Raw genomic sequence first — 111,836 nt, 5'->3', positions numbered from 1 at the left:
TCCTGTCACTACATTCAAAGGACTCTTTCAGTTTTGCTATAAGTATCACGCAGTCACCGAAAAATGTTGTGATGTGTGGGGAACTCAACCTCAAAAACAGCACATAAAACACATTTGACTTTTCCTAGAGTGACCCCAACATTAGAAAAAGTGAAACATCGCCTTTGTTCATATTTCCATGAAAGCTGTACACCACCAGGGTACAAAGATTGTCTTAGGGTTATTTTTGACCCTGCAGTTATAAAATCATTTACACACCACAAAAACCACAAAGGCACACACACACAAAGAGAAATTGAGATTATGTGTGCTACTTATTGAACTCAGACAAAACTAAAACTTTCTTGTGCATGTGCAGCATCTCATCCTCCATGAGGCGCTGTTGCACCTTCTTCACCACACTGTCTGTGTGGGTGGACTATTTCAGTTTGTCCTTGATGTGTACGCCGAGGAACTTAACCTTTTCCACAGATCTGCACCCCCCGCAGTAACTGGCCCCAAGGCTTTCGACTCTGTCAATCACCGTATTCTTATGGGCAGACTCAACAGCCTTGGTTTCTCTAATGACTGCCTCGCCTGGTTCACTAACTGCTTCTCAGAGTTCAGTGTGTCAAATCGGAGTGCCTGTTGTCCGGACCTCTGGCAGTCTCTATGGGGGTACCACAGGGTTCAATTCTCGGGCCGACTATTTTCTCTGTAAATTTCAATGATGGGTGATTATTTGATCCACCTCTACGCAGACGACACCATTCTGTATACATTTGGCCCTTTTTTGGAATCTGTGATAACAAACCTCCAAACGAGCTTCAATGCCATACAACACTCCTTATGTGGCCTCCAACTGCCCTTAAATGCTAGTAAAACAAAATGCATGCTCTTCAACTGATCGTTGCCCACACCCGCCCGCACACCTAGCATCACTACTCTGGACGGTTCTGACTTAGAATATGTGGAAAACTACAAATACCTAGGTGTCTGGCTAGACTGTAAACTCTCCTTCCAGACTCATATTAAGCATCTCCAATCCAAAATTAAATCTAGAATCGGCCTCCTTCACTCCTGCTGCCAAACATACCCTCATAAAACTGACTATCCTGCTGATCCTTGACTTCGGCAATGTCATTTACAAAATAGCCTCCAACACTCTATTCAGCAAATTGAATGCAGTCTATCACAGTGCCATCCGTTTTGTCTCCAAAGCCCCATATACTACCCACCAATGCGACCTGTCTGCTCTCGTTGGCTGGTCCTCGCTACATATTCCTCGCAAAACCCACTGGCTCCAGGTCATCTAAAAGTCTTTGCCAGGTAAAGCCCCGCCTTATCTCAGCTCACTGATCACCATAGCAACACCTACCCATAGCAAGTGCTCCAGAAGGTATATTTCACTGGTCATCCCCAAAGCCAACACCTCATTTGGCCGCCTTTCCTTCCAGTTTTTTGCTGCCAATGAGTTGAACGGATTGCAAAAGTCACTGAAGTTGGAGACTTACAGTTGAAGTCAAAAGTTTACATACACGTAGGTTGGAGTCATTAAAAACGTGTTTTTCAACCACTCCACAAATGTCTTGTTAACAAACTATAGTTTTGGCCAGTCGGTTAGGACACAAGTAATTTTTCCAACAATTGTTTACAGACAGATTTTTTCACTTATCATTCACTGTATCACAATTCAGAAGTTTACATACACTAAGTTGACTGTGCCTTTAAACAGCTTGGAAAATTCCTGAAAATTATGTCATGGCTTTAGAAGCTTCTTATAGGCTAATTGACATAATTTGAGTCAATTGGAGGTGTACCTGTGGATGTATTTCAAGTCCTACCTTCAAACTCGGTGCCTCTTGCTTGACATCATGGGAAAATCTAAAGAAATAATCCAAGACCTCCAAATGCCTGAAGGTGCCACATTCATCTGTACAAACAATAGTACGCAAGTATAAACACCATGGGACCACGCAGCTGTCATACCGCTCAGGAAGGAGACGCGTTCTGTCTCCTGGAGGTGAACGTACTTTGGTGCAAGAAGTTCAAATCAATCGAAGAACAACAGCAAAGGACCTTGTGAAGATGCTGGAGGAAACAGGTACACAAGTATCTATATCCATAGGAAAACGAGTCCTATATCGACATAACCTGAAAGGCCGCTCAGCAAGGAAAACGCCACTGCTCCAAAACAGCCATAAAACAGCCAGACTGCAGTTTGCATCTGCACATGGGGACAAAGATCCTACCTTTTGGAGAAATGTCTGATGAAACAAAATATAACTGTTTGGCCATATTGACCATCATCATGTTTGGAGGGAAAAGGGTAAGGCTTGCAAGCCGAAGATCACCATCCCAACTGTGAAGCATGGGGGTGGCAGCATCATGTTGTGAGGGTGCTTTGCTGCAGGAGGGACTGGTGCACTTCACAAAATAGATGGCATCACAAGGGAGGAATATTTTGTGGATATATTGAAGCAACATTTCAAGACATCAGTCAGTATAAAGCTTGGTCGCAAATGGGTCTTCCAAATGTACAATGACCCCAAGCATACTTCCAAAGTTGTGGCAAAATGGCTTAATTGGCAACAAAGTCAAGATATTGGAGTGGCCATCACAAGCCCTGACCTTAATCCTATAGAAAATTTGTGGACAGAACTGAATAAAAGTGTGCGAGCAAGGAGGCCGACAAACCTGACTCAGTTACACCAGCTCTGTCAGGAGGAATGGGCCAGAATTCATCCAACGTATTGTGGGAAGTTTGTGGAAATCTACCTGAAATGTTTTACCCAAGTTTAAATTGTTTAAGTCAATGCTGCCAAATACCAATTGAGTGTATGTAAACTTCTGACCCACTGGGAATGTGATGAAAGAAATAAAAGGTGAAATAAATAATTCTCTACTATTATTCTGACATTTCATATTCTTAAAATAAAGTGGTGATCCTAACTGACCTAAGACGGGGTATTCTTTACTAGGATTATATGTCAGGAATTGTGAAAAACTGAGTTTAAATGTATTTGGCTAAGGTGTATGTAAACTTCCGACTTCAATTATTTATCTCCCTCACTAACATCAAGCATCGGCTGTCAGAGCAGCTTACCGGTCGCTGCAGCTGTACACAACCCATCTGTAAATAGCCCATCCAACCAACTACCTCATTCCCATATATATATATATATATATATATATACACACACACAATGGGGAGAAAAAGTATTTGATACACTGCCGATTTTGCAGGTTTTCCTACTTACAAAGCATGTAGAGGTCTGTAATTTTTTTTAATCATAGGTGCACTTCAACTGTGAGAGACGGAATCTAAAACAAAAATCCAGAAAATCACATTGTATGATTTTTAAGTAATTAATTAGCATTTTATTGCATGACATAAGTATTTGATACATCAGAAAAGCAGAACTTAATATTTGGTATAGAAACCTTTGTTTGCAATTACAGAGATCATACGTTTCCTGTAGTTCTTGACCAGGTTTGCACACACTGCATCACGGATTTTGGCCGACTCCTCCATACAGACCTTCTCCAGATCCTTCAGGTTTAGAGGCTGTCGCTGGGCAATAAGGACTTTCAGCTCCCTCCAAAGATTTTCTATTGGGTTCAGGTCTGGAGACTGGCTAGGCCACTCCAGGACCTTGAGATGCTTCTTACAGAGCCACTCCTTAGTTGCCCTGGCTGTGTGTTTCGGGTCGTTGTCATGCTGGAAGACCCAGCCATGACCCATCTTCAATGCTCTTCCTGAGGGAAGGAGGTTGTTGGCCAAGATGTCGCGACACATGGCCCCATCCATCCTCCCCTCAATACGGTGCAGTCGTCTTGTCCCCTTTGCAGAAAAGCATCCCCAAAGAATGGTGTTTCCACCTCCATGCTTCACAGTTGGGATGATGTTCTTGGGGTTGTACTCATCCTTCTTCTTCCTCCAAACACGGCAAGTGGAGTTTAGACCAAAAAGCTCTATTTTTGTCTCATCAGATCACATGACCTTCTCCCATTCCTCCTCTGGATCATCCAGATGGTCATTGGCAAACTTCAGACGGGCCTGGACATGCGCTGGCTTGAGCAGGGGGACCTTGCGTGCGCTGCAGGATTTTAATCCATGACGGCGTAGTGTGTTACTAATGGTTTTCTTTGAGACTGTGGTCCCAGCTCTCTTCAGGTCATTGACCAGGTCCTGCCGTGTAGTTCTGGGCTGATCCCTCACCTTCCTCATGATCATTGATGCCCCACGAGGTGAGATCTTGCATGGAGCCCCAGACCGAGGGTGATTGACCGTCATCTTGAACTTCTTCCATTTTCTAATATTTGTGCCAACAGTTGTTGCCTTCTCACCAAGCTGCTTGCCTATTGTCCTGTAGCCCATCCCAGCCTTGTGCAGGTCTACAATTTTATCCCTGATGTCCTTACACAGCTCTCTGGTCTTGGCCATTGTGGAGAGGTTTGAGTGAGTGTGTGGACAGGTGTGTTTTATACAAGTAACGAGTTCAAACAGGTGCAGTTAATACAGGTAATGAGTGGAGAACAGGAGGGATCCTTAAAGAAAAACTAACAGGTCTGTGAGAGCTGGAATTCTTGCTGGTTGGTAGGTGATCAAATACTTATGTCATGCAATAAAATGCAAATTAATTACTTAAAAATCATACAATGTGATTTTCTGGATTTTTGTTTAAGATTCCGTCTCTCACAGTTGAAGTGTACCTATGATAAAAATGACAGACCTCTACATGCTTTGTAAGTAGGAAAACTTGCTAAATCGGCACTGTATCAAATACTTGTTCTCCCCACTGTATGAATGTATATATATATATATATATATAGACATATCTTATTGGAGCTTCAATGCCATACAACTCTCCTTCCGTGGCCTCCAACTGCTCTTAAATGCAAGTAAAACTAAATGCATCCTCTTCAACAGATCGCTGCCCGCACCTGCCCGCCCGTCCAGCATCACTACTGGACGGTTCTGACCTCGAATATGTGGACAACTACAAATACCTAGGTGTCTGTTTAGACTGTAAACTCTCCTTCCAGACCCACAGTAAACCATATTAAGCACATTACAAAATAGCCTCCAACACTCTACTCAACAAATTGGATGCAGTCTATCACAGTGCCATCCGTTTTGTCGCTCTCGTTGGCTGGCCCTCGCTTCATACTCGTCACCAAACTCACTGGCTCCAGGTCATCTACAAGTCTTTGCTAGGTAAAGCCACGCCTTATCTCAGTTCACTGATCACCATAGCAGCACCCACTCGCAGCACGCGCTCCAGCAGGTATATTTCACTGGTCACCCCCAATGACAATTCCTCTATTGGCCGCCTTTCCTTCCAGTTCTCTGCTGCCAATGACTGAAACGAACTGCAAAAATCACTGAAGCTGGAGACTCATATCTCCCTCACTAACTTCAAGCTTCCATCTGTCAGAGCAGCTCACAGATCAATGCACCTGTACATAGCCCATCTGTAAATAGCCCATCCAACTACCTCATCCCCATACTGTATTTATTTATTTTGCTCCTTTGCTCCCCAGTATCTCTAGTTGCACATCCATCTTCTCCACATCTATCACTCCGGTGTTTAATTGTTATATTGTAATTACCTCGCCACTATGGCCTATTTTATTGACTGTGTGTTTGTTTATTCCATGTGTAACTCTGTGTTGTGTGTCGAACTGCTTTGCTTTATCTTGGCCAGGTCGCAGTTGTAAATGAGAACATGTTCTCAACTATCCCAGTCTGCTGTTCCCACATGCTTCAAGAGGGCCACCATTGTTCCTGTTCCCAAGAAAGCTAAGGTAACTGAGCTAAACGACTACCGCCCCCGTAGCACTCACTTCCGTCATCATGAAGTGCTTTGAGAGACTAGTCAAGGACCATATCACCTCCACCATACCTGACACCCTAGACCCACTCCAATTTGCTTACCGCCCAAATAGGTCCACAGACGATGCAATCTCAACCACACTGCACACTGCCCTAATCTGGACAAGAGGAATACCTATGTGAGAATGCTGTTCATCGACTACAGCTCAGCATTTAACACCATAGTACCCTCCAAACTCGTCATCTAAGGTGTATATCCACGTCATCACATATCTTTATGTACATATTCTTTATCCCTTTACACTTGTGTGTATAAGGTAGTAGTTTTGGAATTGTTAGTTAGATTACTCATTGGTTATTACTGCATTGTCGGAACTAGAAGCACAAGCATTTCGCTACACTCGCATTAACATCTGCTAACCATGTGTATGTGACAAATAACATTTGATTTGATTTGATTTGAACTATCCTACCTGGTTGAATAAATGTGAAATAAAAAATATATAAATTCACTAATTTACTGCCTGGTGATGTCACCAGGCAGGCCAAAACTCCATCCCACCAAAACAGGCAGAAATGTCAGTCATTTCAAACAGCTCTTATTCTAAGAGGGCATTATTATCATTTTCACAGTATTATTCGAACCTCATAGCGTGGAAATACTATATAAGTTCAAACACAGGAAAAGCATGTTTTTTACTGCACTGGGTCTTTAATGAAAACAGACTGCTGTTGGAATCAGCAGGACAATCTGCAGTTCGAACAATAGAATCATTGAATTTACTACAGGTGGACTCCAATCAAGTTGCATAAACATTTCTACATCTGCATTGCTTGTTGTTAGAAAATGACTCAAGTAAGAGTGAAAGTCACCCAGTAAAATACTACTTGAGTAAAAGTCTAAAAGTATTTGGTTTAAACTATACTTATGTATCTAAAGTAAATGTAATTGATAAAATACACTTAAGTATCAAAAGTAAAAGTATAAATTATTTAAAATTCTTTATATTAAGCAAATCAGACGGCACAATGTTTTTTTTCCCCATTTACGGCTAGCCAGGGGCACACTCAAACACAGACATAATTTACAAACGAAGCATGTGTGTTTAGTGAGTCTGCCAGGTCAGAGGCAAAAGACATGACCAGAGATGTTCTCTTTGTGTGTGTGTACCATTTTCCTGTCCTGCTAAGTGTAACAGTATACCTTCCGTCCCTCTCCTCGCCCCGAACCAGGGACCCTCTGCACACATCGACAATCGCTCCACAAAAGCCGCGGGGAACAACTACTTCAAGGTCTCAGACCGAGTGACGTCACCGATTGAAAGGCTATTAGCGCGCACCCCGCTAACTAGCCATTTCACATCGGTTACATAAGCATTCCAAATGTAAAAAGTACTTTTGGGTGTCATGTGCCGGTGTAAAACACAGTTTATTTCTGTATCTTGAGTTTTGAAAATGCGTTACTGTTTATGGCTGTAATGACAGGCTACATTTGCACTCTCATGCATGTGTGTGGGCTGCAAGCTTTGAACCACTCTTTTTTTGGATGTCACGGGTCAAAAAGTTTGAAACCAGTCAAATTGTAGCTAGAGAGTCAAGGCAGCTCCAAAATATATGCAGCTCCAAAATAAATAAAAAACAAAAAAGTGGTGATCAAGAATATTAATTGTTTACCTTGAAAGCTCACCAGCAATGGGCCATCAAGCAACAATTACTAGCATAGGCCTACTGGTCTTTTGGTATGTCAAAATTGTATGAAATGAATCATTTAATTATGAAGCTTGCATTTGAAATTTGTTCAAATGTATTATTGAATAATCATGTATGCTCTAGACTACATAATGAAAAGGGCTGTCGGGTAGCCTCAATAAATTGACAAAGATTGTTGATGTATATCTGTAGTTAAACAAGTCATTGCCTGTATAGAATTTTATTTACTTGACTTGAAAAAAAACTTGCGACTCGACATGCTCTTAGAATGCATGACTTGGCCTTGACTCGACATGCTCTACTTGGGACATGACTTAACACTTGAATCTTGTGACTTGGTCCCACCTCTGCCTCTGTAACAGATGTGAAACGGCTAGCTTAGTTAGCGTGGGCGCTAAATAGCGTTTCAATCAGTGACGTCACTTGCTCTGAGACCTTGAAGTAGTAGTTCCCCTTGCTCTGCAAGGGCCGCGGCTTTTGTGGAGCGATGGGTAACGATGCTTCGAGGGTGACTGTTGATGTGTGCAGAAGGTCCCTAGTTCGCGCCCGGGTATGGGCGAGGGGACGGTCTAAATTTGTACTGTTACACCTCTATGATTTAGCGTTTTAACCATTCTGGTTTAACCAGTTGAGCTGGTTTAACCCGTTGACATTTTGCACTGCTTCGATATGGTTTTGGTCAATTTAGCAAAGAGGGCAATATTTTATTGCTGTAGTAGCGTCCCCCCCCCTACATTGTAGAATAATAGTGAAGACATCAAAACTATGAAATAACACATATGGAATCATGTAGTAACCATAAAAGTAATAAACACATCTAAATATAGTCTATTTTTGAGAATCTTCAAATGACAGCGTTGCACACTCTTGGCATTCTCTCAACTAGCTTCATGATTCTGTATTCTTCGTAGCTATTTTACATACCACCACAGTCAGAGGCTGGCACTAAGACAGCATTGAATGAGCTATATTGCGCCATAAAGCCAACAAGAAAACGCTCACCCAGAGGCGCGCTCCTAGTAACCGAGGACTTTAATGCAGGGAAACTTAAATCCGTTTGACCGAATTTCTATCAGCATGTTAAATGTGCAACCAGAGGAAAAATAACTCTGGACCACGTTTACTCCACACACAGAGATGCATACAAAGCTCTGCTATATAAAGGGATCGATTTGTCGTTCTGAGCTTATGCAATGTGTCTACCTCCGACGTAAAACAAAATGTTTGACTTCCACACAAAATGACCTCTTTATTTATTTTAGGTTTAAGGAAGTGTGTAGGTTGCATTCTTTATTGTAGCGCTATGAAAGTTATGTATTTAGATCCGGCTGCTCAAGACATTCAGCGATTGCTTTGCCATGAAGCAGTAGAGCTCGATAAAAATATTTTTCGAAGTACCGCCCGTTTGACATAATGTTGAAGTGAAGTGATATAAATTGATGTAATGATGCAGCCGGGCCACCAGAGGAAGGCAAATACACGTTTTTGACAGAACATTTATATGGTCCTATTTAAAACAATATATAATTTATTTAACCTTTATTATGAAAGACAGCACCATTGTGGACTGATACGTTGTGATTTCTATACATCTCTATGGCTCAGAGGTGCCTGTAATTAAAAGGACAATTAACTAAAATGTGCAATTAAAGGGACAGTTAACAAAAAAATATTAGAAAAATGTTAGCCCTGTTCTGAGATAATAATGAGATAATATCAGTCAGCTAACATGGCCTTTATTGGTTTAGTCACATCTAACAACACAAATAATTGTTTCTAATTTATTTTTCAGTTAATAATTTATGTTGACTGTAAATACTTATTATGCATGCTTTTGGTGTTATAGCAATGTTTATTTACTCCATTGCTATGGTCACCGGCCACTGTCATCCTCTGTGTGTGTGTGTGTGTGTGTGTGTGTGTGTGTGTGTGTGTGTTTGCTTTCAAAATGTATGTCCCTCATTGAAAGTGAAGCAAACAACTGTCATTTTCCAACAATGCAGAGTTAAAGATAAAGATACAAAAATATCAAATAAAAATAGTGTCACAAGAAATAAAAACACAGTGAATAACAAGTACTAATAACATGGCTATATACAGGGAGCACCAGTACCGAGTCGATGTGCAGGGATACGAGGTAATTGAGGTAGCTATGTATATATAAGGTTGGGGCAAAGTGATTAGGCAACGGGATAGATAATAGACTGAGCTGTAGCAGCAGCGTATGTGGTGAGTGTAAAAGTGTGTGTACAGTATGTGTGTGTGGCGTCAGTATGAATATGTGCCCGTGTTATGTGTGTCTGGGCCACAAGAGGTTGGTGGCACCTTAATTGGGGAGGACAAGCTCGTGGTAATGGCTGGAGCGGAATGAATGGAATGGTATCAAATATACACACCATACACATGGTTCCGTTTCAGCCATTATCATGAGCCATCCTCCCCTCAGCAGCCTCCACTGGTGTGGGTGTCTGTGTGTTTGGGTGTCAGTGTAAGTATGTGTGTGTGGAGGGGGGGGGGTAGAGTTCAGTGTGTGTGTGTATAGAGTCAGTGCAATAGAGTTCGTTCAAAAAAGGGTCAATGCAGATAGTCCAGGTAACTTTTTGATTAGCTATTTAGCAGCCTTGTTTAGCAGTCATGGCTTGGGGGTAGAATCAATTCAGGGTCCAATTGGTTCTAGACTTGGTGCACTGGTACCGCTTGTTATGCGGTTGCAGAGAGAACAGTCTATGGATTGTGTGGCTGGAGTCTTGGGGCTTTCCACTGACACGGCCTGGTATAGAGGTCCTGTATGGCACTCCTTGACTTATTCTACAGTTTGTCAGCTTTTCATTTGTATCAGCCTACTCAATGACACCCACAGAACACAACCATGTAGAGTTTACATAAATATTAGCATCCTAGTTCTTATTGCAGGACTCTGAAACCACTGTGAAATGAGCCACATTAGGCCAAAAGGCCATCTTAGCATGGGCAGTGCCATTGAGGGCTTCCACCATTTTAATGTAATAAACTAGTTGGGAACTAGGGAACTCTGACATGTCTGACTTTCTAAATGGTTAAACGCGGCACCTATATACAGTTGAAGTCGGAAGTTTACATACACCTTAGCCAAATACATTTAAACTCAGTTTTTCACAATTCCTGGCATTTAATCCTAGTAAAAATCCCCTGTCTTAGGTCAGTTAGGATATTTAAAAAAAACAACCAAAAATGTCAGTTAGGATCACCACTTTATTTTAAGAATGTGAAATGTCAGAATAATAGTAGAGAGAATGATTTATTTCAGCTTTTATTTATTTCATCGCATTCCCAGTGGGTCAGAAGTTTACAAACACTCAATTAGTAATTGGTAGCATTGCCTTTAAATTGTTTAACTTGGGTCAAACGGTTCAGGTAGCCTTCCACAAGCTTCCCACAATAAGTTGGGTGAATTTTGGCCCATTCCTTCTGACAGAGCTGGTGTAATTGAGTCAGGTTTGTATGCCTCCTTGCTCACACACACTTTATCATTTCTGCCCACACATTTTAGTAGGATTGAGGTCAGGGCTTGTGATGGCCACTCCAATACCTTGACTTTGTTGTCCTTAATCCATTCTGCCACAACTTTGGAAGTATGCTTGGGGTCATTGTCCATTTGGAAGACCCATTTGTGACCAAGCTTTAACTTCCTGACTGATGTCTTCAGATGTTGCATCAATATATCCACATCATTTTCCTGCCTCATGATGCCATCCATTTTGTGAAGTGCACCAGTCCCTCCTGCGGCAAAGCACCCCCACAACATGATGCTGCACCCCGTGCTTCACGGTTGGGATGCTGTTCTTTTGCTTGCAAGCCTCCCCATTTTTCCTCCAAACATAATGATGTTCATTATGGCCAAACAGTTCTATTTTTGTTTCATCAGACCAGAGGACATTTCTCCAAAAATAACAATCTTTGTCTCCATGTGCAGTTGCAAACCGTAGTCTGGCTTTTTTTATGGCTGTTTTGGAGCAGTGGCTTCTTCCTTGCTTAGCAGCCTTTCAGGTTATGTCGATATAGGACTCATTTTTACTCTGGATATAGGTATTTTTGTACCGGTTTCCTCCAGCATCTTCACAAGGTCCTTTGCTGTTGTTCTGGGATTGATTTGCACTTTTCGCACCAAAGTACGTTCTTCTCTAGGAGACAGAACACTTCTCCTTCCTGAGCGGTATGACGGCTGAGTGGTCCCATGGTGTTTATACTTGCGTACTATTGTTTGAACAGATGAACGTGGTACCTTCAGGCGTTTGGATATTGCTCCTAAGGACGAACCAGACTTGTGGAGGTCTACAATTTTTTTTCTGGGGTCTTGGCTGATTTCTTTAAGATTTTCCCATGATGTCAAGCAAAGAGGCACTGAGTTTGAAGGTAGGCCTTGAAATACATCCACATGTACACTTCCAATTGACTCAAATGATGTCAATTAGCCTATCAGAAGCTTCTAAAGCCATGACATAATTTTCTGAAATTTTCCAAGCTGTTTAAAGGCACAGTCAACTTAGTGTATGGCTCACTGGAATTGTGATACAGTGAATGATAAGTAAAATAATCTGTCTGTAAACAATTGTTGTGTAATGCACAAAGTAGATGTCCTAACAGACTTGCCAAAACTATATTTTGTTAACAAGAAATTAGTGGAGTGGTTGAAAAACGCGTTTTTAATGACTCCAACCTAAGTTTTTTTGAACTTCCCGTCTTCAACTAGCTCCAGCCAGTTATCAAGCCGGACATTTCAGAGTTTCCTAGTTCCAACTAGCGCATGAACACAGCATTCATGCTGAGTTCAAAACAACTAGGTTCTCGAGTTGGAATTCCTTGTTGGATGACTTTTCACGTCGATTTTTCCCAGTTGGAGCTCGTTTTTTTTCAGAGTTCGCAGTTGTTTTGAAAGCACGGAACTCAAAAGTCTGAGATTTCCGATTTCCCAGTTCCCGAGTTGTTTTGAACGCGGCAATATGCCCTAACTTGTCGTTCTCCGACATCATCACAGACCAGCCCCCTTTACTGAGGTGTTATTTTTGTCAAGTTCAATGTATATCTGTTGCGCCTTCTAAGAGTAAAGATGAACTTAGTAGATGTGTTGAGAAATGCGTTTACATTTATATATAAGAAAGCCCAGCTCTGGGCTGTAGGTGGTGGTATTACTGTTGTCGCACTTGGTCTTGGATATAAGTTTTTACTAAGGCCTAATAAACTTAACCGTGTGGGAGTTGTGTCACAGCTACTCATTCACCCACTGAAGTCGGGTAGAGCTGTGTCCGTGGCCCTTGCAGAATGTCAACCGATCGGGTTGAAGTACGGTGAACTTCGAGATAGGTTAGTAACATTTTATTCTGACTTTTTCCTAAATATTATTGCAATATGTTTTTTTTTACAAGTCGCTAATGCACTCCTTGTACTGGTCCCAAACGTTACATAAGCCATGTCAACAGCAACTGTATTTTATGTTGTCATCATCCTTTCTCACATTTATTGCTCGAAGTAATTGCATGTTGCCTAACCCTAACAATAACAAATAGTATATTTATCAAGTATTCAAGTGAATCACTTAAGTAAAAGATCAGAACATGCCATGGAAATGTTGTGGTGGTGATTCTGATGAGGTACCACTCAACAATGTACAGATCCAGTCAAATATATTGGCACCTTGCACTTTTTAAATGGAGGTCAGTGAGGCAGAATGTTCTGTTCTGTAAAATAGGCTAATAAAATCGTTCCAATCCTGATTTTAAAAGGCAAATGCAGTCTAGACGCTGATTTTAGGGCCATGCGGACCTCTGGGAGCAGAGGGGAGGGAGGAAACGCTCTTTGTTTGGCTGGCTGGCTTTATGGAGAGCCAATGATGAATATAAATGAATATAAACCCTCGATGGCAGATGTGAGCCACGGTCGGCCATATTGGCATTCCTCAGAAAAGCAGTCCTCCATAGGAATGAATGGGCGGATTCGATTATGCTGTGCCGCAGAGCACCAGGTGGCACAGTGGTGTAAAGGCACTGCATCTCAGTGCAAGAAGTATCACTACAGTCCCTGGTTCAAATCCAGGCGGTATCATATCCGTACGTGATTGGGAGTCCCATTGGGCAGCGCACAATTGTCCCAGTGTCGTCCGGGCTAGGCCTTCATTGTAAATAAGATTTATTTCTTAACTGACTTGCCTAGTTAAATATAGGTTAAATTACATTCATAAAAGGCCTGTTACGTCATCGGACAAAAGAGGGGAGGGAGGAGCGCCCTTCTCAAATCAAACAGTAATCTGTGCCATTTTGTCAACAAGGCTGCACAGTGCATCATCCAGAATCATATCTCTTTTCCATAAAATAAATGTTAGAATTTTCTTACTCGTTTTCATTGAGAAGGCTGATAAAGCTTAAAAGCAATCACTTTTCCATGTGAAAACACATACATCTACTCATTACTCTACGTGCTCCTACTTCACATTGTTTTTAGCTGACTTTACCATGGGTTTTGAACGGGGCACCTGGCTCACGCCCGGGAGGCAGCCCGGTTCCAAAACGAATGGAATCAACTTTCACCCATTGCAAAACCTGCCTACATGGGCGCGGTGTGAGAGTAATTGAACCCACAACATGTAGTTCCATAGTATTTCATTTAAATGTTTCAAGGAGAAATTGTATGTATTTAAGTATTTGTTGTTGTTGTAGTGGGGACAGTAACATTAATACTTGAAAAAAATATATACTTTAAATAAATAGATTTTTTAAAATAATTTTTATGTTTAGCTCCCATAATATAATTTAAGAGTATGCATTAAAGTGTGTCTGTAATATAATACAAGAGGCAAAAACAAATGTAGACATTAATAAATGCATTTCTTTAGCTTCCAAAATACTTTTTTACAGTGGTGGGGGAGTTAAGTAACTGCTGTTGTCTTGACATGAACCTAGAGTTTTAATACCATACTGAGCTCGTGCATAGCAGCTAGTTCTTGTATAACATGTGTTTTGTAGAATGTTAAATCAAATAAAATGTTATTGGTCACATGCGCCAAATACAACAGGTGTAGACATTACAGTGAAATACTTACGAGCCCATTACCAACAATGCAGAATTAAAAAGACAAATATTTGCTAAATAAAAAAGGTATATAGTCTTATTGTGTTACTATTTCAAGGAGTACTAGTACTGAGTCAATGTGCAGGGGTACGAGGTAATACAGTATTTACATGTGGGTAGGGGGAAAAGTTGACTAGGCAATCAGGAAATATAATAAACAGAGTAGCTGTGTATTTGATGTGTGAGCGTATGTAGTGTGCTGGACTGTCCGTGTATGTGTGTGAATCTGAGTGTGCATAGAAAAGAAAGTCCCCTATTGACTGAGGTGACTGAAGCGAGGTGATAATGGCTGCCCTTGTTTTAATGCAGGCACTGGCTGGTGATCACTGAGGATGGCCACATGGTGACGGGAAGGCAAGAGCCTCGCCTGGTGCTGGTGTCGTTGACCAGTAAGGGGGGACAGATGTGTCTGAATGGACCCGACATGGAGCAGCTGAGGTTCCCTGTTCTGCAGCCTGACAATCCCATCATCAACTGCAGGGTGTTTAGCAGTGACATCCAAGGCAGGGACTGTGGCGACGAAGTGTCTAACTGGCTCACCAGCTACCTGGCTGCTGGAAAAACCTTTCGCTTGGTGCACTTTGAGCCCCACATGAAGCCCAGGAGGCCAGCAGAGACAGAGTCTCTCTATCCTCAGAGGGAAAAGATTGCGTACCCCGATTGTGGCCCGATAATGTTGCTGTCTGAAGCCTCTGTGAAGGATCTAAACAGCAGGCTGGAGAATGACGTCACAGTTGCACGCTTTCGACCAAATATCATTGTGAGCAGTTGCGAAGCCTTTGATGAGGATTCTTGGGAAGACATCCAGATTGGTGATGTGCGGATGCACCGCGTGATGGCGTGCGGAAGGTGCATCTTCACCACGGTCGACCCTGAAACAGGGGTCATCAGTAGGAAACAGCCACTGGAAACGCTAAAAAACTACAGACTGTGTGATGAAGCCGAGAAGCACATCTATAAGACATCGCCACTGTTTGGACAGATGTACACCGTCAGCAAGACTGGGATCCTGCAGGTTGGAGATGTGGTGTACAAGATAAGCCACTGAGATGGATGGAGGACTTATCCACAGTTCCAGTCTGTTTGTGCAATCTTGACAATTCCTTGTCATGTCTGGCTTGACAAGGACATCAATGGAGTGGGGAAAAAGCACACACATATCTGGGAGCAGCCTTTGTAAAGGTTGCAGCCTTTGTAAAAATAAGCATTTTTTGCCAGATCAGATATGTTGATTATATTAAATGTTAATAATAGAAATATGAAAAATAAATTCCACACACTTTATGATTGAGAACATTATAGATGGGTTTTATGTTCTATATTGTATGAGCACAAAGACTTGCAACATTTATCATGAGTCTGATGAAGGCCATTGACTGCCAAGCTGTCACAATTTGTAATATTTAGAAAAATAAAGTACCACATTTTTAATTGCGAGTGAGAGTTGCGCCTTTTCCTTCCTGATGTAATGTTTATCATGGAAAACAATAAAACCAAACGGACATTTGATCTTTAACACCTATCAAATGCATTTTGTTCAGAAATAGTTTTCCCCGTCATATTTGTTCCAAGAAAGGCTGAAATTATTAAGTGTTGATGATTTACCATATCAACAGTGCTGAAACAAACAGTATCAGATAATGCGTGTTTGATAACTTCACATTCATGCAGTGACATTGTAGCCAAGTCCTTTCAGAGTTCTGAGCAGTTAACACAGAAATTAAATAGTTTTATTTGGACATGATAGTTGTTTTTACATTCATAGCCAAGATATCCTTTAAGCAGGTACACAGAGTGTTACGTGGTTTCCTGACACAAACTCCTTTTTTCCTCACAGATTCAGTCTGGCTAGTCACAATCGGGACGATTCAGAGTTGAAATAAGCACCTGCAACTCGGACTTGGGTGAGAATTTGAGTTAAGCACACAGATCTCAAGTCTGAATCCTGTCCAACTTCTCTTGCTCCCGAGCTTCCAGATAAATGCATTTTTCTTAGCACTGACAGACGCAATGTCTTCTTAAAATAACTGCAACCATGACTTTTGTACAGTCCATAGATGAGCAGATCTGGTGTTAAGATTTGTCTGCTCAATTCAAATTTCCAAACGTGCAATATGTCCTAACATGAAATGTCCATAATATGTAATATGACAATAGTACATAATATGACTGTCAGTCATGGGCCTGGATGTTGTCCCAGACCCGCACCACGTCTAGGCAGTCGCTCAAGGCTTCTATCAGAGATAAGGCTGCCTCCAGCTGGGCTTGTGGAAGCTGCGTGGGTGTGTGGGACACAAACTCCAGGCCAGCGGACACAGTGTGCACACCTAGTTCTTCCAGCGAGGTCCGCACCTTCTTCAGCTCTGTCATGTCACACACAAACTTACAGAGAGAGAGAAAGTAATGTATTGATGCTGGATAGGACACTAGTTCAAGGGTGTACAACTCAGACCCTCGAGGTCAGGTTTTAATTTGTCCCTGGCACAATGTTTCCTTGTTCAACTTATGTTATACATTGACGTGAAAACCCCTGGGTTGTGTTCATTAGGGTGTTCTAAAATGGTTTGCAATGGAATAATCATCCAGGTAGCCCCTATTTCAATCAATTTCCCCCCATGTTTGGTGCCTAATGAACACAGCCCTGGATTTTCCATAGTCCAGCAGGTCTGCAGCCCTCGAGGGCCAAATCAGTGCTCTCCTGCATGTATTGACCCTAACCACGTCTCACCTGTAGGAGGGACTTATCATCCTCATCCTCTGTTACTTGGACGTCCTCGGCTCCCGCCTCGATGGCCAGTTCCAAAGCTCGCTCGGACGACACACCCTGCCCCTGTGCCACCACCACCCCCTTCCTGCTGAAGTTATGACGCACCCCGTCACACAGCGCTGCCCTGTGGACAAACACAGAAAAATAAACTATGGATCAGTAAACAGACTCTGGCTCTCTGACATAGTTTTCATTATGTTTTGAGTAATTGCATTATCTAAACTGAACATAAGAAACACTTAAAACATTTACCAACACCCCCCCCCCCCCCCCCCCAAGTCCCTGGTCTGACCCGTGTTTGCTGAGCAGATGTTTGAGGTCCTGGTGACTTCGGGTGTTGTTGTCAGTTAGCATATCGATGAGCAGCATGCAGCCACCAGGCCCCCTGGCTTCATACGTGTGCTGGGTTCCTGCCTTGGACTTTTCCTGAGAAGAGGACAAAAGCAGAGGTGTGGACTCGAGTCACACGACTTGGACTTGAGTATGACTCGAATCACAAATGTTTCATGAGCTGAAATAAAAGATCACAGAAATGTTCCATATGCACAAAAGATTATTTGTCTCAAATTTGTTTACATCCCTGTTAGTGAGCATTTCTCCTTTGCAAAGATAATTCATCCACCTGACAGGTGTGGCATATCAAGAAGTGATCGTTACACAGGTGGACATTGTGCTGGGGACAATAAAAGGCTACTCTAAAATGTGCAGTTTTGTCACACAACACAATGCCACAGAAGTCTCAAGTTGAGGGAGCATGCAATTGGCATGCTGACTGCAGGAATGTTCACAAGAGCTGTTGCAAGAAAATTGAATGTTTATTTCTCTACCATATCTCAACGTCAATTTAGAGAATTTGGCAGTACGTCCAACAGGCCTCAACCGCAGACCACGTGTAACCATGCCAGCCCAGGACCTCCACATCCAGCTTCATCACCTGTGGGATTGTCTGAGACCAGCCACCCGGACAGCTAATGAAACTGTGGATTTGCACAACTGAAGAATTTCTGCACAAACTAAGAAATCTTTAGACACACCAGGGTCTTGACCTGACTGCAGTTCAGCGTCTTAACCATCTTCAGTGGGCAAATGCTCACCTTCGATGGCCACTGGCACGTTGGAGAAGTGTGCTCTTCATGGATGAATCCCGGTTTCAACGACGTCAGCGTGTATGTTGTCGTGTGGTTGAGCGGCTTGCTGATGTGAATAGAGTCCCCCATGGTGGAGGTGGGGTAGTTCCCGCCAATATCCAGCAACTTTGCACAGCCATTGAAGAGGAGTGGGACAACATTCCACTGGCCACAATCAACAGCCTGATCAACTCGATGCGAAGGAGATGTCGCGCTGCTTGAGGCAAGTGGTGGTCACACCAGATACTGACTGGTTTTCTGTCCATGCCCCTACTTTTTTAAAAGTATCTGTGACCAAAAAATACACATCTTTATTCCCATTCATGTGAAATCCATAGATTAGGCCCTAATTTATTTATTTAAATTGACTGATTTCCTTACATTAACGCAGTAAAATCTTTGAAATTGTTGCATTTATATTTTTGTTCAGTGTAATTGTATCATAATGCATTATATCCGAGTGTTATAAGTGTTACAAAAACATTTCAGTTTAATCATTCCGTCAACTTACCGCTCCCTTGATGGCAGCTTCTATGGACACTTTGGGCATGTTCTTGCCTCGGCATTGCTCCACTACATTTGCCAAGGCTAGATTGAATTCTGGATTACTAGATCCTCCTTCTGTAGAAAACAGAATTAACAAGCAAATCTGGTTGATGGTTGATGCAGCACCAGTCAAAGCATTCCCCATAATGCTCACATATAGTGCATTGAATTGGAGTAAACAAGTTGTCAGTCAAGCTTACCTTTGACTGCAATTCTTATCATCATCCCAAACTTCATGAACATCCGACTCCGGGCTGCATCTTTGGGTCCTTTTATATTTTTCACCTTAGACCACTTATTATGACCAGCACACAAGTTAGAGCACAGATGCAGTGTTCTCACAGGATGGGTTGTCCAAAGAGGGTAGCGACATGTCACCGTCAGGTCTGTGCGGACTGGACGAATCCTTGCGCCCATGTAATTGTTGGCGGTCAAGCGAGCAAGTCGACGTAAACACAGAGGCAAGAAACCCCTCAACACCACTGCCCATCCCATTGCCCTGAGTCAGAAAACGAAAACGTAAGGGCATTGCATTGACAAACAGTAGTATATGTTTGGTATACATGCGAGAACCAGAATAAACACGTGGACACGTATGTTCAAATGAAAAAAATAGCTTATGACAGTTGCCTCGCTTTTATGTAACACAAAAAAACTACATTTGTTAAGCTTAGCTAGCTAGCTAACGTTACTACTTGCTGCTAAGAAGACCACATAAAAAGTACTTACATTTGATAAGCTTAGCTAGCTGACGTTACTACTTGCTGCTAAGAAGACCACATAACAGTATGTCTGCTATCTTACTAGCTATAATGCCTGTTCCTAATGGAAAACGTATGAATTATTGAATGTATCACATTTTCCGTAAACGTACACTTTATAAAGAGTAAGTGTTGGTGTCCTTTGAGGTCAAATTGACGCTTCCGGGTTGTCTAGTGACGAAAGAAGCGGACCTTTCAAAATAAAAGTCCGCCATTTAAAGCTTTACTGTTGCCACAAGAGGGCGACAGACAATATTTCCAACAGTAAATGTTATCGTCAGCATGTGTATAGACATTATTTAAAGTGTGTCTTTTGGTTGTAAAAAAACAAGCCTACATTTCTTACAGCCTCTCAAAATGTCTTTGTGATAACATTGGAGGTAAAGTAATGCACATTGTTTTGATATAATCATGTTAACGCCAGTTTCTAAGATTTAATTTCCATTAAATACATAGATTTTGAGTGATATAAAAAACAAGGACCATCTTCATTGTTAATGTTTTTGTTGTAGAGAACTTTAAAAGCTAATTATTTGTATGACTTCAAATCTTTTTTTAGAGTAATACATTGTTCTCATTGAATGACATTGTTGTTTTAAGCATGTGAAAATGTAATGGGATGCATTTGCTCCATGGTGTATGTTTTTGGTGTGTGGCCCTCGTCTTTGATGGACTATGGCTGTTCTGATGATATACATTCTAAGAGATAACTATGGCCTATTGAACAGAGCATATTTAGAGAAGGAGAAAAATATGTACTGAGGGAATAGAGAACAAACCTGAGATACTGAGTCACCCGGAGAGGCAGCTAGGGAGAGTAGTCTACACAGCAGAAAATGAGGTGTGGAGGGAGAGAGAAACACAGAGAGAGATACATGATGGGGATTGTTGGCTGCACCAGGCAGCAAAGAGTTAACTGAGGTGGAACGCCAAGAGGACAGCCCATTCCCACAGTCAACAATGGAAGGAGCTGCAGTAGATGGGCAGCTCTCCTAGTCTTCCCTCCTCCCTTTACTAACTAATATCATGCTCACACAAAGGAACATGGCAAAGGTACTCATCCCTGAGATACATGAGGAATTCCATACCTAGTCACTGGGACCTGACCTTACCAATGGTCATTGTTCACAAGAGAAGCACTACATGCAGATGATTGCAAAAAGAGAAGAGAGTTCGCATTGGAAGACTACCAGTGGTTAAAGAGAATCCTTTACTTAACTTCCACAACTGATTCTATCTTCACTCTCAGCTGTGCGGGAGAAGCTGGACGTTTTGATTGAATAACTTCCCATTCAACAATGCCATGGTTCATGTGGTACCATTCATGAGAAGTATAGAAGGATCACCTCCTGCCTAAGCGTTTAGAGAGACGTGTGCAGGCACCAAGGTAATAGGAGCGGCAATGGGACACAGCCTCGAGGACCACCACTCTACATGTTTCGGGGGACGTTTCCCTTCGCTGCACCCTAGAGAGGATAAGGAGTTGTGAGCAGGGGGTGTCTTGGTGATTAAAAGTTTTGGTTCAGGTTGAAGGTCAAAAGGAAGTCATGGTGTCCGTGGGGAGAATCAGAATTGTTTTCTGCTGCGTATTGATGAATGTCAGTGCAGTGGTAAGTATCCTATCTATCTAACTGCTAAATAATTTGTATTGATTAATTTAATTGATTGATCGATTCAGTCATTCATGTATTAGCAATTTTTAAGAAAGCATTCAATGTATTTCGGTAACACTTTATAATATGAGTAAGACGTTATAAATGCTTTATATATTACCACATACCACCTCACATTATCAAATGCTTATTAATGTTTCAGAGTAATGAAATACATATTTATTAATAGTAAGCTTATTAGGCCTAATTTGTTTTTCTCCTGTAAGACACTGATCATGTGGGATATTAACTGATTATCTACAACGCACATGAGATGGAGATAGACTTATGTTGGATATGCTTTTACAAATATTCAGATAGCTGCCACTGTATAATTGAGAAGTGCCTCATTGTTGAAACAATGTAGTCAGTGATCATACTGTATTATGCCACAGGCTGCACGTTGCTGCTGTTCCACTTTTGACAAACCTCTTATGAAAGGACTTTTCAAGTTTTCACCCCAACCTCTTCCATTCACAACTATGACAGAAAATATCATGCATATTTCACACCATGTTTGAATGCCATAAAATGGTAAGTAGCTACGTTGCATTTGATGACCTGTGTGGCTCAGTTGGTAGAGCAGGGTGCTTGCAACACCAGGGTTGTGGGTTTGATTCCCACGGCAGACCAAGTACGAAAAATGTACGCTCCGGATAAGAGCGTCTGCTAATTGACCAAATTTAAATGACATAAAAAATGATAAGTGCATTAAATTTGATGTGTAATACCGTTGCTGAGGCATTTAATCTCCTGAGTATGTCATATGTTCTGGGAAGCCAGTCATCAATAAGACAAAAATCAATAACTCACATAATTGATGTGGATTGCTATTAAAATAAATAGTCAATTGAGTAGTTATCCATGCAAACATGAATAAATAGTCAATTGACTTACTAGTTAGTTATCCATGCAAACATGAATAAATAGTCAATTGACTTACTAGTTAGTTATCCATGCAAACAAAGAGAGTGCTGCGGCTCTTTTTTGTGCTAAGCCTAAACACAAATTTGTAGTGAAGTGTGTATTTTCACACAGATGACTATAAGGAAAGGAAAGAAATGTCTTTATCCAACATGATTTACATGGCTAACTGTGTAAATGGGGGCTTGGAACAGAACTATAAGGATCTTGAATAACAATGAAATGGCTGGATTTCCAGTATCTTACAGTTAGCTAAATTTGCTACAGTATGTTAGCATTTGGCCACAAGGCTAGTCCATTGCCAATCATTGCTTTAAAGTCACAATCATGATACATAAACAAGTACAAAATCATGATGCCTGTGCTTATACACAGTGTTGACCTTATATAGTGTCGGTTCTTATACAGTGCCGTCAGAAATGATTCACACCCCTAGAATTTTCCCAAATCATGTTGGGTTACAAAGTGAGATTAAAATGGATTTAATTGTCATTTTTGTCAACGATCAACACACAGCAATCTGTAATGTGAAATGGAAGAAAACAAATCTAATATTTTTTAAGCATTTATGGAAAATAAAACACTAATATATCGTGATTAGAAAAGTATTCAACCCCCTGAGTCAATACATGTTAGAATCACCTTTGGCAGTGATTACAGCTGTGAGTCATTTGGGGTAAGTCTCTAAGAGCTTTGCACACTTGGATTGTACAATATTTGGCCCTTATTCTTTTAACAATTCTTTAAGCTCTGTCAAGTTGGTTGTTGATCAATGCTAGACAGCTATGTTCACGTCTTTCCATAGATTTTCAAGCTCATTTAAGTCAAAACTTGAATTAGGCCACTCAGGAACATACAATATGGTCTTGGTAAGAAACCCCAGTGTATATTTGGCCTTGTGTTTGAGGTTATTGTATTGCAGAAAGGTGCATTTATCTCCAAGTGTCTGTTGGACAGTAAACTGAACCAGGTTTTCCTCTAGGATTTTGCCTGTCCTTAGCTCTAATACATATTTTTTGTACCTCCTTTTTCTCCCCAATTTCGTGATATCCAATTGTGATCCAATTATGATCTTGTCTCATCGCTGCAACTCCCCAACGGGCTTGGGAGAAGCAAAGGTTGAGTAATGCGTCCTTCACTCTGTAATTTAGGTTAGTATTGTGGAGTACAATGTTGTTGATCCATCCTCAGTTGTTTCCTATCAGAGCCATTAAACTCTTTATCTGTTTTAAAATCACCATTGGCCTCATGGTGAAATCCCTGAGTGGTTTCCTTCCTCTCCGGCAACTGAGTTAGGAAGTATGCCTGTATTTTTTGTAGTGACTGGGTGTACTGATACACCATCAAAAACATAATTGATAACTTCACCATGCTCAAAGGGATATTCAATATTTGCTTGTTTTTATCTATCAATAGGTGCCCTTCTTTGCGAGGCATTGGAAAACCTCCCTGGTCTTTGTGGTTGAATTTTTGCTTGAAATTCACTACTCGACTGAAGGACCTTACAATTATCAGTATGTGTGAGCTACGGAGCTGGAGTAGTCATTCAAAAATAAACCACTAATATTGCACACAGAGTGAATCCATGCAACTTATTATGTGACTTGTTTATGCAAGATTTTTACTCCTGAACGTATTTAGGCTTATAATAAAATAAGTTGAATACTTTTTGACTCAAGACATTTGAGCTTGTCATTTTTGATTAATTTGTAAATATTTATAAAAACAAAATTCCACTGTCATATTATAGGGTATTGTGTGTAGATCAGTAACACAACATTTCAATTTAATCCATTTTATATCCAGGCTGTAACAACAAAATGTGGAAAAAGTCAAGGGGTGTGAATTCTGTCTGAAGGCACTGCATAATGCTTATATCATGGTGCCTGTGTTTTTACACAGTGCTTATGTCATAGTGTTTGTGCTTATACTCCCCTGTCGATATTCACGTAATAAGAAGGATTTCCCCTAAACCACCTACATCTTGGCGGAAAAAAATCTGTCTTCCCTATTGACCCCCGTTATAAAATAACCAATTTCTTCTCCTGCAAGGAGAGCCCTGTGGCTTCAGGCTATTCATTGAGGGAGAGTGGGGAAGTACACATAGCTATGTGTGTGGAAAACATATAATCACAAGTAAGACATTCACTACTTGAAGCTGTATAGAACGTTTGCTTGTGTTGTTGGCCTTGGCTAGATTACTAATGTTGTGGTCGGTAGCTACCTAGCACTCATTCACGTGGCTAGCGTCGTCATTAAAATGGTTAATCAGGGACAGGGTAGCCCTACAATATTAAGATTTTGTAAGTAGCGGGGGCGCTGGGGAGCTAGCAATGTTGAAAAGTCATCTTTAGACATGGTACTTTTCTTAAATTCATTTGACTAAAACAAGCAGACAACAAGAAAGTTGTGTTTGAAAAAGGTCAAGTTTTTTTGCGATGAGCTGATGGAGTAACCAAGGTAACCGCAGGTTGTTTTCCCCATGGGAGAACAACTGTCTGCTCTCATTGAAGCCACGGAAGTACAAGGCCGAACGCATTACGGCAGGCATTGTTATTTTATTTTAGGGGGTAGATCAGCTTTGATATTGCAGATGGTTTGTAGCTTCCATCAATGTAATTGTTTGCATCATTTTCAATCCCGATTTATTGTTTTGTAAATATGCACTACCATTCAAAAGTTTGGGGTCACTTAGAAATGTCCTTGTTTTTGTACATTAAAATAACATCAAATTGACCCCGAAATACAGTGTAGACATTGTTAGTGTTGTAAATGACTATTGTAGCTGGAAACGGCAGATTTTTTTTATGGAATATCGACATAGGTGTACAGAGGCCCATTAACAGCAACCATCACTCCTGCGTTCCAATGGCACGTTGTGTTAGCTTTATCAATTTCTACCTTCCTCTTAGTTTATCATTTTAAAAGGGTAATTGATCATTAGAAACCCCTTTTGCAATTATGTTAGCCTAGCTGAAATCTGTTGTCCTGATTAAAGAAGCAATAAAACTGGCCTTCTTTAGACTAGTTGAGTATCTGGAGCATCAGCATTTGTGAAACATTTTGTTTACCTTCATTAGGCAACTTTGTTCCAATATTTCTGTAATTCACATAGTTATTGGTTATGGATCCATAACTAAATAAACATTGGCATTTTGAAAGAGTATTTTTATAATTATTTTATTAAGGAAAGCATAAAGATGCCACTATTAGTTACACTGTTTTAGTTTGAACGTGCAGACTGGCACTAAGAACAGAGGGAACGTTTCCCTACTCAGCGCCATTATTAGTGCAATGCCCCTTAAATATTTTGGAGATGATTTTGTTTTCAAATAATGTCAAATGAGCAAGAAAAAGGCCATTCTTGAACTTTGGGTGAGACATTGTTACTAATTTGTTAATAAAGCCAGTTTGTTTTGTAGAATTATTTATTTCTGTTTTTAGAGGGACAAAAACAAAAACCTACAATCATCTCATGGGTCTCCCAGTTGAGGCCAGCATAGATATTGAACCAGCATCTGTAGCAACACAGCTTGCACTGCTATGCAGTGACTTAGACCATTGCGCCACTCAGGCACTGTACAATGTGACCGGTCAGGAGTGGCCTACAGTACTACAGTAAGACCAAAATAATCCTAGCAAAATAAAAAATAATAAAAACCTTACTAAAACTGTTGTTACACTGAGTAATACTGAAGTTGTGCACAATTATCAGTTTCTATTTAGGTTTGTGTCGCCCATTCAGAGACACAATAGGACCCAAAAGCATAATCAGTGCTCTAACTCCCCCTTGCGCTGGTCTGGAGCAATGAAGTGGTGACGCAGGGTACCGTACTAAACCACAAATGACCTCTAAGTCCCATGGCGCAAGCTCGCAACTTTAAAGGATGAACCACTGCACAGATAAGGACTTAGTGTATAGGTCGCACAGGTGGGTGTCAAGGGTATAGGGTTGGGGACTGGTTCCATCATGATAGCACAATAAATAAACAAACTATATTTATAATTGACTTAAAAATGTATATCCCATACCTGCACAAAATTGAAATCTCTCTCTCTCACAATCCCTGCTCACAAATACACATGGGCTCTGGGATTTGCAACCGTGTTCCTTTTTCACTCACTTAACTCCACACTTTTCCAAACACAAAAGCACACACCCCACCTTCCATCACAATGAATCCGCACACACCCATGTACTGTGCCTTCTATGTCCTCTGTTTGCTGTGTTTCATCTCTACCGTGTTGATGGAGTACTTTTGTGTTCCAGATGTATTATTTGACAAATTATCCTTTCTTCAAATGCTGTCTATCTATTTATAAATACTATACATGGAAATTCTAATACTAATTATTTTACAAACACTCCCTATTTAGAATGGTAAAGTGTAGTTGGAGTTTATTTCTTTAACAATTGTTGTATTTTATTGCTTTTCTATTTTTTTATTACAATCCCTACCATGGCTAGTATTGGGTGTTCCATGATTTGACTCCTCTATAGGAACTTTGTAATATTCAGAATAGCTATAGAGTAGTCTTGTGTCTCGGAACATTTGGTTTTCTATATACAGTGAGGGGGAAAAGTATTTGATCCCCTGCTGATTTTGTACAATTGCCCACTGACAAAGAAATGATCAGTCTATCATTTTAATGGTAGGTTTATTTGAACAGTGAGAATCAGAATAACAACAAAAAAATCCAGAAAAACGCATGTCAAAAATGTTATAAATGGATTTGCATTTAAATGAGGGAAATAAGTATTTGATCACTCTGCAAAACATTACTTAGTACTTGGTGGCAAAACCCTTGTTGGCAATCACAGAGGTCAGACATTTCTTGTTGTTGGCCACCAGGTTTGCACACATCTCAGGAGGGATTTTGTCCCACTTCTCTTTGCAGATCTTCTCCAAGTCATTAAAGTTTTGAGGCTGACGTTTGGCAACTCGAACATTGCGCTCCCTCCACAGATTTTCTATGGGATTAAGGTCTGGAGACTGGCTAGGCCACTCCAGGACCTTAATGTGCTTCTTCTTGAGCCACTTCTTTGTTGCCTTGGCCGTGTGTTTTGGGTCATTGTCATGCTGGAATACCCACCCATGACCCATTTTCAATGCCTTGGCTGAGGGAAGGAGGTTCTCACTCAATATTTGACGGTACATGGCCCCGTCCATCGTCCCTTTGATGCGGTGAAGTTGTCCTGTCCCCTTAGCAGAAAAACACCCCCAAAACACAATGTTTCCACCCCCATGTTTGACGGTGGGGATGGTGTTCTTGGGTTCATAGGCAGCATTCCTCCTCCTCCAAACACGGCGAGTTGAGTTGATGCCAAAGAGCTCCATTTTGGTCTCATCTGACCACAACACTTTCACCCAGTTGTCCTCTGAATCATTCAGATGTTCATTGGCAAACTTCAGACGGGCATGTATATGTGCTTTCTTGAGCAGGGGGACCTTGCAGGCGCTGCAGGATTTCAGTCCTTCACGGCGTAGTGTGTTACCAAATGTTTTCTTGGTGACTATGGTCCCAGCTGCCTTGAGATCATTGACAAGATCCTCCCATGTAGTTCTGGGCTGATTCCTCACCGTAAGGTGATCATTGCAACTCCACAAGGTGAGATCTTGCATGGAACCCCAGGCCGAGGGAGATGGATAGTTATTTTGTGTTTCTTCCATTTGCGAATAATCGCACCAACTGTTGTCACCTTCTCACCAAGCTGCTTGGCGATGGTCTTGTAGCCCATTCCAGCCTTGTGTAGGTCTACAATCTTGTCCCTGACATCCTTGGAGAGCTCTTTGGTCTTGGCCATGGTGGAGCGTTTGGAGTCTGATTGATTGATTGCTTCTGTGGACAGGTGTCTTTTATACAGGTTACAAACTGAGATTAGGAGCACTCCCTTTAAGAGTGTGCTCCTAATCTCAGCTCGTTACCTGTATAAAAGACACCTGGGAGACAGAAATCTTTCTGATTGAGAGGGGTCAAATACTTATTTCCCTCATTAAAATGCAAATCAATTTATAACATTTTTGACATGCGTTTTTCTGTATTCTTTTGTTATTCTGTCTCTCACTGTTCAAATAAACCTACCAGTAAAATTATAGACTGATAATTTCTTTGTCAGTGGGCAAATTTACAAAATCAGCAGGGGATCAAATACTTTTTCCCCTCACTGTACAGTTTTTAGACTACGAGAGCTACAAATTTTATCTTTAAAAGAAAGCAAATTTGGCAATGATTGGGCGCTCATATCTCTGTCCTCTCTGTCCGAAACGGTGTACACATTCGAGTTGGATTTTGTCGACAGCTTCGTGTGGGATCTGAAGCACTGTAAGAAAGAATTCCTTCACCACACTTTCAGGAACTTGTCCTTCTTTTTCTTGGATACCGGTAAGTACCCGATTTTCTCTCATAGATCTAGTCTGTATGTCAAGTAAGGCTTCTCTCAGAAAGATGTTCTCCTTTTTAAGTTCTTTCACATCCATTTCAATCTTATTGACTGTTCCTTTTAGCTCTTTTTCCTCCATTGTCGCAGCTTTTTCTTCACTCATCTTGAGGCTTGCTTTCAACTCCTTTATATCTTTACTGACAAATTCAAGTATGCCCAGTTTGTCATTTATCGATTTTTAACAGATCTGTTTACCACCCTTACCATTCCCGCTGGTGAAAAGCATAAATCGTCTGTGTCCGTCAAGGAGTCACGTTTTCATTTGTAGATTGGTTCTCCTTGTTTACTCTCCGTCATGTTTGGGTGTTGCTGTTTTCGTAATATTTGTCGATACATTTCTCTAGCCTAATGATTTGCTTTGTGTTGTTATCCAGATTGAAGGTTATTACCCACGAGTATGTGAAGTGCTAATATTTACTCTATCTTACAGATATTGAATGTTATGTTTGTATCTTGATACGATCTGCACCGCTGTGTTCAGTCCGCCATCTTGGTTAGGTCCTGCTATTGTTAATCCCCGCAGGCATTGTTAAAAGAAAACAGGATCCCACATCATAGTGAATGGAAAAATGTCAATCTTCATTTAAAAAAATAAAAAGACACACATGGTACCAATAATTGCATGTACTGTATGTCCTTGAACCGATTATGTTAAAATCAAACACAGAAGAAGTAATGCTAATGGTACCTGCAGTACCCCAGTCGGTCCTCAACTTGAGAGGGAGCAGCACTGAGCTAGTCTGCAAAGTCACTTCCTGGAGTAGCTCAAACTGCGAATGTCATGTCTCCACGAGACGCCATCTTAACAGACTGCATTTGGCTTCAATGCGCTATATCTTCACATAGGAATGAAAAGTGTCACGGGATTGATGGCTTTGTCCATGCATATACAGTCATTGGTTTTCTCCCAAAGTGGACGTTCTATCTAATACCGACGGAGTATAAACAGTGCTTATGCTTTTACACAGTGCTTATGCCACAGTGTCTGTGCTTATCGTAGTGCCTATGTCATTGTGAATAGTCAATATCCCTGTTATGAGTGATCCATCAATTCAACACAACATTTCCTAGAACCCTTGCGACTGTTCTTAACGAGTCATTGATCTTAATTTTTTGTTTTTTTAGACATAGCCATCGATATCCCCAAAGCTCTTGAAGTCTGGCTTACCTCAGAATCAAACCACATAGCAGCTCTGAAATGACCTCTCATCCCTGACCTCTAACCCCTTCTGTAATTGATGTCTGTACCACTAATTTATGCTCCATCCTCTCTTCATCACCTGAAGTCGATCAGTGTCAACCTGAGGCAGACGTATGCTGCTCAGCCAACCTGAAAATCACTTGGGTTGGGAAAAAAACTAATTAAGAGACAATACCAAGGAGAGGTCCTGCACTAATTGTTTTTGGAAATGAATGATCTAGATAGAGATCAATGCACTGTATATGTACATACATATACATATACATGTACATATATATGTACAAAAGTATGTGGACATCCCTTGAAATTAGTGGATTCGGCTATTTCAGCCACACCCATTGCTGACAGGTGTATAAAATCGAGCCACAGCCATGCAATCTCCATAAACATTGGCAGTAGAATGGCCTTACTGAAGAGTTCAGTGACTTTCAACGTGACACCGTCATAGGATGCCACCTTCCCAACAAGTCAATTCATCAAATTTCTGCCCTGCTAGAGCTTCCCCGGTCAACTGTAAGGGGCTGTTATTTTGAAGTCGAAATGCCTACGTGCAACAATGGCTCAGCCGCGAAGTGGTAGGCCACACAAGCTCACACAACGGGACCGCCGAGTACTGAAAAGCGTAGCACGTAAAACATGTCTGTCCTCGATTGCAACACTCACTGCCGAGTTCCAAACTGCCTCTGGAAGCAACATCAGCACAATAAATGTTTGTCGGGAGCTTCATTAAATGGGTTCCATGGCCAAGCAGGCGCACACAAGCCTAAGATCACATTGAGCAATGGCAAACGTAGGTTGGAGTGGTGTAAAGCTCGCCTCCATTGGACTCTGGAGCAGTGGAAACGCGTTCTCTGGAGTGATAAATCACGCTTCACCATCTGGCAGTCCGATGGATGAATCTGGGTTTGGCAGATGTCAGGAGAACACTACCTGCCCCAATGCATAGTGCCAACTGTAAATTTGGTGGAGGAGAAATAATGGTCTGGGGCTGTTTTCATGGTTCGGGCTCCTTAGTTCCAGTGACGGGAAATCTTAATGCTACAGCATACAATGACATTCTAGATGATTCGGTAGTTCCGACTTTGTGGGAACAGTTTGGGGAAGGCCCTTGTCTGTTTCAGCATGCTAATGCCCCCATTCACATAGCGAGGTCCATACAGAAATTGTTTGTTGAGATCAGTGTGGAAGAACCTGACTGGCCTGCACAGAGCCCTGACCTCAAACCCATCGAACACCTTTGGGATTAATTGGAACGCCGACTGCGAGCAAGGCCTAATTGCCCAACATTAGTGCTCATGGCTAAATGGAAGCAAATCCCTTCAGCAATGTTCCAACATCTAGTGGAAAGCTTTCCCAGAAGAGTGGAGGCTGTTATAGCAACAAAGAGGGGACCTACTCCATTTTAATGCCCATGATTATGGAATGAGATGTTCAACGAGCAGGTGTCCACATACTTTTGGGCATGTAGTGTACATTATGCCTGCAGAGCCGAAGGATTTAATAGGTTCTATGCATTTGATTTATTTTTATCATTCACTGAGTATACAAGACATTAAGGACACTTGCTCTTTCCAAGACAGACTGCCCAGGTGAATCCAGATGAAAGCTAAGATCCCTTATTGATGTCACTTGTTATATCCACTTCAATCCGTGTTGATGAAGGATAGGAAACAGGTTAAAGACATTTTTTTAAGCCTTGAGACAATTGGGGGGTGGGGGTTCAGTACACACACACGCTCACAAGGGTGGTGTGCACCATACACACGCACATGCACGCCCATACACATAGCAGAGGATTAGTCAGCATTGCAATGTCAACACTTCCAGTATGTGTCTACAGTTAACGGTAAAACAGTAAAACTCTCACAGTAACGTAGGTGTCTGTGTTGACTTTGGCTTGACCGGGATGTAAAAGTAACATTGAGGCCTCTCAAACATCAAGTCATGCGTTGAGATGATATCACTGTTGGTGATATTGATTATTATGTGCTCTATGCTGTATCTAAGCTACAATTCACTCCCAGGCAGTTGGTTAATGTCAATTATGAAAATAATTTGCCTGGTCACACTTGGAGATGATATCGTGTAAACATATTTTGCGTGATATTGATCATGTGCTCTATATCTAAAATACTGTTCCCTCACAGGCAGTTTGTTTATGCGAATTACGCGTAGAATGTGATTGTCACATTTTTGCATTTATGAGTTGTTCCAGTTGGTCTTGGTTTGTTCGAAGACACAGAAACGACTTTCTTTCACTTTTGTGGGAGGCAGCCATTATAGTGCTGTGAAATGTATGTACATGTCTTGTAGAAAGAAACTACACTATATACACAAAATTCCCTACTCCCAAGTTGACGTAGTTGATGAAAATATGCGCAGGGGTGTATCTACAGTACCTCGTCTTCCCCTCTCCCCCTCTTCTAATGCCTGTTTACCATAATAGCTTGTGATGACCTCTCTCTCTCTCTAGTCGGAGTGCATGCTGGAGTGAGTCGGGAAGCAGGAGCGATTGTGGGAGCGACTGAATCTTTTTCACTCTAATGGGTTTTGGTGTTTTCAGTGTGTGTGTGTGTGTGTGTGCGTGTGTGTATACATATTGATTAAATTAGTTGTTTTAAGGTTATCTTGTCTCACTGTAAGCACGTATAGGGGATTGTGATCGTTGAGGATGTTTTTCTCGAGGGTGCAACCAGCGGGTGGTTCTGGTAGCAATGGTCACTCGCGTGCGGGGTGTTAGTTGGAAGAATGCACCTTAGCAGTTGGCGCTATCATTGGGTATGATATCATAAAATCAGCCTCAAGTATGAATAGCACTGTAGTGATATTCTTAGATTCCACTGAAAAGGTGAATACGATAGTTGAGAGCGGTGTTGTATTGCGGGATACACAGACGTCGGTATATCCTCTAATTAATCCGTCGAAGAAAGTTAGAAGGTCTAACATGCCACCATTTGTTAGAGATGAAGTGTTAGGGCGAGAGTTATCTCGTCATAGTCAACTTGTGTCTACAATAGAAGGTTATTTTTGGATGCAAATCTTCTTTGCTGAAACATGTGCATATGATTTTAAAGAAGGATACTGACAAACTGAATTTAGCATTCCGTTTTAAGATTGACGGATTTGATTACGTGTTCAACACTTCTACTGAATCAATTCAATGCTTTGGCTGCGGAAGAGAGGTGCATTTGGTACATTATTATTATTGTCCCAAGAACGAGCGCGCAGAGCCCTGTGTTATCTCTAGCGCTGGTGCAGCTAATGCACCACCGCGAAGGGATGAACATGCTAAGGGTTCAGGGGAAGGGAGAAGGTGGGTAGATACGGTTGGAAAAGTAGGAAAGGAAAGCAGTGTGGCTACAGGGGCAATTGTGGTGGAGCAGAACAAAGAGGGAGGGGAAACAGCCAGTGAGACAGCGACTGGGGTCGCTGAGTCGGTGCTGGAAAATGAATTTGGAGCTCAAGAGGAGATTGAAACAATGGAACATGAAGCAGCTGTTTTAAAAGTACCGAGGAGTAAGAGGATGAATTTAAGTGGTGATGAAAGTTCTAATTCTAAGAGGAAGGTAGAAATGGATAAATCAGTTGAGGATAATCAGGTTATAGTGATGGTGGAGTTTTCCTCTGGGGAGGATAGAGAGAGTCATCTGACGCATCACAACAAAGCAGCGAGAGAAATGGGGTGGAAGGGAGGTATGGGATTGAGAAGGTACGTCAATTTCTGAAATTTACAAAAGGGAGGAACTATATGCAGGATTATAATGTTTATTGAATTTTTAAAAATGAAAACAAAATGGGGGAAGGTTTGACAAGGCCTGAAATCACTAGACCCAAGAAAGTTGTCACAAGAGTGACAAGTGATTTAAATTCTAAGGGAAATGAAAGAGTTCAGTTGCAGCCTTAAATCTGTAAAAAGATGTGTTTTCTGTCTCTTCCTCTGTATTTTTTCCCAGTCTTGAGCAGTTTTAAGATTTCTTCTTTAAACGTAAATGGGGCAAGAGATGTTAAAAAAAGAGCCGTGGTGAATGAGTTAATGAAGGAAAAGGAAGTGACATAAGTTTTATACAAGACACACAAAGTAATATTGAAAATGTAATTATGTGGCAACAGGAGTGTGTGTGTGTGTGTGTGTGTGTGTGTGTGTGTGTGTGTGTGTGTGTGTGTGTGTGTGTATGTTTTTGTCATGTGAAGTTGAAGATATAGTTGAAGGGAGGTTATTACAAGTTAGAGCGAGGTATGAAAACATCACTATGTGTTTAATAAATGTATATGCCCCAGAAACCACAAAGAACCTCATATAGCCTCAAGGACTTTTTAAAAATGCCTTATTTTAACACATGAACTGTGTGATATTTGGCGGAGCCAACATGGAGGCACAAGACAGTACACATGGGCCCATGTGAGAGAGAACACCATCTCTCTGGCTAGGTTACATAGATTGCTGCTCAAAACAATAAAGCCACAGGTCTGTAAATCAAGTGTGATAACCCCAGTGGGATTTTCTGATCATTGTTTCATAACAGTTTCATTAACGCTGTAAAACCCAAAAGCACAAACTGGCATATTAATACAACTTTATTGAGTGATGCTCACTTCCGGAAATGTTTTAGTTTTTTTCTGGGAGAGGTAGCGGTCTCAAAATGACCAGTTTTGTATGAAAAAACACAAATAAAGCCACATTGGCAGACCTGCTGGGTATCAGAGCCCAGGGGGCATTGGTGAGAAGTACGTTTCAGGGAATCTCTGAAATGGATGTCTCATCCAACATTTTCTTCGGTTTAGAGAAAAAAAATGAACAAAAAATAATTATTAATTGCCTCAAATCAGCTGTTGGACAAGAGCTCACTAGCCCTAGTGAAATTAGAAAGAGGGCAGTAGAGTTCTATGCTAAGCTCTATGGGTTTGAGTACACAGAGGATAAAACAGTGACACAGCAGTTCCTTGATGGGCTCCCACAGGTGGTTGCAGAAGTTCAGGTTGAGCTAGAGCAACCATTGTCTTTGCAGGAGCTATACACTGCATTAAAATGCATGGAAAATGGAAGGGCATCAGGCTTTGATGGGTTTCCCGTTGACTTTCTGGGGAGAGGATTGGCTAGCAGTAGTTAACAATACTTTGACCGGAGGGCTACTACCGATAAGCTGATGGAGGGCTGTCCTCACCTTACTGCCAAAAAAGGGTGACCCTAGGGAGGTGAAGAACTGCAGGCCGGTAACTTTATTGTGCAAGGCTTTGTCCAATAGGCTGAGGGAGTTCATGGGGCAAATCATACATACGGACCATTCCTACCGTGTTCTCGGCAGGCAGATAGGGGAAAACATTTCTTTGATTCAGTTTTTTTGGACATCTCTAGGGCTATTAGGTTGGATACTGGTCTAATTTCGATTGACCTGGAAAATACATTTGACCGAGTTGAACACTTTTGAGGTGTTTGGTTTCAGCTCTGGTTTTATTGCCATGATCAGAGTGATATATGTTGACATTGAAAGTGTACTGAAAGTTAATGGTGGCTTGAGTGCTCCTTTTAAAGTTTGTAGAGGTATTAGACAGGGGTGTTCTTTGTCAGGAATGTTATATGCCATCGCTATAGAGCCACCATTAGAAGTCACATTGAAGGGGTGTACCTTTCAGAGGATATTCCTCCTATTCGTCTCAAGGGGAATATCCTCTGCAAAGGTAAATTGGGAAAAAAGTTGTGCTTTACAGATTGGAAATGGTCTGGAGAGATCATTGCTTTGCCAGGGGTGCTGGAATGGTGTAAGGGAGGGTTTAAGTATCTTGGAGTGTACCTAGTGGATGTGGGGACAATGAAAAAAATTTGAACGGGGTGCTTGAAATGGTGGGAGGGAGGATGAGGATATGTTATTGGTTGTTATCTCGTATGTCATACTATTATTGTTAACAATGTGGTTGGTCTGCACTGTGGCATCGGTTGTCATGTATAGAGCCACCATCTGGCCTTCTGGCTAAGATACAGGTGATTATTGCAGATTTATTTTGGGATAAATACTATTGGGTTTGACAAAGTTTTTTGTATTTGTCAAAAGAGGAGGGAGGACAAGGTCTTGTATATCTTGCTAGTAGGGCTGCTGCTTTCCGGTTTAAGTTTATTCAAAGGTTGCTTTATGGTCCGGACCATGTGGTTTGGAGAGGGGTGGCAGGTGTTGTATTACAGCAGGTCGGGGTATTAGGTTTAAATAAGACTTTATTTTTGGTTGATAGTAGACATATTTCTAGGGAGGGATTACCTCCATTTTACAGAGGCATTCTTAAGGTTTGGAGCATAATGAAGGTGTCCAGATGCACTCCAGCAGAGTGTATGGGGCAAGACTGGATTGTACAACTGCAGCTGTTCCACATTTCTCCAAGATTCTGGTGAAGGGCAAAATCATCACTCTAAGTTGATGGTCATGGCTGGGCCCACCTTAATGGATGGAGGATGAGTGGCTGAAGATTTGGGGTTGAGGTTAAAAAGGAGTTACAGGTAGGCTTTGTCAGTAGAAGAGTGGTTCATGCTTAATAGTCACAAGAAGAAGGTACAAGATGAAAACGTCCCATTTCCAAAACTAGGGATTACACCCAACATCCCAGAGTCAGAAAGAAATGTGTTATTATTAGATTTGAGAGGGTTGGAAGAAGTGGGTTTGGATGAGGTGAATGGGATATACTTATATCAAGGTTTTGAATAAAGATAAATTGAAGAATTGAAAAGAAAACTCCTTGGAGGGTAAAACTGGACATTGGTGACAAGGTAAAGCCAGCATGGAGAGTATTGTACAAGCCACCATTACAAAAGGGCACTGGTGGCATGCAATGGAGGGTTTTGCATGGCATCATTGCAGTTCATGCTTTTGTGTCTGTTATTAATTCAGATTTTGGAGATGGATGTCTATTTTGTAACATAAGACAAAACAATTTTCACTGTTTTATGGAGTGTTATAGGATAAAGTCTCTATTTGAAATACTGGAGTCTTTGTTTACAGCTGTAGGGGAGATTTTCAATAACACTGTTTTAACTAGGCAAGTCAGTTAAGAACAAATTCTTATTTTCAATGACGGCCTAGGAACAGTGGGTTAACTGCCTGTTCAGGGGCAGAACGACAGATTTGTACTTTGTCAGCTTGGGGATGTGAACTTGCAACCTTCCGGTTACTAGTCCAACACTCTAACCACTAGGCTACCCCAGACTGTTACAATTCATTTTTTGGACAAGCTAAGATGAGTTGTAAACAAAATAGACACAGGATATTGGCAGGATGTAAGACGTGTTTTGAAAGGATTGCCAGAATAAAAGTGGATTTTGAGATCTTCTCGGCTGTAAAAGATCTCCCATTGTTTGAGGAGCAGTGGGCTTACGAAGGAGCAGTTTGTTTTGTGTAGGAGGGAAAACTATTTTTTGTTGAGGAAATTAGTTGTGTATATATATATATATATATATATATATATATATATATTTAGGAATGACAACATTGTTGTTTATTTTCTAAAAAGGCACAGTGTGCCATTATTTGTGTTAATAATTCAGTATAAAATCAAATGTATTATAAAAACTCAACAAAAAACACTCAATTCAATTCAAAGGGGCTTTTTTGGCATAGGAAATATGTTTACATTGCCATAGCAAGTGCAATAAACAATAAACAAAAGTGAGAAGACAAAACAACATCAACGAAAAACTATTAGAATTTAACAGTAAATATTTCTCTCAAAAAGGTTTCATAAAGATATAGACATTTCAAGTGTTATATTATCAGCTACAGAGCATTTGGAAAGTAGTCAGACCCTTGACTTTTTCCACATTTTGTTACGTTACAGAGTAACAAAAACAAAGAAGTTTTTTTTTTACATAAGTATTCAGACCCATTACTCAGTACTTTGTTGAAGCACCTTTGGCAGTGATGACAATCTTCTTGGGTATGAAGCTACAAGCTTGGCACACCTGTATTTGAGGAATTTCTCCCATTTTTCTCTGTAGATCCTCTCAAGCTCTGTCAGGTTGGATGGGGAGCGTCGCTGCACAGCTATTTTCAGGTCTCTCCAGAGATGTTCGATCTGGTTCAAGTCTGGGCTCTGGCTGAGCCACTCAAGGACATTCAGAGACTTGTCCCGAAGCCTCTCCTGCATCGTCTTGGCTGTGTGCTTAGGGTCATTGTCCTGTTGAAAGGTGAACCTTCGCCTCAGTACGAGGTTCTGAGCACTCTGGAGCAGATTTTCATCAAGGATCTCTGTTTTCTTTGCTCCGTTGATCTTTTCCTCGATCCTGACTAGTCTCTCAGTCCCTGCCGCTGAAAAACATCCCAACAGCATGATGCTGCCACCACCACCATGCTTCACCGCAGGGATGGTGCCAGGTTTCCTCCAGACGTGACACTTGGCATTTAGGCAAATAGTTCAATCTTCGTTTCATCAGATCAGAGAATCCTGTTTCTCATGGCCAGAGTCCTTTAGGTGCTGTTTCGCATACTCATTGCGGGCTGTCATGTGCCTTTTACTGAGGAGTGGTTTCCGTCTGGCCACTCTACCATAAAGGTCTGATTGGTGGAGTACTGCAGAGAAGGTTCTCCCATCTCCACAGAGGAACTCTGGAGCACTGTCAGAGTGACCATCAGATTCTGGCCCTTCTCCCCCGATTGCTCAGTTTGGCCATGCAGACAGCTCTAGGAAGAGTCTGTGTGGTTCCAAACTTCTTGCATTTAGGAATGATGGAGGCCACTGTGTTCTTGGGGACCTTCAATGCCGCAGACATTTTTTGTTACCCTTCCCCAGATCTGTGCCTCGACACAATCATGTCTCGGGCTCTACGGACAATTCCTTCGACCTCCTGGCTTGGTTTTTGCTCCGACATGCATTGTCAACTGTAGGACCTTGTATAGACAGGTGTGTGCCTTTTCATGTCCAATCAATTGAATTTTCCACAGGTGGTCTCCAATCAAGTTGAAGAAACATCAACAAGGATGATCAATGGAAACAGGATGCACCTGAGCTCAATTTTGAGTTTCATAACACAGGGTCTGAATACTTATGTAAATAAGATATTTATGTATTTATTTTAATTTTTGTATGTGCAAAAATGTCTAAAAAAACATTTTTGCATTGTCATATGTTACGGGGTATTATTTGTAGATTGATTAGAAATGTTTTTTTTTGTAGTTTAATCAATTTTAGAATAAGGCTGTAACATAGCAAAATGTGGAAAAAGGGAAGGGGTCTGAATACTTTCCGAATAGACTGTATATCTCTCTCTGTCAATAACTCTCTCTTGCTCTCTCTCTGATGGCTAGTATAGCTAGTCTTTGCTAGCTGACTAGCTGCTAGTTTTGCTGTGTGGTTGTGAAATGTACCGGGCTCACAAAGCGTCTTTGTTTTGCGCTTGCCCATCACTCGCAAGGCAAGGGCCCTGAGGACAAGGCACCCAGGAGCCACAGAAAAAAAGGGTTCAAGAGGGATCGACACATACTGCACCCCAGTACAACTATTTCACAACACCTGGAGGCAGCACATCAGCTCCTCGGGAGCATGGCTCTAAAGTGCGATATAAACCACATATGGAAACAGGAAGTTTTGGTACAATTTTATAAATGCCGACAGATAATTTGTTCATTCGACATGGTGTGATCTTATTGAGTCTGTAAAATGTATCGCGCGAGAAATGGCGGTGGAAATTATTTTATGCCCAAATACTGATAGGGTGAGTATTGGTAAAGTGGGACACTTTCTGAAAATGTGCTTTCCGGAACACCTTACAGAATCATCCCATTGACTCCCATCATGATACCATTCTAAACAGTTTTGGAACTCTACTACACTATACAAAAGAAGATAAATTAAACACAGGATGAATGACTCTTCTTCAAACACAAATTGTCCTTTTCAGTTGATACTGGTAAATTGGGACACCTTGATTGACAAAGTGGGACACTTCATTCTTTATTGTAAAGAAGGATAAATTAATGAGTATGAGTCATTTCAATATTTTAATGATAAACTTAAATTATAATTACAAATTAAATGTATTAAAACGTTTAGGTATTTTTGTGGAACATTAAGAATTATCAATTATTATTATCATCATCATACTTGATTATAATTATATGATGTAGCCTATATGTAATTGTATAGCCTATAAATAAAATAAAATGAACTTCATCTAGGCCTATCAGCTCAACACTCTCAACACTACACTCTAGTGGACCTCGCCCCTCAACAATTTCAATGACTGTTTAATTGTCACCAGAGTTGAATACAGCAAACTATAATATTTTTGTCATCATATACCTATGAATATACTTTAGCTTGCCAGGATTTTCTACGTTGGTTTGATCCTATTTAGAAAATGGATTTCTGTTAAGAAAACATGTATTTCACAATCCTCAGAAGAAGAAAAAAATCTGCATTAAAATGGCCTAGAGGAGAGTCCCAGTTTAACAGTAACAGGGTGTCCCAGTTTGACAGCAGGCGATTGGCAACTGGAACACAGTCAAAATGTCAGTGTTCTAAAAAGGTGAAAGTAGTAAGCAAACCATTTAGAGTAATTATTTTACAATTACATCCCATTACAAAATACATGTATGCTATGATGAAACTTTGAATATCCTTAGTTTTTTTTTTATATAAACCTACATTATTTTCCTCAGAACCCTATGTCATTTTACTTACCATTATGCCTCTAGAGACATGTGTTATTACACGGGATGCCACGCCCACAATGATGACTTCATAACGTTTGAACCCATTTTTTATCATCACATACTTCACTAACACACAGGCATACATTTTTTGGGTATGTTATTGTACACAATTGAATATATCCATTACAAAGCTTAAGTATCCCACTTTACCAATACTCCCCCTAATAACCCTCATATCTAAGTAAACTTGGAGTCACGTGATATGGTGTGTGGTCCTCCCACTATGACTCGGGAAACCATGCAATTTAAGGCTAAAGATGAAGTAAATTATGAGGAACTCCACAGGGTGTTTGTTGCAAGCTATGAGCTTCATGCTCCTTTCCAATAAATATCAAGGTTCTTATTCTGGTGACATGATGATTGATGCTTGACTGTTGTTTGACAAATACAAATATTCCTTCTCTTATCCATAATCTCACCATGTAAACTAGAGCTTCTTAGGGATGCAGCGCAGATTTTAGAGAAACAACAAATGTCGGTACATCTTATATTGGCTGAAAGCTTAAATTCTTGTTAATATAACTGCACTGTCCAATTTACAGTAGCTATTACTGCGAGAAAAAAATTCCATGCTATTGTTTAAGGAGAGCTTCTAACAACAAAACACATTTTTCCACTTGATAGGTTTGATAAATTTACCTCTGAAGATGAAATGTGTACTTACATTCTGAAATCTTGCTCTGATTTATCATCCAAAGGGTCCCAGAGATAAGATGAAGAGTCATTTTATTAGATACCTTTTTCATATCCTAAAAAGGTCCATATAGCATGCACAACAGATTTTGTATTTCCACTGATTAAATTTGCAAAGAAAGGAATCTGTGAAAATCTAACCCTAAACATTGTTTCAACCAGTCAAATCATGTCTGTATGTATTCCTCAGAGATCCTAGAACGTAACCAGACTTCACTATATCATTATATATATTTGGTCATAGAGTGACGCCATCATGGCACGCCGATGACGCAGGCAGTATTCACTTAAACGACTCTAACTTTATCAAATAAGCACCAATCGGGGTCAAACAAAGCAAGCTAGATAGCCAAGGGAAGGGCTTTACTTTATTTGATATATGCAGATTTGAGAATATTTGCATGAAAATCTGTTGACAGTTGGATGGAAAACTAGCTAATATTTTGCTGTGAGACCAGGAGTTTTATTTTTGGAGCACTGTGTAACTATGAGAAAAATCTCCCAGATAATAATTGATGCAGGCTTTGCTGTGCCATTGTTTCCAAGTGCCTTAGTGAAACACGATTTGTGCAGATTCATTAGCGTCATGAACCACGTTTCCTTTCACAGTTTCTATGTGAGTAAAGTTTCACCGTATATAAAAAAATCGTCATGATAGCTAGGATGAAAACAGGAAATTTCTGTACAATTTTTTAAATGCCGACAGAATTTTTTGTTCAACACGGTGGGATCATTTTGTGTTGGTAAAATTCATGTAAGAAATGCCGGTAGAAACTCTAATGCGCAAATATTGATATAATAACCATCATATCAAAGTCAACTTGGAGTCACGCGGTGATATGGTGTGTGTGGTCCTTCTACTATGACTCGGGAAACCATGCAGTTTATTAGGATGAACTTCACAGGGTGGTGAAAGTGCACGGCGATCTCGATGCAACTTTCCAATAAATATCTAGGATCTTGATGATGCATGCATGACTGATCGATGCTCTTAGGCTATTCATAATAATCTCATCATTTAGACTGGCCTACGCACAGCCTACCCGCACTGTATCAGCAAGCTGTTGGCTACAGCACATGTGCAAGACCATAAGTAGGGACATTTGGTATTTAACACAAAGGTTTCTGTGACAAAACTATCAGTAGAGTTGAAAATGTGATAGAAACACGTTGAACTTCATCGCACATTTTTATCCACAGCGGGTCCGTTCGGTGGAAACATCATTGGTGGGGAAATGCACATATTTTCTTTATGCATTTAAAAACCATATTTGCACGAATCTGTCGCCAATTGGATGGAAACCTAGCTACGGTTGCACCGTTACTACGGTGAAAATGACTTGCTTCTAACCCAACCAGGTCAAAAGATCTGCCCCATATTACTGGCGCCACATTTCTATCTTCCAGGACGCATTTGACACTACACCAATCACACATAAACAACAAAATACTGCCCTGGTTACCCCTATCCCACTGCACTAGCCAACCTCGTCCTCCCCAGACCTCAGCAACCTTTGCACACAGGAAACAACCTTTAAGAGGAACGAAGAAAACGAGAACAGAAGGGAACGGACAGGAGAAACAGAACAGGACAATGCCAAACACAAAATAAACTGTAGTCAGTCACGTGGACATTCAGGAACAGGGCACACAAGAGAGCATGTCAGCAAAGACATTATCAGTCCCCCTGATGTGCCGCACATCGAGATGGAATGCTTGTAAGAATAAAGACCACAATATGTACTACACCCAACCCGACATAAACCTTGAAGTGCTGTAGCGCCCATATGAGTGCTAGCGCTTCTTTTTCCACCACTGAATAGTTCAACTGATAATGGTTAAACTTTTTGGAAAATAAACGAACAGGCCTCTGAACACCAGACACCTCTGCTTGCAGCAAGACTGCACCTGCTCCCACATGACTCACATTCACCTGCAAGGCGATTGACAAATCCACGTGAGGAGCAGCCAGCACCGGAGTTGAGGTAAGCAACCTCTTTGCATCCTCAAAAGCCTGTTGACAGAGAGGAGACCAGACGTAAATCGCCTTGACTGATTTACTGAAAGCTAAGGGAGCGAACACAGTAGAGAAGTCCCTACAGAAACTACAGTAATAACCAATCATTCCCAAGAAACGCATCAGTTCCTTTTTGGTAGTCAGCGGTGAAAAGCATCAATAGCTATCACCTTAGCCCAAACAGGATGCAGTTCACCCTGCCCAACCAACTTACCAAGATTTATAACGGTCACCTGAGCAAACTCACATTTAGTCAGATTGATAGTAAGGCGACCCGCAGCCAGGCGGTCGAACAAGGCTTGAATACGGGACAGAAGCTCCTCCCAAGTATCTGCATATACCACTACATCATCCAGATAAACAGAGCACCCAACCAGACCGGAGACTACCCTATTCATAAGTCGCTGAAAAGGGGTAGGTGCATTACGCAGGTCAAAACTCATAACTGAATATGAGTACAGACCGGAGGGTGTAATAAAGGCAGAGATTTGCCCTACTCGTCTATGGCATCTGCCAATAGTCCTTTAACGGGTCAAATTTGCTCACAAACTTTGCTGCGCCGACCTGATCAACGCAGTCCTCCATCCGAGGAAGAGGAAATTAATCTGGTTTAGTGATACTTTACCTTACGGTAGACCATACAACATCTGTGTGTCCCATCCAGTTTACTGATCAAGATACAGGGAGAAGCCCAACTGGAGAAAGAAGGCTCTGCTATATCACTATACGGCATGTACCCAATCTCAGCATCCAGACAACGCCATCTCTCTGAAGAAACTCTATAGAACCACTGACGATATCGTGTTCTATTAAGTTTGTAGGTGGATCAGAAAACAAAACTGGAAAACCCTGAATCAGACCGACCATCTCGTCTGGCCTATCAGCAGGTAGATGAGTGAGAAGGCTATCCAAACATCCAGTGTCTCTGAATTTTTCAATCTACCCTGCAGTACGCAATCATCAGGACCAGGAACATCCTCCTCATCATGTAAGGACCTAGCATGACAAGAGCCCAACGAAATAACGGTACCGGACTGAAACCCGTGAACGGACTGAAACCAGTGAACGGACTGAAACCCGTGCTCTCCTGTGAAACCTCCCTGGCGGCTAACAATAACCAAGGCAACCCCTCCTCCCAATCCTTATCGATCTCCGTACAATAAGCTCTCAACAAAGACTTAAGTGTTTAATGGAAACGTTCCAGCTCTCCTTGACTCTGCGCGTGATAGGCGCTAGCCAAATTGTGTTTAATATGGAGCTGTTGGAGAACCTGACCAAACAGATTAGAGGTGAAATTAGATCCTTGGTCACTCTGAATGACCTTAGGGATTCCAAACAGTGAGAAACTGGGTCAAAGCTTTTGGCACAGACTTAGTCGTGATAGACCGGAGAGGATAGGCAGCAGGAAACCTAGTGGTCTGACACATCAGAGTGAACAGGTAACTACTACCATTCTTAGAGCGAGGCAGAGGACCAACAGTCAATAATCAGATACTCAAAAGGTTGGCTGAGTACGGGAACGGCTTAATAGCTTTATTAGGTTTACCAGTTAATTGACAGGTGTGACAGGTTTTGATAAACTCAGAAACATCCCAAAAGAAAGGGCCTAGAATGCGATTCATGCCCAGATGTCCAGCAACATCGTTGTGGGAAGTTTTCAGCAACAACTCACAAACCTTAAATGGTACAACAACCTAACTAATAGCCTCCCCCACAAAACAACTACCTTGAGACACCCACTTTCTCATCAGGACATCATCCTGGAGAAAATAGCCATGGGCGACATCTCCCAACTGTTCCAGAGGTACAATTTGGTCACACAACTCTTCTAATGTGGGGTCAGCCCGTTGCTTCTTGATTAGATTGGAGCGGGGTACAGAACTGGATAACAGGGAAAGTAGTGACATATTTCTTTGTGCCATCATCGTTAGCCAGAGCAGTGACCAGGTCGCCACGCTTCATGGAACGCGTCACACGAACATGCAGAGAACACATCACCAGTTCAGAATCCAACATCAGTTTATGCAATGGAACTGACAGTGTTCAAACCTATTCCCCTAATTAAAACACTATTCCCCGAATCAGTCTCAGCAGAGAAGGGTAACACAGACAAACACTAACAACTCAGAGGCACCTGTGTCTTTCAGGATCTTCACTGGCACAAAGTTGTTACTTCCTAAGATTGACACAAAACCCTCCATAATGAAAGGTAAATAATCTGGTTCAATATGGACTTTCACATGCCCCCGGGCATGACACAGAGTGAACTGATGTGGGACAGGCGCTGCTAGCACCATAGGCTTAGGTTTAATGTAAGCGTGAGTCCTGAATTTAGCCTTAGTCATTTTTCCAATGACCTGAACCCTAACAGTAGTAACACTCTTGACCAAAATCAGCTTTACCATGCGAGCCAGGCTCCACCCTAGTTGAATGAAACTCTGCCAGTGAACCAGAGTGTCTCGGTGGGCGAGGCACAAATCTCTCTGAAACCCCCACTCATTCCGAATACGGGACTCTGCAAAGACGCTTTTCTGTGTCAAAACATACTCGTCAGCCACGATCAGGGATTGTGTCCTTAAATTGCTCTAGCATAATCAGATCACCTGGATAACCGCAGAGGCGGAACACCAGCGATTAAACTGAAGATAACTCTTGCGCAAACTCAACATGAGTCTGTTTGTCTGTCCTTTCTAAAGTTCTAAATCATTGGCGGTAAGCCTCAGGAACCAATTTGTAAATCTGTAACACAGCCGATATACTGATAGAATTTAGGGAGTCTTGTTTTCAGATTAGCCTTGTTAAAATTCCCAGCTACAATGAATGCAGCCTCAGGATATGTGGTTTCCAGTTTACATAGAGTCAAATAAAGTTCGTTCAGGGCAGTCTATATGTCTTCTTGGGGGGGAATATATGCGGCTGGGATTATAATCGAAGAGAATTCTCTTGGTAGATAATGCGGTCGACATTTGATTGTGAGGAATTCTAAGTCAGGTGAACAGAAGGTTATGATCACACCACGTCTCGTTAATCATAAGGCATACACCTCGCCCCTCTTCTTACCAGAAAGATGCTTGTTTCTGTCGGCGCGATGCGTGAAGAAACCAACTGGCTGTACCGACTCCGATAGCGTCTTTCGAGTGAGCCATGTTTCCGTGAAGCAAAGAACGGTACAGTCTCTTATGTCTCTCTGGAATGCTACCCTTGCTCGGATATCATCAACCTTGTTGTCAAGAGACTGGACATTGGCGAGTGGTATGCTCGGGAGCGGTGCGTGATGTGCCCGTCTCCGGAACCTGACCAGAAGACCGCTTCGTCTGCCCCTTTTATGGCGACCTTGTTTTGGTTCGCTGGCTGGGATCCGATCCATTGTCCTGGGTGGTGGGCAAAACAGAGGATCCACTTCGGGAAAGTTGTATTCCTGGTCGTAATGATGGTGAGTTGACGTTGCTCTTATATCCTGTAGTTCCTCCCAACTGTATGTAATGGAACCCCAGGTAATCTTAGGTTTTAATGTAAGAAAGAACACATTAAAAAAAAATACTGCATAGTTTTCTAGGAACGCGAAGCGAGGCGGCCATCTCTGTCGGCGCTCTTCCCCTCTGTCGGCGCTCTTCCCCTCTGTCGGCGCTCTTCCCCTCTGTCGGCGCTCTTCCCCTCTGTCGGTGCTCTTCTCCTCTGCGAGCCCACCAGACCAGACCACAACAAAAGAAACACCAATCACACTGGGCACCACAGGAGAGAGATACAGTGCCTTGCGAAAGTATTCGGCCCCCTTGAACTTTGCGACCTTTTGCCACATTTCAGGCTTCAAACATAAAGATATAAAACTGTATTTTTTTGTGAAGAATCAACAACAAGTGGGACACAATCATGAAGTGGAACGACATTTATTGGATATTTCAAACTTTTTTAACAAATCAAAAACTGAAAAATTGGGCGTGCAAAATTATTCAGCCCCCTTCAGTTAATACTTTGTAGCGCCACCTTTTGCTGCGATTACAGCTGTAAGTCGCTTGGGGTATGTCTCTATCAGTTTTGCACATCGAGAGACTGACATTTTTTCCCATTCCTCCTTGCAAAACAGCTCGAGCTCAGTGAGGTTGGATGGAGAGCATTTGTGAACAGAAGTTTTCAGTTCTTTCCACAGATTCTCGATTGGATTCAGGTCTGGACTTTGACTTGGCCATTCTAACACCTGGATATGTTTATTTTTGAACCATTCCATTGTAGATTTTGCTTTATGTTTTGGATCATTGTCTTGTTGGAAGACAAATCTCCGTCCCAGTCTCAGGTCTTTTGCAGACTCCCTCAGGTTTTCTTCCAGAATGGTCCTGTATTTGGCTCCATCCATCTTCCCATCAATTTTAACCATCTTCCCTGTCCCTGCTGAAGAAAAGCAGGCCCAAACCATGATGCTGCCACCACCATGTTTGACAGTGGGGATGGTGTGTTCAGCTGTGTTGCTTTTACGCCAAACATAACGTTTTGCATTGTTGCCAAAAAGTTCAATTTTGGTTTCATCTGACCAGAGCACCTTCTTCCACATGTTTGGTGTGTCTCCCAGGTGGCTTGTGGCAAACTTTAACCAACACTTTTTATGGATATCTTTAAGAAATGGCTTTCTTCTTGCCACTCTTCCATAAAGGCCAGATTTGTGCAATATACGACTGATTGTTGTCCTATGGACAGAGTCTCCCACCTCAGCTGCAGATCTCTGCAGTTCATCCAGAGTGATCATGGGCCTCTTGGCTGCATCTCTGATCAGTCTTCTCCTTGTATGAGCTGAAAGTTTAGAGGGACGGCCAGGTCTTAGTAGATTTGCAGTGGTCTGATACTCCTTCCATTTCAATATTATCGCTTGCACAGTGCTCCTTGGGATGTTTAAAGCTTGGGAAATATTTTTGTATCCAAATCCGGCTTTAAACTTCTTCACAACAGTATCTCGGACCTGCCTGGTGTGTTCCTTGTTCTTCAGGATGCTCTCTGCGCTTTTAACGGACCTCTGAGACTATCACAGTGCAGGTGCATTTACACGGAGACTTGATTACACACAGGTGGATTGTATTTATCATCATTAGTCATTTAGGTCAACATTGGATCATTCAGAGATCCTCACTGAACTTCTGGAGAGAGTTTGCTACACTGAAAGTAAAGGGGCTGAATAATTTTGCACGCCCAATTTTTCAGTTTTTGATTTGTTTAAAAAGTTTGAAATATCCAATAGATGTCGTTCCACTTCATGATTGTGTCCCACTTGTTGTTGATTCTTCACAAAAATACAGTTTTATATCTTTTATGTTTGAAGCCTGAAATGTGGCAAAAGGTCGCAAAGTTCAAGGGGGCCGAATACTTTCGCAAGGCACTGTATATAAGGAGCTTCCCCAAATCCTACAATAACTCAACCCTAACCTTTGTGCGGATTTGCGGTGGGCAATTAGGCGCTGTAGCCCTCTGGCAAGGAAAACCCCCCCAGCATGCTGGCAGATTCCCCCAAGCCACGGATGTGCCCCCGAGACAACTGCTCAGTCCACAGACACCACACAAAAATAACGAAATAACCATGCCAAACGTATTCCAAAGTGAAACACGTCGCTAAGCCTAACGGGGAAAAGAAAGGCTATAGGTCCAGGTAGCAAATGACACTGCAATACCCAATGAGGTACACAGCAGATTGCACTCACCTCAGACTGATGTCCCAACAGCGAGTAGAGCAAAAGTTGCCAGCCTGGGCAGGGGCCTGGAAACTAACCAGTGTTCCTCTTTCCAATGCAGCACACAACCAACTATCCACCACAGTGGTAAGTTTACCAAACAAACAAAGGCAACCAACACTGGGCCTAACAAATATTACAACTCAAAAAAGATGCACACAAAGCACCTACAGAGTTTATCGAACAATAACATTTTCTCCAAAACAAAATACTCATATCAGTTAGCCTAATGACACTTGTATTGGTCCTACTGGAATACTTTTACAGGCAACACATTGATGACATCACCGAACAACCAAAATCACTGGTAACTCTAAGGCACTATACCAAAACATTTATAAGACTATGCAGTGAATACCAACCAAAGCACATCCCAATTAGCATTAGCCCATCATAATGCAACAAAGTATTCTACGCCAAAATGTCTAGGAACCTAAGTGTATGCAAGCTTCCGACTTCAACTGTATATACAATCAACAATGGTGTCAGTAGTGTCAGTGAGTGGCTGCACAGACAGACAAGCCACAATTGATTCTATATACATTTAAAATATATATATATATATAATAATGCCACAACCAAAATCCAACAGCTTGTCTGCATGGAGAGAGTCCCCTCCATGAATGGGGAAAGGTGAATTTATCCCTGGACACACTCGGCCCAGATGTGCCCCATTTCGCTGACGAGCCTTCCGGCTCGACCCACCGACACTCCACTAAGGAAAACAAGAACAAAGAGAAAGAATTCGGCAGACAGAGAGGGAGGGTCGTCACAGGACCTATAGATAGCTTTAGCAAGAACCCAAATGCTGAATTTATTTTTTTGGATCCCCATTAGATTTTACTATAACATTGGCTGGTCAATTATCATGGACAAGTTATATTGACAAATTTGTTTTGAAGTTGGGGTGGGGGTATGTCTGTTATAAAAAGATGTCATGCATGTTTTACACAAAAATCAACTGTACTAGTTATTCACGCTCTGGATTTGTCCCATATTGATTACTGTCCGGTAATATGGTCAACTGCAGAAAATAAAGATCTGCACGCCTTTCCCTTAACTGCACATAGTTGAGAGTTGACGAGAGGTTAACTTCTAGTTTTTATGAGAAATATCACTGTGCTGAAAATGCCAGATTGTCTGCATAGTCAAATAACATTCAGCTCAGACACCCATACATACTTCACAAGACATACCACCAGGGGTTTCTTCACAGTCCCCAAGTCCAAAACAATTTCACAGCAATGCACAGTTTTATACAGAACCATGATCACATGGAACTCCCTTCCATCTGCAATTGCTCAAGCAAACAGCAAAACTAGCCTTTAAAAAACAGACAAGAGAAACAATTCATGGAAACGGCGGGGACTGTCAGGGGACACACAGGCACACCCAGACACTAACACACACATTTTGTTATGCTTTCTTGTTTGCATAATTTTTTTAGTTGCATTGTTTGTATCTAGCTATATATTTGACATTTGTGTGACTTTCCTTGTTTATCAGTTTATCAGTGTTTTGTTTCAGTGTTTTTTGTGTTTTTGTGGACTCCGGGCAGAGTAGCTGCTGCTTCTGCAAAAGCCAATGGGGATCCAAATAAACAATCACAACAGCTGCTCTTCCAGGAGTCCAAAAGATTTGGATTAGATTGTTTTCTGATTGGTTAAAGGTGATCTAATCACTGACAAATGAGTTTTGAACAATGCCGCTCTTTACAGGCACACACGGTTTTAATGAAAAGATGGCCATACTGAATCAGTGAAGTAAAACAACTGGGAAACAGAGCGATTCAGTTTGGATTCCCAGGCTTGGTTTGAGGGGTTAATTGTCCCTCAGATTTCATTGGTGAAGGTCTTGGACATGCGGGCATGATCAGACAAAGGGTAATGTAAGAAGAAGATAGACCTTAGACTTCACACCTGAAGGATAAAACAAATGTCGCCCTGTCTGCACACACACTCCTACTTGTTAAACAAACACGACATAATGCAGTGATTCATGAACACGACATGACAACTGTCATTCGAGAGCCACATCATTTGAGACAAACAACTTTTTAATGTCATGTCACACACAGCGGTGGACAGTCTGACCATTTACTGGTTGATACCGCTGGCTGCTAGCCAACTGTCTCGCCTAAATCATGGCATGTGTCACGTTGGTGTCAAGTCATCAGTCCTGACCTGGTAATATGATCTTCTTCTTCTTCTCCTGTCCTTCTACCATAGATAGACTCTGATGATGTCATCACACGAGACGAGCAGATTTACCTCCTGATTGGTCCCCGTGCCAAGTGTGAGAGGATAATCCATTCCCAGCTGGCCACAGTCAAAGGTGTGTTAACTACTTCAACCACATCGCAAGTCATAGGACAGTGTTTCCCAAACCTAGGTATACTTCTAGAATACATCAAATACATGGAACGTCTGGTTGTATTGGAGGAGAGGTATGGGAAACACTGTTACAGGACATAGCCTATACTTTTTTATGATTTCATTGGGATCCCCTTTGGCTAAAGTAATGCACCCAACTGAAAATCAAGGGACAGAAAAGGTTTCTGGTGCAGTGGTTGTCCAGATTATGAATGATTTGTTAAAGTGTCAAATCAGCTTGCCTTGTGTCAACCACCATCAGTCCAATATGGGACGAAGTGTAATTGATGACAAATAAGATTGTTCGTCACTTCCTCCTGTTCAAGTGCAGTCAAAAGCGCTATCAATCCAATATCCTGGAGTGAAGTATTTCCACAGTGACGGAAGGTTAGATGTGTAGATGAATGATAGGAAAAACCAGCTCGACTCACGGTCACGGGGCATAGAGTTATGATGCAGAGTCTTGATACAGAATGTGATTGGCCATCTGTTAGAAACGTAATTACAGATGCATCGTATCATCTGAGATACAGTGCATTCAGAAAGTGTCTCCGCATTGTGTTATGTTACAGCCTTATTCTCAAATGGATTAAATTGAAAAAAAAATCCTAATCAATCTTCACACAATACCCCATAATGACAAAGGCAAAAATAGGTTTGCACATTTATTACAAATAAAAACAGAAATACCTTATTTGCATAAGTATTCAGACCTTTTGCTATGAGACGTGAAATTGAGCTGAGGTGCATCCTGTTTCCAATGATCATCCTTCAGATGTTTCTACAACTTGATTGGAGTCCAACTGTGGTAAATTCAATTGATTGGACATGATTTGGAAAGGCACACACCTGTCTATATAAGGTCCCACAGTTAACAGTTCATGTCGGAACAAAAACCAAGCCATGAGGTTGAAGGAATTGTCCGTAGAGCTCCGAGACAGGATTGTGTCGAGGCACAGATCTGGGGAAGGGTACAACAAAAAAAATTCTGCAGCATTGAAGGTCCCCAAGAATACAGTGGTCTACATCATTGTTAAACGGAACACGTTTGGAACCCCCAAGACTCTTCCTAGAGCTGGCCACCTGGCCAAACTGAGCAATAGGGGGAGAAGGGCCTTGGTCAGGGAGGTGACCAAGAACCCGATGATAACTCTGACAGAGCTCCAGAGTGCCTCTGTGGCAATGGGAGAACCTTCCAGAACGACAACCATCTCTGCAGCACTCCACTAATCAGGCCTTTATGGTAGAGTGGCCAGATGGAAACCACTCCTCAGTAAAAGGCACATGACAGCCCACTTGGAGTTTGCCAAAAGGCACCTAAAGGACTTTCAGACCACTCTCAGACCAAGATTCTGATGAAACCAAGATTGAACTCTTTGGCCTGAATGCCAAGCATCACATCTGGAGGAAACCTGGCACCATCCCTACGGTGAAGCATGGTGGTGGCAGCATCATGCTGTGGGGATGTTTTTCAGCAGCAGGGAGACTAGTCAGGATTGAGGGAAAGATTAACAGAGCAAAGTACAGAGAGATCCTTGATGAAAACCTGCTCCAGAGCACTCAGGACCTCAGACTGTGGTGACGGTTCACCTTCCAACAGGACAACAACCCTAAGCAAACAGCCAAGACATCGCAGAAATTGCTTTGGGACAAGTCTCTGAATGTCCTTGAGTGGCCCAGCCAGAGCCTGGGATTGATCCCGATCAAACATATCTGGAGAGACTTGAAAATAACTGTGCATCAACGCTCCCCATCCAACCTGACAGAGCCTTGGAGGATCTGCAGTGAAGAATGGGAGAAACTCCCCAAATACAGGTGTGCCAAGCTTGTAGCATCATACCCAAGAAGATTCAAGGCTGTAATCATTTCCAAAGGTGCTTCAACAAAGAACTGAGTAAAGAGTCTGAATAGTTACAGTATGTAAATGTGATATTTCTGTTTTTCATTTTTTATAAATTTGCAAAATGTATAAAATACTGTTTTTGCTTTGTCATTATGAGGTATTGTGTGTAGATTGATGAGGAAAAAAACTATTTTAGTATAAGGCTGTAACGTAACAAAATGTGGAAAAAGTCAAGGGGTCTGAGTTTTTCCGAATGCATTGTACATTATGAAATGAAATGTTGGTTGAATTTTCTACTGATTAAGAAAGAGCACAATGACTCATACAAAATGGCCATCTGTGCTGTTGTATTTTTGCAGAAGATGACTGTGTACCGGAGTGGGATGGGATTATCTGCTGGCCCAGAGGGAAGCCTAGTCAGCTGGTCTCGGTTCTATGTCCAGAATACATCTACGACTTCAACCACAGAGGTGGGCTGGCTCATGACAAGATCACTAACCTAAAGCTCAATAGCTGCTTTGTTCTTTTTAAATACACTAATGGACAAACCCCAGACAGTAGAAGGAAATACAGTACATTGTCCACATACATCGATCACTTACGTAATCATGACAAGTCAGTGATAGATTGTGTTCACCAGCAGACACTGGTTTTGTAAATGTAAAATGTATTGTGTTACGAAACCAACAACTAGCCTACGGATATTGTTGCACTCGCTTTGTCTAAGGGTCATAGGCCAAGTTACATTATGTAACTTGAATGAATTATGTGCATCTATGTGAGAAATCAGCGTATAAGCCTAAGTGTTGAATGTCAATTTTCCCAGGGAAACAGTAAGCTAACCTTGGCCAGCTCTGTCTCTCTTGACCTTTTGGTCAGCCAGTCCAAGCTGATTATTCTTTGTTAAATTGGTGACAAAACATAAATATGTACGAAAAAGGAAAAATACCAAAGGCATGCCCAAAAAACAAAAAACAAAAAAACAAAAGGCCCCATGGCCACCAAACAAAACCAGCAGCCTCACGGCTAGCAAGCTGGGAAACTGACCCTTTCATCCAACCGTCTAATAACAGTCGATTCCTTATAAAGTGCACCTTGTGAAAAGCAAATTCAGTTCATGCAGTTCACCAGTCCCAAATCGAGTACTATTTTTGCACAGTACTTACAGCATGCATACTCAAGTTTGTTCATGTGTTTACAACAGTCCCAAGCTTTACCATAAGGTGTCTTAACTCCACATTACATTAGATGTAACACGTATCAGCCTTGCTTTAAATATGCAGTATGAAAGTTTAGTAGCTACAGTAGTTGTTAATATCACACTCTGGCTTGAATGTTGTCTGTATGGTTCATACACATAAGATACAACAGAAGCACACAATCCTCAGTTTTAGTCTAACAATATACACTGAGTGTACAAAACAGTAGGAACACCTGCTCTTTCTTTTACTGTTTTTATTTAACTAGGCAAATCAGTTAAGAACAAATTCTTATTTTCAATGATGGCCTAGGAACAGGGGCAGAACAACAGATTTGTATCTTGTCAGTGTGGGGATTTGAACTTGCAACCTTCTAGTTACTAATCCAACGCTCTAACCACTAGGCTACCCTGCCGCCTCAAAACATCTTTCCATGACATACACTGACCCGATGAATCAAGGTGAAAGTTAGGAACCTTTATGGACGTCACCTGTTAAATAGATGAAGGCAGCAGACAGGTTAGCAGAGGGATGTTTAAGCCTTGAGACCATTGAGACATGGATTCAATGTTCACCCTGTGTGCCATTCAGATGGTGAATGGGCTAGACCAAAGCCTTTAGAACGGGGGGGGGGGGGGGGGGTATTAAGGTGCAAGGCAACACTGCTGGGTTTTTCCAGCTCAACAATTTACCATTTAGTCCACCACCCAAAGGATATCCAGCCAACTTGACACAACATGGGCCAGCATCCCTGTGGAACGCTTTCGACACCTTCTGCTGTTCTGAGGGCAAAAGGTGTGCAACTCAATATTAGGAAGGTGTTCCTAATGTTTTGTACACTCGGTGTATGCTTTTGCTCATGGGCTTGGGAGGTGAGTCTTTTTCATTTCTGGGCAATATTTCTGTGGCATTTAAGGGATCTATTTTGGCTCAAGAGCCCCTCCTGAGACAAAATCTCTGTTTTGCCCTTTTTAAGGCTATTGTACTAATGCTGATGGTATCCCTCTTCTCCCCATCCCCCAGGTCAGGCCTATCGTCAGTGTGATGCCTCAGGGAACTGGGAGCAGGTGCCTAGCATCAACCGCACCTGGGCCAACTACACTGAGTGTACCACCTACCTATTGTCTAGCCATAGAAGCCAGGAAGAGGTGTGTGTGTGTGTGTGTGTGTGTGTGTGTGTGTGTGTGGAATACTAAACGGACACAATTTGACCTACTGGGGAGATCTTAGTAGTCTCCACAAGGTCAAATGCTATTACTTAATAGGGTTAAGGTTAGAATTGGGGTTAGGTTTAAGAGGATTTCTGTTTTTGCTGGTATCAAACTTTGGGTTGTACGGGCCTCTTGCAGCTTTCTGCCCTGTTTCTATATTGAACAGTGACAGTTCAACAACAGGAGGAAGACAATTGTTGATAAAGTGGTGGGGGTAAACAAGTTTAATTTTGAAACAAATGTTATATAATTCATCGTAAAAAAACATACAAACTGGATCAATAAATTAATAGATAAACAATTAAGTAAGTGAGCAAATAATTGGAAATCACACCAAGGGATGAAGGGATTAAGTGCGACAAAGATAAGTGCTATGTTAATGTGCTTTATATATATATAATACAATTAAATATACAAATATACAAAACCAGATTGAGCTGGTCTGGAGAGGGTTAGGTTTAGGGTTAGGGTTACGGTTAGGGTTAGGGGTAGGGGTTAGGGAAAATAGGATTTTGAATGGGACTGAATTGTGTGTCCTCACAAGGTTAGCTGTACAAGAGTGTGTGTGTGTGGTTGTGGTTGTGTGTGTAGTTGTGCTGTGCGTGTGTGGGCACATTTGTGCGCTTGTGTGTGTCAGTCCTGTGTGGCTCAGTTGGTAGAGCATTGCGCTTGCAATGCCAGGGTTGGATGTTTGATTCCCACGGGAGATCAGTAAGGAAAAAGTATGAAAAGGCATAAGAGTGGCTGCTAAATGACTAAAATGGTAGTGTGTGTTATTTTTGAGGGGGGATTTTCACCTGAACAAAGCCCTCTCTGTCTATTTAAAGTGAACAGTTATCACAGTGTCAACCATAATGCATGAATTAGTAACCCTGTGTTGACCAAGCATTTTGCTTGTGGCAAGAATCTTTTTCAGGTATAAAAAAAAAAGAATCACATCAAAACCCTATGTGGAATTCATCAGTCCATCATGACACTCACCCACTACGAGCTGTGGTCTTCAGCAGTGGACCGTAGCCATTTGTGAACAGCATGTTCTTGACTTTGTTCCTGTTCACACGCACACACACACAAGCACGTACACACACACACATTCACACACACACATGCAGAGACAAGTATGCACAATTGCACACACACACACACACACACACACACACACACACACACACACACACACACACACGCACGCACGCACGCTCATTTGCTGAGTGTATTTGTTCTCCATTTTTAGGAGGTGTTTGAGCGGCTACACTTGATGTACACCATTGGCTACTCCATCTCTCTGGTATCCCTACTGGTGGCTGTCTCGATTCTCTGCTACTTCAAGTAAGACCCCTTTAATGCTCCTCTTCAGTAGTATTACCATAGTAATACCAATACACTAGTCCACCATTCATAAAAATCTAAAAGACTCAGTTAAGACATAGGTGATTTATTGCACGTGTAATACCAAAGATAACATTTGGTAAGTAGAAAGTAATTAATAGCACTTTACTTAATAATGCTATATAGCATTATGATGTGGTTATAATTAGATGCGGTGACATAAGCACAATTAGGACCCCCTTAAAAAGACCAGTATTTCCAGTTTGTTTACTGTCATGATATCAGATGAATCTGCCACACTGGTATGCAATGTTTCCTCTAAACTGCGCCCGTACTACATGGCAGCACACTTTCTCCAGGATTGCCGCGCAGAAGAAATGCCATGCTGTGCAGAGATGCAAGAGATTGAACTTCACTGAGTTCGCCCTATTAGTTTGCACTATATACAGTGCATTCGTAAAGTTTTCAGACCCCTTGACTTTTTCCACATTTTGTTACGTTACAGCCTTATTATAAAATTGATGAAATTGTTCTTTCCCCTCATCCATCTACACACAATACCCCATAATGACAAAGCAAACATTTTGCTAATTTATTCTAAATAAAAACACATCACATTTACATAAGTATTCAGACCCTTTACTCAGTACTTTGTTGAAGCACCTTTGGCAGTGATTACAGCTTCGAGTCTTCTTGGGTATGACACTACAAGCTTGGCACACCTGTATTTTGGGAGTTTCTCCAATTCTTCTCTGCAGATCCTCTCAAGTTCCTTCAGGTTGGATCGGGAGCGTCGCTGCACAGCTGTTTTCAGGTATCTCCAAAGATGTTTGATCAGGTTCAAGTCCGGGCTCTGGCTGGGCCACTCAAGGACATTCACAGACTTGTCCCGAAGCCACTCCTGCGCTGTCTTGGCTGTGTGCTCAGGGTTGTTGTCATGTTTTCATCCCAGTCCCTGCGACTGAAAAACATACCCACAGCATGATGCTGCCACCACCATGCTTCACCATAGGGATGGTGCCAGGTTTTGTCCAGATGTGACGCTTGGCATTCAGGCCAAAGAGTTCAGTCTTGGATTCATTAGAACAGAGAATATTGTTTCTCATGGTTTGAGAGATCTTTAGGTGCCTTTTGACAAACTCCCAATGGACTGTCATGTGCCTTTTACTGAAGAGTGGCTTCCGCCTGATGGAGTGCTGCAGAGATGGTTGTTCTTCTGGAAGGTTCTCCCATTGCCACAGAGGCACTCTGGAGCTCTGTCAGAGTGACCATCAGGTTCTTGGTCACCTCCCTGACCAATGCTCTTCTCCCCCTATTGCTCAGTTTGGGCAGGTGGCCAGCTCCAGGAAGAGTCTTGGCGGTTCCAAACTTCTTCCATTTAAGAGTGATGGAGGCCACTGTGTTCTTGGGGATGCTGCAGAATTTATTTGGTACCCTTCCCCAGATCTGGGACCTTATATAGACAGTTGTCTGCCTTTCCAATTCATGTCCAATCAATTTAATTTACTACAGGTGGACTCCAATCAAGTTGTATAAACATCTCAAGGATGATCAATGGAAACAGCATGCACCTGAGCTTAATTTCTAGTCTCAGAGCAAATGGTCTGAATACTTACACTACCGTTCAAAAGTTTGGGGTCACTTAGAAATGTCCTTGTTTTTGAAAGAAAAGCACATTTTTGTCCATTAAAAGAACATAAAATTGATCAGAAATACATTGTAGACATAGTTAATGTTGTAAATGACTATTGTAGCTGGAAACGACAGATTATTTATGGAATATCTAAATAGACATACAGAGGCCCATTATCAGCAACCATCACTCCTGTGTTCCAATGTCACTTTGTGTTAGCTAATCCAAGTTTATCATTTTAAAAGGCTAATTGATCATTAGAAAACCCTTTTGCAATTATGTTATTCTAGCTGAAAACTGTTGTCCTGTTTAAAGAAGCAATGAAACTGGCCTTCTTTAGACTAGTTGAGTATCTGGAGCATCAGCATTTGTGGGGTTGATTACAGGATCAAAATGGCTAGAAACAAAGTTTGAGAAACAGACGCCTCACAAGTCCTCAAGTGGCAGCTTCATTAAATAGTACCCGCAAAACACCAGTCTCAACATCAACAGTGAAGAGGCGACTCCAGGATGCTGGCCTTCTAGGCAGCGTTCGTCTGTCCAGTGTCTGTGTTCTGTTGCCCATCTTAATATTTTATTTTTATTGTCCAGTCTGAGATATGGCTTTTTCTTTGCAACTCTGCCTAGATGGCCAGCATCCCAGAGTCGCCTCTTCACTGTCGACGTTGAGACTGGTGTTTTATGTGTGGGTTGTGGGTGTAACTACCCATTTAGTGGGGGATATTCAAAACTGACCTAAGATCAGTGTCTAGGGGCAGTCTCACTGTACACCAAAAATGTGACTGACAGGCTTATGTAGCAAAATGTGAAATTGTATTTTTTACATTGAATAAAAGTAGAGACTCAGCTACAAAATGGTATATCATACACTACATTTGAGGAACAATGGGAAAGTAATTTTGCTTTGAAAGTTGATAAACTTGTAAACTCACTTTTGAGAAAAAAAATTTGGTACTACTACTGAAGAGCCCTTCTTTGTCTACACCCATTCAGCATCGTTCACATCCTCTTAACCTTTATCTCCACCCATCTCTTTAAGGGTTTATCTGAGCGTTCTGTACTAACAGCAGACAAGCACCCATGTAAAGACCTTTATTATACACAGATTCGAAATAGCTACTGATAACAAACGTGTATTTTGTGGTTGTGACCCAGAGGCTCTTGACCATTTATTTTGGGACTGTTCTTATGTCAGATGATTTTGATAAGATTTTTTTAAACTGCTATTAATGTCAATTTGAAAGACTCTGATATTATGTTTTATTTTGATCCAAATTATATAGACCCTGATTTAACTATCATTGTTAATTTGTTTATTTTTCATGCCAGATTCTTTACTCATAAAATGAAGTGAGCAGAGAACAAACCCCTCTTCACATTGTTTAAGATAGAATTTAAATGATTTTGAAATGATTGGTAAGTGTAAAAACAAAAAAGCAATATGTACCATAAAACTTCTTGACAAATTGAAATTGTATCTCGATATGTAATACCCGTCTGTTTATGTACTCTTGTTTGTATACAGTTGAAGTTTACATACACCTTAGCCAAATACGTTTAAACTCAGTTTTTCACAATTCCTGACATTTAATCCTAGTAAAAATTCCCCTTCTTAGGTTAGTTAGGATCACCACTTTATTTTAAGAATGTGAAATGTCAGAATAATAGTAGAGAGAGATTATTAGAGAGAGATTTATTTCAGCTTTTATTTCTTTCATCACATTCCCTGTGGGTCAGAAGTTTACATATGTTACGCCCTGACCTTAGAGATCCTTATTTATTCTCTATGTTTGGTTAGGTCAGGGTGTGACTCGGGTGGGAGAATCTATGTTTTCTATTTCTTTATTGTTCTTGCCTAGTGTGGTTCCCAATCAGAGGCAGCTGTCTATCGTTGTCTCTGATTGGGGATCATATATAAGCTGTGATTTTCCGATTGGGTTTTGTGGGGAGTTATTTTCTGTTAAGCTGTTTTGTTGCATGACAGAACTGTGCGCTTTAGTTTTTTCTACTTTGTTATTTTGTTGCGGTGTTCAGTTTATTAAAAATCATGAACACCTACCACGCTGCACCTTGGTCTCCTTCTTCAACCCATGAGAACGTTACAACATACACTCAATTAGTATTTGGTAGCATTGCCTTTCAATTGTTTAACTTGGGTCAAACGTTGCAGGTAGCCTTCACAAGCTTCCCACAATTAATTGGGAGAATTTTGGCTCATTCCTCCTGACATAGCTGGTGTAACTGAGTCAGGTTTGTAGGCCTCTTTGCTCACACACGTTTTTTCAGTTCTGCCCACAAATGTTCTATAGGAGTGAGGTCAGGACTTTGTGATGGCCACTCCAATACCTTGACTTTGCTGTCCTTAAGCAATTTTGCCACAACTTTGGAAGTATGCTTGCGGTCATTGTCCATTTGGAAGACCCATTCGCGACCAAGCTTTAACTTCCTGACTGATGTCTTGACATGTTGCTTCAATATATCCACATCATTTTCCTACCTCATAATGCCATCTATTTTGTGAAGTGCACAAGTCCCTCCTGCATCAAAGCACCCCTACAACAGGATGCTGCCACCCCTGTGCTTCATGGATGGGATGGTGTTCTTTGGCTTGCAAGCCTCCCCCATTTCTCCATAAAGTACAATCTTTGTCCCCATGTGCAGTTGTAAACTGTAATCTGGCTTTTTTATGGCGGTTTTGGAGCAGTGGCTTCTTCCTTGCTGAGCGGCCTTCAAGGTTATGTTGATATAGGACTCGTTTTACTGTGGATATAGATTATTTTGTACCTGTTTTCTCCAGCATCTTCTCAAGGTCCTTTGCTGTTCTGGGATTGATTTGCACTTTTGGCACCAAAGTACGTTCATCTCTAGGAGATGTTTCCTTCCTGAGAGGTAGGACGGCTGCGTGGTCCCATGGTGTTTATACTTGCGTACTATTGTTTGTACAGATGAACGTGGTACCTTCAGGTGTTTGGAAATTGCTCCAAAGGATGAACCAGACTTGTGGAGGTCTACAATTTTTTTCTGAGGTCTTGGCTGATTTCTTTTGATTTTGATTAACGTTAGCTAGCTAAAGGTACACTTTTACTTGAAATGAAACTACTTTCTTCCCTGTGTACATCATAGATGGACTCGTCTCCTTTCACGGGTGCCATGGTTGTCCTTAATTTGAAGATGTAATCCGGCGACAGGTGTTTTCTCCATCTCCTTAGCTAGCATACTCTAATTCCACTGAACTCGATTCCCCAGAAAATGGAGAGCAACACTTATGCAGTTTTACTACGTGATACATAAAAAAGCCACGTTAGACAGGATTACCAACAAATGCTGACCAGCTCAAATAGACAGAGGCGTGCTGCATGGTAGACCAATCCAAACTCATCTCTTGGGATGTCCAGCCCACTCATTATCTCAGCCAATCATGGCTAGCGTGAAGGTTGCTGACTTTTTCTGTGGCTAAACCAAGTAGTCTCATAATTTAACAATGCACACTAAGATACCTATCTGTTTTTCATGTGATGAGCATGTGGCAAGTGTAGGCCTCATAGGTAGCTGTTGGGGTCTCTGAACCTATTGTAATCTGCACTGGAATTACTGCTCAACAATGTTATCAGACGGATGAGATCTGATGTGTCTTCAGTGGGTGGTTTTGTATGATTATTTTTCTTGTTTGTTTCACATGTTCTGGATGGTTACTATGACAAAAGTTCATTTGAGCTGTTGTTTGATTTAGTGAAAGAAGCATTGCTCTCTCTCTTCCCTCCAGGCGTCTCCACTGTACACGGAACTACATCCACATTCACCTCTTCACCTCCTTTGTGTTTCGGGCCATCAGTATCTTTGTGAAGGATGCTGTCCTCTATGCCATGTCTGACGACGGAAAGACTGAAGCAGAGGAATTGGCAGAGAGACCCCATATGGTACTGTGCACTTCTGTACTGACTAAAATTTGATTAGATTGAAGTTTATTGTCTTACACGAGGAACATCTTCCCACAGCTCACACATACATAAACCGCATAGAAAAACACAGCAGGAAACAAACAACAGTAAACAGTAAGATATAATTAGTACCCCCACACCTGCACATATAGGAGGAAGCTACATATTATTCTTCTTAAAGTGTGGCTGAACTTTTCCCGTGGCTTTTCTGCTGCTTATTAAGAAATGCGGTTCAATGTGGGTGTGTTATGTTTGCTATTGTTGTTTGTCCCTCTTGAATCACCATAGACCACCTTTACTCCACACAGATGCGTACAAAGCTCTCCCTCGCCCTCCTTTTTAAAAATCTGAACATTTTCAAAAAGTAATCTGCGTCATCTATCCTCCCGATTCCTGCTTACAAGCAAAAACTAAAGCAAGAAGTACCAGTGACTCACTCAATATGAAACGGTCAGATGACGCGGATGCTACGCTACAGGACTGTTTTGCTAGCAAAGACTGGAAAATGTTCCGCGATTCATCCAATGGCATTGAGGAGTATACCACCTCAGTCACTGACTTCATCAATAAGTGCATCAATGATGTGGTCCCCACAGTGACTGTACGTACATATCCCAACCAGAAGCTATGGATTACAGGCAAATTCCACACCAAAAGGTTAGAGCTGACGCTTTCAAGTAGCGAGACACTAATCCAGATGCTTATAAGATATCCCGCTATACCCTCAGACGAACCATCAAACTGTCAAAGCTTCAATACAGGACTAAGATTGAATCCTACTTCACCGGCTCTGACACTCGTTGGATGTGACAGGGCTTTCAAACTATTACGGACTACAAAGGGAAACCCAGCTGCAAGCTGCCCAGTGACACGAGCCTACCAGATGAGCTAAATGCCTTTTATGTGTGGTGCCAGGACAACAACCTCTCCCTCAACATGAGCAAGACAAAGGAGATGATTGTGGCCTACAGGAAAAGGAGGGCTGAACACGACCCCATTCACATCGACTGGGCTATAGTGGAGTGGGCGTGTCATGTATTGTCATGTTGTGTCTTGTTTCTGTCCTTTCCCTTCACCCTGTCTCCCTCTGCTGGTCGTTATTAGGTTACCTTTTCTCCCCCTCTTTCCCCCAGCTGTTCCTTGTCTCCTCCTAACTACCTCGTCACCCCTTTTCCCACCTGTTCCCTTTTTCCCTCTGATTAGTCCTCTATATCTCTCTCTGTTTTTGCTCCTGTCTTTGTCGGATTCTTGTTTGTGTGTCTCATGCCTGAACCAGACTATCATCGTGTTTGCTGCAACCTTGTCCTGTCCTGTCGGAATCTTCCTGTCCATCTGAGCCCACGTGTGTTCATCATTAAAGAAACTCTGTTTGTTAATTCGCTTTTGGGTCCTCATTCACGCACCTGACAGAAGAATCCGACCAAGAATGGACCCAGCGACTTCGGATCCTCTCCACTCAGCCGTCGAGATCCAGGGAGCGATGCTAGGCAGACACGAGCAGGAATTGTCTGCTGCTCGACATGCCGTTGAGACCCTGGCCACCCAAGTCTCCAACCTCACAGAACAGGTTCACCATCTCCGCCTCGATCCACCGGCCACTTCCAGGGCTTTCGAATCTCCGGAGCCCAGAATCAATAACCCGCCGTGTTACTCTGGGGAGCCCACTGAATGCCGCTCGTTCCTCACCCAGTGTGATATTGTGTTTTCTCTCCAGCCCAACACTTACGCCAGGAGCACTGCTCGTGTCGCCTACGTCATATCTCTCCTTACTGGACGGGCTCGTGAGTGGGGCACGGCAATCTGGGAGGCAAGGGCTGAGTGTACTAACCAGTATCAGGACTTTAAGGAGGAGATGATACGGGTTTTTGATCAATCTGTTTTTGGGGAGGAGGCTTCCAGGGCCCTGTCTTCCCTATGTCAAGGCAATCGATCCATAACAGACTACTCTATTGAGTTTCGCACTCTTGCTGCCTCCAGTGGCTGGAACGAGCCGGCTTTGCTCGCTCGTCTTCTGGAGGGTCTCCGCGCAGAGGTAAAGGATGAGATTCTCTCCCGGGAGGTTCCTTCCAGCGTGGATTCCTTGATTGAACTCGCTATTCGCATTGAGCGACGGGTTGATCTTCGTCACCGAGCTCGTGGAAAGGAGCTCGCGTTCTCCGTTGCCCCCCTCTCCGCATCACTACCATCTTCCTCTGCCGGCTCGGGAGCTGAGCCTATGCAGCTGGGAGGTATCCGCATCTCGACTAAGGAGAGGGAACGGAGAATCACCAACCGCCTCTGTCTCTATTGCGGTTCTGCTGGTCATTTTGTCACTTCATGTCCAGTAAAAGCCAGAGCTCATCAGTAAGCGGAGGGCTACTGGTGAGCGCTACTACTCCTGTCTCTCCTTCAAGATCCTGCACTACCTTGTCGGTCCATCTACGCTGGACCGGTTCGTCAGCTTCCTGCAGTGCCTTAATAGACTCTGGGGCGGAGGGCTGTTTTATGGACGAGACCTGGGCTCGGGAACATGACATTCCTCTCAGACAGTTAAGGGAGTCCACGGCCTTGTTCGCCCTGGATGGTAGTCCTCTCCCCAGGATTCAGCGTGAGACGCTACCTTTAACCCTCACTGTTTCTGGTAATCATAGCGAAACCATTTCTTTTTTAATTTTTCGTTCACCTTTTACACCTGTTGTTTTGGGCCATCCCTGGCTAGTTTGTCATAATCCTTCTATTAATTGGTCTAGTAATTCTATCCTCTCCTGGAACGTCTCTTGTCATGTGAAATGTTTAATGTCTGCTATCCCTCCTGTTTCCTCTGTCTCTTCTTCACAGGAGGAGCCTGGTGATTTGACAGGGGTGCCGGAGGAATATCACGATCTGCGCACGGTGTTCAGTCGGTCCAGGGCCACCTCTCTTCCTCCACACCGGTCGTATGATTGTAGTATTGATCTCCTTCCGGGAACCACTCCCCCCCGGGGTAGACTATACTCTCTGTCGGCTCCCGAACGTAAGGCTCTCGAAGATTATTTGTCTGTAGCTCTTGCCGCCGGTACCATAGTCCCCTCCTCCTCTCCCGCCGGAGCGGGGTTTTTTTTTGTTAAGAAGAAGGACGGGTCCCTGCGCCCCTGCATAGATTATCGAGGGCTGAATGACATAACAGTGAAGAATCGTTATCCGCTTCCTCTTATGTCTTCAGCCTTCGAGATCCTGCAGGGAGCCAGGTTTTTCACTAAGTTGGACCTTCGTAACGCTTACCATCTCGTGCGCATCAGGGAGGGGGACGAGTGGAAGACGGCGTTTAACACTCCGTTAGGGCACTTTGAATACCGGGTTCTTCCTTTCGGCCTCGCTAACGCTCCAGCTGTCTTTCAGGCATTAGTCAATGATGTCCTGAGAGACATGCTGAACATCTTTGTTTTCGTTTACCTTGACGATATCCTGATTTTTTCACCGTCACTCCAGATTCATGTTCAGCACGTTCGACGTGTCCTCCAGCGCCTTTTAGAGAATTGTCTTTTTGTGAAGGCTGAGAAGTGCACTTTTCATGCCTCCTCCGTCACATTTCTCGGTTCTGTTATTTCCGCTGAAGGCATTAAGATGGATCCCGCTAAGGTCCAGGCTGTCATTGATTGGCCCGTCCCTAAGTCACGCGTCGAGCTGCAGCGCTTTCTCGGCTTCGCGAACTTCTATCGTCGTTTCATCCGTAATTTCGGTCAGGTGGCAGCTCCTCTCACAGCCCTTACTTCTGTCAAGACGTGCTTTAAGTGGTCCGTTTCCGCCCAGGGAGCTTTTGATCTCCTCAAGAATCGTTTTACATCCGCTCCTATCCTTGTTACACCTGACGTCTCTAGACAGTTCGTGGTCGAGGTTGACGCGTCAGAGGTGGGCGTGGGAGCCATTCTTTCTCAGCGCTCCCTCTCTGACGACAAGGTCCACCCTTGCGCGTATTTTTCTCATCGCCTGTCGCCGTCGGAACGTAACTATGATGTGGGAAACCGCGAACTGCTCGCCATCCGCTTAGCCCTAGGCGAATGGCGACAGTGGTTGGAGGGGGCGACCGTTCCTTTTGTCGTTTGGACTGACCATAGGAACCTTGAGTACATCCGTTCTGCCAAACGACTTAATGCGCGTCAGGCGCGCTGGGCGCTGTTTTTCGCTCGTTTCGAGTTCGTGATTTCTTATCGTCCGGGCTCTAAGAACACCAAGCCTGATGCTTTATCTCGTCTCTTCAGTTCTTCAGTAGCCTCCACTGACCCCGAGGGGATTCTCCCTGAGGGGCGTGTTGTCGGGTTGACTGTCTGGGGAATTGAGAGGCAGGTAAAGCAAGCACTCACTCAAACTCCGTCGCCGCGCGCTTGTCCCAGGAACCTTCTTTTCGTTCCCGTTCCTACTCGTCTGGCCGTTCTTCAGTGGGCTCACTCTGCCAAGTTAGCCGGCCACCCTGGCGTTCGGGGTACGCTTGCTTCCATTCGCCAGCGTTTTTGGTGGCCCACCCGGGAGCATGACACGCGTCGCTTCGTGGCTGCTTGTTCGGTCTGCGCGCAGACTAAGTCCGGTAACTCCCCTCCTGCCGGCCGTCTCAGGCCGCTTCCCATTCCCTCTCGACCGTGGTCTCACATCGCCTTAGATTTTGTCACCGGACTGCCTTCGTCAGCGGGGAAGACTGTTATTCTTACGGTTGTCGACAGGTTCTCTAAGGCGGCTCATTTTATTCCCCTTGCTAAGCTTCCTTCTGCTAAAGAGACGGCACAAATCATCATCGAGAATGTTTTCAGAATTCATGGCCTTCCGTCAGACGTCGTTTCGGACAGAGGTCCGCAATTCACGTCTCAATTTTGGAGGGAGTTTTGCCGTTTGATTGGGGCTTCCGTCAGTCTCTCTTCCGGCTTTCACCCCCAGTCTAACGGTCAAGCAGAACGGGCCAATCAGACTATTGGTCGCATCTTACGCAGTCTTTCTTTTCGCAACCCTGCGTCTTGGTCAGAACAGCTCCCCTGGGCAGAATACGCCCACAACTCGCTTCCTTCGTCTGCGACCGGGCTATCTCCTTTTCAGAGTAGCCTCGGGTACCAGCCTCCGCTGTTCTCATCTCAGTTCGCCGAGTCCAGCGTCCCCTCCGCTCAGGCTTTTGTCCAACGTTGCGAGCGCACCTGGACGAGGGTCAGGTCTGCACTTTGCCGTTATAGGGCGCAGACTGTGAGGGCTGCTAATAAGCGTAGAACTAAGAGTCCTAGATATTGTCGCGGTCAGAGAGTTTGGCTCTCCACTCAGAACCTTCCCCTTAAGACCGCTTCTCGCAAGTTGACCCCGCGGTCCATTGGTCCGTTCCGTATTTCCCAGGTCATTAATCCTGTCGCTGTTCGACTTCTTCTTCCGCGATATCTTCGTCGCGTCCACCCGGTCTTCCATGTCTCCTGTGTCAAGCCCGTTCTTCGCGCCCCCGCTCGTCTTCCCCCCCCCCCCATCCTTGTCGAGGGCGCACCCATCTACAGGGTCCGTAGGATTTTGGACATGCGTCCTCGGGGCCGTGGTCATCAGTACCTAGTAGATTGGGAGGGGTACGGTCCTGAGGAGAGGAGTTGGGTTCCCTCTCGGGACGTGCTGGACCGTGCGCTGATCGATGATTTCCTCCGTTGCCGCCAGGTTTCCTCCTCGAGTGCGCCAGGAGGCGCTCGGTGAGTGGGGGGGTACTGTCATGTATTGTCATGTTGTGTCTTGTTTCTGTCCTTTCCCTTCACCCTGTCTCCCTCTGCTGGTCGTTATTAGGTTACCTTTTCTCCCCCTCTTTCCCCCAGCTGTTCCTTGTCTCCTCCTAACTACCTCGTCACCCCTTTTCCCACCTGTTCCCTTTTTCCCTCTGATTAGTCCTCTATATCTCTCTCTGTTTTTGCTCCTGTCTTTGTCGGATTCTTGTTTGTGTGTCTCATGCCTGAACCAGACTATCATCGTGTTTGCTGCAACCTTGTCCTGTCCTGTCGGAATCTACCTGTCCATCTGAGCCCACGTGTGTTCATCATTAAAGAAACTCTGTTTGTTAATTCGCTTTTGGGTCCTCATTCACGCACCTGACAGGGCGACAGTTTCAAGTTCCTTGGTGTCCACATCACCAACAAACTATCATGGTCAAAACACACCAAGAATGTCTTGAAGAGGGCACGACAACACCTTTTCCCTTCAGTAGACTGAAAAGATTTGGCATGGGTCCCCAGATCCTAAAAAAGTTCTACAGCTGCACCTTCGAGAGCATCACCATCTGGTATGGCAATACGATTGGATAGTGTGCAAACTCCGTGCATGACAATTCTCCCTAGGCGTTACCATCCTGTGTTAGTGGGCAAGTGGGAATGATCAAAATCAAAACCCAGCCCTCATGTAAGTCATTGCATTTACACTAATCTCACAAAACTCTGTTTTGGAATATATTGACTTTATGAACAACGTTATCCTACTTACACTTTTTTGACAGTTTTGGCACTGGAATAAATAATTCTGACCAATATCGATGACACAGTTTTCAACTAGAGATGTTGGTTTTTGTGTTCAGTTGCCCTTGGTGATAGGCCCTGTGATGAAACTCCTCCCAAGTCTTGATGTCTCTGAGAATGTCAAGTAAAAATAAGATATTAATTTAGCAGAGGATTTTATCCAAAGTTAATTACAGAAATGTCAACATTGACAGTGACACAAACATTCAGTATATGTGGCCCATGCGGGATTCAATCGCACAATTCGATGTTCTTTACACCGTGCTCTATCCCAGGGGGCCAGAAAAAGGGCAGTTATTGGAAAATATATAGGTCCATTATAATTTCGACATACTTTCGACATATATGTAGTTTAAGCTACGGATTGAAACCGTAGTTTGCCCCACCTGCTCTAACCCATTGATCCATTGGAACCATTATCTGATGATATGTTGAATGTCCCAAGTCCCTTATAAACAATATGAACATGACACCTCTCTTCTCTCTGGCACCCTATAGGTGGGCTGTAAGGTGGCCGTTACTCTCTTCCTGTATTTCCTGGCGACCAATCACTACTGGATCCTGGTGGAGGGGCTGTACCTGCACAGCCTCATCTTCATGGCCTTCCTCTCAGACAAGAACTACCTGTGGGCGCTCACCATCATCGGCTGGGGTGAGTTTTTCTACACACCCTGCAGGATACAACTTTCTGGTTCCAGGTAGGACCATTTTACCTAACGAGGTACCCTCAAAAAACTCTTTATGATGAAACGGTTTTTACCTTGAACCTAAAAAGGTTCTAGAACCAAAAAGGGTTCTACTAAGGAACCAAAAAATGGTTCTCCAGGGATAGCCAAAGAATCCTTTAAGGTTTTATGGTACCTTTTTTTCTAAGAGTGTAGACCAGTGATTCAGCCCATTGACTTTTCAAGTTGTCTTTTTTGCAGCCATTTCAGAAGATTGATTTATCGTATGAATTTGGTTCCTGGGGCGTTAAAGTGGCAATCTGCAGTATAAAACAATAACGACGCGTGCACCCCATCACTGTTTCAGTAAACTGCTGGGGATGGTGCTGGAGAAATGTAACCACGCTCAAAATCATAGACAGAGCTAAGGCTGCAAGGACAGGCCATACTAAGGACTGGCCGTCCATGATTTCAAATTATAGTTTGAGTCATATCTTGAGGCAATACAGTGTTTGTTCACATTTACATTGTTTACAAAAAAATTGGTAAAGCAAGCTTACTGTATATGTTGGGATCTGACGGGGAATGACAGTTGAACTAAACTAATGAGGCATTTATTAGTGATATTCTTCAAAAATCAATGGGTATATACAGTGGGCGATTTTAGCATGTAAATGTTGGTGGGGCAAAACATTTAAAAAAGTGGAATGCATGCCAGCAAAGCCACTAAACAATATATTAATTGCACTATAACAGTGGAAAACGGTGCCCGCAAACTGTTAGGGTTTACATAAAGCTGTTCCAACAGCAGTCCCAACATCTTACCACTGTTACACCTGGCTATTAGCGGAGCCTTGTCTGGCTGCAAAACAGTTCATTCAGCCTCATTTACTGTCTTTAAAAAAAACATAGCTGATATGGCTGACTTGCTTAAACAAATGTGGTTTCTAATGACAATTGAGATTGTCCAAACTATGGCATAAGGGGACGACAAGCGGATAAGAGGCAATCCATAATTCCGATTAAGACAACAACCGAGCTAGGACTGTTATATTTGTCAATATAACTATCTGTTTAGCACTTCTGAAATGTACAATAACATAATTCAGAACATGGGCCGTTCTTACAGTGCTCTCCCTGTACACCGAGTTAGAACCGTAGGATAAATAAAGGGGGCATATAAGCAGACAATGATTTACATTACAATTACAATATTTGATGACTACATTTCTCTAAAACAGGTTATAGACTACAGTAGAACAGTCAGAACAGTGGGCTACTAACATCTTACTACACAACATACACTTAGCATTACTTTCTTAGTTACAGTATACATAACTCCCTGGCACATTACATAGTTTATGAAGCAACAAACAATATATTTTTGGACTCACATTGTTGTGCTCGGCTGACTTGAACAGGAAGGTGGCGTGGTAGTCCTTCGAGTTAACAGTTGTTTTGAGCGCGGCACAAATCATCCTTCATTGATAGCATGGCCAATGTTAGATGTTTATCATTATAAACTTGGAAAAGAACCCCTTAATCCCAGATTTGGGATCACAGAGCCACTGTCACTGATTCCTTCCAAACCACTCATTGTTGAATTTGCGATTTCCAACTTGTGAAATGTTTATGTCCAATGGCCGATGAGCACCGATATGTTTTATCTATAATTTCTCTTCATTATTTATCTTCATATGACAAGGATTAAACATGATTTGCCAGTAGATTGTCGACTTGATTCATGATGATGACTGCTCGCTAAGATTGTGAAAGTATGATGTTGACATGATCAGTCCAATCAAAGCTACTGTACATATAACGTGATTTGACATAATTTTATCTGTGGCCAATGACCTTGAGCCTTCTTGGATGGGCACTTCTATGGCAGCAGCCGAAGGGCTAGAATTTTCAAGGTCTGCTCTTACACTTGGCAGTGAAGTGAAGTCCCCAGTGACAGAACACTGAGCCAATCACAGCGCAACACCCTGTATTTTCTGCTGGCCTGCCCCACCACCACCACAGAAAGCACTGCGCTAGACTGAAACACCTGCATTTTGGAGCTGACTTACTCAAGAAAACAAAAAAGAGACCCTGTTTGTATGCAGCTTTATTAACTCAATGATATGTATTATTTTTTACAATGTTTGTAAACTGATATGTGACATGTATTAATGCCAAAAGAACATGCAAAACACGTTAATGCTAAAAATGCTCTGAATGACTAGTCGCCACTGGGTATATATCATTAATCTAAAAATCCAAAAAAGGGTTTAAAAGCAGCCACAGATTGCCTCTTTAAACACTCCTCCATGTGTTGCGAGATCATTCCTAAAGACAATTATGTACTTTTTACTTTACACATTTCCCTGACACCCAAAAGTACTTGTTACATTTGGAATGCTTTGCAGGACGGGAAAATAGTCTAATTCACACACTTATCAAGAGAACATCCTTTGCCATCTCTACTGCCTCTGATCTGTTGCCTAGTTAAATAAAAGTTCAATAGAAAATAACAAAAATATCTGGTGGACTCACTAAACACATGCTTTGTTTGCTAATTATGCCTGAGTGTTGGAGCATGCCCCTTGCTGTCCGTAAAATAAAACAAAACAAAGAAAATGGTGCCGTCTGGTTTGTTTAATATAAGGAATTTTAAATGATTTTTACTTTTGATACTTAAGTATATTTGATCAATTCCATTTACTTTTAATACTTAAGTATATTTAAAACCAAATACTTTTAGACTTTTACTCAGGTAGGATTTTACTGGGTGACTTTTACTTTTACTCGAGTCATTTTCTTTTAAAGTGTTTTTCCGTTTACTCAAGTATGACAATTGGGTACTTTTTCTGGAAAAGACCCCCTGGAAAGATACCTTTGTTGTGTATGTAAGATAGCACAGATGGGAATTCAACATTATTCAACATTCATCTATTTCACCCACCTACCGCTTTCCCTCCCTCTCTCATAGGTGTCCCTGCAGTGTTTGTGTCTATTTGGGTCAGTGCGCGAGCATCACTGGCAGACACTCAGTGAGTCCCTTTATACATAATTGTTTGTACATCACAATTAAGTGAATAATCACACTTAACAGCAGCTATTCTACACACATTTGCAGGTGCTGGGACATCAGTGCGGGAAATCTGAAGTGGATCTATCAAGTCCCAATTCTTGCAGCCATTGTAGTAAGCAAATATTTCATTTTCACCTAGACTCATGCACTTCACAAGCATTGGTCTCTTGTCCCTTTTTTATTGTTTGATAGCATCCTTGATTTCACATCAAACATTGTATTTGACACAATCCAAATCAACTCAAAAGCTGAAAGGTACTATTTATTGGTATTCATATCATGAATACGGTGTCCGAAGTCAGAGTGACTGTTACACACCAACTCCTTGTGACTCTGAGGCTGTCTTAATATGGACACCTTACATGTATTTCTAACTCTTCCTACAGGTGAACTTCTTCCTGTTCCTCAACATCATACGAGTGTTGGCCTCTAAGCTGTGGGAGACCAACACAGGCAAACTGGACCCCCGTCAGCAGTACAGGTGAGGGGCTGCATTAGACTAATAAACAGTAAAAGACTGACAATAGACTAGTAGTAAACTAGTAATGCACTTGTAATAAACAGCACTAGTAGTAGCATGGATCAATTAATGCATACATGCTTTATGCATATGATACAACCCACAATTTCTTCACTTGCGATAGAGCCTAGGCTAGTTTTTCCCGATTGCATGACATGTGACTGTAAATTTGTGTTTTGAAAAATATAATTTGAAATCAGAAATCACCATGCATGGTATGGGAATACACTGGCTGTATTTTGATGGTAAATCCTACGTTGTCTTACATAGCTTCACGTTTCTCTAAATCAAGGCCACTTTATTCAAACATAGATAAATAGCATATTACACTGCTATAATATTATCTGTAAAATTGTGTCTGCTCCTGTCCACAGGAAGCTGTTGAAATCCACCCTTGTCCTGATGCCCTTGTTTGGAGTGCACTATATGGTGTTTATGGCTCTACCCTACACTGAGGTTACGGGCCTGTTGTGGCAGGTGCAGATGCACTACGAGATGTTCTTCAACTCTTCCCAGGTCAGACACCCCAAAGGGCAAATACTCCCTGAGAGAAAAACATATATTTTTCAGTGTTTTGATCGTGTTTTGAGGTTGACGTTTATTGTCATGAGTCTTGTCCTGGAGGCAGAACTGAGTGATTTCCCCATAGATAGGGCAGCTGAAAAGTAACAATTGCCTATATTGTAAAAATGTATGAAAACAAACATTTGATTTTTGGTCTTAATTTAATTTTGGGATAGGCGTCCCGCTTCCAGTGAAACTGAAGGGCGCGCAATTCAAATAAATAATCATAAGTTATGGATATAAACATTTAGGTACATATAAGTGTCTTATATCGGTTGAAAGCTTACATTATTTTAATTTTACATTATTTTAATTTTACAATATGTTTATTATTTTACAATAAAAAATCTAAGAAAAAAGACAGCAATACTAACAATGACATTCATTGTACTGTTGAATGGGATGGCCAATTTAGAGGACAAAACAAAACTTAACTCACACATACACAAAATAAAACTAAATCCTATTAGGTGGTACATGTATAACAAGACAGCATATAGTCATTACAAGCAGTGTAGTTAAGCCAAAAATAAATATTGAGTGGAGTACAGCACAGAGTAGCAGCAGATCGTCAACCCAGTTATGAAGCGGGACTAGACCATTTATCCAGTATCGGCTGCCATATTTTGTAACACATTGAACTTCTATTGGAGGTATTGTATCGAATCTTTTCCATATGTATTACATTCCCTAAATCCTTTTCCATATGTATTACATTCCCTAAATCCTTTTCCATATGTATTACATTCCCTAAATCCTTTTCCATATGTATTACATTCCCTAAATCCTTTTCCATATGTATTACATTCCCTAAATCCCGTAACCACATTTCAAAGGTAGGTACAGTCTCCAGTTTCCAAAATTGCAATATGAGCCTTTTGGCTAATAGAGTACAAAGAGAGACAGCTTTCCCTTCGTGGTTATTCCCATCAACTGTACCAAACAGAGCGGTCAATGGGTCTGGGGCTAGAATTCTATGAAAGGCTCTAGATAAGTAATCAAAAATGAGAGCCCAGTAAACATGTAACTTAGGACATGTCCAGAAAATCTAATGTGGGACTATTTGGCTTCATGCCATACTGTGGGATATGTGTCCTTACGAAATTCCTGATTTGAAAGCTTACATTCTTGTTATCTAACTGCACTGTCAGATTTACAGTAGCTATTACAGCAAAAACATGTCACGCGATTGTTTGAGGATGGCGCCCCACATCAAAATATTTTTACACCGGCACAGGTTTCATAAATTCACAAATAGTGATTAAATTTTCACTTACTTTTTGAAAATCTTCCTCTGATTTGTCATCCAAAGGGTTCCAGCTATAACATGTAGTGTCGTTTTGTTAGATAAAATCCTTCTTTATATCCCAAAAATTCTGTTTAGTTAGCACCATCGATTTCAGTAATCCAGTTGTTCAACATGCAGAGAAAGGAATCCGAAAATCTAATCTTTGTTTCAACAAGTCAAAATATGTTTCTATTTACTCCTCAGATTGCCTAAAATGTAATCAAACTATAACATACTTCTTATGGAAAGAAGTATGTTCAATAGGTAACCGATTTTAGCAGGTGCGTCCTGTCTTCATGGCACACGCAAACACGTATTTCCAAGACTGTGTTCCTGTACTAAAACTGATATTACGTATTCGTTTTTGAAGTTACAAGCCTGAAACATTGAACATAGACTGCTGACACCCTGTGGAGACCATAGGAATTGCATCCAGGGAGCTAATTTTCAATATGACCTTATACTTGCCATTCTAGGAGGATGGTCTCTCTCTCAAAAAAATTCTGGTTGGTTTTTCTTTGGATTTTCTTCTACCATATCTATTGTGTTATATTCTCCTATATTATTTTAACATTTCTTCAAACTTCAAAGTGTTTTCTTTCCAATGGTACCAATTATATGCATATCCTGTCTTCAGGGCCTGACGAATTCATTCAAGTGGAAATTGAGAAAAATTTTGAAAAGATGGGCCTAGCCCTAAGAAGGGTTAGGGTTAGGCATTATGATTAGCAGTGTGTTTTTTTGTGTGGCTGTGTCAGTTAGAAACCACTCTGCAGAGCTGCCTCCAGAACAAAATTAATGACGAAAAAAGACTAATCTGCCAAATTTATGCAGGCTATTGTCCATCAACTGTTGATGACTATTAATGACAGATTTATGTTATATCCTAAAAATCTGTCCTATGTCCTGTTCATAAATATTGAACAGCACTGAATGTATTTCCTTTATCTAAACTTGGCCTTTTTCCCTTTTATCCTTTCAGGGATTCTTTGTGGCATTCATCTACTGTTTCTGCAATGGGGAGGTAAATGCAGAACAATCTACCTCATTTTGAATATCTACGGAAGTCCAGAGAGGACATATGAATAAAAAATGTTTTTCCCTATGTCGAGGTTACGACTTATCTCATAATCACTACATAACAAAACTTGTTTTTGTCAAGATCAAGATATAATCAAAAGTTACACACATCATCTAATAATTTGTTCAGATGCACAACAATCACTTAATCAAGGAGCGCTGTGGCTGCGCTGATGTTTTAAGCCTTGAGCAATGCTTGACAGGCAATTGTCTCCCTAGCTGCGTGCCCCAAAGACTACAGCCAATCGCATGCAAGGAATAATGCAGCTAACTTGGCTAGTCTTGTGAGCTAGCTAGTTAGCTAAGTAGCTTGTTACCTATACTGGTTGTTAGTGTGCATAACTGTGTATAAATATCCTAAACAAATATATAAACGCAACATGCAACAATTTCCAAGATTTTACTGAGTTACAGTTCATATAAGGAAATGTAAATAAATAAATTGGGCCCTAATGTATGGATTTCACAGGACTGGAAATACAGATTTGCATCTGTTGGTCACAGATACGCTACTTGACCAAAAGTATGTGGACATCTGCTCGTCGAACATCTCATTCCAAAATCAGGGGCATTAATATGGAGTTGGTCCCCCCTTTGCTGCTTCAGCAGCCTCCATTCTTTTGGAAAGGCTTTCCACTAGCTGTTGGAACATTGCTGCAGGGACTCACTTCCATTCAGCCACATGTGCATTAGTGAGGTCGGGCACTGATGTTGGACGATTAGGCCTGGCTCGCAGTTGCCATTCCAATTCATCCCAAAGGTGTTCGATGGGGTTGAGGTCAGGGCTCTGTGCAGACCAGTCAAGTCCTTCCACACCAATCTCGACAAACCATTTCTGCATGGACCTCGCTTTGTGCACTGGGGTATTGTTATGATGAAACAGGAAAGGGGCTTCCTCAAACTGTTGCCACAATGTTGGAAGCATAGAATCGTCTCTCCAATGTCATTGTATGCTGTAGCGTTTAAGATTTCCCTTCACTGGAACTAAGGCTCCTAGCCCGAACCATGTGAAACAGCCCCATACCATTATTCCTCCTCCACTAAACTTTACAGTTTGCACTATTCATTCGGGCAGGTAGCGTTCTCCTGGCATCCGCCAAACCCAGATTTGTTTGTCGGACTGCCAGATGGTGAAGCTTGATTCATCACTCCAGAGAAGATGTTTCCACTGCTCCAGAGTCCAATGGCGGCGAGCTTTACACCACTCCAACCGATGCTTGGCATTGCGAATGTTGATCTTAGGCTTGTGTGTTGCTGCTCTGCCATGGAAACCCATTTCATGAAGCTCCCAACGAACAGTTATTATGCTGAAATGTCTTCCAGAGGCCGTTTGGAACTCGGTAGTGACTGTTTCAACCAAGGACAAACGATGTTTATGCAGTACATGCTTTAGGACTCAGCAGTCCCGTTCTGTGAGCTTGTGGAGCCCAAAAATCCTCAATGGGGGACATGTCTGGTGAGTATGCAGGCCATGGAAGAACTGGGACATTTTCTGCTTCCAGGAATTGTGTAAAGATCCTTGTCACATGGGGCCGTGCATTATCAGGCTGAAACATAAGGTGTTGGTGGCAGATAAATTGGCTTCAGGATGGCACAGTATCTCTGTGCATTGAAATTGCCATTGATAAAAGGCCATTGTGTTTGTTTTCCGTAGCTTATGCCTGCCCATATCATAACCTCACTGCCACCATGTTGGGCTCTGTTCACAATGTTGGCACCAGAAAACCTCTTTCACACATGACACAATACACGTGGTCGGAAGTTGTAGGTCGGTTGGACATATTGCCAAATTCTCTAAAATGATGTTGAAGGAAGCGGATTATCTTGGCAAAGGAGAAATGCTCAGTAACAGGGATGAAAACAAATTTGTGAACAAATTTCGAGATAAATAACCTTTTTGTGCGTATGGAGTGGGTGAGCTCTATTCCTGGAATGCTCACAGGCTGATGAATCAGGATGCTGCCTTGTAGGCTGTTTCATATGTAAGGCTCCTTGCAGACATTGTTGGCAGAATACGCTGCATTCTGAAAATATTAAGACCTCTTTACTTTTTCCACATGTTGTTACATTACAGCCTTATTCTTAAATGGATTACATACATTTTTTCCTCATCAATCTACACACACTACCCCATAATGACAAAGCGATAACAGGTTTTTAGAAATATTTACAAATGTATTAAGAATTTAAAAAAACAAAATACCTATGCTATGAGACTCAAAATTGAGCTAATGTGCATCCTGTTTCCATTGATCATCCTTGAGATGTTTCTACAGCTTGATTGGAGTCCACCTGTGGTAAATTCAATTGATTGGACATGATTAAGAAAGGCACACTGTCTATTAATGTCCCACAGTTGACAGTGCATGTCAGAGCAAAAATGAAGCCAAGAGGTTGAAGGAATTGTCTGTAGAGCTCCAAGACAGGATTGTGTTGAGGCACAGATCTGGGAAAAGATACCAAAGAATTTCTGGAGCATTGAGGATCCCCAAGAACACAGTGGCCTCCATCATTCTTAAATGGAAGAAGTTAGGAACCACAAACCTTTCCTAGAGCTGGCCGCCCATCCAAACTGAGCAATTGGGGGAGAAGTGCCTTGGTCAGGGAGGTGACCAAGAACCCAATGGTCACTCTGACAGAGCTCCAGAGTACTTCTGTTGAGATGGGAGAACCTTACAGAAGGAAAACCTTCTCTGCATCACTCCACCAATTAGGCCTTTATGCTAGAGTGGCGAGACGAAACCCACTCCTCAGTAAAAGGCACTAGACAGCTCGGCTTGGAGTTTGCCAAAAGGCACCTAAATGACTCTGACCATGAGAAACAATTGAAACGCCTGAATTCCAAGCGTCACGTCTGGAGGAAACCTGGCACCATCCCTACGGTGAAGCATGGTGGTGGCAACATCATGCTGTGGAGATGTTTTTCAGCGGCAGGGACTGAGGTGCCAAAGGTGCTTCCACAAAGTACTGAGTAAAGGGTTTGAATACTTATGCAAATGTGATATTTCAGTGCATTTTTTGTATAAATTTGAAAAGAATTCTGAAACTTTTTTTGCTTTGTCATTATAAGGTATATGCAGTTCATTGCATGATTAATATAATTCACCAATACATTTCTTGGTAGTCCAAAAAATATTGCTATCTGGTTGTGAATCACAGCTGGCCTGGTACATTATTTGCTGCCTCCACCAATTCGGGATGCACTGTTTCAGTTTCAATGACTTAATATTTTGGACAAAAACGGATGAATGTAACTAATCTAATCAAATGTCACGATTGTTATAATAAGTGGACCAAGATAAAGCATGGTATGGTTCCATCCTCTTTATTATGAAGTGAAACTCAAAGAAAACAATAAATGCAAAACAAAATTGTGAAGCTGCTATAGTGCTCACAAGCAACTATACATAGACAAGATCCCACAAAACACAAAGGGGAAATGGCTGCCTAAATATGATCCCCAATCAGAGACAACGATAAACAGCTGCTTCTGATTGGGAACCATACCAGGCCAACATAGAAATATAATCACCTAGATGACCCACCCTAGTCACACACCGACCTAACCAACATAGAGAATAAAAAAGCTCTCTATGGTCAGGGCGTGACATCAAATCAAACTTTATTTGTCACAGCGCCAAATACAACAAGTGTAGACCTTACCGTGAAATGCTTACTTACAAGCCCTTAACCAACAGTGCAGTTCAAGAAGAGTTGAGAAAATATTTACCAAATAAACTTAAGTAAAAAATAATTAAAAGTAACACAATAAAATAACAATAACGAGGCTATATACAGGAGGTACCGGTACCGAATAATTGTGCAGTGGTTCAGGTTAGTTGAGGTAATTTGTACATGTAGGTAGGGGTGAAGTGACTATGCATTTATTTACAAGTCTCTGCTAGGTAAAGCCCCGCCTTATCGCAGCTCATTGGTCACCATAGCAGCACTCACCCGTTGCACGTGCTCCAGCAGGTATATCTCACTGGTCACCCCCAAAGCCATTTTCTCCTTCGGTTGTCTTTCCTTCCAGTTCTCTGCTGCCAATGACTGGAACGAACTGCAAAAATCTCAGGAGTCGGGACGAGACAAACAGACAAACAGGCAGCATTTCTCAACCAGTCGAAATCATGAATCAGCTGCCATAATTTTTATAGATATATACAAAGCAATGTCAATTGAAAAAAGGTCAAACGAAATGAAGTGCAGCTACTTTGCAGTCATTCCAGCTTCAGGTTGACGTGATTTTAATGCCAAGCAAAATCGTGTCTCTTTAGCTCATTATTATGGATGTATCGAAATAAATGTTGTGAGAAAACAGCTTAAACAAATGTAAATGCAGCTACTGTTGTTATTCTGGCTGCACTGCTTGACTTGACTGTAAGGCCATAGTTGGCTACCTAGCAAACAAGGGATAAGAATGTTGCCAGCCAGTATGTCAATGGAACACTTAGAACAAATGACTGGGTCGCGTCCATAGATACAGAACAAAAAAAACAAAAAAAAGACTGGGTCGCGTCTCTGGCAACCAAACCGATAGAATGAATGACCAGCCGGCTTGGGTAGCAACCCTAGATTTGTGTCGGAACTATATCTTGTGGAAGGATGAAATAGTATGAATACATTTAACAAAATAACGTTTTTAATGAAAATGTGTCAATTATTATTTGAATATGTTGGTAACCCGTTGTATAAAAGTGATAATGCCCTCGAAGCAGGTGTTTCGTCTCGGGCCTAACAACACCTGTGCCAATATATCCTCCAAACACCGGCTTCTCGGGCATTATCACTTAAGTGTGCAGTCTGAACGCTTGGAGAGAGAAGCGCTCTGAATTTACGAACAGACTATCTGACAATGCTCTGAATTTACGAACATCTAATCTAATTATCTAATGTTCCCTTGTTAGATTTGAGCTAATCTTGCTCTTGCTATTAGTATTTGATATTGTTGTTGATGTGCATAACTGAGGGAGAGAGAGCCTACCTTTTCATGGTTGTTTGATCAATAGGACTGTAAAGTTCCCAAATGTAAGACTCCCGTGATATTTACATATTTTTGTGGCTTTTGCAAAAAATGCGTTCTAATAATCTAAAGTCGTGCTGTTACTACTGCCTGTAAACACACAGTCCGGTTCAAAGTGAATGATGGCAGGCCCGTGTGGCAAATAGCTTTTTTGCATAAAGGGCTACTGTAGCTCTGATTGGTTAGGGTGCACCGGTCGGCGTAGACTCCGGTCCCGGATGAGACAGATGTTTTTATTAGGTTTTATTTACAGCAGTGTCTATTATTTGTCCAAACACACGGCCGCTTTCTCATTGTTTATTGCCATAGAATTTTCACAATTGCCTTAGTCTGTCATTCCCAAACAATCAATGAATTTATGAAGACGAGCATATCTAAGTGCTCGCTTGTCAGAAAGTGTAGCAGATTTTTATACGATTTAATGTTGCTTAAACACTGTCAGTTCCACTTTAATTCCTGTCTTCCCAGGTGCAGGCGGAGGTAAAGAAGGCATGGCTACGGCGGAGCCTGGCCTTGGACCTCAAACAGAAGACCCGGGTGACCAGCAGTGGGGGCGGGGGCAGCTGCTACTATGGCGGCATGATGTCACACACCACCACCCACAGCGTGAGTCTGACTGTGGCCAATCCCAGAGGAATGTCCCTGAATGGGGCAGGGGCCCCCGGGATGGGAGGAGCTGGGGGAAGCAATGGGGGAGGGGGAAGCAGGCAGCCACGCCTCACCTCCTCCTTCCACCCCCTCACCAACCTGCCAGGTTACGTGCCCAGCAACACGGAGACCCCCAGGCAGAAACTTGTTATTTGGAGGCCTGGGGTGGGGGCTGAGGCCGGTGTTAGTGCCTTTCCCAGGAACCCCAGGGCTGCTAGCGAGGGGATCCAAGGGGGTGGTGGTGGAGCCAAGACAGAGCCTGCAGTCTCTGTGCCCCAGCGGTTGGGAGACGAGGACCCCTGCTGCTCTTTGTCTCTAAAGGAACTAGAGACCATCTTGTGAACTGGAACTGTCAGATCTATGGCTTCTAACAGTGAGAGCAGCACTGTATCAGATGGCTTCACTTATCCAGATTCCTGCCATGGATCCATATCAAGGCTCCATTCAAGTGATCTCCAATGACCTATTTGAATCTCCCCTGAATCCCTCGTTTGACTGATGTCTGAAGACTTAGCTAAGTACATTTAGTTGGGGTTAAAGAATCATTGTGTGTAAACTGGTCTGATGACACGATTATCAGTAGAACATTGATCCAAGGATCATGAAGAAAAAACATGTACTTGTAGCATGATTGGTGATTTAATTTATCAGTGGTTGTAATAAAGAACCCAATGACTAGTGAGTTGCTGCACCCATGATGGAATGTGGAGTCCTGCATGCCTTTCTACACGTGCCATATTTGTTTGACAGACTATTGTTTTTCCTTTTATATTTGCCTGTCTGTCTGCTTGTCTGCTTTCTCTGATCTCTTCTCTGTCTGCCTAACAATTCATGCACTATTCGTCTATTGTAGTGAGATGTAATTTTTTATCTGAGAAAAACATGGAAATTAAGCTTTTACAGCAATGAATAAGCAGCAGTAGGATGCATTTGAAGACATCCTTACCTGGGGCCCATCGCCCAATGAGCAAAACTGGTGCATTTAAAATCCCAATACACTTTACCATAAAACAATAATAGATTAATAAAATAACAAAAACACATGTCTAAAACAGTAAAATATCAGCTCAGGATTTACCTTCTTTACAGATTTACCTTCTTTACAGATGTAAAGAAATTGTTATTTTGGATAGTGATAGCACACTTGCTATGTACAATGCATTCGGAAAGTATTCAGACCCCTTCACTTTTTCCACATTTTGTTACGTTACAGCCTTATTCTGAAATGTATTAAATTGTTTTTATTTATTTATCAATCTACACACAATACCCGATAATGACAAAGCAAAAACAGGTTTTCAGGTTTTCAATTGTTGCAAATGTATTCAAAATAAAACAAACGTAAATATCACATTTACTGTACATAAATATTCAGACCCTTTATTCAGTACTTTGTTGAAGCACCTTTGGCAGCAATTACAGCCTTGAATATTTTGGGTATGACGCTACAAGCTTGGCACACCTGTATTTGGAGAGTTTCTCCCATTCTTCTCTGCAGATCCTCTCAAGCTCTGTCAGGTTGGGTGGGGAAAGTTTCTGCACAGCTGTTTTCAGTTCTCTCCAGAGATGCTCAATTGGGTTCAAGTCCAGGCTCTGGCTGTGCCACTCAAAGACATTCAGAGACTTGTCCCGAAGCCACTCCTGCGTTGTCTTGGCTGTGTGCTGAGGGTCGTTGTCCTGTTTGAAGGTAAACCTTCGCTCCAGTCTGAGGTCCTGAGCGCTCTGGAGCAGGTTTTCATCAAGGATCTCTCTGTACTTTGCTCTGTTCATCTTTCCCTCAATCCTGACTAGACTCCCAGTCGTTGCTGCTGAAAAACATCCCCACAGCATGATGCTGCCACCACCACCATGCTTCACCCTAGGGATGGTGGCAGGTTTCCTCCAGATGTGATACTTGGCATTCAGGCCAAAGAATCTTGATTTCATTAGACCAGAGAATCTTGTTTCTCATGGTCAGAGTCCTTTAGGTGTCTTTTGGCAAACTCCAAGCAGGCTGTCATGTGCCTTTTACTGAGGAGTGGCATCCGTCTGGCCACCCTACCATAAAGGCCTGATTGGTGGAGTGCTGCATAGATGGTTGTCATTCTGGAAGGTTATCCCATCTCCACAGAAGAGCTCTGTCAGATTGACCATCGGGTTATTTGTCACCTCAATGACCAAGCCCCCCCCCCCCCAATTGCTCAGTTTGGCAGGGCGGCCAATTACTGAGGCCAATTCCTTCAGACAACTCCTTCGACCTCATGGCTTGGTTTATGCTCTGAGATACACTGTCAACTGTGGGACGTTATATAGACAGGCGTGTGCTTTTCCAAATCATGTCCAATCAATTTAATTGTTCACAGGTAGACTCCAATCAAGTTGTAGAAACATCTCAAGGATGATCAATGGAAACAGGATGCACCTGAGCTCAATTTGGAGTCTCATAGCAAAGGGTCTGAATTCTTATGTAAAGAAGGTATTTCTGCTTTTTATTATTAATAGATTTTCAAAAATTACAAAAACTAGTTTCACTTTGTCATTGTGTGGTATTGCTTATAGATTGTGAGATGTTTTATTTATTTTTTTCATTTTAGAATAAGGCTGTAACGTAACAAAATATGGAAAAAGGTAAGGGGTCTGAATACTTTATTAATGCACCGCATGTAATAGGCTATATTAGGCAGTCAGGTATGTATTGTAATTTTTAAATAATCAAATTAATAATTGTATATTTCAATCCTTAAAGATCACTCACCCTGTTGTAACACCTATTTTCATTGTTTATCTTTTGGGAAAAGTGTTGACAGATTATGTACGGTATATTGTGGTATTGATAACATAAACCATGCATTGTCAAACTCTTACTCCATAGAATTGCATTTTTGCTCTACAGTCTTGCTCACCTTTCGATGAGCTTGTCAAGGGGTTTTGGGGATGTACAGTACAGTTGTGGGCACTACAACGTTTTGGAGAAGATAAAAGTGCCACATTTCTAGTTGTGTGAAGTACTTATGTAAAAATACTTTAAAGTACTACTTTAGTAGTTTTTGGGGTATCTGTACTTTACATTACTATTTCCTCCACTACATTCCCCCCCAAAATAATGTACTTATACTCCATACATTTTTCCTGACACCCAAAAGTACTTGTTACATTTCGAATGCTTAGCCGGAGAAGAAAAATGGTCCAATTCACATACTTATCACGAGAACATCCCTGGTCATCCCTACTGCCTCTGATCTGGTGGACTTACTAAACACAAAAATGCTTCATTTGTAAATGATGTCTGTTGGAGTGTGCCCCTGGCTATCCATAAATTTTAAAAAAAAAGAAAATCGTGCCGTCTGGTTTGCTTAATATAAGGAATATGAAATTATTTATACTTTTACTTTTGATACTTAAGTATATTTTAGCAATTACATTTACTTTCGATACTTAAGTATATTTAAAACCAAATACTTTTAGATGTTTTACTGGGTGACTTTTACTTGAGTCATTTTCTATTAAAGGTATCTTTCCTTTTGACAATTGTGTAGTTTTTCCACCACTGCACATTGCTGAATGTGTTTTCACTCCAATGTCTAACTCCATGCCAAGGCATGCCAGGCCAGGCTTGGGCAAACAGGGCCAGTGTCTGCACAGATTATGTGCACAAGTAGCCCCAGAGCATTTTCAGTCCTGCTGCCTCAAAAGAGAAGTCAAAAAGAGAGAAAAGAGGCTTTCTTAAAATAACTTCTTATACCCACAGGTTAGGTACTGTTACAGGTGGCCCAGAGACTTTCTGTGTCCTCTGTTAGAGTTAGTAAGTAAATGGTAGAAGGGATGGATGGATGGATGGGATGGGGAGGATGGATGAATGGATGGATGGGATGGGGGGATGGAGGAATGGGATGGAGGGATGGATTGATGGGATGGGGGGATGGAGGAATGGATGGATGGGATGGAGGAATGGATGGATGGGATGGGGGGGATGGAGGAATGGATGGGGGGATGGAGGAATGGATGGATGGGATGGAGGAATGGATGGATGGGATGGGGGGATGGAGGAATGGATGGATGGGATGGAGGAATGGATGGATGGGATGGGGGGATGGAGGAATGGATGGATGGGATGGGGGATGGAGGAATGGATGGATGGGATGGGGGGATGGAGGAATGGATGGATGGGATGGATGAATGGATGGATGGGATGGGGGGGTGGATGAATGGATGGATGGGATGGGGGGGATGGAGGAATGGATACATGGTGAATGGGTGGTTAAAGGGCTGAATGGAACCAGATGATGAGGGAAGACATGCATTAAGGTGCATTAGACAGACATGCATTAGACAGACAGATTGATATACATTTTTGTTGTTGTTGTAGACAAATGGACCTGATCTGGAAATTTCAGAGCCACTGCCACAACTTTAGGTGGGCAAGAATGGTGCCCCTTGAAGTAGCCAGACATTGCAATTAGTTGCCACTGAAACTTTCCAATGTCAGAACAGCAACACTTTATTCCATTAGCAATCGGAAAGTGCGGCTCCTAAACAGTTGCTCTGATGTGCAAAAAAAGTGAGACTTTGTGATTCTTCCTCCCTTGGATCTTCTGTGTTGTCTTTTCCAGACTGGACTCAGCTGTCTGGTGTATAGGGTGGAGGGGAGGAGGAGGGTGGGATGATCGGTTGAGGAGAGCTCCCTGGTTGTCTCTTGAAGGTTCTGATTTGAGCTGAATTTCAGAATATCCCATTGAGACCAAGTTCTCTTTTGCAAGGGAGCCTTGCATCTCACAATTACAATAACAATTACACAGTCTGGGCATCATAGGAGCATTGAAAATACTATATATTGCATAATGTGTGTGAGTGACAACTACCATGCCCAATGCTAGCCTTCAACACACACACACACACACACACACACACACACACACACACACACACACACACACACACACACACACACACACACACTGGGCACAAACTAGTTGAATCAACTCTGTCAATGTATTGTGAATCTACTTGTAAAAATATAATGGATTTGAAAAAAGTCATCAACTGTTGTTTTGAGGGTGAAATTTCAACCATAGGATTAAGCAGCGATGTAAAGTACTTAAGGAAACAAACTTGAAAGTACTACTTAAGTAATTTTGGGGGGGCATCTGTACTTTACATTACTTTTTACTTTTACTGCACTGGATTCCTAAAGAAAATAATGTACTTTTTACTCCATACATTTTCCCTGACACCCAAAAGTATTCGCTACATTTTGAATACTTAGCAAGACAGGAAAATGGTCCAATTCACACACTTATCAATAGAATATCCCTTTTCGTCCCTAGTGCCTCTGATCTGGCGGACACATGCTTCGTTTGTAAATTATGTCTGAGGGATGGATTGTGCCCCTAGCTATCTGTAAATTATGTCTGAGGGATGAAGTGTGCCCCTAGCTATCTGTAAATTATGTCTGAGGGATGGAGTGTGCCCCTAGCTATCTGTAAATTATGTCTGAGGGATGGAGTGTGCCCCTAGCTATCTGTAAATTATGTCTGAGGGATGGAGTGTGCCCCTAGCTATCTGTAAATTATGTCTGAGGTATGGAGTGTGCCCCTAGCTATCTGTAAATTATGTCTGAGGGATGGAGTGTGCCCCTAGCTATCTGTAAATTATGTCTGAGGGATGGAGTGTGCCCCTAGCTATCTGTAAATTATGTCTGAGGGATGGAGTGTGCCCCTAGCTATCTGTAAATTATGTCTGAGGGATGGAGTGTGTCCATAGCTATCTGTAAATTAAAACAAATATTATTAAAATGGTGCCGTCTGGTTTGCTTAATATAAGGAATTTGAAACTATTTATACATTTACTTTTGATATAAGCAAATAGTTTTAGACTTTTTACTGAAGTAGTATTTTAGTGGATGACTTTCACTTTTACTTGAGTCATTTTCTATTAAGGTATCTTTACTTTTACTCAAGTATGACAAGTGGGTACTTTTTCCACCACTGGGATTATGTCATCCATGTGACCAATTTTCAGCATAGACCAACCTTACATAAAATGTTGAATTTCTACCTTTGAAACAACAACAGGTCTTCAACGTTATATCCACTCTCAGAAAAAAACTAAAAACTGGGCAGCACCTCCTACTGGAGAGTTGATCTATCTACAGCTTTTATTTTGGTCTGCCATCTAGGGTTTTAAGAGGTCTCTTACGTAATAAGAAAATATATTCACTGTTACTATCAAAGTAATTACAAAGGGTAGGATCATAAGAGCAAATTAAATGTAACCCATACTTTATGAGTCATGTATCATCAATGATACTATTTAGGCCTCTATAGCATTTCAAATCAAATAAAATAACATTTATTTGGTCACACATATTTAGTAGATGCTATTGCGGGTGTAGTGAAATGCTTGTGTTCCTAGCTCCAACAGTGCAGTAATATTTAACAATTCACAACAATACACACAAATCTAAAAGTAAAATAATGTCATTAAGAAATATATAAATATTAGGACGAGCAATGTCGGAGTGGTATTGACTAAAATACAGTAGAATAGAATACATGATATACTGTACAGTATGTAAACAGTATTAAAGTGACTAGTGTTCCATTATTAAAGTGACCAGTGATTCCATGTCTATTTATATGCGGCAGAAGCCTCTAAGGTGCAGGGTTGAGTAACCGGGTAGTGATGACTATTTAACAGTCTGATGGCCTCGAGATAAAAGCTGTTTTTCAGTCTCTCGGTCAGCTTTGATGCACCAGTACTGACCTCACCTTCTGGATGATAGCAGGGTGAACAGGTCGTGGCTCGGGTGGTTGATATCCTTGATGATCTTTTTGTCCTTCCTGTAATATCGGGTGCTGTAGGTGTCCTGGAGACAGTGGCGACCCGTCATTCAGAGCCCTGTTTTGAGCCCCACATTTTTAGAAAAAATAAATAAAACGGCTTGCCTGTTTAGCATGTTATTTTGGCATTAATACGTGTCACATATTAGTTTGCATTGGGTAAATAAAGCTGCATACAAACATGGTCTCTTTTTTGTTTTCTTGAGTAAGGGAGCTCCAAAATGCAGCTCCAGAATGCAGTGAATTCTGTGGTGGTGGGGCAAGCCAGCAGAAAATATGGAGCTTTGCGCTGTGATTGACTCAGTGTTCTGTCACTCATAGGGTAGAGCACAAGCACTCTAGCCCCTTGGGTGCTGCCATAGAGTTACATTAGAAGTGCCCATCCAAGAAGGCTCAAGGTCATTGGCCACAGATAAAATGACGTCAAATCACGTTATATCAACAGTAGCTTTGATTGGACTGATCATGTCAACATCATACTTTCAAAATCTTAGCTAGCAGTCATCATAATGAATCAAGTCGACAATCTACTGGCAAATCCTTTTTAATCCTTGTCATATGAAGAGAAATAACGAAGAGAAATTATAGATAAAACGTATCGGTGCTCATCGGCCATTGGATTGAAACACTACACGACAAGTTGGAAATCGTAAATTCAACAATGAGTGGTTTGGAAGGAATCAGTGGGTAAAGCAATCATTAGCCTGCTATTCAGTGGAGTGGCTGTGCTGTTCCAAGTCTAAGATTAAGGGTCTCTTTTCCTAGTTTTAAATGATAAACATTCAACATTGGCCATGCTGTCAATGAAGCATGATTTATGCCAAGTTCAAAACAGCTGTTAACTCAGAACTGCAAAATCGGACTTTAGTGAGTTCAAGACAACTTGGAACTCTGGAAAAACGAGCTACTCCTGGGAAAATACATTTTGAACTTTCATCTTACTCAGAATTGTAATTAGGAACACAGGCCTCTTTCTAGAGCTGCGACCTGAAGATCACTGACGTCATCATGATTAAACTTGTTTTCCATGTTCCCAGTTGTCTTGAAAGCACCATAAATCCAGAGAATTCCAGACTTTTATGACAAAGTTTGATGACAAAACTTGCCCACGAAGGACCGTCGCGCCACCTTCCTGTTCAAGTGAACACAGCACAACAAGAAGAGTCCAACAATGTCTTGTATGCTGCTGCATAAATGATGTAATATGCCAGGGAGATATATATACTGTAGCTAAGAAAGGTATACTAAGTGTATGTTGTGTAGTAAGCTGTTAGGAGCCCATGTGCCTCACCCTAATAATTTGAAATATTTTCACCTCTTAATTTCACCTACTGTTTTGACTTGGTGGTGCACATGTAGCCTATAACCTGTTTTTGAGAAATGTAATCATCGAATATTGAAAGAGTTTTCATTGTCTACTTATATGTCCCCTTTATTTATCCTACGGTTCTGAATTGGTGTACAGGGAGAACACTGTAAGAACGGCCCATGTCTGAATTCTGTCGCTGTACACTTCAAAAGTGCTGAGCATATAGTTATATTGACTACGTCCGTCCTAGCTCGCTCATTATGTCTTAATCGAAGTTACGGATTGCCTCTTATCTGCTTGTCATCCCCTTATGCCATAGTTTGTACATGTCAATTGTCAGTTAAAACCACATTTGTTTCAGCAAGTCAGCCATATCAGCTATGTCTTTTTAAGAGGCAGTAAATGTGGCTGAATGAGCTGTTTTGCTGCCAGACATGACTCCGCTGAGAGCCAGGTGTAGCAGTGGTAAGGTGTTGGAACCGCTGTTGGGAGTCTGCTGTTGGGACAGCTTATGTAGGCCCTAATAGTTTGTGGGCACCGTTTGTCACCGTTATAGTGCAATTCATGTATTGTTTAATGTTGTGTTGTGTAGTGGCTTTGCTGGCATGCATCCCACTTCTTTTTTTTATCCCACCAAGATTTACATGCTAAAATCACCACTTCCTGTAAGGCAGGCAGTGTGCCCCCGGTGATGCGTTTGGCAGACCGCACCACCCTCTGGAGAGGCCTACGGTTGCGGTTGGTGCAGTTTCCGTACCACGCGGTGATACAGCCCGACAGGATGCTCTCAATTGTGCATCTGTAAAGGTTTGTGAGGGTCTTATGGGCCAAGCCAAATTACTTCAGCCTCCTGAGGTTGAAGAGGCGCTGTTGCGCCTTCTTCACCACACTGTCTGTGTGGGTGAACCATTTCAGATCGTCAGTGATGTGTACGCTGAGGAACTTGAAGTTTTCCACCTTCTTCACTGCGGTCCCATCAATGTGGATGGGTCATTCTCCCTCTGCTGTTTCCTGAAGTCCACGATCAGCTCCTTCGTTTTGTTGACGTTGAGGCAAAGGTTATTTTCCTGGCACCACTCCGCCAGGTCTCTCACCTCCACCCTGTAGGCTGTCTCGTCATTGTTGGTAATCAGGCCTACTATGGTTGTGTCATCTGCAAACTTGATGATTGAGTTGACTTGATGATTTGCAAAGTCATCAACAGCTATTGTTTCAATTCAACCTAGAGTTCAACAATAAATAGACAAAACATATACAGTGCCTTCAGAAAGTATTCTTAACCCTTGACGTATTCCACATTTTGTTGTGTTACAGCCTGAATTCTAAATGTTTTTTTTCTCACCCATTTACACACAATACACCATAACGACAAAGTGAAAACATGTTTTTAGAAATGTTTGCACATTTTAAAAAAATGCAATATCTAATTTACATACTGTAAGTATTTACACCCCTCAGTCAATACTTTGTAGAAGCATCTTTGGCAGTGATTATGGCTCCTGAGTCTTTCTGGGTGAGTCTCTAAGAGCTTTGCACTCCTGGATTGTACAATATTTGCACATTCTTTTAAAAACTCTTCAAGCTCTGTCAAGTTGGCTGTTGATCATTGTTAGACAGCCATTGTCATGTCTTGCCATATATTTTGAAGTGGATTTAAGTCAATACTGTAACTAGGCCACTCAGGAACATGAGTTGTCTTGGTAAGCAACTCCAGTGTATATTTGGCCTTGTGTTTTAGGTTATTGTCCTGCTGAAAGGTGGATTTGTCTCACAGTGTCTGTTAGAAAGCAGACCGAACCAGGTTATCCTATTCCATTTATTTGTATCACCAAAAACTCTCTAGTCCTTGCCGATGACAAGCATACCCATAACATGATGCAGCCAACATCATGCTTAAAAATATTATGTGTGGTAGTCAGTGAAGTGTTGTGTTCGATTTGCCCCAAACATAGCGCTTTGTGTTCAGGACATAAAGTTCATTTCTTTGCCAATTTCTTTGCAGTTTTACTTCAGTGCCATATTGCAAACAGGATACATGTTTGGAATATTTGTATTATGTACAGGCTTCCTTCTTTTCACTCTGTCATTTAGGTTAGCATTGTGGAGTAACTACAATGTTGTTGATCCATCCTCACTTTTCTCCTATCACAGCCATTAAACTCTGTAACTGTTTTAAAGTCAACATTAGCCTTGTGGGAAAATCCCTGAGTGATTTCCTTCCTCTTTGGCAACTGAGTTAGGAAGGACGCCCGCATCTTTGTAGTGACAGGGTGTATTGATACACCATCCAAAGTGTAATTAATAACTTCACCATGCTCAAAGGGATATTCAATGACTGCTTTTTTCTCCCATCTACCAATAGGTGGCCTTCTTTACGAGGCATTGGAAACCTCCATGGTCTTTGTGGTTGGATCTGTGTTTGAAATTCACTGTTCGACTGAGGGACTTTACAGATAATTGTATGTCTGGGGTACAGAGATGAGGTAGTCATTCAAAAATCATGTTAAACACTATTGTTGCACACAGAGTCCATGCAACTTAGTATGTGACTTAAGCACATTTTTACTCCTGAACTTATTTAGGCTTGCAATAACAAAGAAGTTGAAAACATGTTGACTCAAGACATTTCAGCTTCTCATTTTAAATTAATTTGTAAAAATGTATAAAAACATAATTACACTTTGACATTATGGGGTATTGTTTTTTTTATTAAAAAAATGTTGAACCTTTATTTAACTTGTGTATAGGCCAGTGACACAAAATCTAAATTGAATCCATTTTAAATTCAGGCTCTAACACAATAAAATGTGGAAAAAGTCAAGGGGTGTGAATACTTTCTAAAAGTACTGTATCAATTATAAATTTGTAGAAAAACTGGAATTAATGTTGATATTTGGTTGAATTGACAACCAAACACAATTCAGTATCACTTTTGCAACACAGTAAATAGCCTATTAACTTGTTGACATGTTTTAACAAACTATATGTTGGATTCACGTCTCCAACTAAACCCAAAATGTAAGTAAAAAAAATATGATTTAACCAGTGGTTCAGATGAATCTATCCAAGCATTAGATATCCTTGAAATGTTGATATTTGTTTGCGTTGTCAACCAAACACAATTCAATAATACTTTTGTAATACAGTAAATAGCCGAAAGTTAACACTATCTTACAAACTAATGTAACAGTATTTATTCAACCTTAAAACGAGTAACACATCCATGGCCACATTACAGAAGGCTTAATGTAACTAGCAATGTCTTCTTGTGTAATCTTTAAAAGTGTGCATGTTCAAGATTCCATGCATTGGTGTAGATTTTCACAATTGCTATAATAATCATACTTTTCATTCAATCTCAACTGCAATCCATGTCATTTGGATGTGCTATTAGATGAAGCACAGTGCTAACATTAAGCTGTTATATAAATACAAAATATTTGACATTGTATTCCCATTTGAACTTTGTGCTTTTAAATGGTTGAAAGCGCAGTGATAACACTGGGAATTCAGCTAACTTCTGGCTGTCTTTTTGAGTGGGTGAATAAAGGTTGAATTCTCCTTGATCAAGAGCTCAACCAAATATTACCAAAATGCCAATGTTGAAAATACATGGGCTGCCCAGTGGGACGTAAACAAACACACACACACACACACCTTCTCTCTTCTCTCGCCATTAACCGCAAAAGGCATTCTGTGGCACTGACTGTATTCCTGCTAGGCCTGCTTTAGAGATGATCACGTTTCCGCCGCTGGCAAATATTGACCTGTACGTTTCAGGGAAGGTTTACCCAAGCTGGTGATGGCAAAAAAAGAGAGTTTTTCATCGCTTTCTTTTTTTCTCTCACAGTTGACTGTATTATTTCCACAATGGTCAGTCTAAACTCTCCTTTCGTTACAAGCTTGTGTACCTTGAATATTAATTGCAGATAGACGTGGGTTGCCATACTCAAGGTCGCTGGTTTGTTTTTTGTTTTCTAACCTCATCCCAACCCCTAAACTTAACCAATTTATTTATTTACTAAACTTCACCCAACCCCTTACACTAACTTTAACCAATCGACAACATTTGTTTCTGCCTTCGAGGCAGTGCTGCCCTCAGAACTCCAATGTGCGTGAAAACTGGGTTTACAGACAAGAGGACCGAGAGAGGTGGTCAGTGGAAGCTTCTGCACCTGGAAGGGCAACTTAAAGACCTTCGCTCCCGAAACCCTTCTCTGTCCCAAACACCCTCGCGACTGGGTCTGGAATTTCACAGCCGGCCATGAGGTCTCGTCCCCGGAGCAAGACTTAGCCAGGCTGTGTCTGCAGGACTCGAGTCTCAGTGGCAAAACCTGACTCATAACCCGCCAGTGTCTCTCATCCACATAGCACAGCGAAGATAAATACCAACACAAAATGGTGGTGGTGGCTAAGACATCTAATAATACCTGTTTTAGAACAAATGGGGGATTCAAAGGTCACTTGGCAAGCCAAGGAGGACATTTCAGCCCATGCGAGTATGAATGAACATGGCAAGAGACTGAATGCTCCAAATAATCCAATAATAGTTCATTGGTTAGAAAGTTTTTGAAATGACTCTTGTCAAATTCTTGCAGCTCTCCTTTGATATAATAGAGGTTCCTTAATTATCAGTGGGCGAAAATAAAGGACTGCCATTACTGTTAACAGACAACAACGTTGGATGGCCCTTTGAAAACATTTTGGATTCACTTTAATTTCCCAGACCATTGGAGAGAACACAAGAAGAGGCACTGTTGAAGTGATATTGACCCTGGTTGTAACATTTTTTCCCAGTCAGTGACATAAACGTTGGTAGACATAGTGGTTCTCTTTCCCTTTAACTATCTCTGGTCTAGTCTCTTCCTGTTTGCTTAGAGCAGACACACTGACCTCCTGAACATCCTTCTCCAGGCTGTCTACACATGTCATACTTACACACTATAGTGTAGCCTATAGCCGAAATTAACATTCTACTAACATTTCAATTACCAGCTTATTGGAAGAAGGAAAACTGTAAATGTTGTAAATTGCCCTACACTATGTCAGGCTGTGTAGGTTTCATATAATGCACATTTATTTCTTTAAAAAATAAATCAATCTAACTTCATCCAAATGGTCTCTCTCGAATGTGATTCAATTCTTACTTATACTATAGTTTCAAACTGTGCAACTGAATGGATAAAATATGGTCTACATACACCATCTGGTGGCCAACAATGAGAACAAATAGGCCAAATGGAAAAGTCTGATGACATTCATGCCACAGTGAAACAGCCTAGAATAATTTCCTATAAGAATGCATTAGGCTTTAAAGAAATAATTGAATGCAGAGGTTAAATAATAGTGTGAAGTTGAGGTTTTATAGAGATGTCAGTGCCACATGCTCCAAATGCTCTAAATGGTATCCAAAAGCAATAGGTTTGCATACATTTTTGTGTAGGCTATATCTTGTATAGTTCCCTCCTAACCAATGAATGGGCATATGGCCCCTCAGTTTCAATGTGCAATCGTGCATACATGCCTCTGGCTTCTGTGGAATGGCCTGGCGAGGGTCTGGCGAGGGTTCAGTCCTCATATGTAAACCTGTAAAAGAGTGTTGACATTTGTGTCCAATGTCCAATTGCCCTTACAACTGTAGGCCTATGGATTTTCCTCTCCTAAAGCTCAGCCTTATTTTACCATGCATATGTATGGCCTAGTATCCCATAAATCAGCTGTCAAAGACAACTGGTGAATGTGGGAGTCTACAGCAACCTTGCCGCTATTTCCCACTTCTGCAAACAACTGGTCATTGTAATGATGTGCATTTCGCGACCTCTTTTTACTGACTCGAGAGTTATGATTTGTTTATCTGAGTGACTCGTTCATTTAAGTCATTTGTTTGAATTACTAGTGCTGGCCGCAATGAGCCCTACAGCAGGATTAATAAACGCTCCTTCAGCTCAGCGGCAACAGAGACCTTCTCCAACCACCAACTGTCATAAACATGCAGGAAAATAGATGAGCCTAGAAAAGAAAAACACATTTTTAGAACTGACAATTGATGGCATGGTGTAATAATGAATGCAATTAATTCATACGGAACAAACATATAAACACAATATGGAACAATTTAAAATATTTTACTGAGTTACATTTCCTATGAGGAAATCAGTAAATTAAAATAAATTCATTAGGCCCTAATCTATGGATTTCACAACTGGGAATACAGATTTGCATCTGTTGGTATCAGATACCTTTAAAAAAAAAAGTAGGGGCGTGGATCCGAAAACCAGTCAGTATCTGGTGTGACCACCATTTCTTTGCGTGACACATCTCCTTCACAGAGTTGATCAGGCTGTTGATTGTTGCCTGTGGAATGTTATCCCATTCCTCTTTAATGGCTGTGCGAAGTTGCTGGATATTGGCGGGAACTGGAACACACTGTTGTACACGTCGATCCAGAGCATTCCAAACATGCTCAATGGGTGACATATCTGGTGCATATGCAGATCATGGAAAAACTGAGACATTTTCAGCTTCCAGGAATTGTACAGATCCTTGTGACATGGTGCTGTGCATTATCATGCTGAAACATGAGGTGATGGCGGAGGATGAATGACACGACAATGGGCCTCAGGATCTTGTCATGGTATCGCTGTGCATTCAAATTGCCATCAATAAAATTAAATTGTGTTCGTTGTCCGTAGTTTATGCCTGCCCATACCATAACCCCAATGCCACCATGGGGCACTCTGTTCACAACGTTGACAGAAGCAAACGGCTCGCCCATACAACGCCATACACGTGGTCTCCGGTTGTGTGAAATAAGCTTTTTGTGTGTATGGGACATTTCTGGGATCTTTTATTTCAGTAAAGAACATGGAGGCTCAGACACTGTTAAATCTCCCAAATCCCAGTTTTATTGACAACGTTTCGATCTGAAACGGATCTTCATCAGTTCAAACAAACAAACTAAGTGCCCACTTCCCAAAATATACACATTTCACCTCACATGACCATTGCTCACATGGTGGGTGTGGAAACAATTAAATTCCCTTGTGTGCAAAATCAATCCAAATTAATCACAGGTACATCTTGTCATAAAATATTAGATACACACATATGGGTTCAAGTTAAAAACCTAGGCAACAGTAAAAAAAAATATTATGTTGTAAATTGTTGAAATACCCGCCCATATGACCATTATGCGTCGGAGGAACTTTGGCCTTATGTCACACCCTGACCATAGTTTGCTGTGTATGTTTCTATGTTTTGGTTGGTCAGGGTGTGATCTGAGTGGGCATTCTATGTTGGATGTCTTGTTTGTCTATTTCTATGTCTGGCCTGATATGGTTCTCAATCAGAGGCAGGTGTTAGTCATTGTCTCTGATTGGGAACCATATATAGGTAGCCTGTTTGGTGTTGGGTTTTGTGGGTGATTGTCTCCTGTGTCAGTATTTGTACCACACGGGACTGTTTCGGGTTTTTCACGGTTCTTGTTTTTGTAGTTTATTTATGTATAGTTTCTTTATTAAAGAACCATGAATTATAACCATGGGTAGATTTGCACACTGTGGGAAAGGGGGGAATTCAGCAACCAGTTCACAGTACACACTGCGTTCTCATTCTCCGTTCCGTTCTCCAGGAGTAATCCTAAAACACGGGTCCTCAGCCAAACGGGTTCGGTACACAGTGGGGGAAATCAGACAGTCCAGGTCACAATGGGTAATCACACAGCTAATTCTCTCTCTTCTCACACTCTCCATAACACAGGTTTCCCTCTCAGTCCTCTCCTTGTTTGTGCAGCCCGCTTCCTCTTTCATCCCCAAGCACTCCATGGCTTAATGACACACAGGCCTGCCTCGTTGGGACAGGAAGTCCAGATAAGGCTCGGGGGTGGAGCCAGCGGGCTGCAAGATCACCCTTCAATCACCACTCCCTTCACATCTCCCTGCCAACCCGGGTGTTACTGTCCTTATTCCGTCACATCCAAACCAGTGGTGCATGGTCCGTTACAAGGGTGAAGTGCCGTCCCAATAAGTAATATTTCAGCGTGTCCAGCACCCACTTGATCGCTAGACATTCTTTCTCCACCGTGGAATATTTTTGTTACCGCGGCAACAGCTTCCGGCTAATGTGCACGACTGAGTGTTCCTCACCTTCTTGTAGCTGTGATAAGACGGTACCTACCCCTGTTTTGGACGTATCGGTCTGTAACACCAGTGGTTTCGAGAAGTCCGTTGTCACCAGCACAGGTCCAGAACACAATGCCCCCTTTAGGTCTTGGAAGGCTTTCTCCGTCTTTCTCCTCGGTCTATGTCACCTAGGCGAGCAGACGGCTCCTGGTCAGATCTAACAGGGAGCTGGCTAGGGAGACAAAGTGGGGAATAAATCTCCGGTAGTAACTAGTCAATCACACAAACGTGAGTACCTGCTTGTTGTTGAGGGGGCGGGGCCAGTCCCAAATCACCTCCACTTTCTTCACCTGGGGTTTAACACATCCCCTCCCGATTATGTACCCCAGGTACCCAGACCCCCCAGGCCGAGCCGACATTTCCTTGGGTTAGCTGTTAACCCCGCCCTCTGTAAGGCCAGCAATACCGTTTAGATGCGTCTCCCACTCACTCCCATGGATCAAAATATCATCGAGGTAGGCCACCACATAGGGATGGAGAATCTGGTCTATTAACCTCTGGAAGGTGGCCGGGGCCCGGTGCAACCCAAAGGTCAGCTTCTTGTAGTGGAACAGCCCGTCAGGGGGGCGAAAGCAGTTTTCTCCCGCGCCTCGGGAGCTAAGAGCATCTGCAAATAACCCTTCATCAGGTCGAGCGTGCTTATAAATCAGGCGGTCCTTAGCCGTTCAATTAGTTAATCAATTCGGGGGATGAGGTAGGCGTCAAATTTTGACATTTCATTTACCTTTCTAAAATCATTACAGAAGTGAATAGTGCCGTCTGGATTCGGCACCAACACTGGGGCTGCACCACTCACTTTCGACTCTTCGATAATATCAGCTTCCAACATCATTCTTTACCTTCTGTCCTGATGGCCTCTCTCCTTGCTTCCGGTATGCGGTATCGTCTCAACCACACCTTTTTCCCGGGTTCGGTGATGATACTGTGCTGTACCAGATCGGTGTTCTGGTTCACTGGAGAACACATCCTGGTTCCCCAGTGGCACCTCCGCCGGCTTGGTCTCTGTGGTTGCCTTCTTTGGGAATATAGAGTAGAGTACATCACGTGCATTCCATTTCTTAACAAATTCACATGGTAAATCTGGGTCAGATGCCTACGTCCCAGCTGTCTGACCCTATAGTTAACTTCCCCCACCTTCTCCAGGACTTCGTATGGGCCGTTTCATCGGGCCAAAAACTTACATTATGAGGTGGAGATCAACACCAACACTTTGTCTCCTGGCTGGAAGGCTCGTTGTTGTGCCCCACACTTGGACCTCCAGCATGTGTTACCGTACCGGGGCCACAGGGTTGCTATCTGGTCTCTCATATCTTCTATGTGTTCCACCATGGTTTGATGGGGCGATGGTTGCTGTTCCCAGGCTTCTTTAGCCATGGCCAGCAGTCCTCGGGGTCGTCTCCCGTACAGGAGTTCAAAGGGAAAGAATCCTGTTAAAACTTGGGGCACTTCTCGGATCGAGAACATTAGGGAGGGTAGCAGCTGGACCCAATTCTTTCCATACGGCTCTATCACCTTCTTTAGCATCTGCTTCAGGTTTTGATTGAATCTTTCCACCAACCAATCGGTCTGCGGGTGATACACTGAGGTGCGTAACTGGGTTATTTTTCATTAGTTGAAGAGATCCTTCATGATTCGTGACATGAACGGGGTTCCCTGGTTGGTTGATATCTCGTCGGGGATGCCTACTTGGGAGAACAGCATGACTAACTCATGTGAAATTCCATTGGTGGCCATGGTGCACAGGGGAATGGCTTCCAGCTACCTGGTGGCATAATCCAGAATCAACATGATGTATTGTTGCCCTCGGTTGCTCTTCGGTAGAGGTCCCACCAGGTCCATTGCGATCCTGCTGAAAGGGACGGAAGCAATGGGTAGGGGAATTAAGGGGCTGCAGAAGTGTGGTTTTAGCACCACCTGCTGGCACTCCGGGCAACTGCGGCAGTAGTCTTCCATTGCTCTCGTTACACCTAGCCAGTAAAATCGTGCCTTGATCCGGTCTAAGGTCTTCTCCATCCTTAGGTGAGCCCCAAGAAGGTGGGAGTGCACCAACTGCAGGACATGTTGTACAAAGGGACAGGGCACCAACAACAACTCCATAAATGTGTCTTTCTTCTTCAGAACCTGATACAGCAATTTCTTCTTTAAAGAAAAATGGGCGTAGGTGATCTGACTTTCCGTCCACCATGGTCACCTGCTGGAGAGCGCTGGCCAGGTTGGGATCCTCCAATTGGGCCGTGCTGAACCGGCCCACTAGAGAGGCGTGCTCTGGCGCCACTTCATGGTCCATCGGGAACATGTCTTCCAGACTCGCCACACCTTCAGCCAGTCTTGCTTCACCCGAGTCACTCTCCGAAGGGGGGTTCTGTTGACACCTGGGGATCCACTTCCTGGACTCCACACATCTAGGTATCTCCCTCTAAAACCAGAAATAAATCATTCTAAATAACAAACTTTATTGGCTTTATTTACAAATTAGTAACAACGTCTCACCCCATGTTCAAGAATGGCCTTTTTCTCGCTCATTTTACGTTATAATCTCCAAAATATTGTGGACCCCCACCCCACCCAACGGGGTAGCACAGAGCAACACTTTAAGGTGCATTGCACTAATAATGGCGCAGACTAGGGAAACGTTCCCGCTGTTCTTAGTGCCGGTCTGCACGTTCAAATGAAAACAATGCAATGTAACTAATAATGTCACGAAAAATTCCCCTTAGATATGAATTTGGAGGGCATATATCATTAAACTTTCTAGCGCAGGGTTCCGACAAAATTCCGCTGAAAAGGCAGTGCGCGAAATTCAAAAATATTTTTTGAAATATTTAACTTTCACACATTAACAAGTCCAATGCAGCAAATGAAAGATAAACATCTTGTTAATCTACCCATCGTGTCCGATTTCAAAAATACTTTACAGCTAAAGCACAACATATGATTATGTTAGATCACCACCAAGTCGAAAAAACACAGCCATTTTTCCAGCCAAAGATAGGAGTCACAAAAAGCAGAAATATAGATAAAATGAATCACTAACCTTTGATGATCTTCATCAGATGACACTCATAGGACATCATGTTACACAATAAATGTATGTTTTGTTCGATAATGTGCATATTTATATCCCAAAATCTCAGTTTACATTGGTGCCTTACGTGTAGTTTTGATTCCAAAACATCCAGTGATTTTGCAGAAATACTCATAATAAACATTGATAAAAGATACTAGTGTTATTCACAGAATTAAGATAGACTTCTCCTTAATGCAACCCCTGTGCCAGATTTTTTTTTAACTTTACGGAAAAAGCATAATCTGAGATCGGCACTCAGAGCCCAAAACAGCCAGAGGAATATCCACCATTTTGGAATCAACAAAGTTAGAAACAACACCATAAAAATTAACTTACCTTTGATGATCTTCATCAGGAGGCACTCCCAAGAATCCCAGTTCGACAATAAATGGCTGATTTGTTCCATAAAGTTCCATAATTTATGTCCAAATAGCCACTTGTTGTTAGCGTGTTCAGTCCCGTAATCCATCTTCATGAGGCGCAGGCACTTCATCCAGACAAAAACTCGAAAAGTTCCGTTACAGTCCTTTAGAAACATGTCAAACGATGTATGGAATCAATCGTTAGGATGTTTTTAACATAAAACATCAATAATGTTCAAACCGGAGAATTCCTTTGTCTTCAGAGAAGCACTGGAACGAGAGGTAACAGTGTCGGGAGCGCTTGTCATGAGACCAAGGCTCTCTGCCAGACCACTGACTCAAACAGGTCTCATGAGCCCCTCCTTTATAGTAGAATCCTCATTCAAGTTTCAAAAGACGGTTGACATCTAGTGGAAGCCCTAGGAAGTGCAACCTCATCTATATCTCAATATGTATTCGGTAGGCCAAGCTTTGAAAAACTACAAACCTCAGATGACCCACTTCCTGGTTGGATTTTTCATATGAGTTCTGTTATACTCACAGGTATCATTCAAACAGTTTTAGAAACTTCAGAGTGTTTTCTATCCAATACTAATAATAACATGCATATATTGGCATCTGGTACAGAGTATGAGGCAGTTAGCTCTGGGGACGATATTCTGCCCCCTATCCCAAAAAGGTTAACCTCTCTGGGATCGTTCGGGACGCTAGCGTCCCACCTCGCCAACAGCCAGTGAAATTGCAGGGCGCCAAATTCAAATCAACAGAAATCTCATAATTAAAATTCCTTAACCATACAAGTATTTTACACCATTTTAAAGATACACTTCTCGTTAATCCAACCACAGTGTCCAATTTCAAAAAGGCTTTTCGGCGAAAGCAGAACATAAAGCATTCAGCCATTTTCCAACCAAAGAGAGTGTCACAAAAAGCAGAAATATAGATCAAATGAATCACTAGCCTTTGACAATCTTCATCAGATGACACTCCCAGGACTCAATGTTACACAATACAAGTATGTTTTGTTCGATCAAGTTCATATTTATATCCATAAACCTCAGTTTAAATTGGTGCCATGTTCAGAAATGCCTCCAAAACATCTGGAGAAATTGTAGAGAGCCACATCAAATAACAGAAATACCCATCATAAATTTTGATGAAAGATACATGTTTTGCATAGAATTAAAGATAAACTTGTTCTTAATGCAACCGCTGTGTCAGATTTCAAAAAAGCTTTACGGCAAAAGCACAATATTCAATAATCTGAGAACAGGTTCAGCCACAAAAGCAAGCCATACAGTTACCCGCCAAATTGTGGAGTCAACAAAAGTCATAAATAGCATTATAAATCTTCACTTACCTTTGCTGATCTTCGTCGGAATGCACTTCCAGGACTCCACATTCCACAAGAAATGTTAGTTTTGTTCGATTACGTCCATATACAGTGCCTTGCAAAAGTATTCGGCCCACTTGAACTTTGCGACCTTTTGCCACATTTCAGGCTTCAAACATAAAGATATTAAACTGTATTTTTTTTGTGAAGAATCAACAACAAGTGGGACACAATCATGAAGTGGACCGACATTTATTGGAAATTTCAAACTTTTCTAACAAATCAAAAACTGAAAAATTGGGCGTGCAAAATTATTCAGCCCCTTTACTTTCAGTGCAGCAAACTCTCTCCAGAAGTTCAGTGAGGATCTCTGAATGATCCAATGTTGACCTAAATGACTAATGATGATAAATACAATCCACCTGTGTGTAATCAAGTCTCCGTATAAATGCACCTGCACTGTGATAGTCTCAGAGGTCCGTTAAAAGCGCAGAGAGCATCATGAAGAACAAGGAACACACCAGGCAGGTCCGAGATACTGTTGTGAAGAAGTTTAAAGCCGGATTTGGATACAAAAAGATTTCCCAAGCTTTAAACATCCCAAGGAGCACTGTGCAACTGTGCAAGCGATAATATTGAAATGGAAGGAGTATCAGACCACTGCAAATTTACCAAGACCTGGCCGTCCCTCTAAACTTTCAGCTCATACAAGGAGAAGACTGATCAGAGATGCAGCCAAGAGGCCCATGATCACTCTGTGTGAACTGCAGAGATCTACAGCTGAGGTGGGAGACTCTGTCCATAGGACAACAATCAGTCGTATATTGCATAAATCTGGCCTTTATGGAAGAGTGGCAAGAAGAAAGCCATTTCTTAAAGATATCCATAAAAAGTGTCGTTTAAAGTTTGCCACAAGCCACCTGGGAGACACACCAAACATGTGGAAGAAGGTGCTCTGGTCAGATGAAACCAAAATGGAACTTTTTGGCAACAATGCAAAACGTTATGTTTGGCGTAAAAGCAACACAGCTCATCACCCTGAACACACCATCCCCACTGTCAAACATGGTGGTGGCAGCATCATGGTTTGGGCCTGCTTTTCTTCAGCAGGGACAGGGAAGATGGTTAAAATTGATGGGAAGATGGATGGAGCCAAATACAGGACCATTCTGGAAGAAAACCTGATGGAGTCTGCAAAAGACCTGAGACTGGGACGGAGATTTGTCTTTCAACAAGACAATGATCCAAAACAAAAAGCAAAATCTACAATGGAATGGTTCAAAAATAAACATATCCAGGTGTTAGAATGGCCAAGTCAAAGTCCAGACCTGAATCCAATCGAGAATCTGTGGAAAGAACTGAAAACTGCTGTTCACAAATGCTCTCCATCCAACCTCACTGAGCTCGAGCTGTTTTGCGAGGAGGAATGGGAAAAAATTTCAGTCTCTTGATGTGCAAAACTGATAGAGACATACCCCAAGCAACTTACAGCTGTAATCGCAGCAAAAGGTGGCGCTTCAAAGTATTAACTTAAGGGGGCTGAATAATTTTGCACGCCCAATTTTTCAGTTTTTGATTTGTTAAAAAAGTTTGAAATATCCAATAAATGTCGTTCCACTTCATGATTGTGTCCCACTTGTTGTTGATTCTTCACAAAAAAATACAGTTTTATATCTTTATGTTTGTAGCCTGAAATGTGGCAAAAGGTCGCAAAGTTCAAGTGGGCCAAATACTTTCGCAAGGCACTCTATATGTCCAAATACCTCCATTTTGTTTGCGCTTTTAGTTCACTATTCCAAAGGCACAATACGCGAGCGCAAAATCCAGACAAAGTCAAGAGTTCCATTGCAGTTTGTAGAAACATGTCAAATAATGTTTACAATCAATCCTTAGGGTCTTTTAATAATAAATCTTCAATAATATTCCAACCGGACAATAGCGTATTCATTACAGAGGAAAAAGAAGGAACAGCGCGCCCGCGTGACCGCGCAGTAAACAACTGATTGGCCTCAGCCTAGTCCACTTGTTGAAACAGCTCTTATTCGACCCCCTTCCACAATAGAAGCCTCAAACAACTTTCCAAAGACTGTTGACATCTGCTGGAAGCCTTGGGAAGTGCAATCTGGCCCCGTAGACACAGCATATTGGATAGGCAATCACCTAAGTGAAACTACAAACCTCAGATTTCCCACTTCCTGGTTGGATTTGTCTCAGGTTTTCGCCTGCCATATGAGTTCTGTTATAGTCACAGACATCATTCAAACGGTTTTAGAAACTTCAGAGTGTTTTCTATCCAATACTACTAATAATATGCATATATTAGCATCTGGGACAGAGTAGCAGGCGGTTTACTCTGGGCACCTTATTCATCCAAGTTACTCAATACTGCCCCCCTGTCACCAAGAAGTTAAATATTAAAGCATTAGACCTCTCACTAAAGGTGTCACTCAAAAGTTGTACTTAAATCCGAACTGGATTGAACAAAAAATGACATGAAAAGCACACATTTGTAAATCCCAAACTCTGAAAGTAATTGGAAAGGTAGATACAAATAATTTGTGACATTGTGATTACAATAAAGAATGTAAACAAGATGCTTTGCTATATTCTTAAAATGTGTACGCAGCATTTGTGTGTTGGGGTCACTTTGATTTCTTAATTTGTCTACCATTTCTCTCATAGGCCACTGTAATCGATGGGGGCTCAGGGCGGTACCGTTCTGTTCATCTGATGAAGGTGCATATGGATCAGATTCAAACTTTGAAGACCGAGATTGAGTCATTTTTTAAATTGAACAAGACAAGTTAGTTAAGAACTAATTCTTATTTATAATGATGGGAGGGGGCCTGAGATATTTTGTTTTTAAATACAATATAAATATAGGACAAACACAGATCACAACAAGAGAGGCAACACAACATTACATAAAGAGAGACCTAAGACCTAAGGCAAGACAGCAACACATGACATCACAGTGCGGTAGCAACACAACATAACAACAACATGGTAGCAACACAACATGGAGAAGCACAAAACATGGTACAAACATTATTGGGCACAGACAACAGCACAAAGGACAAGAAGGTAGAGACAACAATATATCACACAAAGCAGCCACAACTCTCAGTAAGTGTCCATAATTGAGTCTTTGAATGAAGAGATTGAGATTTAACTGTCCAGTTTGAGTGTTTGTTGCAGCTTGTTCCAGTCACTAGCTGCAGCGAACTGAAAAGAGGAGCGACCCAGGGATGTGTGCTTCGGGAACCTTTAACAGAATGTGACTGTCAGAACGGGTGTTGTATGTGGAGGATGAGTGCTGCAGTAGATATCTCAGATAGGGGGGATTGAGGCCTAAAGAGGGTTTTATAAATACGCATCAACCAGTGGGTCTTGCGATGAGTATACAGAGATGACCAGTTTACAGAGGAGTATAGAGTTCAGTGATGTGTCCTATAAGGAGCATTGGTGGCAAATATGATAGCCGAATGGTAAAGAATACCTAGTCGCTCGAGAGCACCCTTACCTGCCAATCTATAAATTATGTCTCTGTAATCTAGCATGGCTAGGATGATCATCTGGATCAGGATTAGTTTGGCAGCTGGGGTGAAAGAGGCACAAATACGATAGAGGAAACCAAGTGAGATTTAACTTTAGCCTGCAGTTTTGGTATGTGCTGAGAGAAGGACAGTGCACTATCTAGCCATACTCCCAAGTACTCAAGCTCTAAACCCTCAGAGGTAGAAATAACACCTGTGGGAGGAGGGGCATTCTTCTTACCAAACCACATGACTTTGTTTTGGAGGTGTTCAGAACAAGGTTAAGGGAAGAGAAAGCTTGTTGGACACTAAGAAACCTTTGTTGTAGAGCATTTAACACAAAATCCGGGGAGGGACCAGCTGAGTATAAGACTATCATCTGCATATAAATGGATGAGAGAGCTTCCTGCTGCCTGAGCTATGTTGTTGATGTAAATTTAGAAGAGTGTGGGGCCTAGGATTGAGCCTTGGGGTACTCCCTTGGTGACAGGCAGTGGCTGAGACAGCAGATTTTCTGACTTTATACACTGCACTCGTTGAGAGAGTTTGTTAGCAAACCAGCCCAACAACCCCTCAGATACATCAATACCACAAGAATGGATTGGTCTTCCATATCAAAAGCTTTGGCCAAGTCAATAAAAATAACAGCACAATATCAAGGGCAATGGTGACATTAAGGTCCATTAAGGTTGCAGTGACACATCCATAACCTGCGCGGAGACCAGATTGCATACCCGGGAGAATACTACAGTGCCTTGCGAAAGTATTCGGCCCCCTTGAACTTTGCGACCTTTTGCCACATTTCAGGCTTCAAACATAAAGATATAAAACTGTATTTTTTTGTGAAGAATCAACAACAAGTGGGACACAATCATGAAGTGGAACGACATTTATTGGATATTTCAAACTTTTTTAACAAATCAAAAACTGAAAAATTGGGCGTGCAAAATTATTCAGCCCCCTTAAGTTAATACTTTGTAGCGCCACCTTTTGCTGCGATTACAGCTGTAAGTCGCTTGGGGTATGTCTCTATCAGTTTTGCACATCGAGAGACTGACATTTTTTCCCATTCCTCCCTGCAAAACAGCTCGAGCTCAGTGAGGTTGGATGGAGAGCATTTGTGAACAGCAGTTTTCAGTTCTTTCCACAGATTCTCGATTGGATTCAGGTCTGGACTTTGACTTGGCCATTCTAACACCTGGATATGTTTATTTTTGAACCATTCCATTGTAGATTTTGCTTTATGTTTTGGATCATTGTCTTGTTGGAAGACAAATCTCCGTCCCAGTCTCAGGTCTTTTGCAGACTCCATCAGGTTTTCTTCCAGAATGGTCCTGTATTTGGCTCCATCCATCTTCCCATCAATTTTAACCATCTTCCCTGTCCCTGCTGAAGAAAAGCTGGCCCAAACCATGATGCTGCCACCACCATGTTTGACAGTGGGGATGGTGTGTTCAGCTGTGTTGCTTTTACGCCAAACATAACGTTTTGCATTGTTACCAAAAAGTTCAATTTTGATTTCATCTGACCAGAGCACCTTCTTCCACATGTTTGGTGTGTCTCCCAGGTGGCTTGTGGCAAACTTTAAACGACACTTTTTATGGATATCTTTAAGAAATGGCTTTCTTCTTGCCACTCTTCCATAAAGGCCAGATTTGTGCAATATACGACTGATTGTTGTCCTATGGACAGAGTCTCCCACCTCAGCTGTAGATCTCTGCAGTTCATCCAGAGTGATCATGGGCCTCTTGGCTGCATCTCTGATCAGTCTTCTCCTTGTATGAGCTGAAAGTTTAGAGGGACGGCCAGGTCTTGGTAGATTTGCAGTGGTCTGATACTCCTTCCATTTCAATATTATCGCTTGCACAGTGCTCCTTGGGATGTTTAAAGCTTGGGAAATCTTTTTGTATCCAAATCCGGCTTTAAACTTCTTCACAACAGTATCTCGGACCTGCCTGGTGTGTTCCTTGTTCTTCATGATGCTCTCTGCGCTTTTAACGGACCTCTGAGACTATCACAGTGCAGGTGCATTTATACGGAGACTTGATTACACACAGGTGGATTGTATTTATCATCATTAGTCATTTAGGTCAACATTGGATCATTCAGAGATCCTCACTGAACTTCTGGAGAGAGTTTGCTGCATTGAAAGTAAAGGGGCTGAATAATTTTGCATGCCCAATGTTAAAAAAGTTTGAAATATCCAATAAATGTCGTTCCACTTCATTATTGTGTCCCACTTGTTGTTGATTCTTCACAAAAAAATACAGTTTTATATCTTTATGTTTGAAGCCTGAAATGTGGCAAAAGGTCGCAAAGTTCAAGGGGGCCGAATACTTTCGCAAGGCCCTGTATATACATCAAGAAAGCCAGTCAATTGATTATTGACAAGTTTTTCCAACACTTTTAATATACAGGGCAAAACAGAAATATGCCTATAACAGTTAGGATCAGCTTGATCTCCCCCTTTAAATAAAGGACGAACTGTGGGTGCCTTCCTAGCAATGGAAACCTCCCCAGAAAGGAAAGACAGGTTAAAAAGTTTGGAAATAGGCTTGGCGATGATAGGGGCAGCAACCTTAAAGAAGAAAGGGTCTAAACCATCTGACCCAGATGTTTTTTGGGGGTCAAGTTTAAGGAGCTTCCTTATCACCTCAGACTCAGTGACTGCCTGCAGGGAGAAACTTTGTAGCGGGGCAGGGGAAAAAGAGGTTAGGAGCATCGGGGATAGTCGCATTAGAAGGGGTGGGAGATGAGGAAATGTTGGACTGGCAAGGAGGCATGCCTGAGTCAAATAGGAATCCTGACTTAATGAAGTGGTGATTAAAGAGCTCAGCCATGTGCTTGATGGTAGGCTTTACCCTGGTCTAAGGTGCTGAACCAGGAGTAGCCACCAAGCGTGTCTGTTAGGTATTTGATTCTGGGAAAATGGTGCCTGTCAGGTACCGTCTTCTGGTTTAACAAGCGGTAGTCAATACAGAGGCGCTAAATATACCCCTTAACTTCTTGGAACAATGGCTTCGGGACTGATGAGTACACTCTCTGCACAGGAATGTCATCTTTGAGGTTGAGTGACATTGCAGGCTTGGAATACAACCAAGGTCATTGCTGTCTCGAGCAAACACTGCTGATTATTTATATAACATCTTCTTGGCTGTCTCTTTCTGCCGCTTGTCTAGGTGACTGATGTCAACTGGCGGGTGCCACAGTGATGGGTTTACATCAGCTGGTGGGCTGGTAACACTGTTGACATTCGCATTGAATTCTGATTTGCTGGATGAGACTGTTTCAACCATCTTCTGAATGGGCTGAATACTGCCCAGAGCTGTCTTTCGTGGCAGGATGATGATGTGTTTTGTGTTGTTGCCTACCAGCATATGGCCTCCATTGGTCCTGGATTTCTAGCAAGCCTTCACCCATATCCAGTTGCTGTAGCGACATACCGTTTTCATCTAGCTCAAACAACACTGGGGCATCGGATTGGTCCATACTGAGCGGAACTCTACACTTAATCCAAGCTACCTGGCCAGCGGGGATGTCTCAGGCATCCTTGTTGCACATTGGGTTTTACGGTCTGCATACAGCTCACAATGGCCTTTGCTTTGTCAATCGGGACAGAGATGGCCCCACAGAGTAGGGTAATGAGGGTAGGTATGAGTCTTTCTGGATGCCCTTGGACCAGTTCTTCAAGTACATTGAACTCAAGCAATGGCCTCTCCAGTGGTAAACTATTCACTAGGAAAGCAACGTTTATTAACAGGCTGTGGTCCCCATTCCCATGTAAGTTTACTGTTATGGTAACCCAACCATCGAAAGGGATGAGGTCTCCATTTACTGCATACACCTCCAGCTCTTTATCACTGTTAATGATTTCCATTTTTTATCTGATATCAAGATCAGGTATGTCTTTCCAAATACAATCTATCATGCTGACTTGAGCTCCTGTGTCAAGCAAAGCACTTACTGCTAAGCCATTCAAGTTACATTGGGTCAGGGCTCTTCTCTCTATGAGTCTTACAACATGTTCATTTTTAGCAGCTGGTGGGTCTGGTGATGGTAAAGTGGAGATCTTTCTCAGCCTACGTTTCTGTTGTACGCTGACTACTTCTGGTGTGATACAGGGAGGAGTATTGGTATTACCACATGGCTCTGTATTAAGCTCAGTTCTTTGGGCACTATTAGCCTGGGATGGTTGTCGGGGCCCGGTCAATGGGCGTCCCCCTACAGCGACCGGCTCCAGTTTCCCTGGTGCTTTGGTTTCTTCACAGCCCATGGCCCTGTGACCTTACTCACTGAAAAATAAGCAATATTGACTGTTTCATTGAATCGATTATGCTCGTGAGTAGGGTTGCATAGTGTTGGAAAATTTCCGGTAAATGTCTAGAATTTTCCCAAAAATGTTCCATGGGGAGTTAAGCCCTGGAATTTGGGGAATTTTACTTAAAATCATCAAAGACAAAAAAAAAATTGTGGGATACACATAAAGCAATTTTAGGTCTTGTGGCATATTTTGGTGAAACTATCCCCAATTCAATGGAATTGTAACTCTGCATGTCACGGCAGTTGAGAATGAAGAGGACCAACGTGCAGGGTGGTGAGCATACATGTTCTCTTTATTAGAAAAAGATGCCTAACAAAACAATAAACATTACAACAAACCGTGAAGCTTTAGGCTATGTGCCATAAACAAAGTCAACTTCCCACAAAGACAGGTGGGAAAAAGGGCTACCTAAGTATGGTTCTCAATCAGAGACAACGATAGACAGCTGTCCCTGATTGAGAACCCTACCCGGCCAAAACATAGAAATACAAATAATAGAACATAGAATACCCACTCCAAATCACACCCTGACCAAACCAACAGAGACATAAACAGGATCTCTAAGGTCAGGGCATGACACTGCATGCACAGTGCATTTTTCCATCACATGTGCAGTGCACTCTTCCATCACATGAACATCTGATTCTCAAGATCATACACACTAATGAGATGCTATTGAGCCCACACTACTACACTGTCTGAGCCAAGGACTACATGCTTTCTGGTAAGTTTTGATTACAATACTGGGTGGGGTGAATATATTTCATAAGCCATATATGATTTTTGGTTAACTAGTAAATAGTAGCCTAGAGCAAAGTGTGTTTAAATCATTTCAAACTTGTTAACAATTTCAACTAGTTAGTATTTGCTTACCTGTGGGTTTTAGCTTACTT

The 111,836-nt window shown here is 42.0% G+C and overlaps 3 protein-coding genes across 5 annotated transcripts; 2 read left to right on the top strand and 1 right to left on the bottom strand.

Moving 5' to 3' along the window:
- Nucleotides 1–12,319: 12,319 nt before the first annotated feature.
- On the top strand, nt 12,320–16,066 carry LOC110491752 (mitochondrial amidoxime-reducing component 1). Its single transcript, XM_021565439.3, has 2 exons — nt 12,320–12,868; nt 14,939–16,066. Exons 1-2 carry the CDS (start codon nt 12,615–12,617, stop codon nt 15,675–15,677), a joined length of 993 nt encoding a protein of 330 aa, XP_021421114.3. The 5' UTR covers nt 12,320–12,614; the 3' UTR covers nt 15,678–16,066.
- Nucleotides 16,067–16,337: 271 nt separating this feature from the next.
- On the bottom strand, nt 16,338–20,066 carry taco1 (translational activator of mitochondrially encoded cytochrome c oxidase I). Of its 3 annotated transcripts, none has more exons than XM_036946630.2 (6): nt 19,944–20,066; nt 19,270–19,568; nt 19,035–19,144; nt 17,689–17,822; nt 17,358–17,520; nt 16,338–17,011 (listed from the first exon to the last, which is right to left on the bottom strand). In XM_036946630.2, the coding sequence occupies exons 2-6, from the start codon at nt 19,562–19,564 to the stop codon at nt 16,802–16,804; spliced, it is 912 nt and encodes a 303-aa protein (XP_036802525.2). In that variant the 5' UTR covers nt 19,565–19,568; nt 19,944–20,066; the 3' UTR covers nt 16,338–16,801. The 3 variants fall into 3 exon arrangements, with proteins under 3 accessions (XP_036802525.2, XP_036802524.2, XP_090058544.1); XM_036946629.2 differs by having other exon boundaries at nt 19,799–20,020; XM_090202418.1 differs by lacking the exons at nt 19,035–19,144; nt 19,270–19,568; nt 19,944–20,066 and adding an exon at nt 18,491–18,770.
- A 706-nt stretch (nt 20,067–20,772) lies between these two features.
- On the top strand, nt 20,773–83,308 carry pth3r (parathyroid hormone 3 receptor). The gene is made up of 13 exons (XM_036946628.2): nt 20,773–21,440; nt 51,387–51,492; nt 53,733–53,843; nt 55,596–55,720; nt 57,018–57,112; nt 62,509–62,662; nt 69,652–69,805; nt 72,793–72,853; nt 72,940–73,006; nt 73,281–73,375; nt 73,789–73,930; nt 76,249–76,290; nt 81,838–83,308. Exons 1-13 carry the CDS (start codon nt 21,378–21,380, stop codon nt 82,357–82,359), a joined length of 1,737 nt encoding a protein of 578 aa, XP_036802523.2. The 5' UTR covers nt 20,773–21,377; the 3' UTR covers nt 82,360–83,308.
- The last annotated feature ends 28,528 nt before the right edge of the window (nt 83,309–111,836 follow it).

The sequence above is a fragment of the Oncorhynchus mykiss genome, chromosome 16, assembly GCF_057628025.1.
Source record: "Oncorhynchus mykiss isolate SJ-2025 chromosome 16, ASM5762802v1, whole genome shotgun sequence".
Classification (NCBI taxonomy): Eukaryota; Metazoa; Chordata; class Actinopteri; order Salmoniformes; family Salmonidae; genus Oncorhynchus; species Oncorhynchus mykiss.
This window is presented reverse-complemented; position numbering and strand designations above follow the sequence as displayed.

What these genes read in the sequence shown, in the direction of transcription:
- LOC110491752 (XM_021565439.3), top strand. Translation starts at nt 12,615, where the DNA reads ATGAACTTAGTAGATGTGTTGAGAAATGCGTTTACATTTATATATAAG. An exon ending in TACGGTGAACTTCGAGATAG is followed by an intron (nt 12,869 to 14,938) that starts GTTAGTAACATT and finishes GTTTTAATGCAG; the next exon opens with GCACTGGCTGGTGATCACTG.
- taco1 (XM_036946629.2), bottom strand. An exon ending in GATAAGAATTGCAGTCAAAG is followed by an intron (nt 19,145 to 19,269) that starts GTAAGCTTGACT and finishes TGTTTTCTACAG; the next exon opens with AAGGAGGATCTAGTAATCCA. An exon ending in ATGATAAGTCCCTCCTACAG is followed by an intron (nt 17,012 to 17,357) that starts GTGAGACGTGGT and finishes TCTCTCTGTAAG; the next exon opens with TTTGTGTGTGACATGACAGA.
- pth3r (XM_036946628.2), top strand. Translation starts at nt 21,378, where the DNA reads ATGGTGTCCGTGGGGAGAATCAGAATTGTTTTCTGCTGCGTATTGATG. An exon ending in GCTCACCATCATCGGCTGGG is followed by an intron (nt 69,806 to 72,792) that starts GTGAGTTTTTCT and finishes CCTCTCTCATAG; the next exon opens with GTGTCCCTGCAGTGTTTGTG. An exon ending in CAATTCTTGCAGCCATTGTA is followed by an intron (nt 73,007 to 73,280) that starts GTAAGCAAATAT and finishes CTCTTCCTACAG; the next exon opens with GTGAACTTCTTCCTGTTCCT.